We start from the raw sequence: 108503 nt of genomic DNA on the forward strand, positions 1-108503 counted from the left end.
AGGCTGCAGAATGAATTACAATTACCCATCATCTTCTAGGAGGTTTTTACAACTCACAGTACCAAGACATGTCCATAACTCACTGGGAAAAGGAACAAAGACACTTACAACAACCTGGAGGCGTATGTTTTCACTAGTTATCTAGGAATTAAACCTATTTTTTATCTTATTGTTGTGCATCGGAATCAGTTTTCCTACATGCAAACAAGTAATAAAATACATTGTTGCTTTGTCTTATTATTCCCCCCCACTTTTTCAATTGTTTCAGAGTATATGATCTTATGTAACATGTGTCTGTATGAAAATGGAATTATTGTTTATTAAATTATACATAATTCATAAAAGAATTCCATGTATTTATTTATCAATAAGGTATATGATAATTATTGTTGTTGTTGTTTATTCGTTTAGTCGCTTCCGACTCTTCGTGACTTCATGGACCAGCCCATGCCAGAGCTTCCTGTCGGTCGTCAACACCCCCAGCTCCCCCAGGGACGAGTCCGTCACCTCTAGAATATCGCACCACGACAAGGTAACTATCCTTTGCTGAAGATGATAATTATTATTCAATAATAAATACAGTACAATATATTTATTTATCAATCAATCAAATTTGGATGCCACCAATTTCATTTTTACTTGTGATGGCTTATAACAGTTAAAATGCCTATGAGATGCAAGACAATATAAGCAACAAAACACCGACATCTTCAATAAGAAGTAAAATGTTAAAACATTCACCAAAATGTTCATGGAAAACAATATAACGAAGAAAACAAAATACTATAATGTTCTACCATTACAGTTAAATAAAATATGCCCCTAAATACAAGACAGCAACAACCTTATACAATCAAACAATTTAAGCTTGCATAATAGAGACCACAGGTTCTACCACATAGCTTATCTTTCCTGCTTTCCAGAAGATGCTCACAGTGGGGGCTTACCTAATTCCAAAGGGAGCTGTAGCATAACTTCAATGCTACAACTGAAAAACATCATCTCCTAGCCTGACCCCCTTTATCTCAAGGAAATGTGGGATTAGTAGGAGTTTCTCCCATAATTAATCTACTGGATAAATTGGTTCTAACTGGAACACAGCCTGCTTGCTATAGCACAAAGATTGCCCACTTACCATTTGCTGAGATCATGTCTTCATCTCATGGCCAGTTTGCTGTTGAGCTGGGCTAAGGCATTCTGGCATGAAAGTAGTGTTTTGTATCTTATACTGCACCAGACCTCTTTTGTTGCGGACTCAGGGTATGTTGAGGAACCTTTGGAGACTGATGATTTGTTGAAATCCAATTGCCCAGCAGGTCTGCTATGGGACTGTCCTATTCCATCTAGTCACTAGGCTCTGTGCCTCCATGACCAGAGACCTCTGTTGTACAACTGTTTTCTTCTTTTGGGATACATTCAGAGATGGGAATATTGCCGTTATGTAAGATCAAATGCAGGTACAAGGAACTTGTGATTTACTGAATTCAAGGATTTGTGGGCTCAGAGGCTCAATCCCTAGCATGAGTGTTAGTGTGCATGGTGTGTGTGTGGGTGTGGGTGTCTATATACAGTATTTGCAGTGGAGAGGCCTTCTAAAACATTTCCCCCTCCCTCTGCCCAATAAACAAAAGGCAGATTGATCCACCATTCCACTGGCTGCATTCCTCAAGATCTGTCTGTCTAATCAAAAAAGGCCATGCAAATCCATTCAGGCCACTATGAATTTGTTGGCCATGATCCAGTTTCATAGGTTACACTTCTCTATTACAGGAAGAAGCAGATTCAGGGATTTCAGTCACGATTTGAAGCAGATAGGAATGGCACTTCCCTCCCCCTCCACCCAGCCTTCTTGGCACAGACCCAGTTGTTTCTTTTATTTTGAAGCCCACTTTTAAATTCCATTCCATTTCATGTGAACAGTCTATTATCAGCAGGGTTGGGCTGGGTTTTTTTTAAATGAGAAGCAACTAGGAGTTTTCAGGTACTCCGCTCTCCCACCTGGTCCCTCACTCTCAGTGGGCAATAAACTAAAATCCTATTTTAAAATAAAATTAGAATAGGACACCCAAACTGCTAAACAATCTGAGAAAACTTTTCTCGATTTCATAAATCAGAATTATTTTTTCTAAAAAAAAAAAAGACAGATATTTCACTGTTGACACCAGGGTGGGTAGCTGAAAAGGATGGGTTGAAGCCAAGACAATCACCAGCTTCAAGAATACTTCCTTATAAAATATATTCTCCAAACTCTAATGTTTCTTTCTCCACACGTTCTTTCTGCAGAATGAAACTGTCTGCCATCCAACAATACCTGGCATCAAGAATATGCCTTTTTCATTAGCTACTAACAGCTGCCCAGAGTTGTGCTCTAAAATGGGTGAACATACAAATCTTTAAAATAAATAAACCAACAAACAAATCATCAGAAAGATCTACTAGCAAACCAAAAGCCAACTCAAAAAGCTGGTGATGATTACCTGGATCTGGTGTTTCTAGAACTGGACTTTGACTCTCAAGTGTTGCCATACTGAGGACCAGGCACTAAAATAGCAGATGCTAACAGTGTTTAACATTGCTTGCTGTTAAACTGGTAATTTGCTATAATCCTCTGCATCCATCATAACCTACCCTATTTTAAATAAAGCAATCCTTTTGGCATTGCATATGCTAGCTGCTACTAAGAAAAGGGACCCAATCATGCCAGAGATAAACAATAGACTGATTAGGGCTGTGCCAAACCTGGGATTAGCCAGCAACATCTACAGTAAGAACTGATGAGAGTTGCAATCCATCAATACTTGGAAGGCCACAAGTTGTCAATATTTGAAAGAGGATGAAGAGTCAAGATGATGAGTTACAATCTCTAATCCAGTGTTTCTCAGCCTTGGCAACTTTAAGATGTGTGGACTCCAATTCCCAGAATTCCCCAGCCAGCATGCTTTAAGTTGTGTGGACCAACTCCTCAGCTGGAGAATTGTGAGAGTTGAAGTCCACACATCTTAAAGTTGGCAAGGTTGGGAAACACTGCTCTAATCTGAGTCCCCATTGGGAGCAAGCACAGCGCTTCACCCATTTACTACTTCCAATATGAAAATCTTTTCTCTAAGGAGTTCTCTACAGAGCTGATTTATATGTTTCTTAAGCTGGAAGAGAATAAAACTTGTCCTATTGTCTTGTTAGGACAAACAGGATTAAGGGAAGAACTCTGGTCATAGCATTAGAAATGCCATCTCCATCTCAAGGCAAGGGAAAGCCATAGCTAAGATGAGAATATGATTCTGGACTGGGGATCCAGAGTGAAGGAAAAAGAGATGCTCATCTCATATGGCAGTGAATATGGTTATAAACCTTCCTCTGTGGATGTAAAATTCATAGAAGAACTCTACCCTGTATGAAACAAGGTAAGAGAGCCCTTGTAGGTGTCTGCATGCAAGGAAATGAAAAACTGAATGAGAGTCTACCAAGGAATTCGTATGAAAATGGAGAGGTGGATTGAAACTAGGAAAACTGTATTTTAACATGCCCTAGAAAAATGCATCTGTGCTACACCAGAGCAAATATTGGGTACTTTGCTTTTAATTTGAATTTATAGGAAGGTAATACTTCTTGTACATCTGAATTAGCGTTGCTATTGCAACAGCCTTCAGTCAGTTCAAGCAAGTAACTAAACAAAGAAATACACCGAGGTCAGATGTAGCAAGGAAGAAATGGGCAGGCGCGTGTTGGGGGGGCTTGTTGCTGTTTATTCATTTAGTCGCTTCCGACTCTTCGTGACTTCATGGACCAGCCCACGCCAGAGCCTCCTGTCGGTCGTCAACACCCCCAGCTCCCCCAGGGACGAGTCCGTCACCTCTAGAATATCATCCATCCACCTTGCCCTTGGTCGGCCCCTCTTCCTTTTGCCTTCCACTCTCCCTAGCATCAGCATCTTCTCCAGGGTGTCCTGTCTTCTCATTATGTGGCCAAAGTATTTCAGTTTTGCCTTGAATATCATTCCAGCAAGTGAGCAGTCTGGCTTTATTTCCTGGAGGATGGACTGGTTTGATCTTCTGGCAGTCCAAGGCACTCTCAGAATTTTCCTCCAACACCACAGTTCAAAAGCATCGATCTTCCTTCGCTCAGCCTTCCTTATGGTCCAGCTCTCGCAGCCATATGTTACTACGGGGAACACCATCGCTTTAACTATGCGGACCTTTGTTGTCAGTGTGATGTCTCTGCTCTTAACTATTTTATTGAGATTTGTCATTGCTCTTCTCCCAAGGATTAAGCGTCTTCTGATTTCCTGACTGCAGTCAGCATCTGCAGTAATCTTCGCACCTAGAAATACAAAGTCTTTCACTGCTTCTACATTTTCTCCCTCTATTTGCCAGTTAACAATCAAGCTGGTTGCCATAATCTTGGTTTTTTTTGAGGTTTAGCTGCAAGCCAGCTTTTGCACTTTCTTCTTTCACCTTCATCATAAGGCTCCTCAGTTCCTCTTCGCTTTCAGCCATCAAAGTGGTATCATCTGCATATCTGAGATTGTTAATGTTTCTTCCAGCAATTTTAACTCCAGCCTTGGATTCCTCAAGCCCAGCATGTCGCATGATGTGTTCTGCATACAAGTTGAATAGGTAGGGTGAGATTATACAACCCTGCTGTACTCCTTTCCCAATCTTAAACCAGTCCGTTGTTCCGTGGTCTGTTCTTACTGTTGCTACTTGGTCGTTATACAGATTCTTCAGGAGGCAGACAAGATGACTTGGTATCCCCATACCACTAAGAACTTGCCACAATTTGTTATGATCCACACAGTCAAAGGCTTTAGAATAGTCAATCAAACAGAAATTGATGTTTTTCTGAAACTCCCTGGCTTTCTCCATTATCCAGCAGATATTGGCAATTTGGTCCCTAGTTCCTCTACCTTTTCTAAACCCAGCTTGTACACCTGGCAATTCTCGCTCCATGAATTGCTGAAGTCTACCTTGCAGGATCTTGAGCATTACCTTACTGGCATGTGAAATGAGTGCCACTGTTCAATAGTTTGAACATTCTTTAGTGTTTCCCTTTTTTGGTATGGCGATAGAAGTTGATTTTTTCCAGTCTGATGGCCATTCTTGTGTTTTCCAAATTTGCTGGCATATAGCATGCATTACCTTGACAGCATCATCTTGCAAGATTTTGAACAGTTCAGCTGGGATGCCATCGTCTCCTGCTGCCTTGTTATTAGCAATGCTTCTTAAGGCCCATTCAACCTCACTCTTCAGGATGTCTGGCTCTAGCTCACTGACCACACCGTCAAAGCTATCCCCGATATTGTTATCCTTCCTATACAGGTCTTCTGTATATTCTTGCCACCTCTTCTTGATCTCTTCTTCTTCTGTTAGGTCCTTGCCATCTTTGTTTTTGATCATACCCATTTTTGCCTGGAATTTACCTCCGATGGTTCTAATTTTCTGGAAGAGGTCTCTTGTCCTTCCTATTCTATTGTCTTCTTCCACTTCTGCACATTGTTTGTTTAAAAATAATTCCTTATCTCTTCTGGCTAACCTCTGGAATTTTGCATTTAATTGGGCATATCTCCCCCTATCACTGTTGCCTTTTGCTTGCCTTCTTTCTTGGGCTACTTCTAGTGTCTCAGCAGACAGCCATTTTGCCTTCTTGGTTTTCTCTTTCTTTGGGATGTATTTTGTTGCCGCCTCCTGAACAATGTCGCGAACTCCTGTCCAGAGTTCTTCCGGGACCCTATCTACTAAGTCCAGTCCCTTAAATCGATTCTTCACCTCCACTGCATATTCCTTAGGAATATTAGTGAGCTCATATCTAGCTGATCTGTGGGTCTTCCCTAATCTCTTTAGTCTGATCCTAAATTGTGCAAGAAGAAGTTCGTGATCTGAACTACAGTCAGCTCCAGGTCTTGTTTTTACTGACTGTATAGATGTCCGCCACCTTTGGCTGCAAAGGATGTAGTCAGTCTGATTTCGGTGTTGTCCATCTGGTGAAGTCCACGTATAAAGCCGTCTCTTAGATTGTTGGAAGAGAGTGTTTGTTATGCAGAGTGAATTGTCTTGGCAAAATTCTATCAGCCTATGTCCTGCTTCGTTTTGTTCTCCCAGGCCATGGTTACCTGTAATTCCAGGTGTCATTTGACTGCCCACCTTAGCATTCCAGTCTCCTGTGATGAAAATAACATCTCTTTTAGGCGTGTTGTCCAGTAGGCGCTGCAGATCCTCATAGAACTGCTCTACTTCAGCTTCTTCAGCATCTGTGGTTGGGGCGTATATTTGGATCACTGTGATGTTAGATGGCTTGCCCTGAATTCGAATTGAGATCATTCTATTGTTTTTTGGATTGTATCCAAGCACTGCTTTACCCACTTTGCTATTAATTATGAAGGCTACTCCATTTCTTCTGTGGTCCTCTTGTCCACAGTAGTAGATTGGGTGGTCATTTGATGTGAAATGGCCCATTCGAGTCCATTTCAGTTCACTGATGCCCAAAATGTCTATCTTTAATCTTGACATCTCACCAATAACCACATTCAATTTGCCCTGGCTCATAGATCTTACATTCCAGGTTCCAATGGTGTGCTGATCCTTAGAACATCGGATTCGCCATTCACCACCAGCACCCTCGGCTGCTAGCCGTCCTTTCGGCTTTGAGCTAGCTGCGTCATCACGTCTGGGGCTAGTTGAACTCATCCTCTGTTCCTCCCCAGTAGCATTTTGACCATCTTCTGACCTGGGGGTCTCATCTTCCGATGGTATACCAACATATCTCTGGTTGTACTGATCCATTTAGTTTTCACGGCAAGAATACTGAGGTGGGTTGCCATTACCTTCCCCAGGGATCGCATTTAGTCTGACCTCTCTGTCATGACCTTCCTGTCTTGGGTGGCCCTTCACGGTTTAGCTCATGGCATCATTGAGGTGCTCAAGCTCCAACACCACAGCAAGGTAACCATCCTTTGCTGAAGGTTGGGGGGGCAAGTGATCCCATTACAAGTACTGCACTGTCCGAATGACTATGCACGTGAAAGGGAATATTAGTGGAGGTGAGGAGTGATTGTTCGTAACTTGCTACAGAAACTACTCTGGGGGAACAGAGGAGGTGAGGATACGAGAGGTCCTTCTGTAACGTGACGGTGATCCGGGAGAATTTGTGAGAACAGACAGAAGCGAGACCGTAATTCTACCGCCGGCTTTCCGGCCGGCGAAGCGCGTGCGACGAGGATAAGCGAGAGCCGAGAGCGTGCGCCGCGCGGTCTCTTTAAGCGGCGTACTCGGGGGCTTGGGCGCGCGTTCAGCTCCGCGCGTCGCCTTGAAATCCCGCCACTTGAGCTCAGGCGCCTCTTTAGGCAGGCGCGGACTCCTGCTCAGAGCTTCACTCGAGCGGAGACTCTCTGGGGCGCAGCTACTCCGGCATTCCCTCGCTACTTCTCAGCCGGCTAAAGCGGGCGTCATGGACCATGGCCCCAAAGAAGGGAACGCTGCCGGGCCGGCTGCTGGCGATGTCGCGCGGGGAACTGCCGCCGCCGCCGCCGCCTCCTCCGGCGGCGTGGTAGTGCAAGTGCGCGAGAAGAAGGGACCCTTGCGCGCCGCCATCCCCTACATGCCGTTCCCTGTAGCCGTGCTCTGTCTGTTCCTCAACACCTTCGTACCTGGACTAGGTAAGCCGCCCCGCCCTTCACAATTGCACGCCCGCCAGGCGGCGCTCGCGTGGCTCCACCTGCAGGAAAGACTGGGCGGGAACCAGGACGTGCCCAAAGCGTAGGCGGAATTCCTCCGTAGACGAGGCGTAGCTAGCCGCCCAGGTACGAGGGTGTAGCCTGGCGAGGCTTGCCGGGGGGCTGCTTTGCGGGATATTCCATTCTGCGTCGGACTGTTTTCTTTACGCTTTGGATAGTGGGGAGCTCCTTCGCTGCCACTCTCTGGCGGCTACTTTATTTCGCCGCTTGTCGCTGTTACTTGGGAGATGGGAAAATGGGTCAATTACGAATGTTCCTTTGCGAACCAGTCAAGCTGCCTGTGAAGCTGGTGAGGGCAAGTCGCGTGGAGAAAAGGAAAGTCCGCACACACGTTTGAGGACAGTAACTCTTCTCCATAGTAGCTTCTCCGAAGGTAGTGGAGTGGGGGGCACGCTCTCCCTCGCTCTGGGTTTCTTATAGGGAAAAGGGGGAGTCCTGATGGATCAGGCCGAATGTTCATGTAGCATACAGTCCAGCAGTCTTTTTCTTCGGCAGTTGACCAAATATACAAGCAGAGCCTAAAGGCATTTTTTAATTGGTATTGGTAGAGCTGTATCCCTTTTGATCATCAAGAGTTCTGTAGCTAAGAACTATAACCATCTTTATCCCCTGTGAATGTGTTTAAACTCCTTTAAAAAAAAAATAATTTAAGCTAGTAACTGTTGCTAAGTACTGGGGTTTTCAATTTGTAAACTGATTTATATGTTGTTTGTCCTGAACTCATTGTGCTTTTAGTATGGAGCCAGGAGAAGTCGGTACTCAAGAGTAATTAATTCAGAACCCAAAATATAAACTCAATAGTGCCTTTGCTTTCTCATGTTCTATCAATCTTGCTGGGACATGAACAGTTATGTGTGGGGAAGGAAGTGTAAGCAACTTTTATTTTAATTGTTAGAACATATATAGGAGCATCACATACACATTCTCTTTTAATGATGCTGAGGTTTATGTGCTCTAACCACCAGGCAAAACATTTTTGCCTTACAGTATTGCCTTTTTCTCTTGTTTGTTCACTGAGTTCTCTGTAAGAGAAGCCTCTACAAAGATTTCCACATAGTGGAAATATAAAACTCTTTTACATGATGAAAGAGATCCATCAGCTCCCTCTCAAGTGGGAAAGGAGTGAAAATGTTCCACATGGTCATTGGAATGGGAAGATTAGAGAAAAAATCAACATCCAGAATCAGATGTCAGATTCCTCAGAGATGAGATCAAGTTATCCCATAGCTGCATTATACCTCTTCTGATATGAAGATTCAGAGAAGCAAAAACGCCATCTGTTGCATTTCTCCTCCTTGTATCTGACATGGCAACCTGTCAAAAAGATGAGTTATTTTCTTCCTCTAGCTATATTGACTGCTCATGAGCATATATTTTCCCTTTGTCTTGTCTTTCCTTTGACAAATGTTAAGTTTTGAAATTATTTAAACTTGTAATGTTAATATAGCAGGGATTGAATGATAAAACTGGAGGGTTGCAGAAAACCAGAAGAGAAATTGTGGTAATTAAATGTCTTTTTTATTGTGAATAAATACAGTGGAAAATACTAGCAATAGTGAGTGAGTGGCAAAATTCCTCTTGAGCACAAGATAACTGGCTAATGTGTCCTTGGGCAGCACTGAGATAAGATGTTACAGATGTTAGCATTGTTAAAATGGCATGCTGTTTAATCCTCTTGTAAATATCAAGAAAGCCAAAGGACATTGCTATGAAATTGGCTCTAGATGTTCTTTTGCATGGTGTACTATACCTTCAGTTTGCTGATGTTTGAATAAAGAAGTGACAAAAACAGACATAATTATTACTGATACAGCAAACACAATAGCTTATTCCCAAACATTACTTATACAGAGCACATTGTTGATAATTAATGTGAATAGTCATTATATTTTAATTAGGTTTTAACTTTGTGATACGTCAATCAGTATAAATGATTTTTCTGAATTTTCAGCCCCTTCCTCATACAAGTGCTGGCACAATCCAAGACCACCCTTATTCCATGACACTTGGCACATATTCCAAAGGAAATGCTGTGAAGAATATTTTGTGTCTCCTCTGGAGTTGCACTGCAGACTATTTCCCATAAATGAGAACTGTCTTGTCTTACCTCCTGGGACTTCCCCTTTCCTCTTGTACCCAAGATACCATGATGCTCTGTCACCATCCCCTTGACTGTTATGAAGGGCAGTTTTGCTGCTTTCTCAAGAGAATCATAGTTGGTTTGCTTCTGTTCTTTTTTCTCAAATGGAACAAGGGAAGGAGGGGAGATGCTGGTTTTGCACCCTCCATTGACCAACTGGAAGGAGTCTTGACTAGTTCAGTGAGCAAATTGAATGCAACAGTGAAAACTCTTGTATACAGCACAAAACTGTCACAGTGGGATTATGGCTGTGTGAAAGTGTCCTCAGTTTATCTCTTGTGCTTGATCAAAAATGACTGCTATATTATCCATTTCTTCAGCTTTTAGCTTGTCTTTTCTCCACAGGCTCAGGATACCTAGAGATTCTACCCTCTTTTTAGCCATATACCCATTCTTTGAAGTAGCTTAGATTGAGAGAATGATTACTCTGAGGTCACCCAGTGAACTTCATGATGGTTTGGGGACCTGAACTTTAGATTGTCTCTTGTTACTCTGACACTAAATCACTATACTGTACAGTCATGCAAAATGACTTGTATCATGAAGACATCCTCTTAACCACATTCTGAGTTTTCATCAACAGTCCAGAAACCAGTTCCTTGTTGATTAATCTCCTTAGATTGGTATTTTCTTGATTGCCCTATTTGAGGTGGAGGGATGTTCCATTCTTTTTATTTTTATCTTAAATTCTATGTAATATATTATTAAGGGATATCCTTGTGAGACAATGTGCCCACTTTTGTTTACTATGCTCTTTCCTTTCAAACAGGACCAGATATTCTGTCTGATTCCGCATGTGCTTATTCAAAAATAAGGAAGTTCCACCATGTTCACAGAAACTCAGCCGATCAGAAAATAATCATAGAACTGCCACCTTAATCCTTTCCTTATTGTAATGAATGTATATTTTGTTGCTTTGAGGTTCTCTTAATCCTATTACGCAGTGACTACTATTTTCTTGCTATTTGGTTTTCTATTTTATACAGCTAGATTCAGGTATACTCACTTACTTTGCTTTTGCTTTTCACCTTACTAAGCTCAGCTATGGGAAAAAGCAGAATGTCACTTTATTCACATAGTAATTTTCCTGCTCTTCAGATAAAAGCACCCCTATCCCCATATGCTGAAACAGGAATAAGCATTTTACTTTCATTTGGTTTTAAAAGTAAGGATGGATATTGTCATAATATGAACATTTAAAGCATCTGGAAAATGATGCCATAGCTATTATAACGCCTAATTGTCTCTAATTTCTGTGGCAGACTCCTTGTATAAGTTGTAGCAGTTTTAAAGATGCTTTGTAATTTAAGGATCCATTTTTTAAAATTAGGATATAAAATATTGTTTGAGGGGTGCCCTAAGAAGGAATTTAGGCATCCCTCTGATCAGAACAGAGGATGAGAATCTCCAAATGTTGGATTTCTGCTATCCATTGAGACCAACTTTTATAAAATTGTCCAAATGGAGACATCCAGTGGGGAAATGGACTGAGCAGCTGTGCCCACAGGTCTAGCGGGCAGAGCTAACAACGTGCCAATGTTCTTTGGGCTCAGGCAGGCTTTCCTAAAGCCCAGAAATGTTCTCCAGGTAAAGGGGAACACCTGGAATTATTCCATCTATCCTCTGGACTGCTGTTTGTAACCGGAAGATCACAAACAGCATTTTGTGTTCGACTGCTAAGAGCTAGCTGGGAGGCAGGGTTGTCATCATTTTCCAAGCCACGCTGTAGCCTTAAAGGGACCCTAAGACTGGCCACCTCATTTCTAAAGCACCCAATTTATGTGTTTTTTTTAAAGTATGCGTACCCTAAGAGAGGCTTTCTACAGCAAGGAGAAGCTGGCTCTCTTGGTGCTTATCGTTATTTTTGGGATTACTTGTTAAAAATTCTTTTTTAAGTTTTGGGCTTCATTTTCCTTCCAAATATAAAGCAGGATTGAGAGGAAACAATTGTCTTCCTATTATTTTTGTACTAAACATGCTAAGGATGTTAGCATTTTCCTACACATTGAATTGGCTGATTTAAACCTTCAGCTTTCTGTTTCTATTTTCCTTTGGGAACTGTCTGCCTATCTCACTCTTGCTTGTGTAAATACTTTCTGGAACTTTTCTGTATCTTCAAATTTCACTGGTTAAGCTCCTAGGGGGTGTTATAATCTACTGTGTGAGACATGGAAGATTTTAATAGATTTTTTCTGACTTCCACCAAGATTTTAAACAGATTTCTTCTGACTTCTACCATGCTTCTATGCAAGATATTCAGGGCATCGTGGAAAATATGAGGTCTAAAATGTGCCATCAGGTTGAAGATGTGGTGGATGCAATTGAGGAATTCAACAGTGATAGAAGTGTTTCTTCTAAGAGTGAGATTGGGATTTCTATTGAGAAGCTGGATGAAGATCAGATAGTGGAGTTGGAGAAATTTAAGGGAGAGAGAGATCTGCAAGCAATAAGTGAAATTGACTTTCTGGTGGAATGCCATGAAAAAGAAGGGGTCATTATGTATGGGAGGGTTTTTGAAGAGAAGCTGGAATTTTTGAGGGGGGCAGTTGGGCTGTTTGATTTTTTCAAGAGAAAAGCTCTGTGCACATTGTGGGGATATGTAAATACTCTGGTTTATTAAGTGGGATAAAGGTTAAAGAATGTTTATCTTGGATTGCTTTAAGGGTTTGACTGATGTTATTTGCTTTTATGGATTTGGATTAAGATTATTAAGGTATTAAAATGTTTATTTGGATGTTTTAAGGATTTGATTTAAGGCTACTGTTTTGAATTGTTTTTGTTTTTGGGGGGTTATTAAGATTGAGATTCTTAAAACTGTTGTACTATTAAGTATAATGGCAGACAATTTATGTGCTTTTTAGTTTGATTCTTATTATAGTAGACAGAAATGTAGAGAGTAGTAGTAGGAAGGGAATAATTAAATAAGTGTTATCTTTTGGGGAAAGTTGTTTAGGATTAAATTTCTCCAACTCCACTATCCGATCTATATGATTTTTTTTTCTTTATTTTAATATAAGGGGGGAATAACTATACTTAGTGACTTTTATAATGTGCTAAAGTGGAATGATGTATAGAAATAATGTGGTTTTGGTTTAATATAGAGTAAGAGATTGTTTATGGAAAATTTTGTATATCCTTGCTGTTAAAAGTTGGAAGTTACATCTTTCTGTAATTTTGAAAAAAAAATTATCTTGTGTTTTCACACCTTTTTAGTTTTTTTCTTTTTCTTTCTTTTTGTTTTTTTGTAGCTTTTATCTTTGTCTTGAAACTTAATAAAATTATTTTAAAAAAATTGTTGTCCAGGAGACCTCATTTCAGGTACATGGCATGTTCTGCTCATTATAAAACAAGAAGTACATGCAAACTGGTATGCCCATGAATATAAGATTTGGAGTGATGTTGAATTTGGCAATGGGGTTTGGATGTTCAAAGAAGTGCTAATGTAGTGCTTTGGCTTGCAGTTAAAGGGAAATTAAGGACTTACATGATTTCCCTTCATTATCAGCTATATTGAAGGTTATAGAGGGTATAGGGAAAGTCCTTGAAGGACAGGGAAGGGCTGCTACCAACACAATGATCAGCAAAAGTCCATTAAAGTTTACCAGAGATAACAACATAATCTATTTTAACCTTGAGAAAGTAAATCAACTTTATATTCCTCCCTTTTACTTCTAATGTTCTTAATCTTTTGTCCCTTCAAATAATGTCCTAGAACTTAATTTTTTTTCATTTTTTTTTTGTTCCTTCTCACAAAATTCTTCAAAGCTTTAACAAGCCTCTTTTGTAAATCCAATATAGGAAAATTATCCAGGTCACTCTCTTGGTTTGTTATTTATATATCCCATTTAATTATCAAGACATCAGCCAGTTTCTTTTGTATGTTCAATGTAGCATCTTTTTCCATGTCATTCTTGTTGCCTGTCATTTTTAAAACCACTTTCAAATCAGTCTCGGTCATGATACTGCCACTATCATGTTTCATAGATGGGATAAAGTTCTTATGCTAGAATGCCTTTCGCCAAAGAGAACACTTTTTATTCAAGCCAAAAAGTTCTATTTTGATCTCATCCATCCACAGAACATTCTTCCAGTAGCCTTCCGGCTTATCTATGTGATCTTTCGCAAACTGTAGATGGGCAGCAATGTTCTTTTTGGAGAGTAGTGGCTTTCTTCTTGCAACCCTGCAGTGCACACCATTATTGTTCAGAGTTTTCCTGATGGTGGTCTCATGAACACTGGCATTCACCAATGCAAGAGAGGCCTTTAGTTCCTTAAATATTACCCTGGGTTCTTTGAGACCTCCTCCTGGAGTACTACATGCCTTGCTCTTGATGTGATTTGGTTGGTTGACCACTCCTGGGGAGGGTAACAATGGTGTTAAATTGCTTCCATTTGTACTTGATCTGCCTGACAGTGGACTGGTGGAGTCCAAACCCTTTGAAAATATTTTTTTAATATTTTCCAGCCTGGTAAGCATCAACAACTTTTTTGGAGATCCTCAGAAATCTCCTTTGTTCGAGCCATGACACACTTCCACAAAGCTGTGTTCTAAAGATCAGACTTTGATTGTGAATACTCAGAATTCTGTTCTTTAAATAAGGCAGGACCTCCCACACTCACCTGATTATCAGATTCCCATTTAAACACCTGATTTAATTTCCCCTTCAAATGAACTGATAATCCTAGAGGTTCACATACTTTTGCCACACACAAATATGTAGCTTTGGATCATTTTCCTCAATAACTCAATGAACAAGTATAATGTTAGTATAATGTTTAATTGGGTTCTCTTTATCTAGTTTTAAGACTTGTGTGGAGAAGAGACCACATTTTAGGTCATATTTATGCAGAAATACTGAAAATTCAAAAGGGTTGACAAACTCTTAAGCACCACTGTATCCAACATGAAACTAAAAAAGCACTAACCAACCATAATTTTAAAAATACAAAGCAACAAAACATCAAAGCATCCAGATTGGGAAAATAACAAGTATTTCAATGGAATAAATTGCTATTGAGGAGTTTTAGGTAAATTATATTTTTTATAGCCTCCCCAAAGTCTTAAAAGTAGTAGTAGTAAGCTGATTAAAGGTGTTAGCCTCTTTTGCAGCCCAAGTTTTTTTTAAAAAAAAAACCTTTCATGCACCATCTTTAATTAGGAATTATTTCAGACAGTCAATGTCTCAGAAGAAGGATCAGACTTAAATCTCTTTCCCAGTAATATGTTTTGGTGTCTTTATTATCAATAATTTCCAAACAAATTAGAGCTGAACACCTGTCAGGATTTCAGAGGAGCCAGATAATAACTTTCTAGTTGTACCCATAGAGGTTCATATTCAAAATCATTTTCATTCCAAAGAAAGACAGAAGTTAATGTATATGCCCAATGGTACAATCGAAAATCTGGAAATTAAACCCATAATTTTTAACTGGGAGCGGCAGTTAAAAAGAGATAATTGTTGCCTGATCTAGCATACCTCAAAGGGCTGAGATCTTACTAGCAATTGGTGACATAATAGGTTTATTCCAATTTATTGTATGTTCATAAAATTTACTTGGGTTGAGAAGCTTGGAAGTTGTTGATTATACCAAGTGTCATCAGCATATAATAACAACTTGTGTTCCATTCCAACTACACCTTAAATACCTATAGATGGTCTTTGAATCTTTGGCTTGTTTCATTAGACAATGTTAAATATGAGTTGACATTGTTGATGAATTCCATAGTAAGGCCACCCAACATTTCTAATGACAAAATGCCCAATGGATTAAAAGCATTTTAACTGCACTCTGAAAGCTCACTGGGGGAAGTGGCCAATCTGATGGGGGGTGGGGGGAAGGCTGCCTACCACAGCTGACCCACAATATAAAAGATCTGTGCCTGTGCCCACATCCCCTTAGCTACATGTGGGGTAGGAACCGAAGCATAACTCTAACCCTAACCCAAGAAGACTCTACCTGTTGGTAGATTCTATTAGAGGAGCTAGTCTGAAAGATAGGTGAGAGTCAAGCTATGTAAGCCTTTATAAATTATCAGCAGCACTTTGAATTGCATCCAGAAACCAATTGGCAACCAATGTAGTATCTGCAGCAGAGATGTTACTCTGCTGTAGCAACTATCATCGACCATTAGGTAGACAGCTGCATTCTTTGCCACCCATAGTTTCTGGGTGGTTTTCAAAAGCAGCTCTGAGTGGAGTGCATCACAGTACCTAGAGGTGATGAAGACATGGGTTACAGTTGCAGTGATTCTACTTTGAGAATGTGTGCAGATCAGTTTTAATCATTAGGGTTAAGGGGGCAATCCAGTTACGGTCTACTCAGAAATAATGACTTCAAAGTCATAGCCTAAGTTTGAGTCCACCCATGCTTAGCCATGGTTTGGTTAATCATGGTTTGTTGAATATGATTTGGCTCCATCTAGTCATTTTGCTGAGCCACACTTTATTGTTTAGAAATCAGAATGGGTGACTTTACACAACACACTAGCCAAACAAACCACATTATGATGCATTCTGATTTGTAAAGCCAAACAAAGTGTCCTGTCTTAGGCTAAATCCTATGCATGCTTGTTTGTTGCTATTCTTAATATTTGTAAAGTGAGAATATTTGCTATTACACAAATATCATTTGCACCTATTAGTTACTTTTTATTTTGTTCTTCCTAAAAGCAGTTCAGTTTGTTATCAAACTGAGATGTCAAGAAGGTAGGCTGTTTGTATATGATGAATTGGTTTTTATTCAGCATAATAATATTAGCTATCCAATACTTGTAATGGGAGAGACAAAAGGACTGGGGTGGTTTTATTCAAATTGGTTTAGATTCAGATAAATCCATTGAAAGGAAGTGAGTTGGTTTTAGAGCCACTGAAAAGAAACGGGACAGCATCTGATACCATTTACAGTTGTTGATGCTAAAAGCTGCTAAGGAAAAAGAAAGAAAAAACAAATCCATTTTTGTCATCTGCTCTCCTCACTCTACATTATTGATGTATGAACCATCAGAGCTTAAATTTTCTACTTTTGCAAGAATAATTCTGTTAGTAGAAAAAGAAACAAAAACAATCCATCTCTTCCAACTGTTTGGATTCTAGCCATATTGCTTTACTTCCCTGTTTTCAGATCTTTATAGTGGTAATTCATAATAACTTAATAGTAATACTTTTTTTCCTAGTAAGTCCCTCTATACTCAATGGGATTTCTGAGAAGATATTTATAGGATTGCACTGTAAAACATTTTTAGTTGAGATTCCACAAGATTACATCTCAGTTTTCCACCTACTATGCATTACTTGTATTGGGGGAGTAAGGGGGTTCCATAGCACACTATGGTAAAATATAGTTTATGATTAAATATTTCTAGCTTGTGATATTGATGTATAGTTCAGGTGTCATGCAAACCCAATAATCGGGTAAATTAAATAAAACATAGCTAACCATGTTGAGCAAACCTCATTAAACCTTATTTGCCATATAGTTGTTCATTCTTTCAATTTGGAGTGTTTGGAATAGTGGGATCTACTGCTGATTTCCCTGACAGAAATGTGTATTTATTGTTACCATGTTCTTTAACTGATTAGTACACTTCTTAACCAGCCCTATGACAACTAAGTCCACTTGAAATCTTTTATGGGTGTCTCCATCAAAAGCAATGGATATCCAGCAGGTATAGAAGGCCTGTAGTAGAACAAAACATCTTAAGCTTAACTTAAACTGCAGGGATCTCTGCCAATAATTAATAAGTATTTTAAGAGGAAAAAGCATAGGACAATAATTGGAGCTAAGCCCACCCATAGCTTACTTCCCTGCAGGCAATTGACCTAGCAACTCTTTCCCAGTAGAACCTCCTCCCAATATTACAACCCAGCTAGGAGAGAAAATTATTTTGAGTGGATGCTGTATAAAATTGATTTCCTGTATTCAACACTTTGCAGACCCCAAATAGGAGGTAGAGGGAGGGGAATTTGGAATTGATGAGTAAAAATAATGCCAAGATTTGAGAATTGCCTGTTTCATTCTGTTCTCTTAAAATCCTTGTATTTCAGGGATGGCGGTAACATTAAAACATAATACAACTAAAATAGAGGTAAGCAGCCCCTGAGTCTTGGCTCTTATTTTGCATACCTATTAAAAATATTTTCCTTCATTCACCCACACAAATCTTCAGTTGAAAACTCTAGTTTTCACATTGAAGTGCCAGTGGGAAGCCTATATAGAAGAGAAGGTTCAGTTGCTTTCATTCAACTATTCCTTTGGTTCTTTAAATTATATCCTGTATTATCCTTTAACATGATTAAGTCAGTTCTAGATGGTAATAATAATAGTAATAGTAATAATATCATCTTCATGACAGAAGAAAAAACCTCAGTCCCAGTTAATAAAAGATTGGTTGTCTAGAGCCAGACAGAAAGTTCCTTGGTGTGATTTTCTTCCTTTCTTTTAAACATGATGGATTTCTTAGTTTGAACCATCCATTGTATGTTGCAGATAAATGAGGGGAAGACTTTGCTCTGTGGCCTAGCTGAGGAGTCCATATACCATTTTAAATGGTGTGTGCTAATCAGTACAGGAAGGAGATTTGGTTTCCCAGCATGCTTCTGAGTTAATCCATTACCCTTTTGCACTTTCCCTACCTTTCTCTCCTCTGAAGAATTTTTGCATATTAATGCATTCTTGAATTGCACATTTTGGCATATAACGTGCATTTTGGCTTATGTAATACATTGTACAAGGTATGTACAATGGAACCGACTGCCTGAGGAGGTGGTGGATTCTCTCATACTATTCTCGTTTTTTAATAGAGCCTGGTGTCAGAACCAAGCTTGCCTCTGACTCGGAAAGTGAAATTATTTCTGAGTCAGAGGAGGAATTGGAAACTAATTGGGCTGGAATCGGAGAAACAAAACTCCAGCATGACTCAGCAGAGCGGGAAGAATCGACAACGCTGATTGGGCGAGATCCGGAGGAGGATTTGAATATGCCAATCAGTGTGTGCCAGAGACGGGCTGAAAAATGCGCGAAGGAGAAGGCAGCCCGATTGGCTGCAGGAGACTCCAAGCGCACCAAAGATCGGAATAAAAGGCAGCCGTGCCGAGAGCGAGCTGCCAGAGACAACCGATCCTCTAAGCCTGCAGCTTCGGGAGAAGAGTCCTTACCGGTGTCGGAGTCAGCATCGGTGGCCGAAGAGGAACCAGCGTTCGAGCTCCACTCCGAACACAAATTGAATCCTGCATCTGCTGCCAGCGAGGAATCAGCGTCAGCTGTGCCCAGCAGCCTTTGCCTTGCTTCCAGCCATGAAACTCCACAATCTCCTCAGCAGTGTGGGCAAGCCTTGATGTTCTAGCGCCGCCATTTGCCTTCAGTCCTGCGCACCCGTGCTTCGCATGCTCCATTGCGTTCAGGAATTTCACAGCTATTGTGTTCAGGATCTGGTTGCCAGCTTAGTCTGGGGATTCTAGCCAAGTCCAGCTGAGTTTCAAGTTCCAAGCCTTGCTCCAAGCCTCCAGTCCAGAGAATCCAGCCTAGTCTGGGGCTTCTAGCCGAATCCAGCCTAGTTCCAGTTTCAAGCCTTGTCTTCAAGTCTTAAGTTCAGAGTACCCAGCCTAGTCTAGAACCCCCAGCCGAGTCTAACCTTGCTCTGAGTTTGAGTCCTGCTCCAAGCCTTCAATTCATCCCTGTCTGTTGTTCGTAGTCCTGATCCCAGATCCAGTGAGTCAGAGATTCAGCGTCAGTGTCATTCCAGTACTGTTCCAGTTTGAGAACTGTTGCCTCCAGCCTTCGTGTTCCAGTCAGATCCAGTCGGCCCAGTTGGGATTGCTTAGCCCAGTCTCGCATATCAAGGACTTACTTATTGTAAATAGTTATTTAATAAAGAATAAGAGAATCTGTCTGGTACTTAGTCTGAACAGGACAGCTGGATGGCATCTGTTGGGGATACTAGAGCAGTAGTTTTCTGCAGTGGGCAGGAGGTTGAGCTAGATGATCTCCTTGGTCTCTTCCAATCCTTCTGTTTATGAATCTATGAACTAATACTTTTAAAATATTTAACCATTTTGCAGGATAACAACATCCACTTGGAATGATTTGGAGTGTAATTTGGATTATATATCCCATTTCAGAGTGTAATCTTATGATTTATTTGTTGTTAAAAACATGGAGAACTCTGAAATGAATAGCCCTATTTCACTCATTATGTATTATGATTATATTTTTTATATTTTTAATGTTTTAATTGCTAATAACTATAGTGTTTTTAGCTATTTATTGCTGTTTTAACTTTGTTGTAAGCTACCCAGAGTTTTTTGTAAAAGTGAGATGGGCAGCTATATAAATAAGATACAAATTAGATAAATATATAAATATATTCTACTACAATGGTTGCAGATTTTGCAGGGAATGTTCCTAAAACATTTTTTAAAAATTATAAGTGAAAATATAATTTATTGGATACTTTCCCATCCAATTCATCCTTTAACTGAACCAGATGGATTATGACAATTATGCTAAAATAGAATGAATGGTATGGAAAAAGAGGATCATTTTATTGGTGATTTTTAAAAAACTATGAGCATTTAATATTTTTGCTGTATAAATGAAAATGACCAACAAAATTAATGGGGTGTGTGTGTGCAAATGAGACGCATATTTAACATTTATACAAGTAGCAGATGAGTTTGAATTCTGAGGTTTGTAAAGTCCCAAACAAGCTAGTTGTAAATGGGGATGGAAGATAATTGATTTGCATCAGAAAATCCTGCAGATTGTTGAAGCATGAAAATGTTTAGATGGGTTTAGGAAGTGACAAAAGCAACCTCTACCCAAACAGTTTAATGAAAACTGAGTTTACTGTATCATGGGCACATGTTGAAAATATGGGGTTTGGATGGGAAATGAAAATGGGAACCTGTCCCCATATGTGATCAGACTAGATCTGGAAAGAGCACTAATGAGTGCAACTGAGGGGGAGATATTCCTAATAGTTATTCCAGTATCAAGAACAAAGTGAAAGCCTACCTTCTGGCGGTAAGAGCGGCAAAATGTCAGTATTTCTCTGCTCTTATTGCATCCACGGAATGCCGCCCAGCAACCCTATTTAAGATCACCTGATTCCTTTTGGGGAAAGGGGGGTCAGAAATCCACCTACAGGGCCGTGCTGAGGAGTTTTCTGGGCATCTGCAGGATAAAATCACTCGGATCCGGTCCACATTGGACTCCAAGCATGAGACAGGGTTGGTGGAGATACCCAGGGAACGTACTTACCATGTTATCTGGGAACAGTTTGATCCTCTTGGGCCTGAGGAAGTGGACGGGATCCTCCAGACTGTAAATGCCACCACCTGCCAATTTAGATATGAAGGCAGCCTGGGAGGTGATGTGTGGTTGGGTCCAGACAATGGTAAACACATCTCTGAGAGGGGGCATTTCCAGCAGCCTTTAAGGAGGTGCTAGTGCACCCCTTCCTCAAGAAACCATTGCTGGACACTACTAACCTGGACAACTTTCATCCAGTCTCCCACCTCCCCTTTCTGGGGAAGGTGGTTGAGAAAGTGGTGGCATTGCAGCTCCAGAGGATTTTGGATGAAACGGATTATCTAGACCCCTTTCAGTCAGGTTTCAGGCCCGGTTATGGGATGGAAAGGGCATTGGTCGCACTTATGGATGATCTCTGGCGGGAGTGGGATGGAGGCAGTTCATCCAGCCTGGCTCTCCTTGACCTCTCAGTGGCTTTTGATACCATCAACCCCCTATCCTTTTGGGTCAGCTCAGGGAGTTGGGGGTGGGTGGTCATCTTTGGTCTTGGATGGGGTTGCACTGCCCCAGACAGACCCGGTGCATGATCTGGGGGTCCTCCTGGACTCACGACTCCTGCTCGAAGAGCAGGTGGCAGCCATGGCCGGGAGGGCCTTTGCTCAACTTCGGGTTGTGCACCAGTAACACTTTTTCTTGAAGTGAGAGGCCCTTCGAACAGTCACTCATGCCCTGGTCATCTCTCATATGGACTACTGTAATGCGCTCTACATGGGGCTACCCTTGAAGAATATCTGGAAGCTACAACTGGTCCAGAATGCAGCCACACGGGCAATTTTAGGTGCCCCAAGGTTAGCACATGTAACACCTTTGCTGCGCGAGCAGCACTGGGTTCCAGTTTGCTTCCGGGTCCAATTCAAGGTGTTGGTCATTACCTTTAAAGCCCTACATGGCACGGGGCCAGGTTACTTGAGTGACCGTCTCATCCCCATCATATCGCCCCGTCCCACCCGGTCATGCAGAGAGGGCATGTTATGGACCCCACCTGTAAAAGAGTTCCATCTGGCGGGGTCTTGGAAGCGAGCCTTCTCTGCAGTAGCTCCCACCCTTTGGAACATCCTTCCCCCAGAGGTGAGACAGATCCCTTCACTCCTGGACTTCCACAAACAATTAAAGACCTGGTTTTCACTGGATCCTCTCTGTTTTACTACATGGTTCCCTGGGTGCATTAAATAGCACAGAAGCATGAACTTCTGCACTTTGTTGCCTGTTATTGTGCCACAGACACAGAAACAAATGGATGTTCATGTTTTGCTGGCTCAGAAGAAGATCCAATCCACATACAATCAATTCAAAGCACTCTGGCGTTCTTAAATTAAAACTCACGGCAGCCTTTTTTCCCATCGGCTCCAAAGGAAAGGTAAAATAAATGCAGCTCTCATATTTCAGTATATGGTTCCGACATACTGATATCTGAAAGCTTTTGTGTGAAGCAACATCTTGTGAGTTTTTTATATTTTTATTACTTGTCCATGTTCAAACATGATAGAAACAGCATTGCAGAAGTTGCATTGTGGTCGACATGATGGATGAATATATAAATAAAAATACGTCCATAAATATACAACAAATTGAAATAGCTAAGTGAAATGAATCAGTTCATTGGTAAAACAAGCTCTAGAGTCTTCAGACAGATGAAGGACGCAGATGCAATCTAAATACTTAATTGGAAAATATGTATGATATGGATCAGGATTGTTTATGAAGGTGGATGAATTTCACCAATCTCCCAAATCCTGTGTACTAAATATTTATTCATATTATATAGTTTCTGCATTGCTTCCTTCCCTAAAGCAATGAATTACAATAATTTCCCCTTTTATTTTTAATAATAGCTGTTCTCCCCAACCATTTCCAGGATGTCTATGCCCAGCAAGAGGAGCATATCCACAAAAAGCCTGAATCCCACTGAATCTTTTCGTGAGGCAGATCTCAAGCCTTATGTGGAACCCTTCTATATCTCCATTAAGTGGTTTTCTGAAGTACTCATTCCTATCCGCAGGTGTAAGCAATGGATGAGTGATAGCTGGTGGGAGAGGACCAGTGAACCACTGGACTTCCTCCCCACTGGTGGGCTGTGAAATATTAACCTTTTTTATCAGTTCATCAGTGGACCAATGAAAAGGTGGACTTCTCTTTTTTCTTTTTTAACTGTGTAAAATTGAAGAACGTTCTTCCTTTTCACCTTCTAGCCCAAGTGACAGGAAAAATGGTAAAAATGATTTCTTCTCCCAGACCTCTGGTGGACACACTGGATGGGACCAACAAGTTCAAAGTATCAAATGCAAGGGAGAGTTAATGGAGAGATGGTTCATACAAAAGGTCTATCAGTGGAAACCACATGTCCTCAAAAACCATGGAGAGGAGAGCAGTAGGTGCTTTTGTGGCATGGATGTGAGGAGTAAAGAAGCAGTGGTCTTGGTAACTATTGTCCAAATAAAACTCCCAACCAGAGTCTTTGCCTATAAGTCTAAATAAATAATCATTGTTGCCAAAGCTGAACAGATTGAAATCCAGATGGCAATTTCTTAAGCCAGTTTCATTTCCAGCGAGTTTCTGCAGGGGAGACAAGCAGCTTAAAGCTGCCATGTAGAACAACCGTTTAGCTTAGTGTTATAGATGAACCAAGCCACTACAGCTTCTTCAACAAATTATGATTAACACAAATGATGATTTAGCTCAGTTTTTGAAGTCAGTTTTTTTTTAATTAGCAAATGTTCCATTTACACCATTGGAATACATCTCTCAGTGTTGTGGGTCTCCAAGTGCCTTCCTGTTAGAAATGTTTAATGATTAGCAGCCATCCCTATCATATGCAGAATTTATGTAAGCATTTCTGGGACTCGGATTAACTTGTTTAGAGTTCAGATTTTAACATTAACTCATTTTCATAGCAAGAGACAGCTGTGAACCAGGTTTCCTACCTGTGTTTTTATTAGCCTGATCAAACCTGTCAGTCTTCAAAAATATTCTGAACCTTTTGCTACTATAGGGACGCGGTGGCGCTGCGGGTTAAACCGCTGAGCTGCCGATTGGAAGGTCGGTGGTTCGAATCCGCGTGACGGGGTGAGCTCCCGTTGCTAGTCCCAGCTCCTGCTCACCTAGCAGTTCGAAAGCATGCAAATGTGAGTAGATTAATAGGTACCGCTTCGGCGGGCAGGTAACGGCGTTCCGAGTCGTCATGCTGGCCACCTGACCCGGATGTGTCTATGACAACGCCGGCTCCAAGGCTTAGAAACGGAGATGAGCACCGCCCCCTAGAGTCGGACACGACTGGACTTTACGTCGAGGGAAACCTTTACCTTTACCCTTTGCTACTATGGTTCAAAGTATTTGTATGCATGTGAATATCTGTTATCCTTCTAGCAAGGATTTTTAAGTTGCTAATTAGAAATTAATAGCTTTATTAAAAATACATCTTGAGCATTCTGAATGCTTAGTTTTGCAAATTATTTGTATAATTTGTATTTGTTAATTGCAAAATATATACTATAACGCAATTATTACTAGAACTAGAGGATTTTTTTCAAGCCAGTGATAGATGGTTTGTAACAAGTGCTTGCAGAAGTATATTTGTAACTGTGTGTTAATATCTCTCATTAACCTTTGATTGTATTATAAAACTATATATTTAAGATAATGATTTTTTTCCCCATTCAGTCATGTCCAATTCTCAGAGACTGCTTGGACAAGTCCCTGCAGTTTTCTTGGCAAAGTTTCTCAGAAGTGGTCGCCATTGCCTCCTTCCTCTGGCTGAGAGAAAGTGACTGGCCCAAGGTCACCCAGCTGGCTTTGAGCCTAAGGCCGGACTAGAACTCACAGTCTCCTGGGTTCTAGCCTGGTGCCTTAGATAATGATTACAGCCAGTTAAATAATAATTTAATAAGCATAAATTACATTTCATCTGAATCTGATAAAAAAAATGAGTCCAATAACATAACTATAAAAAAATAAGGGTTTTTCCTGGAAGTTTACAAATAAAATACAATAATAATTGCAAATTGCAATTCTTGCCTAGGTTGAAAGTTACAATAATGGTCCAAGATACTGCATATAATAACCTGAAAATACATTTAAATGAATATAACTAGGTGTTTATTTAAAAGTAAGTATCCAATACTATCACATGCCTTGAATTAATCTTAAATGATTTTTAAATTGTGAAGAGGTGGCCATCCTTTATTTTCTGCATACGGGGAAAAAGTGTTTTAAGTGTATTTGTGAAAGAATATATTTTTCATAAATGGTTCTTGTTAATTTGCTATTTTTAAAATATTTCTGAGTTCATTTTTGTTGCCATGACAATTTCATTTTCATAAACACATTTTTGTGGTGTCTGTGTCTGCACCTATCTGACATTCTGGATATTATGTAAAATTGAAGAAAACAAATGAGTGATTTTGATATTAAACTGATAATGCTGTCAGTTTTGATTGGTGTCATATATTTATGCATTTTAATGGAGTAATTTTACCCTCTTTTTTGGCCCCAAAATGCTCCTCCAAAGTAGTTTACAGTTAAATACAATAAACAGCTCAAATGCCAAAATCAAGGGACAATACTGTAAAATTGAGACCAAAATAAGATAACTTACAATAAATTTTCCTGCAACTAAAAGCCAGAAAAAAATCTTCACAGTTCATCTGATGCTTAAAAAGAGATGGAATCAACTGCTACATGGAGTTTCTCAATCAACTTCACTGAAAATGCCCCCCCCCCCCCCGCATATGCCATCAGTATCTTGCACAAGTGTTTCATAAGAATTAAAAAAAACTCACTGGGCTCTGTTGCCGAAGATAGGCTTTGTAAGAAGCTGAGTCTGTTTAACATGAAATAATAACTGAGAAGCCAAGCAAGATCTTTTTATAGATCTGCTAACACAGTGTCAATTTTGCATGCTGCTAATAAACACTGAGTGGGGAGGGGATATTTCATATTTCAAATTAATTTGGGCAAGTTATTATCATAGGTTATATCAAATGCTGTCAGCCATTCAAGGTAGTCCAGACCAGGAAACCAAAACCATGAACACTAATACTACCTTTACGGCAAGGTTACAGTAATAGAATCTTGCAAGTCTGAATGTGCTCCCCCACTCCCCTGCCTTTACGTTGCAGAGAACTAGGGATGGTTGATTCTGAGATGCTTTCTCCATCCCCATTCCTGCTTTGGACTCAGGTTTCTTTTATTGGACCATTGTCTAGGCTGCGGTTCTTCCTCCTGTCTCTCACGGTTATTCTCACAGCCCATTACAACTGCACAGGTAAGAATTATAGGGATTAAAATATCTATGCCAAATATATAAATTGTGCCTGATTTGATTTGCTATTCTATGAACATGCACTGAGACAATGACATGAACATTCATGCATGCACATACACATGGCATATCACCTCACCCTGCCCCAGGAATTGCTGAAAGCCACATTTTTACAGCTTTGCAAGGGTTGGTACTGTATGAACCTCAGGGTGAACACTGTTCACAGGGTGGGCATAGCTATCAAGAAGGTACATCTCCTAAGTGCCACAAGATGACAGTGCTTTACAGCTGGGACTTGGAGTTTGCCAACTCTATCAGATCTTACTGGTTGGGCAGAAATGTCAGGAGAAAGACAGTCCTATAGATACCCAAATTTAAAGCCATGAATTGCACCTGGAAGCCCACAGGTAATCAGTGCAGCTCCTAAGCCTGTTCCTCTCTCCCCAGATCCTTGCAGCCCCCAGGCACCAAGACAGAATCTCCACGGCATTGCCTGTCCAGCCAGGGGTCAAATTTAAAACTGGGTATCATCCACATTCTGATGATGCCTGACCCTCATGCCAATGGGCAACCTCACCCAGCGGCCACCTGTAGATATTAATTGGAGTAAATGAGAGAGTCAATGTCATGTTCCCATTCCGATGTTTATGGTTCCTCGTAACGTTTCACATGTCATGTCTGCAGTTGCGTGCCTGCCTGGCCACGCTGGTAAATTTCCTTTGTGCTGACTTGTGATCTTCTGGAATGTATGTTTGGGTTATCTCTGCTGTTCAAGGTTACTTTCTCAGGCCGATTCTAACAGTTGCTAGCATCTGGGGTGGGTGGTTGCTATGCTAGCCTGAGGGGAGGGTTCGCAATGGGAGCAAGGCTTTTTAAGTTTGTATTTGGCGCGCTTTTGCTCATTCTCAGCTTTCTTCGTACTTTGCATACTATTCATTCAATAAATCAGTTTTCTCTAGTAATTACTGGTGAGACTCCTTTTATTGGAATAGGCAACCGTTACATAAAGCTGAGAATCTTTAATATCAGTCCGCTAGCATCCATCCAGTTTCCTGTGAGGAGTTTAGTTAGCGATGACTGAAACTGCCCCAGTCTCAACCACCGGCTCGGGGGAAAGTCAGCTCTCCAGAGGTGGGGAAAGAGAGCCCATGGGACCGCGGAGAGAGGGGACTCTCACGCCAGGGTCGGATGACCTCTCTGAGGCAACGGATTCCAGTTGTGATACAGAGAAGGCAGTGAAGTCAGTGGTAGTCAAGAAAACGGAGGGACCCTTGTATGGGTCACCACCAGCCCCAGCCAAGCTGGTGTATTCCTCGCTGTTTCCGACCGTGCAAATCACCAAAAGGACGAGAGCAGTGACACCAACGGAGATGGAGACGGAGAAATCCCAGCAGCTGGAGGCGAGGATGAAATCCATAGAGGATTTGTTGGCAAAGTTAACCTTTACCAGGGACACTCAGAAAAAGAAAAAGACGGGAGGTGAAGAAGGCAGTGACTCTCCTGACACCTCCGCGTCCCCAACACCCCCCCCAATAGACAAACAGGGAAAGCAATGGAAATATTGGGGGGGAGGGCCCCCGCCGAGCAGGCCTCCAAAGAAAGCCTCCTTACCTTCCCCAAGTAGGGAGCAGAAGGAGAGAGGACAGAGCCGGGAGGGGGGGAGACGTGTGAAAGTTCGACTGGCAGAGGCTCAAGAAATAGCGCCAGAGGTGCAGGAGGAAGAGCCACCACAGCCACGAAAGGCTAAGCACAAAAAGAGACACGATAGCCCAACCAGGGTCCGATATCGAGACTTTAATGTGAAGTTTAATGGGGATCCTACAAAGCTGTCATTTTTTTTGACTAATGCCCAAAGCTATATGGAAGAATTTGGAAGCGTGTTTCGTTCTGAGCGGGCTAAGATTAATGCTGTCGCGACCCAACTAGAGGGGAGAGCAGCAGACTGGTTTGTGCGACTGGTTGACATGGACGCTTTGGAGTTGGATTGCTTTGAGGATTTCATGTGGGCAATGAAAATGCATTTTGGTGATCCTCTAGCTGAGGAAAAAGCAAAGGTAGCCCTAAGGGAGTTGGTTCAAGGCTCCAGATCAGTGTCGGATTATGCGCTGGAGTTTCAAGCACTGTCCGGCAAAGTAGAGGATTGGTCTGCCACCACCCTTGTAGAGATGTTCAAAGATGGACTAAGACCAGATATACTACGATGGGCAGTTGTACGTGGCGACCCAGCCACGCTGTATGAGTGGATACAATTGGCTGCGAAGGTTGAGCAAGCCCAAGCTAAGTATACTCAAACTAAAAGAGGTCCCAAACAACAAGCAATGGCAAAACCTACAAGGCCAGCAGCTAGTGCTAGCAAACCAGTGAGACGGTTGTGGCAAGAAGAGAAGGAAAGCCGTTTTGCCAAAGGATTGTGCCTGCGGTGTGGAAAGGAGGGGCACCTGGCAGCTGCATGTCCCCGCAGGAAACCAGAGGAACGGAGAGACAGATCGGCAGGGAAATCACCAGTGGCACCGAGGAAGATGAAAGCGACAGTAGCAGAGCTGGTGGAGGATGTTGACTTGTTTTATGGCGGACAAGATGAAAAAGAAACCTCCCAACCGGCGGAAAACTCCAGCCACCTGCTCTAAAAAGCGCCGAGGAGCAGGTGGAGGAAGATGGGCGCGATCATGTCTCGGTGAGTGGAAATTTCCCAACGTTGACCATGAGACTTAAGCTGGGTTCCCGTACAAAAACTGTGGAACTATGGGCTATGATTGATTCGGGATGCTCACGTTCCTTAATGCATCCTGATGTAGTAGCTGCTTTGGAGTTACCCACCTTCCCTTTGAAACGTCCCATGATTTTCACCCAATTGGATGGATCTATATCGGGGGGGAAACCGGTCACCCAGTCTACAGCGTTAGTGGCTTTGCAACTGGGTAGCCACTGGGAAAAGTTGCCCTTTGTGGTGGCACCGGTGGGTGGTCCCTTGGTCATTCTGGGAATGCCTTGGTTTGTTCAACAGAACCCTAGTATAAACTGGGTACACCGAACTGTTACTTTTGCAGATGGGTTCTATAAAGCCCCTCCTGGGGATGATGAGGAGGAGGATAGCAATGTGGGGAGGGCAGCAGTGTCAACGCTGCATACCCTCGCTGTACCGTTGGAAGGGCTACCGGACCAATACCAGGATTTTGCTGATGTGTTTGGGGAGAAGGAGGCGGATCGGCTGCCGCCTCATTGGAAAACTGACTCTGCCATTGAAATTCTTCCCAATGCAAAGTTGCCCAAACCAAAGGTATATGCAATGACCCCAAAGGAATTGGCTACTCTTCGTGAGTTCATAGACAAAAACTTACAGCGGGGCTTCATAGAACCAGCCAATTCACCAGTGGGTGCTCCAGTACTCTTTAGATCAAAGAAAGATGGAACTTTAAGACTATGTACAGATTTCCGCGGATTAAACGCAGTGTCCCTATTAAACAAATCTTCTCTCCCGGTCATCAAGGAAATGTTAGCCCACTTGGCGGGGGGGGGGGGGAAATCTTCTCTAAATTGGACTTAAGGGAGGCGTATTATCGCATTCGCATTCGGGAGGGGGATGAATGGAAAACAGCTTTTAATTGTGCATTTGGGGCTTTTCAGTATAAAGTGTTACCGTTTGGATTGTCTGGGGCACCTGAGGTTTTTATGCAATTGATAAATGAGGTCTTGCACGACCACTTGTTCAATGGTGTTTTGGTCTATTTAGATGATGTGTTAATATATTCAAAAACAATGAAAGAACATGTGCAATTGGTTAGGCAAGTGTTAACCAAATTGAGAAATGCTGAATTATATGCCAAGCTATCCAAAAGTGCATTTCATAAAACACAAATTGATTATTTGGGGTATAGAATTTCAGATAAAGGCATTGAAATGGATCCTGCCAAAATTGAGGCTATTTTGGTATGGGAACCCCCACGCGCACGCAAACAACTACAATCGTTTCTCGGATTTGCGAATTTCTATCGTCCATTTTTAAAATTTTTTGCTGAGATTGCCTTACCCCTGACGGAATTACTCAAAACAAAGGGTGTAGGAGACACCCGCAAATCAAAGAATCCAGGGACACGCCTAAAATGGACGCCTGCTTGTCAACAGGCGTTTGACCAACTCAAGCGACTGTTTACCTCTGAACCAATCTTGCAACACCCTGATCCTGACAGACCATTTGTGGTGCAAGTCGATGCCTCAGACTTTTCTATTGGTGCCCTCTTATTGCAAGCCGATGAGCAAGGACAATTAAAGCCTTGTGCTTATCTGTCACGTAAATTCTCTGAGACAGAGAGGCGCTGGCATGTTTGGGAGAAGGAGGCTTTTGCGGTTAAAGCCGCTTTGGAGAATTGGAGGCATCTATTGGAGGGGGTGGCACACCCTTTTGAAGTGTGGACTGATCATAAAAACTTGGAGTCCCTTACTGCCTCTCGCAAGCTCAGCCCTAAGCAAGTGCGATGGGCTCAGTACTTCAGTCGCTTTGATTTTAAACTCAGATTCATTCCGGGAAAGAAAAACTTTTTAGCTGATGCACTGTCTCGGCAACCCCAAGATTCGGGAACAGCCCCAGATGTGGTGGGCACCCTCTGGACAGATTCCCAAATGGCACTAGCAGCAGTGACTCGCAGTCAGACGCGAGCGCAGCAACCTGACACTTCTGCCAGTCCTAGCGCGATACTTGTATCCGTTCCTGCAGATTTGCAACCGTTAACAGTCAAGCTCTGTGGAACTTCACATAGCAAGGGCCTTGGAAGCAGCTCAGCAGTGGCAAGAAGAGGGTCGATACCATGGGTGGAACCAGGAGATTGCTGTTAAATCTTGGAATTGCTGGAACCCCAAAAACATTGCAGAGGAGAATATCCCTGGTGAAGAAGGCTGGAGGCCACCAAACTACCATAAGAGGCCCAGAGCACCAGCAATCAAAACAGCATTGGCATTCCCAGCCCAGGAGGGTTGTACTGGCTGTGTTGTGAACGAGTCTAGCCCAGAAAGTTGGCACAGCTACTAGAAAAACCCCAGGTTCTGCTCCAAGAAAGGCTCATGGTGTTAGTATTAACCCAAGGTTCTGGCAGCAACTGGAGAAGGGTTAGAAATCTCAAGGCCAGGCCCAAAGCATCAGTCCAAGTAGCAACAAAAAGGGGACTGCCAGAAGTCTCAATGCCAGACAAGAAGTCCAGCTGTTGCAACCTTGTACCCAAGAGCAACAGGAGGCCTGGACACAGAAATGGCTCAGGCTGAGCAGAAAATAGAATAAACTAAAATAAAACTTAGGATGGGCAATGGGAAAAAGAAGAGTATATGCTAAAATAGTTGAAAGAAAGAAGACATTGGAAGCAATCGAAGAAATATATAATTTTAATAAGGTATAAGGCATAATATTATAGGCTTAAGTAATAGGTTAAGTAAGAAATAGGGTAAGAGAGCCAGTTTGGTGTCATGGTTAAGGCATCAGGCTAGAAACCAGGGGACCATGAGTTCTAGTCCTGCTTGAGGCACAAAGCCAGCTGGGTGACCTTGGGGTAGTCACACATACTCAGTCCTGGGAGGAGGCAATGGCAAACCACTTCCGAAATCTTGCCAAGAAAAATGCAAGGGTTAGGGTTAGGGTGGTCCAGGCAGTTACCAGGAGTCAACACTGACTCGAAGGCACAAAAAAGAAAAAAGAAATAGGGTAGAGGGAAATGTATTTACTTAACCAGAAGAGTTTGTGACTGCATCCCTAACACCCATTTTTGGCACAACGACCACCCTATGAGACAGGTTGGCTGAGAAGGAATGACTGATCCAAAGTGAGCTTTCCATGGCTGAAAGTTGACTTGAACCTGGGTCTCCCTAGTGCTAATCCAGTATCTTCACTACCACATGGCATTATGCTCTTCTAAATGTAAACCTAAGTGTTATCATAGAATCAAAAGAAGTGCAGCTTATATTTGTACATTATTTTAAATGACCTTGAGTATATTACCTTGCCTGCAAGGACTTGTGTGAAATGGAATTTTTGGAAAGATTGGAAAGATTGCTATTTACAATGGTGATCCTTTCCTCCAGTTATCCCACTAGGATTGATTTGATTCAAGGGCATGTACTATTTCTCATCTTTTATTTTGATGTCTGTAATCTTCTCTCTGGAAACCATATGTGTGGATTTCCAGGCCAATAATATAAAGGTCTAACTATTTCCATTGTTCAATGCTTCATTTCCTTTTAACAGATACTATGGTGTGCATCTGTTAAACCTCACCTTACCAGCCACTTATGTAAAGGGGGTTTATAGAGACATCATTTGATTGCATGTAATGCTTTTTTTTTTGCATTAAAGAATACAAGAAAAAGAGGCACAGTGAATGTGACAGTTCTTTTCTTCCTTATGCCTACTTATTTGGTTGAGCCCTTGGCGTATCAATGCATATTGTAGAAAGAGAGGTAGAACAGGTAATGAATGCAGTGAATACTAATGTCCACTTCTCAGTGCTGTAATGGCTACTGAATGGGATTAAGTGCTCTGTGCATCTTTGATGGTGTAACCCTTCAACAGATATGCTGCACTGAAAAAAAGGAAAAGGGATATAGGTAAATTGGTTCATATACATTTTTCCAATTCCCTCCAGCTGTTATTTAAAATACCAGATAAGACCTTTGAGGTGTATGGCACAGTGTCATGCGCTGCCTGCCTCTGAATAATGCTCAGACACTGGTTCGATGGATCAGGCTCTGGTTTATTCACAGCGCAGTTACAGCGTCGGAAGAAAAAAGCTGAGAGTGACAGGAGCGCGCCGGTGCGGGGTTTAAATACCCCGCGCCGGTCAGCGCCCCCTCACTCGCGGTCACGTCACCCCCCTTTGTCCAATACGTTGCCCTGCCGGTGGGCGAGGGGTTGTGAGGCCCCGCTGGCGTTCCGGGATCGCCCATCATCGGGTTTTCTATTCATCCGGTGATTGCTGTCAGCTGGGCGATCCCCGTTGTATTGGCGCTGATGGCTCGGGTGTGCTCCGTGATCCGTTTAGTTATTGTTTGTTGGCCGTTAGTCGTTGTGAGTTGATGGCTACTTATCTTGAGCCCCTTCTCCTGTTTCCTTGCTATTGTCATGTGTGCCATTGCGCTGATGACTTCAGCTCAACGGCACTCATGACATACTGCCCCCTGTCCGAATAGTGCTCCCCCCCGGTTTTCGGGTTTTTTTTTTTTGTTTGTTTGTTTTTTTCGGTGGAGCTGTCAAAACGGCACTTTTTTTTTTTTTTTCAAAATTCCCGCCGGAGTAGTTGTCGCCCCTCCCTTTGCTCCTCCCTCTACCACGTGCCTTCCCAGGGTGTGTCCATGGTGCGCATGCCCGGGTCACGTCCTGGCGTGCGCATGCTCCAGCCACACCCTGTTTGTTTGGCTCAGTTCGGCGAGGAGAGAGGCGTGGCTGGTCGGGTGCTTATCCTCTCCAGGTAGGGCCCTTCTTTTTTTTTTTTATTTAAAGTGCGTCGCCTTTGTTATATCTCCTGGGCGTTGCCCCCAGGTTGCCCTGTTGACTTGCTTGCCACTCCCCCGCGGCCGGGGGGTGGGGGGAGGGTGCTGGCGAACGCTTGTCACCGCCTCGTGGGCCCGGGGCGGGGGGAGTGAGTCCCGGGGGGGGAGGTCCACCCAAGTCGCGGGCTTGGGGGGGCCCTTTCCCTTGGGGCACGGGAGGTGGGGGGGCCTGCGGGGGGGGGTTTGCAGGGGACGGCTTGCTGACCTTGGTTGTGGCTTGTCGGGGTATGCCCGGTGAAATGCTCTGGTTAGGTCAGGCGCGTTAACGTTGTGCGCCGCCACCCATTCCGGGTGGGGGAAGTGTTTCCACCTGACCAGATAGTGTAGAGTTCCTCGTTGCTTGCGGGAGTCGAGTATGTCCCTTATCTCGAAGTGGTGTTGCCCGTCGATCATCACCGGTGAGGGCTGTGGCGTGCTTGGGTGCCATCGAGAGGTGGTTGCCGGTTTCAGGAGGCTGGTGTGGAACACCGGGTGGAGTCTCCGTAGGTTGTGTGGCAGGTCCAAGCGTATTGCTACCGGGTTCACTATTTGGGTGACTCGGAACGGCCCGATGTACTTAGGCCCCAGTTTTTTCGAGGGTTGGGTTGACTTTAGGAACTTGGTGGATAGGTAGGCCATATCCCCCGCTTGGAACGTCGGTTGTTGGTGCCGGTGCTTGTCGGCCTGCTCTTTGTAGGCTGCCTGTGCATCCTTCAGCGCCGCCGTGATTATTGGCCATGATTCCGCGATCTTCCGTCCCCAGTCGCTAGCGTCCACCTGGGGTTCCGGGGGTTGTGGTAGCTCCGGTATGGGGACGAAGTCGCGCCCCGAGACTACTTCGAACGGAGTTTTCCCCGTGCTCGTGTGGACGGCGTTGTTGTATGCGACTTCGGCGAACGGGAGCAGTTCAGCCCAGTCGTCTTGGTGATAGTTAGTATATGAGCGTATGAATTGCTCTAAGGTGGCATTAAGAACCTCTGTGGCTCCGTCCGTCTGGGGGTGCCAGGCCGTAGATAGGGCCTGTTGGGTCCCCATCAGCTTTAGGAAGGCCCGCCAGAATTTGGAGGTGAACTGTGTGCCCCTGTCGGTCACCACACGTGCGGGACATCCGTGTAGCCTGTACACGTGGATGAGGAAGAGTTTGGCTAGCTGTTGTGCGGATGGGACCGACGTGCAGGGGATGAAGTGGGCCTGCTTTGAGAAGTAGTCCTTCACCACCCAAATGGCCGTTTTCTTCTGGCTGGGTGGGAGGTCCACTATAAAATCCATAGAGATTTCCTCCCATGGGCGGGAGGGTTCTGCCACCCGTTGTAATAGCCCCGCGGGTTTGCCTGGTGCCCGTTTGGCCCTAGCGCACGTTGGGCAGGACGCTACGTATGCTTTTACGTCTCGCCTGAGCGCGGGCCACCAGAATTGACGCCGTGTTAGGTGTAGGGTCTTGAGGAACCCAAAGTGTCCCGCTTGTTTGGCGTCGTGTGACCTATGCAAGATCGCCTGGCGTTGCGAGTCCGGGACGTAGATTCTGCCTTCCCCCCATGCTAGGTCCTGTGCCATCGTTACCTTGTCGGGGTTTGCCAGGAACCAGGGGTCGGTTTTGAGGGCGGCGGCGAGGTCCGTGCGCATTCCCCCTGGTAGTTGCGGTTGGCTTCTTCCGGTCGCCGGTTGTCCCGCCGTCGGCTGCGCCGTAGAGTCGAGCTGCCTCCGAGCGCCGCTTCGGGTGGTCACGGCCATCCCCAGTTGCGAGGCGGATAGGACCGTCCCAATGGTGTCTGGGGCGGGCTCTTCGTCTTGGGGCAGTCGGGAGAGGGCATCGGCCAGGAAGTTCTTTTTGCCCGGCATGAACTTCAGCTGGAAATTAAAGCGGCTGAAGAATTGGGCCTATCGGACCTGTTTTGGGCTAAGGCGTCTGGGCGTTCGTAGGGCCTCGAGGTTCCGGTGGTCGGTCCAGACCTCGAATGGTTGGGTGGCTCCCTCGAGTAGGTGTCGCCATGTCTCTAGCGCTGATTTTACCGCGAAGGCTTCTTTCTCCCAGACGTGCCATCGCCTTTCTGTCTCGGAGAACTTCCTTGACAGGTAGGCGCATGGTTTCAGGAGTCCCGTGGGGTCTTTCTGTAGCAGGATGGCCCCCAGGGAGAAGTCTGAGGCGTCGGCTTGGACCACGAACGGCCGTTCTGGGTCCGGGTGCACGAGGATTGGCTCCGTAGTGAACAGCGCTTTCAGCTTGTTGAATGCGGTCTGGCACGCGGGAGTCCAATTCAGCACTGTGCCCGGGTTCTTGGCGCGTCGGGTGTCCCCCACCCCTTTGGTTTTGAGGAGGTCCGTTAGGGGGAGGGCTATCTCTGCGAACCCCCGGGCGAATGACCTGTAAAAAATCGCAAATCCGAGGAAGCTCTGTAGTTGGCGTCTGTTGCGGGGGCGCTCCCAGTTTAACACCGCCTCGACTTTTGCGGGGTCCATTTCTATGCCGTCCCCGGAGATTCGGTACCCCAGGTAGTCTAGGCGCGCTTTGTGAAACTCGCACTTTGTAGGCTTGGCATAGAGCTGCGCCCTTCTGAGCTTGTCGAGGACTTGCCTGACTAGGGTCACATGTTCCTCGTGCGTTTTTGTGTAAATAAGGACGTCGTCGATGTAGACCAGGACCCCTTTGAACAGATGTTCATGCAGTACCTCATTGATGAGCTGCATGAACACCCCAGGGGCCCCCGCGAGTCCGAAGGGCAGCACTTTGTACTGGAAGGCGCCTAGGGGGCAGTTGAACGCAGTCTTCCATTCGTCCCCCTCCCTGATTCGGATGCGATAGTACGCCTCGCGAAGGTCCAGTTTGGAAAAGACTTTGCCCGTGGACAGGTGGGCGAGCATGTCCTTCACCAGGGATAAGGGGTATTTGTTGGACAGGGAAGCCGCGTTTAGGCCCCGGTAGTCGGTACAGAGCCGTAGGGTGCCGTCTTTCTTCTCCCGGAATAAGACGGGGGCTCCGACCGGTGAGCATGCTGGCTCTATGAATCCCCTGTCTAGGTTTTTATCGATGAACTCCCGGAGGGTTGCCATCTCCTTCGGGGTCATCGAGTAGATCTTTGGTCTAGGTAAGGGGACATCGGGCAGTAGGTCGATCCGGCAATCCGTCTTGCGGTGGGGGGGTAGTTGGTCAGCTTCCGCCTCTCCGAAGACCTCGGAGAAGTCGGCGTATTGTTCCGGTAGGTCTGCTGTGGTAGCGGCGTTGTCTTGTGTAGTCGCCTCCGCTCGTCCTACAGTGGGGTTGGTTCTGCCCGCTGGAACTGGTGCTCGATACTCGCCGTCGCCGAATGTGAAGGTGCGGGTCTCCCAGTTGATGCGCGGGTTGTTTGTCGCGAGCCATGGCATCCCCAGGACTGCAATGGGCCGTCCGATGTGAGTGACGACGAACGATGTGCGTTCGGTGTGAGTGCCCATTTGCAGGGTGACCGGCTCGGTTTGCAGCGTGGCTGGTTTCCCTCCCGCTGTGGAGCCGTCCAGCTGGTGGAATGCCAGCGGCGTGGGGAGGGGGAAGCAGCGGAGGTCGAGTTTGGCGACTAGGTCGGGGTGGATGAGGTTTTTTGAGCACCCCGAGTCCACTAGTGCCGCGGCCGTGGTGGCTCCGTTGCCGGCAGAGAGTTTGATTGCCGCCATTATTACAGGGCTTTCGTCGTTCCGTCGAGGTGGTCCGCGCTGCTGTCCCACCGCCTGCCTTGCAACGCGTTTCAGGGCAGGCGGGGAGCTTTTCCCGCCGGCTGGTCGGGGTCTACGTTATCCTCTTCCCCCCAGTAGGCGTCCCAGCCTTCCTCTGGTGTCGCTGTGGCCACGGTCATTCGGCGGTGAGGGGGCGGCCCCAGGTTGGGTGGTTTGGGGCTAATTTTCGGGGTGGGTTTAGGCGCACTGTTCGGCGGTCGGTTGGCGAAGCAATCCACCGTCTTGTGCCCTAATTTGCCACACTTCCTGCAGGGCTCCCGATTGAATTTCTTTTTTGGGTATATGGGGCCGGCCATCCCCACGTGTGGTGCGGGTACCTTTTTTCCGGCATAGTTTGTGTCTTCCGTGGTTGTCATGAGGAAGGTGCGGTGCGCGTGTTCGGCTTTCCCCGCGAGGTGGATCCACCCGTGTAGCGTTTCTGGGTCGTCGCGGTAGAGGGCCCATTGGAGAACGTCGCGATTGAGCCCCCTTTTGAACATTTCCAGCAGGGTGGTCTCGGACCAGTCGCTGACCTTCCCCGCGAGGGCTTTGAACTCCAGGGCGTAGTCAGGGACCGTGCGTGTGCCCTGTTTAAGTCTTTGGAGTGCGCTTTTTGCCCTTACTTTGGCTAGGGGGTCTTCGAAGTAGTTTTTCATCTCATTGATGAAGGCAGGGAAGGTGGCGAGGGCGGGGGAGCTGGACTCGTACAGTTGGACGTACCAGTCCGCCGCCCTGTCTTGTAGTTTGATCGCCACGGCGGCGATCTTGTCGGCTTCAGAGTCGTAGGAGTGTCCGTGCCTCCCCATGAACTCCCTGGCGTTCGTTACGAAGAACGAGAGTTTCGTGGGGTTCCCATCGAAGAAGATGGGGAAGTCCTTTGGGGCCCGGGCGTTTTGCGCGGCCCTGCCTCTCGCTTCCCGGCCTGTGGTGTCGTCCGCCTGTGCCGTCTGCTGACCCTCCGCTGGCCCGTGGGGGTTCGGTGCTTCGCTCGGGGTGTGGGCCTGTGCGGGGACGTCGTTGGGTGGCGCGGGGGGCATAAGCGACTGGAGCATGGTCCGGAGTTCCGTCAGTTGGGCCCGCATGGCCGCGAGTTCAGCTCGTGCCTCCTCGTCCACAGCCCGCGCCGCCGCTGGGGCCGGTTCCGTTGGTGCGTCAGCGGGGGTGGGTTGCCGGCGGGGTTCATCCTCCCTCTGCCGCTGGTCCGCTTCCTCCGCCGTCTGCTGGGTGTCTCCATCGTCCTCCGTGTTGACCGCCGTTGGGCTGTCGCTCCACGCCCGTTGCTGGGGTGCGATGTGGGGCGCGGGGTCCTCCGCTGGTTTCGGAAGGCATGCTGCTCCCTCCCGCAGTCGGGTTGCCTCCGTCGCCATCTCCCCTTGGGGTTGGAGCTGAGGCTCGGGTCGGGTGGGGTGGGCGTCCATGGCTCCGGGAGTCCGCGGTGCCTCTGGCCTTGGTCGGTCCTCCTCTGTCTCTTGCCGCGCGGCTCGCCCTCCTTGCCCGCGTCGCTCCGGCTTCATCTTGCTGGTCTTCTCGCCGTCTATTCCTCCCGCGGCTCGTTGTCGTCCGGTGGGGCTCGGCGAGGCTGAGTTTATGACTCTCAGCTTTATGTCATGCGCTGCCTGCCTCTGGATAATGCTCAGACACTGGTTCGATGGATCAGGCTCTGGTTTATTCACAGCGCAGTTACAGCGTCGGAAGAAAAAAGCTGAGAGTGACAGGAGCGCGCCGGTGCGGGGTTTAAATACCCCGCGCTGGTCAGCGCCCCCTCACTCGCGGTCACGTCACCCCCCTTTGTCCAATACGTTGCCCTGCCGGTGGGCGAGGGGTTGTGAGGCCCCGCTGGCGTTCCGGGATCGCCCATTATCGGGTTTTCTATTCATCCGGTGATTGCTGTCAGCTGGGCGATCCCCGTTGTATTGGCGCTGATGGCTCGGGTGTGCTCCGTGATCCGTTTAGTTATTGTTTGTTGGCCGTTAGTCGTTGTGAGTTGATGGCTACTTATCTTGAGCCCCTTCTCCTGTTTCCTTGCTATTGTCATGTGTGCCATTGCGCTGATGACTTCAGCTCAACGGCACTCATGACACACAGGGACTTTTTTGATTAATCAATTTATATCTTTTAGACTTGCCTTCATAGTGATGGTGGTTCACAGAAGTAATTAATAGTGTATGACTGTGTAAAGAAAACTAAATTGTGCAGAGATTTGGAGAAAGACATCTAAAATATTGCTAAAGCAAAGAGCATCCAAGCAGACTTGACTTGAAGATGGAGAATGTTTAGTTTGATGTTTTTAGAGAAAGGTTTGATAATAACCACAAAAGGGGGAAAAGCTTATTTCTAGAGAGGCATTTCTGTCAGACATTAATGAGACCTAAACAAAGAAAAAATAATATTCCATTCTTAGAGAAAATGTAATGGAATGTGAAGTTTAAAAAATAATTGCTGGAGTAATACCAGGACTGGGTTTTCTGAGGAACAACCTCTCCCTGAACATATCAGCCTGGCCCATTAGATCCGGCAGAGAGGGCATGCTGCGGATACCATCTGCAGGGACCTACATTTGGTGGTCCCAGGCAGTGGACCTTCTCTGCCATGGCATCCGCCTTATGGAACATTCTCTCCCTACCCCCCGACATAGGTCAGCTCCATCCCTTTTGATGTTCCAGAAGTCCCTCAAGACCTGGTTATGCCACCAGGCCTAGGGGTCCCAGGGAACCAGTCACTTGTCTAGATGGCTCCACTATTGAGGTGGATGTACTCGTTCTCTCTCTGCTTGTGTTTTGTAGTGTTTTGTAGTATTCTAGTTTTAATTAATCTCTATTTTTAATGTTGATCTTTATATTTTAAATGCCTGCCTATATGGATTGTTTTTTTACTGATTATTGTATGCTGCCCAGAATCACTTCTTGTGAGATGGGCAGCTATATAAATCTGATCAGTCAATCAATACATTCAGTATTTAGATCTCTGGAGTCATTGTCTGCTACATGTCAAGGATGGCTGTGTTAAGGCAAACAGAATTTAAAAAACTGCAGTTGCTGACAAAAGAATGTTAGTACTGTGAAGGGAGATGATAGAGCACATATTTATATACAGATTCACTCCAATTAAATTAAACTGGCTGTTAAAAGGATTGGATAGCAGGTAACTGGAAAAGGGTTTCCTTCTAGAGGTCATGGAGTGGCAGTTCTGGAACAGAAAGAGGGCATCTTCCTGTGTTTTGAGGATCTGAATCCTGAATTGATGTATTTTGTGTAAAGGGTGGTCAGAGGGAATTAAAATATGCATCATATTAGAAATGGAACCATCAGTATGATTGAGCATAATTTATTTACTGGATCCAAACATACTTGAAGATTAAAAAAGAAAACTGCTATTTCTTAATTGAGGTATTCCATTTATTTTCCAAATAAGCAAAGAAAAAAATTAATCTATATTTGTTCGGCATCCAACAAGCATTGTTTAGTACTTAATCGTTTAAGGTACTTTACATTAAGTGTTTTATTGAGTAATCTGTGTTAAAGGAAGGTGGGAGCTCCAACATCATAGCAAAATCTTTTTCTATTGACTGGCAGGAAACTTGCTGAGTAGTGGGTAGAAGCTGCTAATTCTGGGGTATTCATTATAAAGTAGACAGATTAGTGTATTTATGCTTTTTTAAATATTGAAAACATCTTGTAATGGTATGTGGGAATGACCTTGGGAGACCAGGCAAAGAGATGCTGCCTAGGGAACGGTCAGGTAAGAGGGAGCATAACCCACAGCCGCATGGTAGATGGAGCAAGAGGCTCAGGAGGGACCCTCTCTAAGTTATCGGGCTGTAAAGGTGATGGCGGGAGAATTGTACTTTCAGACTTGCAAGATGCTGTTTATGTAGCCTTACAATAAAATTGAATTAGCTTATCTGGCCAGGTATCCTGTCGGGTTACCTGCTAAGGCTGACACATCGGGACCAGCTAAAAGCAGATCTCTGCTGTGTGGAATGGAACTGAAATACTGCATGTACTTACTAGAAAGTAATTCTCAGTGACCATAATTCCCTACAATCTTTCCTTTCCTATGAAGTCATCTTCCTCAGAAGCCTGGGCTTACCATGAGAGACTGAGGCAGGGGGTGGAGAGTTCACTCAAATACAGCCAATTATCTAGCTAGCTAGCTAGCTATCGCATCCAACTCAAAAAATGTGACTCTGGGCAGTGTACAACAAAAATAAACAATTTTAAAACGTAACCATACATCATAAAAAAGTAACCCAATATATAAAATGGTGAGTGAAACAGGACAATTAAAACAACCAAAAACCAGGTCTTAAGACAAGTAATGTGTGGGCCCATTATTTATTGCCTCTTGATCAGGGATTCCGGAATTTTTTTAAAAAATTAATAGGTTCCACATCCCAAGAAATGTTTGAAATCTCTACTGTAGGCAGTACAATAGTGTTAAATATACCTTCTGCTAAACATACTTGCTACGGTTTTAAGATTTGGCTGGGAAAAAGACAGATCAAGGGGCATCATTCTGTTACATTGTCCCAGATTTCTGCCTCTGGAATCTCTGAAAACGGGAGAAAAGATGGGGAACCAAAAGCAAAGATGCTTTTAAGTCATTAATACATCCTTCTTCTTACTCACCTGCACAGGTAAGCCATATGGTGTTGGAGTGATTTCTTTTCCTTAGGTATAATTTCAATGACTGTCTTTATGCTGTGACAGGACTTCAAAAAGAGCTGTAAAGCCCGTATAACTTCAGAGTGCTGGGGGGAATAAGAGCAAAATATAAATGAAGGAACTGTGCACACACATTAACTCAGCAGTTTAGTGGATGGAAAAGCAATATTTTCCTGACAAGTTTGTTTTTAAAATCCAGGGTTTAAAGGCACAGTTGGGACTTGTTCCCTAGCAACATTGTACATCTAAGGCTTGTGAATGATTGCCAATATTGTGAAAAGCTGCATAGAAGAGTGAAGCAATTGGGAATGTGGGGGGTGGGAACAGTTAAATAAAAAGGTAGTGTGGTAAAAGAAATTGTCAAAGATCTTCTGGAGCTGAAAACGTTTCTAAGTAATGGTCAGGTACATTAAAAGTAAAAAAAGATATTGGAGAAGAGATAATTATTTGACTGACAGCTTGTTCACATAACCACTTTTTCATGACCAAAAATTAATATATTGTTGAAACCACACTGAATAATATGCAGAACTGTAGGGCTGTCGAGTATCTATGGAGAAGTGAGGGTGGGCTAATGTGAACTGACTAGCAAATACTAGGGAAGGAAAGCAGTTTCTCCTTAGGAATAATCCTGCTTTTCAGAAATGATTGTTGCAACTGGGGCAGATCCTGAGAGTAATTTCTGAAAGCAGAATGTAATTTGAAGGAATGATATTCTTTGCGTAAGAGGTATGAAGAGAAAGCTTATACACAGCATGAAAAAGGTTTTGGTTCAGTTCTTTGCTTCTTCAGCTAAATGGGATCAGGTGATAGAAAAGATCCTGTATGCGTTTGTTTGTTTGTTTTAAATATAAATTGTATTAATCCATTTTCAAATACTGGAGATGATGTTCCTGGATGTAGATCCTTCTGATCAAGATGCTTTTTGGGCTTGGTTCTATTACAAACATTTGACAAACTTGTTTGACTAGTAGGATGAAAGAAATACAGTATATGTGCAGAATAGGAAGCAGGACTGTTCTCAAACTATTTTAAATTGGCCAACATGTGTTTAAAAAGCTGTATCTGTGAGACTGGGGAAACAAGTGATGGGTTCCCAAATTTGCATATATGCGTACTGTTATGTTATTCCCTTTCAGGCTATATAAATCACAGAAGGGGAGTTAGAAATAGTAGGCCCAATGAATTAAACACATGAGATAAGAACACAATGAAATAATAGCTCTAGTCTTGCGCTATTTATGTATAATTTGCAGTCGTTCATCATTTTTCCTGTCAAACACAATTGCCGTGGTCTTTGGAATATAAATTGTCAGATTTGGTTCTCAGCAAACAACATATCATCTGACTATGAAAGTACTACATCAAACAAAACACCTCTAACATCCTTACAAGGAGAGATCACACATCCCTGTCTTACTGTCTGCTCAATGTTGAATCATTTGTCTGAGGAGATACCCAGGGAACGTACTTACCATGTTATCTGGGAACAGTTGGATCCTGTTGAACCCGAGGAAGTGGACAGGATCCTCCGGACTGTAAATGCCTCCACTTGCCAATTCACCAAGCTGGTGAAAGCAGCTTGGGAGGTGACATGTGACTGGATCCAGGTGATGGTAAATACATCTTTAAAGAGGGGGTGTTCCCAGCAGCCTTTAAGGAAGCACTGGTGTGTCCCCTCCTCAAGAAACCATCGCTGGACCCTACTATACTGGACAATTTTCTCCCAGTCTCTCATCTCTCCTTTTTGGGGAAGGTGGTTGAGAAAGTGGTGGTGTTGCAGCTCCAGAGGATTCTGGATGAAACGGATTATCTAGACCCTTTTCAGTCAGGTTTCAGGCCCAGTTATGGGATGGAAACGGCATTGGTTGCACTTATGGATGATCTCTGGCAGGAGCAGGATGGAGGCAGCGCATCCATCCTTGCTCTTCTTGACCTCTCAGTGGCTTTCGATACCATCAACCATGGTATCCTTCTGGACCGACTTAGGGAGTTGGGGGTGGGTGGCGTGGTTCTGCGCTGGTTCACCTCCTTCCTCCAGGGTCGGTCCCAGTCGGTGTTGATAGGGAGCAAGCCATCCGGCCCGCGGCCCCTACTTTGTGGGGTGCCGCAGGGTTCGGTACTGTCTCCACTTCTTTTTAACATCTACATGAAACCACTGGGTGAGATCATCCGTCACTACGGGGTGAGGTATCATCAATATGCTGATGATACTCAATTATACATCTCCATCCCGAGTGAAGTAAGTGATGCCGTGACCACCCTCTCCAGGTGCCTTGGGGCTGTGGAGGCCTGGATGGGGAACAACAGGCTTCAGCTGAACCCTGGTAAGACAGAGTGGCTGTGGATTAATGGCTCCTCGGTATCCAGGAAATTGTCATCTTTGGTCTTGGATGGGGTTGCACTGCCCCAGACAGACCCGGTGCATGATCTGGGGGTCCTCCTGGACTCACGACTCCTGCTCGAAGAGCAGGTGGCAGCCATGGCCAGGAGGGCCTTTGCTCAGCTTCGGGTTGTGCACCAGTAACACTTTTTCTTGGAGTGAGAGGCCCTTTGAACAGTCACTCATGCCCTGGTCATCTCTCATATGGACTACTGTATGCGCTCTACATGGGGCTACCCTTGAAGAATATCTGGAAGCTACAACTGGTCCAGAATGCAGCCGCACGGGCAATTTTAGGTGCCCCAAGGTTAGCACATGTAACACCTTTGCTACGTGAGCTGCACTGGGTGCCAGTTTGCTTCCAGGGCCAATTCAAGGTGTTGATCATTACCTTTAAAGCCGTACATGGCATGGGGCCAGGTTACCTGAGCGACCATCTCCTCATCACATTGACCCATCCCACCCGGTCATGCAGAGAGGGCATGCTACAGACCCGTTCTGTTAAAGAGTTCCATCTGGCGGGGTCACAGAAGCGTGCCTTCTCCTCAGTAGCTCCTGCCCTTTGGAACATTCTCCCCCCAGAGGTGAGGCAGTTCCCTTCACTCCTGGACTTCCACAAACAATGAAAGACCTGGTTTTGTCACCACGCCTGGGGTGGGAGGGAGAACAGTCACTCCTGGAGACGACTAGCTCCCTAGAATGGCCCTGTTTTACTTGTGGATTTATAGAAAACTTTTAGCCATCTGGTCTCCATCATATTTATATTTTATTATGTATTATATTTATTGTATAGATTTATATTGCATTGTTTTAACTGTGTTTTTATTGTAAACCGCCCAGAGTCCCTCCTCGGGGGGAGATGGGTGGTGATAAATTTGATGAATAAATAAAATAAATAATTATTTCATATATTCTCAGTGATGCCGTACTTTCATTGTAATTGCTCTTACTGCATTTAGCAACTAGCTTTCAACTCCATACAAGGTATTCCATAATTCAAACCTATTTGCTAGATTCCTAAATTGCTCAGCTACCCACTAAAGAGCAAAAATTTGGCCTGCATATTCCCTGCTCAGCATAAAATTGCTCTGTGCTCCCCAAATTTTGCTCATAATACCTCCTCATACCCTTTTGTTTAGAATTTTTAGAATTTTCTCAAGTGCCTTTCACAAATTATATTTGTCTGTTGGGATTGCAGTGGGGTATACATGTGATTAACAAACAAACAAACAAACATTTCATTTCATATGTGTAGGGAAATAACACTCTGCTAACTGTCAGGGACAGATGCAGTCTTCACACACACATTAAACAAGTTGTTCTGTCGCTCCAGAAACAAACCACAGTCACATTTAAATACTTCTAGTTACACTACCACCATTTGCCACCTTACCAATTTCCAACATTTTCACAGCATTTATGGGTTATTTTCTCAATTGTTTTCCAGGGTGCTAAGATTTAGAGCATATATTTCAATTCTAGTTTTTGACATATCACTATCATTTCCATGCAAATCTGTAAACTACTCCTTCCAACATTTCCTCCCATTAGTTTTATCACAACTCATTTCATCAGTTTTATTTTTAATTCCATTCATTAGGCTACAGTTTCTGTATTCATCCCTTTTCACCCACTTCCGAAACAACTTTTAATTTTCATCACAACCACTCTGCATTTTGTCTGCTTCTTTTAATCTTCCTTGTTCCATGTTTTCTTTGACTGTTTGCAGCTACTGTTTTCTCTCTCTAAGCATTATGTAGTCTCTTCCTCCCCTCTTCATTTTGTGTAGCAGTCATTCTGTTATATGCATTTTTTCTCATCCCTTTCACTTCATTGCCCCATCAAGCCTTTTTTTAAATACTTCCTACCAGCATAATTTCAAATGCTTCTGTGGCACTCTGAAACACAATTCTTTTCATTCTAAGCAGCTTCCACATCTTCTTTCCTTATGTCCATTTTCTAGTCATTCAGTTGGCGGATTAATCAAACTTCTAATACGTTTTGATACATAGTGTGTATATATTTTTTCTTTCTGCAGTTTTTCTACTTTCACTCTTGTTTATTTCAGTTCTTTTGCATCCATGTCCATTTTTAACTACAATCCATTCTTGACACTATCAAAAATGGCCTGTCTCACATTCAATACCTCTCACTATCCTTGTATCCTTTACTAATTATCTCAATTACATTAACGATCAGTCATTTCTTTTCATTTATATTCATTCCTTTGCCATGCATACACATGAATAGATTTATGCCTAAGCCATGTATCTGAAACAAGCAGACTTTTTTCAAAGCAGAATATCAGGAAGAGGAGAGCATTTCTTCGGAGGTTTCTGATTCGAAACAAAGCATTATAATTCTGAAAAGTGCAAACTTAATATTCCTGTGATTTGGCTGCTAACTTGGTGGTGGCTAGAAAATAAAACTTTCCCCTTGTTTTTGAGGGGAGTAAAGATAATTCTATTGAGAGGGAGCAAAATTAGAAAATGTTATTGAATTTTAATTATCCTGCAGGCTTGAAACATTTACTGCCTAATTTTAATAAGTAATACCAATTTAGTGTCAGCTGTTACTAAAAGCCCATGCTGTATTGTGTGCTTTAAGTAGCAGATAGAGGTCTCTGCCTTCATAGAATGAACATTAGTTGTTTATAACATAGGAAAAAGGAGAAGCTGCAGTTATGGACACACTGGAAGCAACTCCAAGCTTATAGAGGATTGTCTACAGGTGAGTTTTTAACCATTCTGTACTTATTTCTGAACGTAAGGCCGGTTTCTGATGAAATAAAGAAGATGTTTTAGTAGGATTTGGCATATATTTGAGGGATCAGTCCCTTTTTGGAGGTGGGGAGGATAAAGCCCCATGTGTCTGCCAGGTTGTTTTCTGTGAGAGCTGCAACATCTTTAGCCTCTGTTCCCAAAAATTCAAAATAAAAATGATTGATGCTTAGACAAGATAGAGATTTGACTTTCAATGCATTCTGACAAAGTACTTTGTATTCAAGGCAATTAATAATAGGCACAGAAGTAGGAAAACTTCAGCATTACATCAAGTGATCTTTTCAATAATATATCAGTGCTACATGTTAGGATGTATCACTAATATTTCAATAATACTTCAATAACTATTAATTATAAATAATATCCTGCCATCCCCCCACCCCCAGTACATGCCAAAATAAAGAATAAAAGGTTCTTTTGTGCTCTCCTTGCATTACTGTCTTTGTATTAGGAAGAATAAAGGGAAGGGGGCTCACCAGATACCTTAGCCAATATCCTGGCTCTTAGTAAGCCTGTTTTCTGTCTTAGGTCTTGGAGACACTGGAGTCCACATAACCCAGCCTTTTTAAAAGAGAGAAGAGTGAAATGATAATGTGATATTCTGAGTAATACACTTGCCATAAGGATCCTTAATCCTGTTGTATCTGTGGGCATGTTTCAACAGTTAAGAACCAGACTGCTCTTAGAAAATAGTTGCTTTGACACATGGCAGCTTCCCATATATTTATTTGTTTGTTTAATAAAATGTAAAATGTACGAGTCAGATGAACCAGGAAACCTGGCAGTCATCAGAGGGGAGTAGCGATTCCATGTCTATAGTTTTTGAACTGAGACTTTTACTGGGTATAATCGTCCAAGGGAGGCATTCACTGAACTGGTTTTGCCCTGAACTAGGGCCAGCTGATATACCGTATATTATTCCTTATCTACTTCTGAGAATCCTAATTCTCATTCTGATAATTTAAGTCTGTCTCAGTCTGATGGCATTATTGCAACAGGAGGTGTTTTTTGTTTTAGGCATAGAGTGTGTGCATTAAAAATCAGTTACTTCTTTTCATGTTTGCATTTATTTACCTTTTTTTCCTCTTGAATACATACTTCTACTATCAAATTATCTTGTGGGGCAGAAATTGTTAAAAATTATAAGACTGTTAAAATTATATTCATAATTTTACAGCGCACAAAGTAGCAGCTGCGTCCAGTGTAGCCAGTAGAACTGCACTTGGATGATTCTGTGGTTCAGATAGAAAAAATGTCCTATTCTAATCAGAGTGAGAAAAAAAAGAATGCTGCTGCATCTGCAGAGAAGTTAAGACTATTCAGTACTTAAATGCAACCATATAATTTCTATAGCAGAACTGAAGAATTGTGGGCAGAAAATGAACCAGATTTCTACTAGATATATACATTTCCTTCATGGCTCTAGCTTTATAGCTATATACTTTTTAAAAAATGTAGCATGATCACCTTTGTATGTTCTACAAACATTTCTTTTTTTTAATCTCTTCACGAAGAATATCCTGCCTATTGGAAATTGCCGAAGTGAATTACAAGGGGTACAGGATGGTTGTCATGGGAGAAATAAAGGATACGTCTACGGCAGCCTTTCTCAACCTTTTGACCCTGGAGGAACCCTTGAAATATTTTTCAGGCCTTGGGGAACCCCTGCACATTCAGACTCAAATATAGGACACAAGTTACAAAATTATTATATTCGTTTCATGTGTAGGCCTGTATATATGCATTAACAGTGTTCTTAAACTGAAAATAAAGAATGAAACTTACTTCTTTAATGTGAAGTTGCCCGAATTTGAAATAATTTTTTAAATAAATTGTGATCTCCCAGGGAACCCCTAGTGACCTCTCATGGAACCCTGGCTGAGAAACCCTGGCCTACCGGGCTAGGTATCTCCTGCTTGCTTGCTTGCTTGCTTGCTTGGATTATTGGTAATAATGTTAAATAAATGTACATTTGTACTGAATTATTTTCCATTGGATTGTTCTTAATATATATATGTGATTAAAATTTGCAAGGGGAGAAATTTTGCTGATCTAGTGGAGAATGAAACTTCTCCTGCAGCACTGCAGGACAGGAAATTCCTTTTCCTCTTTCTTCGTATCCTTTGTTGTGAATATTTACCCTTAGCATTGTCATCATGCTAATCAAAGCAGTATGTGGTGCCCTGATGCTGGCATGTTCATTACAAGATCTTTGCTTGACAGTTGTTTCCTTTTATGGAAGGAGCTGTACTGAACCAACTGTAGACTGGGGAAAGAAATAGCTATGAATTGGCACAAGAGAGAGGACTATTAGGCTGTCTTGCAACTCTTTTGTTTGTTTCTCCTAATAACACAGGTAGCCTAAGTGAATTTTCTTTATATAGCTTGGAGAATATATAAGTATTCTAAAAATTAGATTTATCAGGATATTCAGATATTAAAACATGCGTCTGTTTAAGCAATAAATAATATAACATTCAAGTTTAAGAAGAATAGATAGTACTGTACTTTAGTTTGGATACAGTCATTTGTATTTCAGTTTGCATTGTATAGAATTGAATAGGATTGACTCACAGTGTGGGTTTATCCATACTGCTTGATTGACAGGTCAGCAACCATTTTGGGAGGTCAAGAACAGATAGCGTTGCTTTGTGCTCACTCCCCTCCCATCACAAATGAGATCTATGGATCCAGTCCTGCAGTTTTAAAGTGTTCTTTTCCCTCTTAAGTTGCCTTGAGTGCTTCTGTTTGTTTTGGCTAGTGCACTCTACTATGTTGAAGGCTAATCCGCACAGTTCATTGAGTACTTTGCAGAGACAGGAATGCCCTGCCCAGTGAATGAATGGTTACTATTATCTCTAATGTCTTCTAGAACTAAGTTTATACTACAGTAGCAAAGTGGTTATAACACTTGATTTGCCAATAGAAAGCTGCTTGTTCAAAAACTTGCAGAAACTTTTAAAAATTATTATTATTATTATTTCTTCCCTGAGCTACTTACTTTCTCCCTGGGCTTTTATTTTTTAGTAAGTCCAGCGATGCGCCATTTCATAATTTCTTCAGTCACTTGAATCTCCAGTCACATGAAATAAAACAATGTAATCCCCTCTATGGTTAAACTCTTATACCTCAACTGACTGGAGAAATGATTTTGAACCAGCAACCTTATGTTTACCAGGCAAGAGTTACAACTGTTGTGCTACTGTAACATTATTAGTACTGTATAGGTAGTTCTAGAAGACATTAGAGACCAACAGGACAGTAAGAAAGTAATTTTTATTTTAAAGCTTGTCTGCCTGTTTACATGTTTGTTAACTCTGTACATATAAATTTAGCTTAACTTTCTGTGTGTATGTGTATAATAAGACATACCCCCAAGAAGGAAAGCAGTTGAGATTTTTTTTCTTGGAACAGAAAGGTGGGATGGCCCAGCAACAGGTGAATAATCCAGTTGGAAGACATGGTAATTACTTTCTGGATTGTCTGTCTTGCAAGCTGTTGCACAATTGTTTCAATCCAGACAGGATTTTCTTAAGCAGGCTTGGAGACAAACTAGCCTGAGCATAGCACAGGAGCAGCTTAAGAGTGCAGCATGCACATAGGCTAAATTTCGATAGAACATTCCATTCCTATAGGCATTTTTTAGCATGTAAATAATATATTCTGGAACATTTCTGAGTTTTCTTATTAATCAAGTTGTTTTTGTTTATGTGAAAATTGAAATTTTTCCAGGAAGCTAAATCAGATATGTTTATAAATATGTACTATATGCCAGGTGCTGCATATAAAAAAACCAGTTATGACAACCTGTGCTGTTAGGCAAAAGAAAACCAATGATAACTATTTGTGCCCTTTAGTTCTCTTTAATTTTCTTAACTTTAATAGGATGTTAGTGCAATGCTTTTAATACAATTCGTCAGAATGGGTTATGTGTTGTTTCATTTATATTGGTATCAGTGGATGGATTACTGTCATGATCACCGTTGCGATGTTTGCGACATCGTAACGGCTTGCATGACAAAGCGCGGATGCGTGTCAATGGCTGGAGAGGTGCGGGCGATAAACCGGACAAAGAAGGTAATGGGGTTGGGAGATCTACTGAACAAACAAGGTCCCATCGCCCGGTAATCGGCCATTGACGCCCCTGATAAAGAAAGGATCAGGGCGAGGTTCGGAAAGGCGCGTCCGGGCTTTCGAGGAATATCGAGGTCTAATCGCCTGGTAATGGACCATTACCTCGCAGGAAGATAAACAGGGAGATGCCCGGGGCGAATGGGGCTGGACGACCTCTCACCTATCAAGTCCTGATGGCCTGTCACTCCGTGGAACTCGTGGGGCACACCCGGGGAGTGTGGGGGTGGAGCGCTGTTTGGCGCGAGACTATTTAATTCAACTTTTGGCGCGCTTCCCTCACTCTCAGCTTTTTACTGGTGTGCATTCTATTCTAAATAAAAGCCAGAGCTTAAACTTGATTTAGAGTCTGAGTCTTTTATTTGGTCTTAGGCATTCCTTACATAAAGCTGAGAGTGTTTTAAGAACGAACCTCGCTAGCCTCTACCAGGAAATTTTTTTTTTGCGAGAGAAGCAACTAGCGATGACTGAACCGGGGACGATCCTGGAGTCGGCGCTTCAGAGCGGAGACGCGAAGGACTCAACGTGAGTGGGGGAGGCGACCAGACAGCTTCTGGAATCGGCGCTCCCGAGATGGGACATGAGCCCCCTCCCTACCCACACCGCACCCCAGTTTGGAGCCTGGAGCCCCAGCCCGGAGTGGAGGGCCCCAATGGAAAAGGGAGTTGTGAGTCAACAACACTTCAGGTGGGACGGCGTAGCGGACCCCTGGCTGGGGACATCCCACACCACTTGGAGACTCCAATACCCCCAGACGCCCGAGAGGGAATTCACAGGACTGCCGATCGGGCAACAACCGGCAGCACCGAGGATGGACGATCCCGTCACACCGGACAGGATCAGGGCTCTGGAGTACAAGGTGCAATCATTAGAACACAGGCTGCGATCCATGTCAACTGTGGTGAGTGAGCTCACGAAGAGTGCTGCTGTGCAGGGCGCAGGGAGGGGTCTTGGCATCCCACCCACCCTATCGCCGGCCCCGAGAGGAAGGGGCCAGGCGCGGGACTTTTTCCCAGGGCCCCGTGGTTTTATTCCGGTGGGGGTTACCCCTACTCACTCACAGATTGGGGTTTCTCCAGTTGGTGGGATCGCTAAAGACTTTCCAGTAAAATTTGATGGTGACCCCACGAACCTGTCACTTTTTTAACCAAGCAACAAATTACGTACAGCAATATGGACATTGTTTTGCATCGGAAGGGGCTAAAATCTCGGCTATTGCCACAAAACTTAAGGGAAGAGCCACAGACTGGTACGTACAACTGTCAGAGTCCGGAGCCCCAGCCCTGGCTACCTTCCACACCTTCCTGGCCGCCTTGAAGTGGTACTTTGAAGACCCCCTGGCGAAGGAGAGGGCTAAAGGCGCTCTTAAAGAACTCAATCAGGCGCAGAAATCGGTCGCAGATTACGCCCTAGAATTTAAGGTCTTGGCAGGGAAGGTCCCTGAATGGTCGGAGGCCACCCTGATCGATATGTTTAAGGATGGCCTCAATCGAGAGGTGTTGCAATGGGCGCTGTACAGAGACGATCCGGACTCACTGCATGACTGGATCTGTCTTGCCAGGAAGGCTAAACACGCCCAGCGCACCTTCATGCTGGCGACTAAGAGAGCCAGGCATCCTCCCAGCGGGAAAGGGCCAGTGCCACAGTCGGGCCCGATATGGGACGCCGAAAGACGTCGCTTTGCCTGTGGGCAATGCATCAAGTGTGGTAAGGCAGGTCGCCGTACGGCAGAATGCCACAAGGCTAGGACGGCGGATCGCCCACCTAGACCGACGCAGAAGGCTCCACAGAAACCACCCAACCCTCCCCGACGGCTGACAGGGACACTAGCGACCCCGGATGAAGAAGACGACGTCTACCTCGCGGGGGATGGGTTGGCCACCCTGGAGCAGCCGGCGGAAAATGCCTTCCACCTGTCCTAAACAGCGCCGCTGGGCAGGTGGTGGAGAATGGGTGCGATACCACCAGGGCGAGTGCGGACTGTCCCATCCTGGCCGTAAAAATTGAACTGAGCTACTGCTCCAAGACCATCGAAGACGGGGCTTTGGTGGACTCCGGGTGTTCCAGATGCCTTATCCACCCCAACCTAGTCACTGCGCTAAATTTATCCTGTTTCCCTCTCCCGAAGCCGCTGATCTTCCAGCAACTCGATGGTTCCATGGCGGCGGCGGGGGGGGGGGCAGCCACCCAGGGTACAGGGAATGTTACCCTACAAATAGGCACGCACAGGGAAACCATAGAATTCGTGGTCACCCCGGTGGGCAAGCCTATAGTGGTGCTGGGAATCCCCTGGCTAACTCGCCACAATCCCTACATTAACTGGAGGACTCATACAATAACATTTGAGGATGGGTTCTACCAGGCGCCTGCTAAGGGGAAATCCCTCACTTTGACTGTGGGGAGGGCTGAGATTGTCGACCCTCAAGTTCACGCTTCCCCCATGGAGGGGTTGCCGGAACAATACGCAGACTTCACTGACGTCTTCGGGGAGGAGGAGGCGGACCAGTTACCCCCCTATCACAAGACGGACTGTGCCATTGAACTGCTCCCTCATGTCCCATTGCCTAAGCCAAAAATTTACCCAATGACACAACAGGAATTGGTGGCATTGCGGGACTTCCTCAATAAAAACCTCGCTTGGGGCTTCATCGAACCAGCAAACTCTCCGGTTGGAGCGCCCGTTCTGTTCCGCGAGAAGGACGGTACCCTAAGACTATGTACAGACTATCACGGGTTAAATTCAGCCTCCTTGTCAAACAAGTACCCCCTCCCCCTCATGAAAGATATGTTGGCACACTTGTCGACTGGAAAGGTTTTTTCCAAACTTGACCTCCGCGAGGCGTATTACCGCATTCGCATCAGGGAGGGGGACAAATGGAAAACAGCTTTTAACTGTCCCTTGGGCTCCTTCCAGTATAAGGTACTGCCTTTTGGTCTTGCAGGGGCCCCGGGGGTTTTCATGCAACTAATTAATGAGGTTCTGCATGACCATTTGTTTAAAGGAGTACTGGTTTATCTGGATGATGCCCTGATATACTCCAAAACTGAGAGAGAACACAAAAGATTGGTAAGACAGGTTCTCACCAAGCTCCGGCACACTAAACTTTATGCTAAGCTTTCCAAGTGCGAATTCCATAAGTCGCGCCTGGATTACTTAGGTTACAGGATTTCAGATAAGGGCATCGAAATGGATCCTGCAAAGGTTCAGGCTGTTTTGAGCTGGGAGCGCCCACGCACCCGGCGCCAGCTCCAAAGTTTCCTGGGATTCGCAAATTTCTACAGATCCTTTGCAAAAGGGTTCGCAGAGATTGCCCTGCCCTTGACTGATTTGTTGCGGACCAAAGGCGTCGGGGAGATGTGCAAGGTAAAAAACCCAGGGGCTGTGCTCAATTGGACTCCCGCCTGTCAGGCTGCTTTCGACTGGTTGAAAGCTTTCTTTACAGCAGAGCCAATTTTATCCCATCCCGACCCCGAATGGCCTTTTGTCGTTCAGGCTGATGCCTCTGATTTTTCAATTGGGGCTATCCTATTACAAAAGGATTCTGCCGGACTCTTGAAGCCCTGTGCCTATCTCTCCTGGAAATTTTCCGAGACGGAAAGGTGCTGGCATGTCTGGGAAAAAGAGGCATTTGCAGTAAAAGCGGCACTGGAGGCTTGGCGTCACCTTTTAGAAGGGGTGACTTGCCCTTTTGAGGTCTGGACAGACCACCGCAACCTTGAGGCGCTCCGCACGCCCAGGCGCCTCAGCCCTAAGCAGATTCGCTGGGCTCAATTTTTCAGCCGTTTTAACTTTCAGCTAAAGTTTATTCCGGGGAAGAAGAATTTTTTGGCAGATGCACTTTCCCAACTGCCCCAGGACACGGAGCCTGTCTCCGACGTCGTGGGGACTGTGCTCTCTGAGTCTCAATTGGGTTTGGCCGCTGTCACCTGGAGCCGCACTTGGGAACAGCCTCCCCCCCCCCCCCGCGAACGACTCCGGCGCAGCCCGCTCCAGGCCGCAGGCAACCACAGATGCCGGGTGGGTTGCGTGCAGATTTTGCCCTTGCATTAAAGTCTGATCCCTGGCTCCTTGCTAACCCTGACAAGGTTTCCATGGAACAAGACCTCGCTTGGTGGAGGGATGTTTATACGTCCCTGACTCGCAACTATCAACTATCCTCAGCCGGTCTCATGACAGCAAACAGGCTGGTCATTTCGGGTTTCTCAAATCCCTCCACTTGACCCAACGCCAATTTTGGTGGCCCTCGCTGAGGAAGGATGTCAAAACGTATGTGGCATCCTGCCCTGTTTGCGCAATGTCTAAGCGACCATCCGGTAAACCCCAGGGGCTGCTGCAGCCCGTGGCTAACCCTTCACGCCCTTGGGATGAAATCTCTATGGATTTCATCATGGATTTACCGCCCAGTCAAAAGAAAACAGTCATTTGGGTAGTCAAAGACTATTTTTCCAAACAAGCTCATTTTGTCCCCTGTGCCTCTATCCCGTTGGCGCAACAGCTGGCGAAGCTCTTTTTGGTGCACGTGTACCACCTTCACGGCTGCCCCTCTCACTTGGTGACCGATAGGGGCACACAATTTACCTCACGGTTTTGGCGGGCTTTTTTGAAATTAATTGGCACCGAGCAAGCATTGTCAACCTCCTGGCATCCCCAGACTGACGGATCTACTGAGATCCTCAATGCCACCCTTGAACAATTCCTCCGTTCCTACATCAACTACCACCAGGACGACTGGGTGGATTTGCTTCCTTTCGCGGAGGTTGCATACAATAACGCTGTACATCAAAGCATGGGACAAACCCCCTTCAGGGTGGTATCGGGTCGGGACTTCGTCCCCATTCCCGAGCTCCCATAGCCCCCATCTCCAGTAGTGGCAGCCTGTGATTGGGGTTCTAAACTTGCAGACTCCTGGCCCGTCATTAAGGACGCTCTCAATGAGGCACAGACCTCATACAAACTTCAGGCTGACAAGCACAGGCGCCAACAGCCACCTTTTCGAGTAGGGGACCTGGTTTATCTCTCCACTAAATTTATCAAGTCACCTCAGCCTTCCAAGAAACTGGCCCCCAAATTTATTCGCCCCTTTCAGGTTACACAAATTGTGAACCCGGTCACAGTGCATTTGGATCTACCTCATAATTTGAAGTGGTTGCACCCTGTGTTCCACTGCAGCTTACTCAAGCCGGCCAGTGACCCCTCCTGGTGGCATCCACGCACTCCCCCCCCTCCACCCGTCATGATCGACGGACAGCAGCACTTTGAAGTCAAAGAGGTTCTCGACTCCTGCAAGCTTCGTGGCTCTCTTCAATACTTAGTGCGCTGGAAACACTTTCCCCACCCCGAGTGGGTCGCTGCCCGCGACATTCAGGCCCCCGAGCTAGTCCGCAACTTCCACGTTGCATATCCCTCCAAGCCCTCGGCTTGATTTTCTTCAGGGGGGCGGTATGTCATGATCGCCGTTGCGATGTTTGCGACATCGTAACGGCTCGCATGACAAAGCGCGGATGCGTGTCAATGGCTGGAGAGGTGCAGGTGATAAACCGGACAAAGAAGGTAATGGGGTTGGGAGATCTACTGAACAAACAAGGTCCCACCGCCCGGTAATCGGCCATTGACGCCCCTGATAAAGAAAGGATCAGGGCGAGGTTCGGAAAGGCGCGTCCGGGCTTTCAAAGAATATTGAGGTCTAATTGCCCGGTAATGGACCATTACCTCGCAGGAAGATAAACAGGGAGATGCCCGGGGCGAATGGGGCTGGACGACCCCTCACCTATCAAGTCTTGATGGCCTGTCACTCCGTGGAACTCATGGGGCACACCCGGGCAGTGCGGGGGTGGAGCGCTGTTTGGCGCGAGACTATTTAATTCAACTTTTGGCGCGCTTCCCTCACTCTCAGCTTTTTACTGGTGTGCATTCTATTCTAAATAAAAGCCAGAGCTTAAACTTGATTTAGAGTCTGAGTCTTTTATTTGGTCTTAGGCATTCCTTACAATTACTATGGATTGAGCTGCCTGATAAGCATATATATTATTAAGCTCATTTTGCTCAGAGTATCTTTGTACTCTTGCTATTACATATTTACCTTCCAAATTCATACTTTGCTGTCTAACAAAATTATACAGTGAAAGCCTACACCATTTTTGTAAGGCTTCTCCCCGTATATTTATCACATGCATGCTTTTGTATATAATATAGCATCTTTGTGCCAGTTCTGTGGCTTTTTTGTCACTATGCAAGTCTTCCAATGCCAGCGTGGTTTAGTGGTCAAGGTGTTGAACTAGGAATGGAGAGACCCAGGTGCTAGTCCAGCCTCAGCCCCAGAACTTCACTGGGTGACTCTGGGCTACTCATTCTCTTTCATCACAACCTACTTCAGCAGGTTGTTTCTGTGGGGAGCAATAGGTAGAGGGAGTGTCTGAAGGCTTCCTTGAGCTCCTTAATGAATGGCAGGATAGAAATCAAATAAATAAATGAACTGCATGTAATTAGGATGAAGATATTTCAGTACACCACCTATAAGATTTGTCCATGGATTTTTCAAAGCATTGGAGAAGACAAGATGGAATTTCACAGTCTCCAGTAGGATAAATCCTGCAAAATAAGGCTCAGTAGCTTTATTACAATGTAGGAAATCTTTTAGTTGCAGGATATTTTTTTTATTGGCACTAGAGAATCATGGATCCTTTTTCTTATGAAGAAAATGTAGAATTTCAACCCCAATTCCCATATTTATTTTGCAGTTCTAATACATGGGCAGGTTGGGAGGCACTGACAAGAAGATCAGAGGTATTGGAAGAATAAGTATCTCCTTTCCCACACCTCCACATATTCCAGTTCCAATATCTTAGCTGATAGTGTGAGGGCATGAGTTTGGAAAAATATAAAGTTCTAAGTTGCTAACTCTGTGTGCTTTGACATTAACCCTGGATCCTTTTCTATTTTTTTTCCTCTAAGTTACCCTACTTCTAAAATATTTGTGTAGAACAGAAAGGCTTTCTAATGCAACTGTGGAGGTTTTCTTTGTGCTCAGTGATTATGTTACATAGTTGGGTAATAAAATGTCTGCAAGCAAACAACCAAGCTCAGAGAGCACCAAGGACTCCAGAGTTCAACCCTGAGCTACAAATAATCTCTTCCACTGGTAATGTAGCTATATTGATTAATACTTCGGAAGTAGTGTGGAAGACTGGGATATTAATAATGCTGTGTTGTCAAGCATCTCTAGGGGCTTTTTCCATATAAGACTGCATACAAATGATGAGTTTAATGAGAAGCCCTCTTTCAGGTCCCTCTGTCTTCTGCATGCATTCACTGAGAAATATCAGGAGAGGGGGACTGACCTCCTGCAAGTGGGACACCCTTCTTGGGAGGTTTACCTGGCAATTTCTTTCTATTTTATAATATAAAATGCTATATTTTAATGCTACTAACAATTTAATATTGCTATAATTAATATATTGCAATATTACCGGTACCATTCACAGATGAGATTTTCACGGCTTTGCTATTAGCACTTTTCGATCTGCTTTTCTCATTTATCAGTTTTTAAGCTTTTATTTAGCTATGATGAGATGTTGCCTTGGAATTTGCTAATCAGAAAGGCAGCACCATTTGCCATGGTGCAGAATCTATGGAAGCTTAAGGTTGGGCTGTTGGTCACTTGGTATTCTCTGCGCTTGCTTCTCTCCTTGTAGCACAATTTGAAACTCATGATGAGCATGAGATGTCCGTTATGGAGGAAAGTGCCTTGTACATCTTGTATATCTTGCTTTTCATGCTGATGGGTTTTATTTTTCTTCTCAACCACTTCCCCTGCTGTGCAGCTTTTCAGGGTCTTTTTCTGCAAAAAAGTACACAAAGTTGGCAAAATATTGGCTATGAATAGCTATTAGCGCCAAAGGGCTGATGTTTCAACTGTCCCATTAAGAAAATAAGCAGTTGTCTTAGCTAATTAACTGGAAAATCTTTCTGGTCAGAGGAGAAAGAAATTGCACATTTCTATTACTTAACTCAGTCCTGTATTGAAATGGCCCTGGAATAAAAATAATTTTAAGACTATTTGTGAGTTTACACTGGCTTGAATCTCTGTACTATAGATAGAAAACTTTTATTTTGGACATGCTAGGAAAGGGGAAGGTTGAATTAATTGTAAAGCAATTTCAAGTTACATCCCTATATTGTGATAAAAGCAAATGGGTTTGCATTGTTTTCAGTCAATTTAAAAGGTTTAAATAAATGAACCAAACAGCAGCAAAGGGTTTTTTTGATACTCAGACTATGCTGAGGTGCTCTGGTTTATACCAGGACATTTTAAGACTGTAGCAAAATCTATTGGTGCTTCTGTGGCCTCAGCAGTCAACCAGTCCAGCCCTAACACTGTGGCCAGATAAGTTAACAATTCATTTCTGTCCAGCAACTTTTAATCTGGCCCAGAAGCAGCATTTTCAAGAGCTCCTTTGGATAGAATGCATTGCGAAGATGTAGCCTGAAAGATGATTCCAGCATGAATGACAGCTGTTTGAACCTGAATGTGAAACACTGTCACCATCTCATTAGAGAAAGCAGATAAAAAGCACATTATCAGCTATGCTTGATAATTATAATCTGATGCACTGAGTATCTTGTTCTGATTAGGCTGAATTCCAATAGCTCACTGGCCACTGCATACAGTATATTATTTTATTTTGTCAATAACCTTTTGATTCTAGGGCAGTTGACATACCATGATAAAAAAGATGGAACAGTAAAATTAGAAGATTAAAAATAACAAAAGTATTGCTAAAACTTCATTCCATCTAAATTCTCAGTTTAGATTGGTTAACTTGCAGATTTATTTCAATATAACTAAATCCTCCAGATGTCTAGGCAACCAGGAATTTCATTTAATAAAAAGAATACAGATTAGCATCAAATGTATTGGAGAGATTCTAGAATCCAGGCATTCTATAGAGAAAAGCATTTCTTTTATAGATGCATGGATAGTACACTTTGAAAATCTCAATACAAGAGCAGGATTGGAGAAGGAAAGACATTTCTTTGGATATTTGGATTCCAAGCCCTTTAGACCAGCATCACCACATTTTACACATTATTATTTGTGTTTAGTTTAAATTCAGGGAAACAAATTATTACCCCAGGAAAGCTCTGGTATACGCTAATGCTAAACTACTCTTTTAACTATGGTTTGTTGAATAAACCATCATGTGAACAGGCCAATGTCTCAAATACATAATAACTAACTGCATGATTCCAGTCCTTTGAATGCCTTGAACGAAACATTCAGAAAGTTGATAAAAAAGAACTGAATTAATGCTTAGCAGGGATTTAGTCTTAACATCAGCAGTTTGAACTGAGATGAAAGTTTTTTAGCCTACTAAAAGATACTGCATTAATATGCCTTTGCTGAATGCGTGTTTCCACTACATGCTTCTCACTGTAATTATTTTATATATTCCAATGCTACAAAGTCCTGGTCTACATTTCCTACAGATAATTTTCCTTTAACTGCTAACACATGTTTTACACACACACACACACCCTACTCATTTGGTTGATAGTCTGTGGAGTTCTCTGGATGCTCATAATATTTAACCTTTTGTCATGTTCATCGTTTCAATGTTCTGTATACATCGTAACGTTTCACATGTCACTTTTCTAACCCGTGTTTGCGGGTTGGAAATTTCCAGCCGTGCCAGGCTGTAATCTTCTTACTGCAACTGTGGAATGTATGTTTGGGTTAGTGACTCTGTTCAAGGTTACTTTCTCAGGCCGATGTGGGTAACGGTTGCTAACACCTGGGAGGGGGTGGTTGCTAGGAGGGAGGAAGGGCGGGGATGGTTTTCAAGCGAGGGTTTTTAGTTTGTATTTGGCGCGCTTTTGCTCATTCTCAGCTTTCTTCGTATTTGCACACTATTCTGTCAATAAATCAGTTTTCATAAAGAACCCCCTTGTGAGACTGAGTATGTCAGAATAGGCAATCATTACACCTTTAAAGTCTCAGAAGACTCTTGGTTAGATTATAAGGGAAGACATAGGTGGGGTCACAACCACTGCTGCTATTTTGCATAAAAAAATCTTTCTCTGACTTGGAATCTATCAGTGTCCTGGAGATGGGCACACGTGCAGAATCATCAGTGGGATGTCAGTAAAAATATACAGGCTATGGAGAAACAGGGATGTGGAAACAGACCATTTTATCAGTAGTGAATTGTAGTAAAGCAGAAATTTTGGGATGTCATGGCCCTGATGGGCTGCCAGCCATTAATATAACTCCATTGGATTGGAGCAGCATAGAAGCACCAGTAAATATACATCAATAAATAAACAATCTGGACCATTTCATGAAATGGGCATTTAAATGGCTGATAAATAATACAGTGGGTGTTGGGAAGGAATAGCTCTCATGAAGAACCATAGATTGAAACATGCTCTACAAATGAAGCTCCTTTATAAATTCTGATGAATTTGGTTGTCTCTGGCAGCTGAGCTGCACATCTTTAGACAGAGCTTGGTTTATACTAATTTACAGCTGTATGTCATTAGACAGGTGTAGGGATTCTCACAAAGCTCACATATTCGTTGCTTAACCCATGATTTTTTCTTGCTAATCTAATAAAAACAAAGATAAGCAGGTAGCATATTTTGATTGAAAACTCCTATCACTACTTGGATTTGTACCCAGGATCCAATGGAGAACTAAGGCATATCACAACCAAATGTTTTTTAATTAAAACCCAGATATCTATGATTAAATATAGTCCTCAAATATAAGATTAAGGCTTCTGACTTGAAGCCAACTCAAATAAACAGGTTGGAGACGTTTCTGTTAATTTGGAGGGAACTTAGCTGTTTTATCACATTCATATCCTAATGTCTTTTTCCTGCCAGGGCTGGACAACTGTGTGATGGTGAATTTCATTCATCCATGCCCCTGATTGAGCTGACTGAATCCACGATATCAGGAAAGTAGTAAAACAGGCTGAGGAAATCCAAAGCAATAGTTTTCAATTTCTAAACACATTAAAAGACTGACTGCAGTGGAGCAGGCATGTATTTCACAGGAGAAAAGCTCAGAACAAATAGCAGACTTCCTATAGCTTTCTTGCCCTAACACGAAGATGGCCCCCCAACTATTGCCTAAGCATGTGTCCACACATGTCCACCTGCATCTCAGTGTCCTGTGGCAGCTGAGACAGCCCCAAAGCTGCCGAGGTGCTGCTCTGGAAGTGGTGTTTCCCCTACTATTCTGCAGCAAGATGCTATGTCCAGGCAAGATAGATGAGCATCCAGGAGGCAGCTAGAGGTGATGTGCTCTGTGCTGGTAGTCTTGGGACTCCAACTGGTTTTGCCAGGGTTGTGTGGGATCGCTTCATTTAATCTGGTCCTTGAGCTCTTTATCCACCCTTCAGTGCTCTTTTAGCTGGAGAGACTGGAACTGCAGCTTTTCCAGCCTTTTTTTTCTTTTTTGAATGGGTTGCTTGATGGTTAGCTGGACTTAGAAAGTGTGAAGCATTAAAACTGATGAGCCCATGCTGGCTTAACATGTATAATTGAAAAAACTCATCTCTTTTACTTCCACGGCCTGCCTAGCAGGGAATTCACTTCCCTGATTCCTTGCTTCCTCTCCTCACATTATGTTCGTAGGGTAGTTTGCAGATCCACCAGCTGGATTCCTTTCTCAAACAGCAGCTTTTCAGCAGCGCTTATCCAGTGGCTGTATCTCAGCTGCCCAGAGTCAGATGACTGCTAGATGATAGTTGACCCATAGTTTCAAGGGTTAAAAAAAGTCAAGTTGGTCAATGGTATACTGGGAAAGAATTTTTTTTAAAAAAACTGTGGTGTATGGAGTAACCAGACTATAGTGCATATCTACTGCTGGATAATGTAGGGAAGACTGGAACCACCAATCAGGGTCCTGAGAACGCTGTGCATAAAAGCCATGCAGCACAAACCCAGATGCATAGTAAGTGCGCTTTGTGGGAGGAGCAAGATATAGGGCAGCATGATTTTGTGATGGCCCCAGGATGGAAGGGAGGCACAGGAATGGATGTACTCCCTGTCTGATTGCTAGGCAGCTGATATGCCTAGCAATTTATTCTGAGGGCTCATCCACACATCCACATAGCCTCCTTGCCCTGGCTCCAAGATGACCTGATTAACAACTTCTTGAGGACATGTCCTCACAAGGAAGACTCCAGCTCAGGGCCAACCTGCTTTCCAAACATTAAACCTTGGATCCAGCATTGTGGGAATGAACAGATAAAAGCTTTTGGTTCATGCCTCTCCCTCCCTCCATATTTAATTATTATTTCTGATTAGCAGAAAAAGGAGTAGCATTTTTTTCTAGTTTTCTGAGTTGGGATGATATGCTGGATTATGCTTTCTAGCTAACCGTAAAGGAAAGGAATAAAAAGAAAAAAATGTATTGGCCAAGGAATATTGTCTTTGTCTTCCCATAATGTTGGGAGGAAATCACCCTAAACCAATCCTTGGGAGGGAGGGATCAAATTGTTGTGCTGAAATGTCATGTGATAATTGGATCTCACAAAATTTCAGTATATTTGTTTTAGATTGCACATAAGATCTTTGTGATAAGATTGTAGAAATTTGGCATCTCTCAAGATTCAGCCATTTAATAACAAATGTTTTAGGGAATCCATACCATCTTACAAGATCACAAGTTGACATCCACTACCTGAAAAGTTTGCTGATCTCTGCCATGATAGTAAGCACTGTGTTTGAATAACACCTATCACATTAAAATATACAGGACTATTTCTTAATCTCTTTTACCATCCACTTGCTCTTATTAGGATATTTCTGTTGGAAGAGAAGTATTGTCAGGAGTTCAATATTATGGCAAAGAGAGGTTTAATTAGGTAATATCAGCATTCTGGTTTTTGACTTTTTGTGTGTGAAGCCTTTTGTAATGTGAAGCATATTACAAAAGAAGATGATACATAGTTCTAAAAAGTGCTGTAGAAAAAGTCCTTTGAATCTAATATCCCCTGGGAAATCTTGTGTTATTCTACTCCAGTTTGATTAATGGTGTTTGAAATTTGAGTGGGACTGTGGGAACACTGTTTGACATAACGGGGAGCTCCAAATAACTTGGTATCAATATCTCCTTTTTAAAGCAGCACAGGAATGAAGCCAGAAGTAGAGATACTTCTGATTTGCTTTAATTTCCAAAATGTTTATTCCCCTAATTTTAAAAGCCAAGCCAAGCCAAATTGTATCTAAGAGTTTCAGTTCAGAATTTTTTTACTTAGTTTATTTTTTACTGATATTGTTTTGAGAAAAATTATTCCATTTATACTAAACTATATACTAAAACTCCAAGTACATGTTTCAGTAACAATCCCTGGAATCCATCACATCACTTTACATTTTTTTCTTCTTTTTCTTACTTTGTCTTTTTTTGTCCTGGTTGCCTGTATTCTGCTGATATTGTTAGATGCTGCATTTCTACCATGACTGTTAGCAAATGAAAATATGTTAACTGCAGTTATTGCTTGGATAAGATTTTGGTTGCCTCTGCCTTGAAAATAGCTCATATTGTTGATTCTTATTACACACAGGAAGGAAGCTATCTTAGATTGTGTTAAATTGGTCAGTACTGTTGACAGACTGGCAGTAGGAATCCGGAGTCCCACACAAGTGATTTTTTCAGCCATGATTTCAGAAGATGGCCTTGTACATTTAAAGCATGTACTGTACCCTTATGCTGAATCATCTCCAGCTAATAAATGCAGCAAGGTGGATGGCTTCAAGTTAAAGTGTTGATAGGTGGAAGACCTGAAGGACTAGGTTAGGAACAAATTATCATGGAGAAGATCTATTACTATTACTATTACTATTATTTCAATTTATATGGTGACCCATCTTGCCATAGCAACTGTAGGCACCTAACAGCATATAAATACACAATACAAAAAACATTAAAACAACACATGCAGCCAAAATAAAACCATTCTACAATAAAATTGTAACAGCCACTACAGATGAAACTAACCACATGTCATGCGCTGCCTGCCTCTGAATAATACTCAGACACTGGTTCGTGGATCAGGCTCTGATTTATTCTCAGCGCAGTTACAGCGTTGGAAGAAAAAAGCTGAGAGTGACAGGAGCGCGCCGGTGCGGGGTTTAAATACCCCGCGCCGGTCAGCGCCCCTTCACTCGCGGTCACGTCACCCCCCATTGTCCAATACGTTGCCCTGCCGGTGGGTGAGGGGTTCCGGGATCGCCCATCATCAGGTTTTCTATTCCTCTGCTGATTGCTGTCAGCTGGGCGATCTCCGTTGTATTGGCGCTGATGGCTTGGGTGTGCTCCGTGATCCGTTTAGTTATTGTTTGTTGGCCGTTAGTCGTTGTGGGTTGATGGCTACTTATCTTGCCCCCTTCACCTATTTCCTTGCTATTGTCATGTGTGCCATTGCGCTGATGACTTCAGCTCAATGGCACTCATGACACCACATGACCCACATGCCCAGTAACACATTCATGTCTTCAAAATCTTCCCAAAAGCCAGCAGATTGGTGGCAATCTAATCTCAAGGGGTGTAGTGTTCCATTTGATTGTAGGAAATATATGTCAAAAAATTAAAATTTGGCCCTGCCTAGTCAGATGTAATGTCTACAGCAGAACATAAGTTGCTGGGCCTGGGGTTGTTTGTCAGTATTCTTACATGTCAAAACCTAGAGATGGGATAATAGCCCTGCTATTTTTATTTCAAAGGATTTCTAAGAGGTTGTGACTTTCAGTTTAAGCAAAGCTGTACAGTCAGCAGTTTCATATGCCATCATTTTGCTGGACTATATTATCTGAACTGCAGGTGAAGAATTGTTGCTGAAATACTTTTGCATATAAGATTTTTTCTGCACCGCTGCTTAATAATAGTGATGGAATGTGTCTCTGAAGGGGGAGGTGCAGTGATGGGCTTCAGTAACACTGCTGGTTCTCGGGAAGGAGGGAGCACATTCCAAGGAGGGGAGCAAGATAAGAGAAAACACAGTCCGGAGCTGGAACGTGGGAAGACTAAGAGGTTCAGAGTAGCCCCACCCTAGAGCCTTCCCAGGTTATTTCCCCTCAGGTTAGGTAGAATAGCTTCAGTCTGGCAAGATTCTGTCTATACAGTGTGAGCAAATAAAGAACTGAAGTTGGTTGGCTTGATTCTCTGTCGTTCTTGGGCTGGGCCTGACAATTATGGAGGAAAATACATGGGCGGGGCTTATTGAAACCACACCTCCTGACTCTCCCAGTTTTGTATGCAATTGAATAAAAAAAGTACTGTAGCTGAGGCAACTTTTATAAAATGTAAGGGGGCTAAGTATTCTTTGGCTCCCTCTCCCATAGAAATCTAGCACATTTGAAGAATAGTATAAATATCCTAATATTGATTTGCTGGTTTTCTCTGTGCACTTTGTTTCTGTATTCCCAATACAAACCTCCATGTAGAGTCAGAAGTGATACAATCCAGCCAAACCTATATTAGCTGCCTCTGGGTCCAAAGTATCTCCCATTGCTCTACTATAATATCCCCTGATGCCTCCATAAAGGAGGATTAGTAGAAAACAACTCAGAGATTTCTATTTCATTGTATAAGAGCAGTAATCTCAGTTTCTTTATGGCCACATTACTCATGGATACAACCGCGTTCTGTGACTGTCATGTTGGCCACATGATTGTGGAAGCGTCTTCGGACAACATTGGCTCTTCGGCCATGAAACAGAGATGAGCACCGCCCCCTAGTGTCAGACACGACTAAACGGGAAACTTTACCTTTTACTCATGGATAACTTGCTTACTAAGAAATTATGCTTGTGTAGAATACAGTTGTGTCTGTATCATTACAGGAGACAATTAAAATGGTTTCTTTCTCTAAATGCTCTCCTCTTCCTCCATTCGAGGGATTGTGTATTGCATATTAGCAAATGAACAATCATGCATTATACGATTGTAGGTCTTGTACTGCTTGGGTCTGCATTAAGTCTAATGTTACTACAGGCCAGAACTCCAGGAAAATATTGAAGAGTATCCGGAAGCTACAGCTGGTCCAAAATGTGACTGTGCGGATGATTTTAGGTGCTTCAAGATCAGCACATATAACTCCGCTGCTCCGTGAGCTGCATTGGGTGCCAGTTTGCTTCCGGGTCCAATTCAAGGTGTTAGTTATCACCTTTAAAGCCCTACATGGCACGGGTCCAGGTTACCTAAGGGACTGTCTCACCCCCGTCACATCATCCCATCCCACCCAGTCATGCAGAGAGGGCATGCTATGGACCCTGTCTGCAAAAGAATTCCATCTGGCGGGGTCCAGGAAGCGGGCCTTCTCTGCAGTAGCTCCCACCCTTTGGAACATCCTTCCCCCAGAAATACGGTTGGCCCCCTCTCTTCTGGACTTCAGAAAACAGCTGAAGACCTGGTTCTGTCATCATGCTTGGAGTGGGGAGAGGAAGAGCCATTCCTGTGGCTGGTTAGTTCCCTAGCCCTGCAGGGACCAGCCGTATCCCTTATGGGCTGAATTGATCTGCCCTTATTTGGATTTTATTGTAATTTATATTGTATTTTATATTTATTGGAATATTAGTATTATTTATAATTTTATTGAATTTTAAATTGTTTTTACTGTGAACTGCCCAGGGTCCCCCATGTGGGGAAGATGGGCGGTGATAAAAATCTGATAAATAAAATAAATAAAATCACTGTTGTTCATCTTACACCCGCCAGCCTCAGAAGAATGAAGATTGAGACTAACTGCATACTGCTTTTGTCTGTGATATATTTAGCATATTATCTGAAACCAAGACTCCAGTTTTTTTCTTTCAGCTCAGTTAGGAAAGAAAAATATATGTTTTCTTTGGCTTCCTTCCCAGCCTGTTATAAGAGGAAAAAAAATCAGAGTTGATTTGGAGGCAAAATTAATCAGATATGTCTATACAGTAGATTGTTAGTTGCACCCAGGCTTGGAAGAGCTGGCAAGAACAAGCTTTAACACCAAGTGTGAATTCTGGTTTCCTCTAAGACACGTTTCCTCCTATATCATTTAGAAAAAAGTTGTCTACTTTTAAAAGGGGTGTGTTTTTTTGCATGGGTAAACACTTTCAATTACTGTCTGTATCAGGTCTTAGTCATCGTAATTTGTGTCTCTGTTAGAGAAGTGTGGGTATGAACATTTGGAACAGCAATGTAACCCAGCATAGTATCAAGTGAATGCCATGATACTGAGCCAAAGCAGCACAGATCAGGCTTATTGCCAGAGCTTGAATCATCCAGCAACTCTACCACTGTGTCAGTAATTAGGTACTTCGTTTTGTGTTTCATTGACCCCTTTCTTCTTTTAAAGGTATAATTTCTTTATTTGCAAAGTAATATACTGGCTAATTGGAAATCTGCAACAATAGTAAGTTTTTAATCTTTTTTTTTAACCCTCCTATTACTACTACTATGCTCATGGAATAAACAGCTATTTCCTTATAAGGTTAGGAATGATGTGGCACATTTTAAAACTTACTTTCTTGTCCTTTTAACTGGGCTTCCTCATGACTTGTTACATTACCTACAGGGGTTGTGGGCTGAGATCCATGTAACTGGGGGTGGGGGGACGGGGAAGAAGGGTTGTTTTGTTCAAAACAATGACATCTAGTGGGTAGATGAGCTAGGGAGCTTTTAGATTTTTTTTTCTTTAGGCTTTTAACTGTGTCAAGCCTTTTTTTTAGGGCTTTCACTATCTCTTTTAGGTGTTTCCTACTTCCAAATAGTGGAAAAGCAAACTGCCTCATGATCTGGTCTCTGTGATCTCTTGAATGGTTTAAAACAGGCTTTGGATGGGAGAATTTTTAACCTGCTATAATGATTCCTTAGACCCTAGGAGAAAGGGATAGAACAAAATGTTTAAAACTTCAAAATCTATTCATTTTCTAGATTTTGAAATTTGGATTTTGATCTTCAAAATTTGGTGTACTCATCCCATTACAGAGGCACAGACCAATCTGTGCCTCCTCTCTGGCAGCTGTTTTGGATTTATTTTTGTTTTTTGCCATTTTTATTCCATTCTTCTGCCCATGCGGCATTTTATGCCAGGAGCTTCCCTGGCAACTCTAGTCTTAAATATTGAATTTCAAAATAGTATCTTTTCATATAAAATTTTATAAAGAATTGTGATTATAACAGGAAAATCTAATACAAACTAAACTTGAAGAAAGAGAAGAGAATAAAAAGAAAGGATAAAAAGTGCAAGGGAAAAAAAAAGATGAAAGAAAAAAGAAAGAGAAAAGAAATATATAAAGAAATGACTTCAAACCTTCATCATAACAAGTATAAACAAATTTAGTGATTCTTTACCCCCTTTAAAGTTACAAATAATTACCTCTTCATCCCATATCCCATCCCTTATCTACCGACAAATGCATAAAGCATCATCTTTTAAGTCCTGGTATCAGCAGAAAGTCCATAAAGGTTTGCCAGAAGTAACCACATATCTTGTTTTAACCTTGATCAAATAAACTAAGGATAAAAATTAAATAAACAAACCTTATATTCCTTCCTTTTACTTCTAACAGTCTTAATCTTTAGTTCATTCAAATATTGTCATAGGATTTGGTCCCTGATGAAGAGAGCAGCATCCATACTGCCTCTCCCTGGGTGGAGAGGAGGGAAAGAGAGGAAGTGGGAGTGGCAACAAACAGTTTCCTCTGAGTTGCATTGTGGGGCAACTTACATGTTAATGAGGCATGCTGGATTTGCCAAAACTTCCAACACAGAAGAGTTCATTGTGCAAAGCAAACAGGATTTCTGTCATGTTCATTGTTCCAATGGTTTGAATACATTGTAACGTTTCACATGTCACTTTCCTGTTCCGTGTCTGTCATTTGCGGGGAGGGGAATTTCAGCCGTGCCAGGCTGTAATCTCCTTGCTGTTCTGCAGGAATGTATGTTTGGGTTATGACATGTATTCAAGGTTGCTTTCCCAGGCCGATGTGTGACGGTTGCCAACACCTGGGAGGGGGTGGTTACTATGGTGGGGTGAGGGGCGGGATTGGGTTTGAAGCGAGGGTATTTAGTTTGTATTTCGCACGCTTTGGCTCATTCTCAGCTTTCTCTGTATTTGCATACTATTCCTTTAATAAATCAGTTATCTTTAAGCCCGAGCTTGTGAGACTGAGTATTTGGGATTAGGGAACCATTACAATTTCTCTTGCAGAATGGCCTTTTTCCCTCTTTGCCTTCAGTGGCTGTTGATTCAATAGGAAAATAAGGACCACAGGAAAATTCCTGCATTAAAGGAAGACTCTCCTGTCCTCCTTCTTCTATACCTCCCACCTTCAATGTAAAGTTCCTTTTCTGGGGTCTTAGCAGCTCTCTCCCACTCTTGCTCCCTGGTTTGCTTCTGAAGTGATTCTATATCTTCATGGGTCTTTAGAAGAAAGTAGAAGATACAAATGCAAAGGTGGAAGGGTAGTTTTACATACTTGGGTGGTAAACGAGATAATACCTAAGTATTAATACCTAAACTCTTGCCTACTCATCCGCATTAGTATCCACAAAACCTGCTTGTGTTAGGAAATGGGTGCTGCATTTTCAGAAATGAACCAAAAGAAAGTAAAACTGAAATCTGGTGTGCTCTATCAAATAAACAAATGAGTGCATAGCTCATCTTATAGCCTAACAGCATGTACAGTATATTCTAGGACTGTTATTGAATTTAATTAGCACCTAACTTCTTGGATTTTTTTTCTATAACAATATTAATGATTATGTGGGCTGATCTGTGGAAATGGTGATCTGTGGTGTGGATAGGTTTTCTATGTAGGAGTAGGCTAGAATTCAGTGGGTTTTGTTCCCTTCCTTTTCTACAGTCCCTTGAATAAGCTTTTTCTAAACTGTGAATAATATGATTTTTTTTTACAGATTAAAAATGCCTGCAAATGTTTTCAAATGTGGTGGGATAATTTTTTATGTACACGTGTGCAGATCATTTCCGAGGCTGTGCCGGCTAGTTATTCTATTACTTTTGTATGGTGGTCTTTCATGTGACGTATGTGTGACCTTTATTTTTCCTGAGTTTTTAATGCAGATCTTCCTTCCTACAGGGACATTTGTATCAGCCTTCACAGTGCTGTGTGGAGCCCGGACTGACCTCCCTGACAGGCACATTTGTTGTGTGTTCTGGTTGAACATTGCAGCAGCTCTGATTCAGATTCTCACAGCCATTGTGATGGTTGGCTGGATCATGAGTATATTTTGGGGGATGGACATGGTCATTCTTGCCAGTAAGTTGAGTACAATCATTTTTATTTGTTATTCTAATGCTTGAGGATTAAACTGAGCTTGTGGGAAGGGGCACGGAAGTGAGTACCAATTAAATCAAATTGCCGCCTGACAGCTGCAAACTCATTTTTGTGAGCTGATACCTTGGTGGAATCTGTTTGCAGAAACAAGCTAGAGAAAAGCTTTGCTTCCTTCTCTCTTTCCCTAATTTTCCTTTGAACAGAAGCAACATTAGGATGTAGACAACAGCTTTTGTCATGGAGTGACAAAACCTGACAAAACAGACCACTTTCCTTCACATTCTACTGGTCTTATGGATATACTGTACCTTGTTTTCCATACTAGTCAACCAGCTGGCTCTGGGAAACCCATATATAGTGCATGAAGGCAATCATGATTTATCCATTTTTTAAAAAAATTAATCAGTTTGCCCATTTCAGTCACCAAAGGAACTCTAGGCAGTGTGCAGCAATATAATAAAAACAGATTAAAAATCCAACAAAAAGCACCAATAGAGAAAGCAACAATAACAACAAACAGCTTACATTGGAGAAACATTAATATAATTATATGACCAACAAATAAATATCACAAGCTGGGTCACAAAGCAGTCTATCCCAGGGCCTGCTCAAAAAGCAAGGTCTTCAAGGCTTTCCTAAAGGCAACTGGGTCATAAGTAATGCTCTTTCATGGGGCAGCCACAGGGAAGGCAGGTCTCTGGGATCCCATAAGATAACACTCCTTGCCTGTGGGACCCTACCATTTTTACCAGACAAGCTAACAAACAAACCAGAAAGAGAAAAAGGTACTCCTATAGGTAGCTAGACCCCAAGTCACGAAGGTGACAACCAGCATCTTGAATTGCACCCAGAAGCCAACTGGTAACAATGCAGCTTGTGAAGTAGAGGTATCACATGGGTGAAATGGGATGCATCTGCAGCTACTCATGCTGCTGCATTCTAGACCAACTGCAGCTTCCAAGGGGTCTTCAAGGGCAACCCAGCTGGAGCATGTTGCAGTAGTCCAAACAAAAACTAGCTAAAACATGAAAGACTATGAAAAGGGCCTCCCAAACCAGAAAAGGGCATAATTGAGTAACCAGATGTATTTGTGCAAAAGCCCTCCAGTTCAAATTCTGCCTGGGTTAGTGCAATGCGTTTGAGAACTAACATTAGAAAATCTCTGGAAATAGAAGGTCCTTGCATCTATAGCCATCCAGTCTTGCTGGGGTTGTGTACGAACTCATCAAGGCTGAGAATGAAAAGGAAGTATTTCAAAACATCACTGATGAAGAGCAGATGGTTGTTTTGGTGTCAGGCTTTATCTGGGAAAGGGGCAGTTAGTCCTTCAGTTTCACAATCTGGGAAAAGAGCCAGTTTGGTCTAGTGGTTAAGGCAACGGGCTAGAAACCAGGAGACTGAGAGTTCTGGTCCCGCCCTAGGCATGAAAGCCGGCTGGGTGTCCCTGGGCCAGTCACACTCTCTCAGCCCAACTCACCTCACAGGGTTGTTGTTGTGGGGAAATTAGGAGGAAGGAGGAGTATTTGGTAGGTTCACCGCTTATTTATAAAAATAATAAAGGCAGGATAGAAAAATAAATAAAAAATAAAAAGAGGTTCAACAATTCACAGTGATCCCACCTTAATGACTTCATTCCTACAGGTAAATTTTATTCAGTTTTCAAGGTTCTTTATCTTAACCCCTTATTTCCTGATGATAAACCTAGCTAAAGAGTGACTCTTGTTTCCCTGATTGTCCTCTGCTGCTTCATGTGACTCTTGCTTCCCTGATTGTCCTCTGCTGCTGAGCTTGTTCTTCTGCATCCAGACCTAACAGCCTTGAGGCACCAGGACAAAATATTGATAGTGTTGCCCACTGAGCCTGGGATTGCGATAGACAATGGGGTATCATCCACATATTGGTGCTCTCTCATCCAGTGCTTCCAGGTGACCCCACATAATAGCCTCATGTAGATGTTAAATAAGAATGGGGAATGCATTGAGCCCTAAGGGCCCCTACAAAACCAGGGTGTTAGGGTGTCTTCCCCCCTACCTACAACTAGAACCAACCCCAGAGAAACATGAAAAACCACAGTAAAGTAATCGTTGCCTTACATCCGTTCATTCAGCAACCATTCAAAGTTACATTGGTGCTGAAAAAATGGATTTACAGCTGGTCCTCAAAGTTCCAACCATCGCAGTGTCCCGGTGGCCATGTGATCATAATCTGGATGCTTGGGTGCCCGGCTCACGATTATGCTGTCGCAGCGAGCCATGTCACATGATCACCATTTGCGACCTTCCTTGCTGGCTTCCCACAAGCAAAGTCAATGGAGAAGCTGGCAGAGAAGGTTGCAGGTTGCTCCAGTAAGTTGCTCCCACCGCTTTTTCCCCTGAGGAGCCTGCTACAGGGATCTCATACCCCATAGCACCACACCCCGTAGCATGCATCTGCTCACAGCACCCCGCCTGTGCTTCCCAATGCCCACCTGAGGGCCTCGCTGGCTTGCCCATGCTCCCTGGTACCCACCCGCAGCCTCCACCGACTCACTTGAGGCCTCTGCCAGCACTCCTGCAGTTCCTGCCACTCCGCCCGCGCTCCGTAGTGCCTACCTGTGGCACCTCCCACCCTCTATGGCACCCCTTCACCCCACTGCACTCCTCATCTAGGACTCCCACCTTCTCCTGCTTAACAACCTGTGTGGTCCTAGGGTCACGGTGGCATCCGGGACTGCCAGGAGTGCCGTTGCTAAGCGATTCGGTCATGTGACATCATGCTCCGCATCACTTAGCGATGGCAATCCCAGTCCCAATTGCCATTGTAACCCAAGGACTACCTGTAGCACAGTCCCCTCCATTCCCAACTCTCAGATCCAGTCCAGAAGAATGTCATGACTGATAGTATCAGAAGTTGCTGAGAGGGCAAGTAATTCAAGGAGAACCACACCCCCTGTATCCTGGTATCGCTAGAGGTGATACACAAGTATGATCGGTGCCATCTCAGTACTATATAAAGCCTGAATCCCACCTGAAAAGGGTCCCAATCATTAGTTCCCACAGGCAAACTTCCTCTGCTCCTGGATACATTTTATAAATATCCTGAGAAGTTGCCACTCTAAGCTTTAGCTTCCCAGAATTGGAATGATTCCCTTCCTTTTACAATCATCTTAATTGGTGGCTGTCATCGTGTGATACTTGGACAGTTGAACTATTGCTATGTGAAGAAATACACCCTTAATCACTCGCCTTCATTTTAATGGCCACCCCATGGTTCTGGCATTATATGTAGGAAAAGATCTCTTCCTCTTTTTCCCTCTTCACCATACATAATATTATATCACTCTGTCATGTCCTGCCTTAGTTGTTGTTTTTTCTACAGTAGCTAATACAGTATCCTTTCATAGCACATTTATTCCATCAATTCCTATCATTTGGATTGCCATTTTTAATACCTTTTTTAGCCCTACAATATTATTTTGGAGAGATAGCAATTAGAATTGTACACAGGGTACCAAGGTTTGTCATATTGTATTAGTTTAAAATTTTTATGATGTTGGCAGTTTTAGTCATGATAATTTTCACACTTGTGCTGAGTCAAGATTTTAACTGAGCTGGTCCCTACCAACCCAAGGAGATTTTCCTTCTCAATCCCCTCAATGTATGTCCAAGTTTATAAATGTGTAGCTTTTTAATAAATGCTTCATTTTCTAAAAGCAAATTTAAATTCTTGTAATTTAGGGATTTGCAAAAGAAAAAAACAAAGCTTCAGTTCTAAACTACCATTTAGCTGATGGTAACTACTTACTCATGTTTTTCCATTTTGGTCTTTTTTGATTAACTCCTTATAATTATGGCTTTGTTGTTCTCTTTTATGTTTCTTTCATTTCCTCTGAATGATCAACCAAGTTTCACAAGGTATGTTTTTTCTCAATTATTTTTTTCCTCAATTTATTCAGTTTAAAGATGAAGTGTTTTTCTCACAGAAAATATTTTAGAAACCAAACTAATATATTGATTTAAGCCACTATGAGGTTGGTTTGCTTGGGGCTTGGGATATTGTGTAAACTGAGCCACTGTTATTACTAAATCATTGCTTATGGCTTTGTGTAAACCCAGATAATTGTGGTTTATTCAGTAAATCATGATAAAGCAAATCCTACCATGATGTGCGTGAACCCCATCTATAAGACTTTGCCCAGAGATCATTACTCACAATTGCATGATCCACATGCTTCAGTTTCTAAATCTCTGAACTAATTTTGCTTCTGTACATTATGAAGTTTGAAACAAACTGCTTAAGCTTTTTGAAGATAATGGCATTGAAAGGGTTAGGACCATACTCAGAAAACAATCTATGGAAAAATTAGGTGGGTAAGCATTCCATAAAAGATGTATGTGGGAGAGTTATTCGTTACATACCAAAGGTTGCATTCAACATCTGGGTTTCATGAATGCTGCAGGCACAGACAAAACCAACAACAAAAATAAGCCCTATTCAGATATATTTACTTGAGGTGAGTAACAATTGAGGGCAATTCTGAAGGTAAGAATATGTGCCAAGCATATACACACTGCCTCTATGAGCTTCTGTCCTCATTTCTCAGCATGCAGGTTAGGATGCAAGATACACGTCAGTTGTTTTTTACACAATGTTCCTTGTATGACAGAAAAAATCCTGGGTAAAGCTGTGTTTAATTATGCATGTTTTCAACCTCACTTACATGTAAGGAACTTTGAGTATTTAAAGAAGTAATGCTTGCAACCCCTTGAAACTCAGCTATTTCTAGACTCCTACTTATATCCCAGAATGTGGAGAGCAGCGTATGAGAAAGCTTTTAGAATATGAATGGAAACATTGCTGGCAGTGCAAATGGGACAGCTTTAATTTAATATATTCTGCCATGGAACCAGGGCAATGGGTACTGTCTGAGTGTCCTTAAGAATTAAAATTCTCTGAAAACTTCGATATGCATCCTGAATAAAATCAAGGAATTCTTGTGCACAATTCTTTACTTTCTATTATTTCTTCTACTTGGCCCAGGAAGGGCAAAGATTCTGCCCAAAGTTACTGGAAATTCTCACCTTCTACCCAGGTCTTGGTTTAATATCCCCCCCTTTTTTTAATCAGATAGTCTTTTTATGTTTGCATTTGTACTTTGCAAACCTAAGGCCTAAATAAATTACTTTCAATAAAATAGAATTAATGATGGGATTCTCCAGAGGCTGACTTTGGTTGCTAATACTCAATTCTACACTCTTAAGTGCAATCACAGCAGAAAATTATCCTCCTATTTCTCATTAGCTCTGAACAGTACTCCAAAAGAATAAGATTATTTTATTGCAAAATCAGTCCAGCTAATAAATTGTTTAACCTTCCTTTTCCACTGGAACCTAGGATGCAGTTGGATTCCAATGGAACCCAACAATAACTTCCTTTCCATCTTCTTTCTTTCTTTCTTTCTTTCTTTCTTTTGTGTATGTGATTGAGTATCCAGCAGAGCGGAGGTGCAGATCAGCAGAGAGTGACCTTCACTGATTAGCTGGACAGCCAACCCTGCTTACGGAGATACCGGCATGTGGATTTTCAAACTGGCACCGTCAACATGCCAGCATGACAGGCAAGCTGCTTCAAAGGTGGGAAAGAGCCACTGGTTAGGTGGGGATGTGGCTGAAGAGGAAAATGACATCTGAGCAAACATCACTGGAGTTGTTGCAATTTTTTCCATCTTATGGGGTGAAGCACATGGAAACGTTTCACCTCCTTTGTGACTCCTTGAGGAAATGGTCTGATGTGAATATCAAGAAGCAGAGGAAACATTAATAGATAATGTGCAATATGTCAAAGCAAACTGTTGAAGGGAGAATCTTTTCCCCCAAAGACATTCCTTGGGTGCAGGAAAGTTCAAGCTGTGACCTTCCTGCTCATGTAGTACATGTGGGATTTTTCTGGTGCTTGTTGAAGAACTGTTTTCTGCAACCAATTTAAGATTCTGCTTGCTGCTTTTGTAAATCCTATGTCACTATTGCTTACCTGTTCATGTATTTTGCCATCTTTTACCTGCTAAATGCTGGAAAGAAGTTGTAAACTGTCTAACCAGAAGCAAGAAGTTGGCTCTTGCTCAGCTCCATTATCCCACCATTACTTTTTGTAGGCGCTTTGTTCTTAAGTGGGAGGACTGGGTTTTAAGAGATTATAATATGGAAACACATTTTTATTGCATACTATGGGAAATGAGAGAAGAAAGAGGTACCCTTATTTGCTCCCTCAAAGAAATTGTGCCACTAAATGTTAACGTATTTTGGAAATGTGCATATAAACAATAGATTGTATTTGTAGCCAAGCTGTAGTAAAGGTGTGGTCTCTCTCTTTCCTAGTATATGTGCCTATATAGTTAATTACAGGTAAAACAAATTAACACTTTTAAGATGCATAACAGAACATGAAAATAAGGCTGTCAATTAACTGAAGTTAATAGATGCAGTGCTTGTTGTGGAATTTGTTGACCAGAACTCCATCATGTTGTTACTTATACATTCCAAGGCCGCCTTAGAACTTAATCATTTTTGACCAGCATCCATTCAGATTCTTGGTTTATGACTTCTGGAGTATTTATAGATCATTATGAGAAGAGTTTAATAGTTAAGTTCAAGCCCTTGCTTATCCATGATGCTTGCTTGATGACCTTGGGTCACTTGCTTTCTCAACTTAATATCATAAGATTGCTTTGAAGGAAAAATAGGTGTGTGTGTGTGTGAGAGAAAAACCATTAATTCTGCCTGAAGGGTAAAATAAAACATATAATATTGTGAGTGAATCATGATCCTCTTTTCTGTTCAAGAAAAATACCTTTGCTTTGAGGAACTACAGGTCAACCACAATAAAAGAGGCTGTAGAATTCTGTCAAGTATGTGACTACTAAACTGTGACATTTTTTTGCTCATGCACTAGCCAACCAACAACACCTATTTTTATTCTTCTACAAATAATCAGGCTTTCTCCTAAGTGCTGGATTTGATCAACTGCTGTTGTATTCAAAAGATTCAGTGCCTAATTAAATGTATTATTGCTTTGCTACCTAACACTGATTGAGTTAAAGGGCTTAATGGAAGTATCTTGTCATATAAAGGGCTGGCATATGGAGACAATTACATTAAAAATCCAGGAATTCACAATTTTACCACTTAAAACACTGTAGGACCAACTCTGATAATGCAGCCTACCATACACTGGGTCTACAAAAGTTGGTATGTGACAACTGTAATTATAACACAGGTAGCCCTGAAAACCTGTACAATCTCTGTGCCTGTGACGAGAAGAAAGGTACTGTGGAGGTTATGGCTGTGCATCACCTTTGAAAGCGAGGCCTTGCAACGTAAGGAAAAACAAATGAAACACTTTCTTGCAAATAAAACAGCCATATCTTTGATCAAACTCAGCCTCTTTTCTTTCACCCAGTGAAGTGACTGGACATGAACCCAAATCTGGAGATAGCCAGAAACATGTTTCATTCACAATCATACATGTTATGAAGAACCGCTTTAGAAGAATTTGCACAGTCTTAGGGGAGACCTACTTCATAAGGCATAACCACAAATATCCTTTTTTCTTTATCATACCTTTTATCTCTCTGTAAACAGAGAATCCTAATTAATCTCTTGCAGTAAATCAAGGGAAAATCATTTAACACCTTCAAGTCTATTGCTATGTTATAATACATTCATTACTCTTCATGCTGCTTTTATTTCCTTGTAATTCTAGTATTTAATAGGGATTGTATCTTGGCTGGGCTTCAAACAGTGAGGCATCCCTATGAAATAATATTGCAGAAAAGCATTTTTTCAACATCAACTATGTGGCTGATTAGTAAGGAACAAAATGGTTCTTATGGGGAACAAAATGACCCTTGAGGCCAATAATTTGCTGCCAAAGTTGAGATCTTTCCTACCTTGTATTTTTACCTCCCACTGGGATTAATGAGGCTATAAAAATCTAACTTTTGGTTGGCTAATGTTCTAACTATTTTAAAGTCAGCCATTACTATAATTATGTGCTTATTTAAAGTAAAGTTTCCTTCAAGGTGAGCTCAACTCCTGGTGACTTTATGGAGACATCCATTTAGTTTCCTTGGCAACAGTACAGAGATAGTTTCCCATTGCCTTCTTCCAGGATGTTTCACCTTCCCTGCCTAACCTACAATCCTGGTTTTTCCTGGTAGTCTCAAGTACTAAGCAGATCCACACTGCTGAGTTTTTTGATATCAGTCAAGGTCAGTTAGATGCTGCCACCTAGCTGAGGATGTGCTTATTCACTTCTATATTTATACCATGTTGAATAGATTTGTCTTGTTCTTGAGAGGAAGCTCACTTTTAAAACAAAGTTTACCCCAGCTGTAGAATTATTTGATAGGTTTGATACTCCTGTTTAAAGAATATGTGGGCAACCTGTGGACTTCAATTGCTGCTGAGCTACATATCCCCACAGCCCCAACCAGACCAGCTAGTAGATAAGCACTCTTGCTTCAGAGAGCAATAAGAAACTCTTACTAAAGTTCAGAAGTATCCCCTCTTCTGGGGAATATGAAAGTTGTAGTCATATTGTCAAGGAACAACTGCTGCACCCTTTAATACCATCTAGACAAGATTCTCAGGATCACTGACATTACAATTCTTGATATTACAAATACATGAAAATAATCTTTAAAAAGCAAGCCTTATATTTTATTCTAAGTATATATCCTATTGACTGATTACTGTATGTGCCATCAAGTCAGTATCGACTCTTAGCAACCACAAAGATAGACTTTCTCCAGGATGTTCAGTCCCCAACCTGGACCTTCAGGTCTTCCAACAGTGCACCCATTGCTGCTATAATAATTGGGTCCATCCATCCTGCAGCTTGTTGCCTTCTCCTCTTTCCTGCCACCTTTCCCAACATTAGACTTTTCAAGAGAGCTAGGTCTTTGCATAATGTGTCCAAAATATAATTAGAGCTTGGTCATTTGTGCCTCAGCTGAGAAATCTGAATTGGTTTATTCTGTGAGAATGTATATCCTATGAGGAATATTTTTCCTAAGGTGTTTATTAAATACTGAACTTATTTACTTCTCTAGTTTGAAATAGATGTTCATAGTTTTGAAAGGCAGCTTGGCAAATAATGCTCTCCCTTGGGATTAAACACAAAGTTTATAAAACTATAAATCAGCATGTTTACTAAGGTTAGAGAAAGAATTTCTGTTCCCACATGGCAAATTTGGTTTGAGAATCTCCAGTGGTGCTATGAGTCAGTATCCAGCTCACATCTTGTAAAACTCCATGAGCTCAGTTTATTATTATAGCTTGGGTTTTTCTTTTTTTAGTGTACTGTAGCATATGAAAGAATATATCAAAATCAGTGTGGTTTGGTCTGTGTAAGGATAAACCAACCCCTGATCAAGGACAAAACAATGTATACATTCTGAATAATAATGCCTTGTCTCACCTGGTAATTTGCCCTGTGTAATTTTAATATTTTTCTCAGAAGTTCTGTCTAGTTGTGGGGAGATCACTCCATTCCAACCCCCCATCAAAGCCAATTTTCATAAGAAAAGCCCATTAGTCTCTCTATAAGTCCTTTATAGAACAATACTTTGCCTCATTTTGGGCATAAATTCCCAATATCAGAGTCTTAGTCCCATGTAAGTTAACTTCCACCCCAACAAATCTACCATGCTCAATACAAGTTCTGGTTTTAGGTGAGGGTTTATATACAAAACAACTCCATTTCTTTTTTCAGTTCCTGCTGAAATAAATTCTTCACCCAAATCTTATAAATCAAATATTTTATGTCCTTTTCTCTAATATGTGTCTCTTGTAGGCAAATTACGTCAATTTTTTTCAAATAATTATTTTTTTCTCTTTTGAGGAGCATTTGCTCCATTTATGTTCCACATTAAGAATTTATAATCCATAAACAAGCCAAAAATTTAGAAAAGTCAACACCTGTAGTGCCTAATTCAGTATCATCCCTTTCAGTTTCTTGTTGCACCTGACGAGGTTTTTGTGTAGTCTCATCTGACACCTCCATTTGAATCTCCTCCAATTTTCTAAAAATTCTCTTGCCTTCTAGACAGAATTTAGTCAGAACCTCTGCTGCTTACAAGTAAAAATCACTCCTTCCAACTTGTCCCATCAAAATGGAACCTTTCTGTTTAAGCCTATCAGCCAAAAAGAAGTACTCTTTTTTCTTACCCAATATTCCAATCAGAATTTCTGATGTAAGCACAGTTACATCTGTATTATTAATCTTCAGTCTTATATTAAAATGCTTTTGCAAAACGTCCTAACAAAGTACACCAGGACACCCCTTGGAACATTTCTTATTTTCACGTATCTTGTATTTATTCTATATACTTCATACATATCAATTTCTGTTTCTGTATACTCCTCATCCCATTCCAAAAAAAAAAATGATAAAGCATTAACCTTTTCTCTAATATCTTCACCAGAATCCTCTGGAATTGCTCTGAATCTCAAACAAAATTCCTTCTCTTTCAATTCCAGTAATGCCAGATGATCTAAGTCTCTTTCCAGCTATTTATAATTTCTGTCTTACTCTCCAGAATTTCCACTCTGTCATTAATTTGTTTTGCATCTCCAGTCACTTGTTTTACAGAGCTTTCCATCTTCCTAACTTTTTTTCATCCCTTTCATCTTTACAAGTCTTTCATCCATTCTTTTTTCAAAAGCTGTCAGCTTAATATTGATTCAGACAACGTATTGCCTAATTCCTCAAACATTTTCTGAAGCAAGTCTGGTGTAATTCCTCTTCCTGCAGGTTGCTCTAGCGATCCTCTCCTCCCCTCTCCCCTTTTTGCCGCTTTTCTAGTGGTTGCCCTTGTAATACTGTAATCCAAAAGTGAGCGTGGGAAGAGCAAAAAGCAGGCTGCTGCTGCTGCTGCTTTTCTTTTTTTTCTGTTTTGTCTTCCTGAATACTGTCACCTCAAATGGCTCTCCATAGTTATGGCCAGCATCACAGTCTGGCTCATATTACTTTTGTCTTTTGTTTTGTAAAATTCACGAATTGTCTGCACTCTTTAATAGTAAACAAATAACATTCCTACAAAGGTCCGGTTTGTTTCTCTGTTTAAATTTTAATTTGTTCCAAAGCCCTTTCACTAAAAAATATTTCAAAATCACTGTCCCTTTATCCATTTTAGACTTTCTTACACCCAGTCCTTGTTAAGTTTTTTTGCTAAAAGTTTAAATGTTTGACACTCCCCCCCACACACACTTTTTTTCCTTTTTTAATCCAGAAAGAATGTTGGCTCACCAAGTGGATTTCTCTTATGCTGCTGCTCAGGAAATCTCTCTAGCTGTAAATTGATTACATCCAAAAGTGGTTAAGAAAGTAAAGCTTTTGCAAACCTATAGGCTGCATTATGGCTGTGAGCTTGATTGAATTCCCTCGACCCCCAGCTGCTAGACTCATGAGTCAACCCAAAAACCTCAGTTCCTGAAGTCTCCTCACAAGGTGCAGCTGTCTGGAGTGCAAGTGGGCAATCTCATGATCTCTCCTTGTCCAGAAAGACTGTGCTGGCCAGAATTCACAGTCTGGCTGCCGATTGCCGCCACAATGCCATTCCCATTCATTCAGGGACATCTAGTCCACCATAGATCCTCACCTGAAATTAGTTTTCCATCTACTGACTTTTAAAAGCTTTTGATTTTCAGGGTTCATTTCATACAAACTCATTTTTCCTTTTGGTTATGCTATTTTTTGAAAGGAAACATAACTAACCTGCAATGATTTAGGACAGTTCAGTTCCTCCATTACCATATGTGTTGCTCTCATTTTTTCCAGAGGCCTTTTGGAGAACTTCAATGCTTGCCCATCCAAAATACTGTTGGTTTTGCAATGTGGAATTCCAGATTAAAGTTGCTAGGTACTGTATGTGACTGAAGTTTACAGCCAATGAACTTTAGGGTTAAAGTAAGGGTTGGTTACCAGCTTCATTTCCAGGGCCAGCTAGACAGGTGAACTGAAGGGATCACCATGGCTGAGCTTACACAACATACTAAGCCATGATTTTGTTAACAGTGGTTTGTTGCACAAACCACAATTGGCTGAATTCATATATCATAAAGCATAAATCATGGTTTAGAAATCACAATGACCTATAGGACACTAAGGTAAAATATATATGTGAATGACATGATGGTACAAGAAGATTAGCTTTCTTAGGTTCTCTGGAATATTTGGAGGTAGGTCCCATCTGTATAACCTAACAAAAAACAGATTGTGGCTTAGTACATGGAAACAACCTGTCTGTATTAAATAGTGCACAGAATCAAACTAGGTTGTAAATACTGGGCCTAAAAAATATTTCAATACAGCCCTTGGTACCATTTGCCTGATCTTAAGCGATAGCCCAGGTATCCACCATGCCCCAAATTTCAAAAAGGTATCAGTGATATCTCATTGGTCTTCTCACATAAGGAATCTTCAACTGGCAAGCATAACGGTTTTTAAATAAATTGGTGGAACTCATTCTCAATAATAGAATTATCGAACACATAGAAGGCAGAATTTTGACAAAACATAAACATGGCTTCTACAAAGTCTTTGGGTAGCATACAAATAGACTGATTACTAAAAACAGTTTGGTTGGAATTTCAAAAAGCTTTTGAGAAACATCAAAGACTCCTTAGTGAATTTTGCATTATGGAACAACAGGAGAGAGTCTCTTAAGGATTAATAATGCATAGCCGAAAAACAAGAGGTAGGAATGAGTGGATATATAACCAACACAGTAAATTATCTAGAGCTTGGGGAGAGGTGAGCAGTGAAGCAGCCAAAATTCAGGTGATGACATTAGATTATTTAGGATAATTAATCCTAATAGCAAAGAGTACTACATGGATTTCTTCAAATGGGGGGGAGTAGGCATTGAACTGTGCTTACCAGTTTAATTATGAACAAGTGCAAGCTAGAGCTGGAAGGCACAATGGGATCTCTACCCTGCGTGTGGGCTTCCCAAGCGTATTCCATTTTTATAGCCATATCATGGCACAGAACAGCACACTGGGTTTAAATTGGGGTAGAAAATTTTTTGAAGCAGAACATTCTATGTGGGTAGTTTTCAAGCATTTAACAATATACACAGCAAATGAGATGAAAAGTGGTAATTGAAAAACCAAGAATGTATGTAAAACGACTTGTCCTTTATTTCTGGTGTACTTACGGGCTGTGCAGTGCTTTGGATTTGATTACAAATTTCACAGGATCATGTGGTGGGCAGCCATGGGAAGTCCAAGACAGCTTTTTAGAGCAGAATCTGAAGATATTTGTTTGCTTTCACTGATCTGATAAAGGTGCCCAGAGTAGCATGTAACATTTTCATATGAAAAGAACTGTAAGTTCAACAAGTAATTTATAAAAGCAGTAGCAGAACATAACCAATGGTTTTTGTTCTGCTTTAAAGCAAAATATATATCTAAGAAGAAGAAGAAGAAAATGCATATTAACAAGTATACATACCCAGGAAGCTATTGTCTTCAGGAAGAGTAATACCTTCCAGAACACGGGAAAGGGTTAAGAACAGAGGTGTCTGCAGGATTCAACATTTCCATCAAAATGACGAAGGCAGTGGGCCACTGTTGCACTGCAACCTCTCCCCCTCTCATACATGTGTGTGACACCACAACATACATACCGAAGCGGGGAGCATGTGCTTCCGTTATCTGCACCCCTCCCTCTTGACTCTTCTTGCAGCTGCCTCTGAGTAAGAAATAGTAAACCAAAAGAAATTAATGGCAGGAGATACAATAAGAGAAGGAAACTAATTCAAACAAACACTCTTCCTATACTTCTCCATATCGTTGTACCCTTGCTTCTATCATGTCCATTCACAGCTTCTTCTGCTACTTCTGTTTTTTAAACTCCTCACTCCTTTTTGCAGACATCATCAAATCCATCCAACTACAACTTTCTCAGTCTTTCGTTTCCACTTGACCCGTTTACTCTTCCTTTGTACATTTGTTCTACAACTCCTCGTTCAATCTCACTCATGCTGACCAAATCACCTGAACATACTACTCTTGTACAAGTCATTCAGTTCTGTGTTCAGTTTACCTTCATTCAGCCCCATCCTTTCTTGACCCTTCCTTCCTGGGTTACCACATATCTCATTCTCACTGCATTCAACGGACATGTTTTTGCTGACATACCCAACTCTCACTTGCATATATCAAAGTGTTTAAGCTCTTATTACACACAGCGGTGTGTAATAGGGACGCGGTGGCGCTGCGGGTTAAACCGCTGAGCTGCCGATCGGAAGGTCGGCGGTTCAAAACCGCGCAGCGGGGTGAGCTCCTGTTGCTCGTCCCAGCTCCTGCTCACCTAGCAGTTCGAAAACATGCAAATGTGAGTAGATCAATAGGTACCGCTTCGGCGGGAAGGTAACGGCGTTCCAAGTCGTCATGCTGGCCACATGACCCGGAAGTGTCTATGACAACGCCGGCTCCAAGGCTTAGAAACAGAGATGAGCACCGCCCCCTAGAGTCGGACACGACTGGACTTTACGTCAAGGGAAACCTTTACCTTTACCTTTTTACACACAGCCATTTGTGCTTCTTTGACAAATAGCCATCCCTTGCAATGGACTCTTCCAGGACTTGCACATCTTGGAATTTCTCCATCCATTTTCGTATCTTCATTCTATCAAAGTACACACATTCACATACTTGCTCTAGGTTTTTGGGGTGGTTGTTTTTTTTGCTATTGATGGATAACTTGCAATAGAACAAACAATTTTCACCATCAAACAAAACTACCTTGGTCTTTGATACACTAATTTTCAGATCCATATTCCTGTTTAATATTTTCTGCAAGTCATTTGGGTTCTCAGCCATGATACCGCATCATCTGCATACAAAAGTCCATGCAGACTTATATCTCCAGTAGTGCATTCCCTATACATTGATCCATAAATACATGAAACAGCCAAGGAAGCATAATACAGCCTTGTCTTACTCCCTACCCAATGTCAAGCCATTTGCTAAACCTTCCATTTATTCTCCTGCATTCTTTATTTCAATCATACAGCAGGCTGCCTTCATTTGTGCAAAACATAATTCAAACCTATTCACTATATACACTTTCTCTAAAGCAACAAACAGAATAATCTTCCTTTCTCACATTCAAACATTCCTAAATAACCAAAGCATAAAGCTTTGCTCTGCAAAGCATTTTCAGCATAAAGCTGCAATGCACTTCCAAAATTTTGCTCATAGGCACCTCTTCTAACCTTCAGTCAGAAGTCTGCCAAATTTTTTCTCCCCAGGCACACTTAATAAACTCATCATCCTTTCATTTTGACAATCACTCTTGTTACTTTTCTCTTGGTATAGAGGAGAAGTAACAATCATCAGGCACAAGCACAGTCCTCATATAAGTTCACCATGTCACATGCCACTGAAAGCCAACTACATTTGTATTTTAGCATTTCTCCATTTATATATGAAACCCAGTCTGGTGTAGTAGTTAAGGCACCAGGCTAGAAACTGGGAGACCATGAGTTCTAGTCCTGCCTTAGGCACAAAGCCAGAGGGGTGACCTTGGGCCAGTCATTCTCTCTCAGTCCTAGGAAGGAGGCAATGGCAAACCACTTCTGAAATCTTGCCAAGAAAACTGCAGGGACTTGTCCAGGCAGTCACCAGGAGTCAAAAACTGACTTGAAGGTATACACACACACAAAAAAATAATCTCCATTTATGCCATTTAAGTGGCAATCTTGCAGTTTCCCAATATTCTCATCGCATTTATTACTCCTTTCAATCTTTTATTTGTGAGGGGGGGCAGGGATACTAATATTTATAGCATTTGTTTCAATTTCCCTCTTTGACATATCATTATAATTCCCATACATTTCATTACTTTTATTTTTAATTCATTTACTTGGAGGCTCTTTCTTTCACTTTTCAACACCTCAGAAAAATGTTCTATTTTCATCAAGACTGCCCTTCATTTTCTCTGCCTCAGATTTAAAATCTGAACTATTCCTTGCTCTCTCTGACTGCATACTTCGTAGCTTTTTCTCTATATATACTGTATGTGACATAGCTTATTTCTCTCAGCCTCAGCAGAATTCTCTTACATGCATTTTCTTCATCCACAGTCTCTCTTACTTCAGCTACCAACCATCCTTTCTCATATGTTCCATTAGCATAAATCAGCACACTTCTGTAGCACAATCCTTTTCACACTATTCTAAATGGCTGTGTCATGCTGTCCACTTTCCTTATTCAACTGGGAGATTAATCAAGCTTCTAATATTTTTTTCATGCACAACTCATACCTTTTCTTCCTGCAGTCATTCTAATTTATCTCTAGTTTCTTTTACTTCTTTTGTTTTATTCAATATTCATTTTTCCCCAGATCCACCCTTGGCACCATCAAAAATGGTCCATTCCATTGTGAGGTTTCAGCCTGCTTCTGACTCAGAAAATGAAACCTATTCTGAGTCAGAAGGGGAAACTAAAACTTACCAGGCAGAACTCGGGAAAACAAAACCCAGAAGTGACTCAGCAGAGTGGGAGAAGCTCAAGATGCTGATTGGCCAAACTTTGGAGGAGACTTTGAATCTGCCAATCAGCATGCAGGAAAGGCATGCAGAAAAGCACGCAAAGGAAAAGGCAGCCTGATTGGCTGCAGAAGGAAACAGGCACACAAAGGATCAGCATAAAAGGCAGATGCCTGAAGAGCAACCTGCTGGAGACAACTGATCCTTCGAGCTCACAGCCTTTGCAGAAGAGTCCTTACCTGTGTCGGAAACCGCGCCTGTAGCCAGAGTGAGATCAGAGACAGCATTTCCTACCTTCAAAGACCTGCCTTCTGCACAAGCTGCTTCTGAGGATCTTTGCTGTGCCGTTCCTGGTGAGCACAGCCTCGCGTCCAGCTCCAGACCTCACCGCCACATTTCAGAGCATTCCAGATGTGCACCCAGCCCTGCTCCTAGCTCTCAGCCTTGCCCAGAATCTCCACTCCAGCCCAGTCGTGTTTCAAGTCCTCAGCCTTGCCTAGGATCTCCAGTCCAGTCTTGTGGTGCTCCAAGCTCTCAGCTTTGCCCAGGATCTCCAGTCCAGTTCAGCCTTGCTTCCAGCTCTCAGCCTTGCCTGAAAACTTCAGACCAGTCTAGTAGTGCTTCGAGTCCTCAGCCTTGGCTAGGAGTTCCAGTGCAGTCCAGTCTTGCTTCAAGCTCTCAGCCTCGCCTAGAATAATCAGTCCAGCCTAGCCCAGCCTCTAGAACTAAGCCTTGCCCAGTGGTTCCAGTTTGGTCTCGCCTAGCCTCCACGCGTCAGCCCAGTTCTGCCAGTGTGCCAGTCCACAGACTCTTGTCTCGAGTTCCTGCCTTGCCATGCACTCTCGCTTCATCAAGTCCAATAGCTTCGTCCAGTGAGATAGTTAACTCCTGCCCTGCTGATCTGCCGCAGTCTGATCCTGCTGCTTTGCCTGCTTTTCCATTATTGTCTGGGTGGTCTTGATTAAACAGTCTTGCCTTATTAATCACCTGGACTTTATTACTGTAAATAGTTACCTTTAACGAAGAGTTTCTTATAGTAAACCTGCTGTCATGTTCACTGTTTCAATGTGCCTGGTACATTGTAACACTTCACATGATTTACTGATTGCGTGTTTGATTTACAGGGAATGGAGGGCTCCATTGCCCGGACTGTTATCTCTGGGTTGAGGGAATGGAATGTGTTTGGGTTTTCTCAAATGTTCAAGGTTGCTTTCCCAGGATGGGTGACGATGGTTACTGGCACCTGGGAGGGGGTGGTTGGAACGGCTGGGTGGGGGGAGGTGTTCCGTTTTGAGCCGAGGGTTCTTAATTTGTATTTGGTGTGCTTTTGCTCATTCTCAGCTTTCTCTGTAGTTGCATACTAATCCTTCAATAAATCAGATTTCCTAAAGTTATACTTGTGAGTCTGGTTCAATTAGGTTAGGCAACCATTACATAAAGCTGAGAATCTTAAACCTTTACTGCTAACATCTATCCAGAGCAATCTGTGAAGAACTAAAGTTAGCGATGACTGAGCCTACTCCTTACTCGGGGGAAAGCGAGTATTCGGATGCTGGGGAGCTGGATTCCACGGCCAAGAGAAGTGGAAAAGCGCCCACTCCGGAGTCGGAGGACTTATCAGGGGTTTTGAGTCCCAGTCCTGCGAATGGGAAGGCTGTGAAATCCAAAGTGGTTAAGAAAGCAGAAGAAGCGCCAACTGAACAGGTGATGTGGGATGAGGAGCAGGGAGACCTACCAGGCACGTCAAAGACGTCTTGGAAGCTGAGGTACCCGTTGTCCCCGAATGTAGCTGGGGCCAGTGTGAGAGGGTCGGAGGACTCTGGAACCCCTGTGAGAGCACAAGGGTGGGAAGCCAGGTTACAATCCCTAGAAGAAATGATGCTGAAGATATCATTGGCTTTGTGGGACCCAGTCAGAGAGAGAGGGGAGCACCATTCCCGACAGTCGTCCCCCTCTCCTCCCCCTTCCCCGGGGGTGAGGATGAGAGATTGGAGAAGGCATCGGGCGGGTTCACCATCTGGCAGTCCCAGACGGTCGTCCCCATCGCCCCCTCGGCATGTAGAGGATCGAGGAAGAAGAGCGGAAAGAGGGGAGAAGAGACATCCAAAGGTCAGGATTTCAAAGTCCCCCCGCCCCAGACGGAAGATTGATGGGGTCCAAGAGGAAGGCTGGGCAGAAGAAGAAGAGCCCGCTGGGTGCCAGATATCGGGAGTTTACGGTCAAGTTTGATGGAGACCCCACGAAGTTGTCATTCTTCTTGACAAATGCTAAGAGCTATATGGAGGAGTTTGGGATGCTGTTCCCTTCTGAGAGGGCTAAGATAAATGCTGTGGCCACCAAACTGGAAGGCAGGGCAGCTGATTGGTTCATACAGTTAACCAAAATGGAGGCCCTAGAATTGGATGAGTTCGAGGAGTTCTTGTGGGTGCTCAAATTGCATTTTGCTGACCCGTTGGCAAAGGAGAAAGCCAAGGTGGCCCTGAGGGAGTTGATCCAGGGATCAAGGTCTGTTGCGGACTACGCCTTAGAGTTCCAAGCTTTAGCTGCAAAGGTGGACGATTGGTCGCAGACGACTTTGATAGAAATGTTCAAGGATGGTCTGCGACCCGAGTTGTTGAGGTGGTCGTTGGGGAGAGCAGATCCCACCACCCTATATGACTGGATACAGCTGGCAGGGAACATGGAGCAAGCCCATGCGAAGTTTGCTCAAAGTAAGAAGGGTCCCAAGCAAATGGCCATGATGAGAGCTGCCAAGCCCATGGGCACCGCAGCCCGAGCAGGGCGAACGGCATGGCAGGAAGAGAGGGAGAGCCGCTACGCGAAGGGGCAGTGCCTCTGATGTGGGAAGGAAGGTCACCGAGTGGTGGCATGCCCGAAAGGGAAACCTGAGGAGCGTCAGGGAAAATCATTGGGAAAGTCACCCTCCTTCCCCAGAAAGATGAAGGCGGCTGTGGCTGAGGGCGAAGAAGAAGGAGTCCCGTATTTTGGAGAGGAGGGGGAGCCCAAATTACTCCAGCCAGTGGGAAACGCCAGCCACCTGCTCTAAAGGGCGCCGCTGGGCAGGTGGTAGAGGGAGGGCACGACTACCTCTCGGTGAGTGGAAACTTTCCTATGTTGTCAGTGAAAGTTAAGTTGGGCTCCTGAACAAGAACTGTCGAGGCATGGGCGTTGATCGATTCGGGGTATTCCCGCTGCTTGATGCACCCGGATGTGGTGGATGCGCTGGAGTTACCCACGTTCCCCCTAAAACATCCTATGATTTTTACCCAGCTGGATGGTTCGACTGCGGGGGGGAAGCCAGTCACCCATTTTACAGGGGTGGTGGCATTGCAGATGGGCAGCCACTGGGAAGGGCTGCCGTTTGTCGTGGCGCCTGTGGGAGGTCCTTTGGTCATTCTGGGGATGCCTTGGTTGGTCCAACAAAATCCATACATAAACTGGGTGCACCGGACGTTGACATTTGGGGATGGGTTCTATCAAATCCCCATAGAGGATAACGCTCCGCAGGCTGCAGTGGGGAGGGCGGCAGCGGTGACCCCACATTTCATTGCCGCCCCCCTGGAGGGCCTGCCGGAGCAATACCAGAGTTTTGCAGATGTGTTTGGGGAGAAGGAGGCGGACCAACTCCCTCCTCACCAGAGAACTGACTGTGCAATAGAGTTGGTCCCTAATGCGCAACTGCCCAAACCGAAAATCTATGCCATGATGCAAAAGGAGCTGGCAGCATTGCGGGAATTTGTGGACAAAAACTTAGAGAGGGGTTTTATTGAGCCAGCTAATTTGCCGGTGGGCGCCCCTGTCTTGTTCCAAGCAAAGAAGGATGGGACTTTGAGACTCTGTACAGATTACCGTGGGCTCAATGCAGTATCGATACTAAACAAATATCCTCTGCCAATCATAAAAGACATGCTAGCACATCTGTCAAAAGGGAAAATCTTCTCTAAGCTGGATTTGAGGGAAGCCTATTTCCGTATCCGTATACGGGAAGGGGATGAATGGAAAACTGCATTCAATTGCCCTCTGGGTTCCTTCCAGTACAAGATTTTTGCCGTTTGGGTTGGCAGGGGCACCTGGGGTGTTTATGCAGTTAATTAATGAGGTTTTACATGAATATTTGTTCAAGGGGGTCTTGGTATATCTGGACGATGTGTTGATTTACACTGAAACAATGGAAGAACATGAGCGTTTGGTGAAACAGGTGCTTAGCAAACTGAGAAAGGCTGAGCTGTATGCTAAACTCTCTAAATGTGAATTTCATAAAACACAACTTGACTATTTGGGGTACAGAATTTCTGATAAAGGGGTTGAGATGTTGTTGTTGTTTATTCGTTTAGTCGCTTCCGACTCTTCGTGACTTCATGGACCAGCCCACGCCAGAGCTTCCTGTCGGTCGTCAACACCCCCAGCTCCCCCAGGGACGAGTCCGTCACCTCTAGAATATCATCCATCCATCTTGCCCTTGGTCGGCCCCTCTTCCTTTTGCCTTCCACTCTCCCCAGCATCAGCATCTTCTCCAGGGTGTCCTGTCTTCTCATTATGTGGCCAAAGTATTTCAGTTTGGCCTTTAATATCATTCCCTCAAGTGAGCAGTCTGGCTTTATTGCCTGGAGGATGGACTGGTTTGATCTTCTTGCAGTCCAAGGCACTCTCAGAATTTTCCTCCAACACCACAGTTCAAAAGCATCGATCTTCCTTCGCTCAGCCTTCCTTATGGTCCAGCTCTCACAGCCATATGTTACTACAGGGAACACCATTGCTTTAACTATGCGGGCCTTTGTTGTCAGTGTGATGTCTCTGCTCTTAACTATTTTATCGAGATTTGTCATTGCTCTTCTCCCAAGGATTAAGCGTCTTCTGATTTCCTGACTGCAGTCAGCATCTGCAGTAATCTTTGCACCTAGGAATACAAAGTCTTTCACTGCTTCTACATTTTCTCCCTCTATTTGCCAGTTATCAATCAAGCTGGTTGCCATAATCTTGGTTTTCTTGAGGTTTAGCTGCAAGCCAGCTTTTGCACTTTCTTCTTTCACCTTCATCATAAGGCTCCTCAGTTCCTCTTCACTTTCAGCCATCAAAGTGGTATCATCTGCATATCTGAGATTGTTAATGTTTCTTCCAGCAATTTTAACTCCAGCCTTGGATTCCTCAAGGCCAGCTTGTCGCATGATGTGTTCTGCATACAAGTTGAATAGGTAGGGTGAGAGTATACAGCCCTGCCGTACTCCTTTCCCAATCTTAAACCAGTCCGTTGTTCCGTGGTCTGTTCTTACTGTTGCTACTTGGTCGTTATACAGATTCTTCAGGAGGCATACAAGATGACTTGGTATCCCCATACCGCTAAGAACTTGCCACAATTTGTTATGGTCCACACAGTCAAAGGCTTTAGAATAGTCAATAAAACAGAAATAGATGTTTTTCTGAAACTCCCTGGCTTTTTCCATTATCCAGCGGATATTGGCAATTTGGTCTCTAGTTCCTCTGCCTTTTCTAAACCCAGCTTGTACATCTGGCAATTCTCGCTCCATGAATTGCTGAAGTCTACCTTGCAGGATCTTGAGCATTACCTTACTGGCATGTGAAATGAGTGCCACTGTTCGATAGTTTGAACATTCTTTAGTGTTTCCCTTTTTTGGTATGGGGATATAAATTGATTTTTTCCAATCTGATGGCCATTCTTGTGTTTTCCAAATTTGCTGGCATATAGCATGCATTACCTTGACAGCATCATCTTGCAAGATTTTGAACAGTTCAGCTGGGATGCCGTCGTCTCCTGCTGCCTTGCTATTAGCAATGCTTCTTAAGGCCCACTCAACCTCAGTCTTCAGGATGTCTGGCTCTAGCTCACTGACCACACCGTCAAAGCTATCCCCGATATTGTTATCCTTCCTATACAGGTCTTCTGTATATTCTTGCCACCTTTTCTTGATCTCTTCTTCTTCTGTTAGGTCCTTGCCATCTTTGTTTTTGATCATACCCATTTTGGCCTGGAATTTACCTCCAATGTTTCTAATTTTCTGGAAGAGGTCTCTTGTCCTTCCTATTCTATTGTCTTCTTCCACTTCCGCGCATTGCTTGTTTAAAAATAATTCCTTATCTCTTCTGGCTAATCTCTGGAATTTTGCATTTAATTGGGCATATCTCCCCCTATCACTGTTGCCTTTTGCTTTTCTTCTTTCTTGGGCTACTTCTAGTGTCTCAGCAGACAGCCATTTTGCCTTCTTGGTTTTCTCTTTCTTTGGGATGTATTTTGTTGCCGCCTCCTGAACAATGCTGCCAACGTCTGTCCAGAGTTCTTCTGGGACCCTATCTACTAAGTCCAGACCCTTAAATCGATTCCTCACCTCCACTGCATATTCGTTAGGAATATTAGTGAGCTCATATCTAGCTGATCTGTGGGTCTTCCGTAATCTCTTTAGTCTGATCCTAAATTGTGCAAGAAGAAGTTCGTGATCTGAACTACAGTCAGCTCCAGGCCTTGTTTTTACCGACTGTACAGATGTCCGCCACCTTTGGCTGCAAAGGATGTAATCAATCTGATTTCGGTGTTGTCCATCTGGTGAAGTCCATGTATAAAGCCGTCTCTTAGGTTGTTGGAAGAGAGTGTTTGTTATGCAGAGTGAGTTGTCTTGGCAAAATTCTATCAGCCTATGTCCTGCTTCGTTTTGTTCTCCCAGGCCATACTTACCTGTAATTCGAGGTGTCATTTGACTGCCCACCTTAGCATTCCAGTCTCCTGTGATGAAAATAACATCTCTTTTAGGCGTCCAGTAGGTGCTGCAGATCCTCATAGAACTGCTCTACTTCAGCTTCTTCAGCATTTGTGGTTGGGGCGTATATTTGGATCACTGTGATGTTAGATGGCTTGCCCTGAATTCGAATTGAGATCATTCTGTCGTTTTTTGGGTTGTATCCAAGCACTGCTTTAGCCACTTTACTATTAATTATGAAGGCTACTCCATTTCTTCTGTGATCCTCTTGTCCACAGTAGTAGATCTGGTCGTCATTTGATGTGAAGTGGCCCATTCCAGTCCATTTCAGTTCACTGACACCCAGGATGTCTATCTTTAATCTTGACATCTCACCAATAACCACATCCAATTTGCCCTGGCTCATAGATCTTACATTCCAGGTTCCAATGGTGTGTTGATCTTTAGAACATCGGATTCGCCGTTCACCACCAGCACCGTCGGCCGCTAGCCGTCCTTTCGGCTTTGAGCTAGCTGCATCATCACGTCTGGGGCTAGTTGAGCTCATCCTCTGTTCCTCCCCAGTAGCATTTTGACCATCTTCCAACCTGGGGGTCTCATCTTCCGATGGTATACCGACATATCTCTGGTTGTACTGATCCATTTAGTTTTCACGGCAAGAATACTGGGGTGGGTTGCCATTACCTTCCCCAGGGATCGCATTTGGTCTGACCTCTCTGTCATGACCTTCCCGTCTTGGGTGGCCCTTCACGGTTTAGCTCATGGCATCATTGAGGTGCTCAAGCTCCAGCACCACGACAAGGTAACGATCCTTTGCTGAAGGGGTTGAGATGGACCCTGCCAAAATTCAAGCTATTTTGGAGTGGGAGCGCCTGCGCCTGCACAGGCAACTCCAGAGTTTCCTTGGATTCTGCAACTATTATCGCCCGTTCATCCAGGGGTTCGCTGAGATTGCATTGCCTCTTACTGATCTACTGAAAACCAAGGGGCGGGGCGACACACAGAGGGTGAAGAACCCGGGGGCCGTGCTCAATTGGACGCCTCAATGCCAGTTAGCGTTTGACAAACTTAAGAGGTTGTTCACTGCTGAACCTATTCTGCAACATCCTGATCCCAATAAGCCTTTTGTGGTTCAGGTAGATGCATCCGATTTTTCCATTGGGGCTCTCTTGATGCAGGCTGATGCTGCCGGTTGCCTTAAGCCTTGTGCCTACTTGTCCCGGAAATTTTCTGAGACGGAAAGGCGCTGGCATGTTTGGGAGAAAGAGGCTTTTGCAGTAAAAGCGGCTTTAGACACTTGGCACCACCTTTTAGAGGGGGCTAAATGTCCGTTCGAAGTGTGGACTGACCATAAGAATTTGGAAGCACTTAGCACGCCTCGCAAACTCAGCCCTAAGCAGGTTCGTTGGGCTCAATTCTTTAGTCATTTTGATTTTCAGTTAAAGTTCATCCCAGGAAAGAAAAACTTCCTGGCCGATGCGCTTTCCCGCTTGCCTCAAGATTCAGCCCAGGCACCTGACGTCGTGGGGATGCTCTGGACAGAGCCCCAATTAGGGATGCAAGCTGTCACACGCAGCCGGACCCGTGGGCAGTCGCCCTCAGCGTCAGTTTCACCAGCTGCTAAAACGCCGGCTGTTCCTTCGCAATTGCAACAAAAGTTTCTCTCTGAGCTGAAATCTGACACCTGGCTGCAAGCGAATAGAGACACTGTTACTTTTGACAAAGGCTTCGCTTGGAGGCAAAATCGCCTCTATGTGCCCGACAGTTTGCGAAAGGAAATCTTAAGGGGGTCTCATGACGATAAACTGGCAGGTCATTTTGGCTTTGTAAAGACCCTACACCTTGTCCGCAGGCAATTTTGGTGGCCCTCCTTAAGGCGTGATGTCAAAGACTATGTTGCTTCTTGTCCAGTTTGTGCCATGTCAAAACGAAAGGGGGGTAAGCCTCAGGGCTTGCTGCAGTCTGTTGCCAGTCCCTGCCGCCCTTGGGAAGAGGTCTCCATGGATTTTATCGTTGATTTGCCTCCCAGCCAAAGAAAGACTGTGATTTGGGTGGTAAAGGACTATTTCTCTAAGCAAGCCCATTTCATTCCCTGTGCCTCCATTCTGTCTGCACAACAATTAGCCCGCCTTTTCCTAATCCACATATACAGAATCCATGCGAGCCCCTCCCGTTTGGTCACCGATCGAGGAACACAGTTTACTTCCCAGTTCTGGCGGGCATTTTTAAAACTGGTGGGCACCAAACAAGCCTTATCCACTGTGTGGCATCCTGAGACTGACGGAGCCACGGAGGCTCTTAATGCCACCCTTGAGCAGTTTCTCCGCTCATTTGTGAACTACCAACAAGACAATTGGGTGGATCTCCTGCCTTTTGCGGAGGTGGCATACAACAACTCCGTTCATCAAAGCACAGGACGCACACCTTTCAGTACTGTGTTCGGGCGGGACTTTGTACCCATTCCTGATCTCCCTCAACCCACCGTTCCACCTTCGTCTCCTTCAGATTGGGCTGCGCACTTGGCAGATTCCTGGCCAATGATTCAACAGGCATTGGCCAACGCTCACTCCGCTTATAAGCTGCATGCTGACAAAAAACGTGCACCTCAACCTGCTTTTAAAGTGGGGGATAAGATTTACCTGTCCACGAAATACACCAAATCTTCTCAGCCCTCAAAGAAGTTGACCCCTAAATTTGTTGGTCCCTTCCCCATTATAGGTGTTGTGAACCCTGTCACATTTCGGTTAGACCTGCCACACAATCTTAAACGTTTACATCCTGTTTTTCATTGCAGCTTGCTCAAACCCGTTACCCACTCCGATCGCTGGCATCCCCAGCCTACTCCTCCCGCGCCAATCATGATTGACGGGCAGCAACACTTTGAGGTGAAGGAGATCATGGATTCTCGCTGGCTTCATGGCACGCTGCAGTACCTCATCCGATGGAAGCATTTTTCCCACCCTGAGTGGGTGGCTGCCCGCGATGTGCGCTCTCCCTGTTTAGTTACATGCTTTCATGCTGCTTATCCTTTGAAACCTGTGCCTTGATGCTTTTGGGGGGGGCGGTATGTCATGTTCACTGTTTCAATGTGCCTGGTACATCGTAACACTTCACATGTCATTTACTGATTGCATGTTTCATTTACAGGGAATGGAGGGCTCCATTGCCCGGACTGTTATCTCTGGGTTGAGGGAATGGAATGTGTTTGGGTTTTCTCAAATGTTCAAGGTTGCTTTTCCAGGATGGGTGACGATGGTTACTGGCACCTGGGAGGGGGTGGTTGGAACGGCTGGGTGGGGGGAGGTGTTCCGTTTTGAGCTGAGGGCTCTTAATTTGTATTTGGTGTGCTTTTGCTCATTCTCAGCTTTCTCTGTAAGGTAAAGGTAAAGGTTTCCCTTGACGTAAAGTCCAGTCGTGTCCGACTCTAGGGGGCGGTGCTCATCTCCGTTTCAAAGCCTTGGAGCCGGCGTTGTCCATAGGACACTTCCGGGTCATGTGGCCAGCATGACTCACGGAACGCCGTTACCTTCCCGCCGAAGCGGTACCAATTAATCTACTCACATTTGCATGTTTTCGAACTGCTTGGTGTGCAGAAGCTGGGACGAGCAACGGGAGCTCACCCCGCCGCGCGGTTTCGAACCGCCGACCTTCCGATCGACAGCTCAGCGGTTTAACCCGCAGCGCCACCGCGTCCCCTTTCTCTGTAGTTGCATACTAATCCTTCAATAAATCAGATTTCCTAAAGTTATACTTGTGAGTCTGGTTCAATTAGGTTAGGCAACCATTACACCTGCCTAGCCACTTCACAGTCTGAACAGGACATCCATATTCTGAACCTCTCATCATTATTGATCCTGATTCTCTCAATCATTCTTTATAAGCAATTAGATCAGTTGCACTTTTACATTCTTTCCTTTGTTGTGTGTACGTATGAATAGGCTTACCACTTATTATTTGAAACAAATCTTTTTCTAAGGAGATACTCCCTGAACAGTCACCATTCTCATTCACTGTTGGGTTGCCAAATGGGCTGCTTTTTCTCATTCCCACTCATCCATTCATGTTTCCTAGCAGAATATTGGATCGCATTCACTCACAGTGCTGTACAGTCTTCCCTAAAACTCACCTCTGATTTCTTCATTCACTGGAGCAAAACATGAAGCTGTTATCAATCTATGGATTCCAACTTTCAAACTCACCCACAACTATATAGATGACACCAATTTCTACATTCTCATATAAAGGTAGTTTTCACTTAACGTCCACTCATTTAGTGACCGTTCAAAGTTACAACAGTGCTGAACAAGGGGGACTTATGACAGATCATCGTAGTTGTGGCTGTTGCAGCATCCTCATGATCATGTGATTGCGATTCAGGTGCTTGGCAACTGGCTCACAATTACAACATTGCAGCATCCTGTGGTCACAGGATTGCCATTTGCGATCTTCACTGCTGGTTTCCAACAAGCAAAGTCAACGGGGAAGCCAGCAAGAGGTTGCAAATGGCAATCACATGACCATGGTATACTGTGACTGTGGAGGATTCACCTAATGATGGCACAGGATTCACGACTGCCAGAACTGGCATGGTTATGTGATGTCATGCCTTATTACATCGCTTAGCGATGGAGTTCTCAGTCTCAATTATCATCAGTAAGCGAGGACTATCTGTACATTTTAGCTCTTTTGTTCATAATTAAAACCTACAGCTCCACTTCCATACATGAATTCATTAGTTTCATTCCACAAGATCAGACCACAGATACACAACATATCTATTTTCTTTCTTTAATTTTATTCATGTTCTTTACTATTTATTCCTCTTATATTCCAAGTCGCAATCTTCCATATGCCATGGTCATCACCCAATGAGCTCATAGGTATTGAACTTTGCCTCCCGTCATGGCTTTGGTCACATTTAAGGTTTAAAACAATGAGTTTCATATTAAGGGCCAACTGAAATTAAAGTGCTTTCTAATTTTGCTGGACACACACACAGAAGCTTCAACAGAAAAGTCACTCCAGAGTCAAGGAGGTATGTAAGCACTGAAGGTCAACCCAACTCCTCTGACTGAGTGTTAGGACTGGAAGAAGGACAGCCCATTTTGATGGTCCTCTGTATCTGATATTTCAAAGTTCCCAACATCGTTATTTCTAATGTTTCTATTATCTGAGAAAGGGTCACAATCAGAATTTAAGGAGCAAAGATTATCAGTCCATTTTATTTGTTTCCTTCCTTGTACAGATTATTTTTACAGATGCTTGATTCATCATGTCACTTTATGCAAGTGCTACCTTTCTGACAAGGCAACACTATCAATAAATGTGTTACGGAGAAGATTTCAATTTAACAAAATAAAGGGATTTTTAACTGTTAGATGAGCTTTGCAGTAGCAACAACTAACAGTGTTTGATGGATTCTTCCTTGGAATCTTAATTTTTGTATTTCCATTTTATAGGTTGCTTTGGGGATTAAAAGGGCATTCCAAACAAGCTTATAAAAATCATTAAAAGCAAGACACTGAAACTAACACAGACTCACACATGAGCATCAGTTGTTCATCTCAGATTGGAATAAGAGGTAGAACCAATTTGTAAGAAGCTAATGGAATAATAACAAAAATTCTTGCCTTGCCTTGCAAGGTACAGGCCTAGGACATTTCTCAGAGGAGGGATTCCACAGGATAAGACAGGAGAGATGCCACCAATACTTTAGGTACTGGATAATCTACCCTTGGTATTATGAGTTGGGCTAGACTGAAAAATCAGTAGGCCTCTGATGTTAGACCACAACTCCCGTTATCCTTTCCACTGGCCATATTGACTTGAGCTGATGTAAGTTGGAAGCGAACAGTGTCTGGAACCTTGCAGAATTTCCACTCCTGGACTAGAAAGTCCTTTAACTCCTAACACTCTCTTGGGTTCCTTTCCTATAGCAAATGATGCCATTGACTTGCACATGCTTACTTTTGTTATTAAAACATTAAAGTACCAACCCCACTCCACTTTTAATCCATTTTTCCCTCCTTTTAAAAAAGTAAAATTACATCTTTTAAGTCGAAGTAATATATGCTGTCATACAAGCTAAGGCGGGGCATTAGATCCATCTAGAGCAGTGTTTCTCAACCTTGGCAACTTTAAGATGTGTGGACTTCAGCTCCCAGAATTCCCCAGCCAACCTTGCTGGCTGAGGAAGTCTGGAAGTTGAAGTCCACACATCTTAAAGTTGCCAAGTTTGAGAAACACTGCTCTAGAGAATCCCTGTATTTTTTGAATGTGTAACATGGAGACAGAGTTACCCTGTGAATGTCCCAGGAAGGCAGAGGAGCTTGATCTGCCTGCTTATTCATGGCTTTTCTGGGTGCTCTTGTGTCACAGGTTTCTGTATGTTCCGGTGAGCAGGTTCAATTAGGAAACAGTTGCTATGGAAATCTTGAACTCTTAAGGGTTGCATGTGTATTATGAGCCTCCTTCTATTTAATTATGCTTGTCTATGTTGACTGCTTTTATTGTTTTAATAATGTTGGCAAAGATCACACAGATGTAATATGAGCTGGCTTGGGAATATATAATTGGTATGTAAATGTTATTTTATTGCTTTGGTTTTTTTAAAACAAACAAACAAGCCACAATTGTGTTAATTCAGTGTTTCAGTTGCTTATCTGAAGTGCAAAAGGAACAACACTCTATGAACTAGTTGCATACTGAATTGTGACTTTACTTCTTGAAGAAAAGTGTCTGTCAAACTAAATTTCAGTGTCTAATCAATTTTAATTAGTAGCAGTTCAATCCTTCATGTTGTTAACTCAGCTATTGGAACATCACCCAAGATTTGCTGTAGAAACACATAGAATTAGTATTTCCTTCAAGTTCCCATGTTTAAAACCATAAAATTAGCCCCATAATGTCTTGGGCTATTGTTCAATATTTCTTGCTCAAAACCAATGTGTGAAAACTGGAACTTTCATTTTTAAGGATACCTGCAAGACAGCATTTAGTTTGGGATAGGAGTGGCTTGGCTTGTGATGGGCACTTTGGAAGTTGAAAGCACAAGAAAGATATCTGCTGAGTGCCTCCAGCCCATTAGGAGGTAAAGGACTGTGGAAAGGGATGAATGAAGGCAATCCAGTTGGGAAATGGCTGCAAGGAATAAGACTTCTGTATGATTGGCAGCCATGTCTAAAGACCAAGTTGGCTGAGAACTATGGGAGTTGAAGTACAACACAGAGATAAGGAATTACTATTCTGTGGTATCATAGCTGGACTTAGCTGTTGATCTCAGCCATTGACAGAGGTAATTTAATGTTATATTATGCTCACATCTCAATATCCTGGCTACCCAATCAAACTCATAGTTCTCTGAACTACATTGCTCCATTATGTAGAAAAAAATCAGTAACGTGGAAAACACCACACCCAAAAGGAAAAGATGGTTTGATGAAGTTCAGTTCTAGAAAGAAGCAGAACTAAATCAGTTTAAGCTTATAGTTCACCCCACAGATACTTTGTAGGAAAATGCAGACTTGAATTCAAAATAAATGTTGGTTCCCCTATGAGCAAAAACCCTCAACATGGTATCAGCAAATAATGTTAGCAGAGCCTAATTTTAATTACAGAGATTAATTCTCCTAATTTCTACCTACCTTCTAAGTCTCCCATTAGCTTGCCTAGTAGACTTTATAACAAGTCTGGCTTTCTGCCTCTTTTGAAACCAGATATGAAGAGTGTTTTAAAGGAACTTGATAGTAGAATGGTTTTACAAAAGAATCCAGAAAATTACTATGTAAGTATACTAATATATAGTATATTAGTATACAAGATTGGGTTAAAAATTTACAAAGGAATACTTATTAATGGCTACCATAGTAATACATTGACTTTTAACTCTTGATTATTTAATTTTCTTTGAGGTTCCCAATAGTATTTCCTTACTGCAGTCATTTGTCTGCAAACACCTCATGCTAAAGTTTTGATATTAAAAGCACAGTTGGAGAACTGAAAACATTTTATTGTTGTTGTTATTGTCATATTAACAGATTTATATGGCTGCCTATCTACCAAAGCACTTTTGGCAGCAAACAAAAAACAACAATCACAATCCATATCAGTAAAAAATGGCATAAAAAAGAAATAGCAACAGCAGTAGAGGCCCCTAAAAATCTCACAGCAATAAAACAAGTAGACCTGCATCCACACCAGAGCATCATTAGCATTCTGGCCCCAGTGCTTGGTGGAAGAACCAGGTCTTTATGGCCCTGCAGAAGACCAGCAAGGTCGGGGCCATCCGTATCTCAGGGGGAGGCTGTTACACAAGATAGGTGCAATGACAAAGAAGGCACTATGTTGCCACCATTTCAACTCCCCAAGCCTGCGAAAGCAATTTGAAAATGAGGCTCTCTGGACTGCTGACTGAGACATTCAGAGGGCCAAGTGTGCAAATCACTACCACTCCTTTAGCTGGCACAGGTCCAGAGCAACAAATATCCCCTCATCCCTACTCCACACAAAAGAGATTTTTTTTAACAAATCAAAGCAGTCTGATGCTTTGTAGGTGACTGATCTACTGAAGAGAGGAGTGGAAAATTTTGTCAACTTCATCTGTACTCATTGGGCCTTGTGTACCAAGGGGGAGCTACAAAGCCTAAGCCAGCATTCCCCTTTCAGGACCTGTTATGGTGGCTGAAGTTCAGGAGCCAGAATGAGCAGGGCTGCAACTAGGGGGGGCAACCGGGGCATGTGCCCCGGGTGCCGCGCTGGGGGGGGTGCCAAAATGAGCACGGGGGGGTGCGCCAAAATGGGCGTGGAATCCATGTTTTCCCCGGGTGACACAGATCCTAGTTGCGGCCCTGAGAATGAGGGTGAGGCAACAGTTCCTTCCCTCAAGGTCCAAAGAGTGCCAGTGTTTCCAGCTAGAGCCAAATTCAGAGCAATTCCTTTTGTCCCACAACTAAGTTGGCCCTCAATTGGCTCAGATGCTAAAGAGAGATGAGGATGTGGGTCAGAAGCCAAACTGGAAGGAGTACAAATACCTCACGTGGAAATGCTGTGAAGCTGACCAACCAATGATCTGCCCAAAGTTATACATACATCAACTTCAGTCTTTTAAGTTTTAATAGAAAATGGCATATACACACAGACAGGATTTTAAAAATAAATGCATCCTAATTTACAGAACCATGTAGTTTGTTTATATAAAGATATAAATAAATAGGTATTTTTATATATTCCAGCCAAGGTTCCATAGACATTTTTTAGGGAAAAAAAGAGGAATGGGGAGAAACTTCTAAAAAGCCCAAGGAGAACTGAATGTGGTCCACCCAACCATATTCATTTACAGTTATTGTTTTTTCAGTTCCTTCTGAATACAAATCCTTGGTATTTACTCAAAGCCAGGATTCCTTGCCTGCAGGGATGTCTGCAGAGTGCAGTCAGAAACAATCAAGATGATGTCTGTGATAGTATGATCAAAACTCTGCCTGTTTTGTATGTGTGTATGACTTGTGGTTTCAGGGATTCTTTGAGATGAGAATAAACTTCCTGTATTTTCCATGAGAATTGGCTGCACAAGGCAATCTGGAAGGCGTGTGTGTATGTATGTGTGTTACTTTACAGAAAGTAAGAAATCTCTCTTGAATGTCTTTCTCCTGCTCCAGAGTTAGGATCTCTTTAGCATGGTACCTATGGATGCTATAAAAAGAGACTGGGAAGCTGATATGCTGCAAAGGAAGTGCCAGCTTACAGCAAAATCTTCATTTTTAAGAGTTTTTCTCAAAGGAATTCATAGAAACAAATACTTGCAAACAGCCCAGCATCTTGTTTGACTGCCTCTTCTGCAGTGCTACATTGGATCAAAGCTACATCTGCTGAATATCTGCCTGCAACATACAACTATAACATGAACCATGCCAGAAATAGAAAAAGACCCCCATTAGGGCCCATGGTTATTATTTGCTTTGAATGAAGATTAATCACCAGTAGAAAAACATGAGATGAAGAAATGTTGAAACTGACTGGATAGATCTGCTCTGTCCTTTGCAGTTCACGGTTACACACACACACACACACACACACATACACCTGTTCCTTATCAGGGACAGCCTCTCCCATCAATCACTGCCAAGCATTTGAAACATCCTCTATAAAGTAAATACTGTAGAAGTATCCTTCACTTCCATGTAAACTAATCTGACAGGACTAAGACAAGGACTAAGACAAAAATGGGTTTTAATCCCAGCCTTAATGACATTCCTTTTTGCTCTGGATGGAATTCAGAATGCCCAACAATCTTCGTTTTAAGTAACATTCAGTCAAAATGTTCCTTTTTAAGTGTATTTGGCATGAAGATTTTAAAGGCCTGGTAGAAGGAACACATCTCTCTGAGTGAATTAGCAGAAGGCAAAACAGGCTCTTGCCAATTCTCTGGGCATCAGGAGAATAACAAAGGGCCGAAGTTACGTTTAGGTAAGGTGACATAATTCATTGGCAGTAGTAGATTTACTCTATAAAGGTGAATGAATTGCCAGGATATATTTTTCACCATTAGTGAGAAGATGCCATTTGGGTTTTCTGCTTCAGGGACCAAAGTGAACAATCAATAGGACTCGTATTTTATATAGAGAAGGACCCAGATTCAGTCCATAGCATCTCCCCTTTAAAAAGGATCTCAAGTATCAAGTGATGACAAAGAACTTTGCCCCAAAGCCAAACTTAAAGTGATCCTAAGTGTTGCATTAGAAAATATTCAGATCTTTTAAAAGTATCTCATATGCAGGGCAAGAGATTTCCAAAAAGATCAAAATGGACAGAGTGAAGGATTTATTTCAGCTGCCGCACTGCCTGTCTAATGTAGTTCTCTGTAAAGAAGCTGGATTAAATCAAAATTAAGACCAGAATGTAGAGAAATGTATTTAGATCCTGGCTAAATGTAGCATTTTGAACGTAGGGATTGGCTCCTCTCATATTCAAGAATAATTTTTATTCTCCCTGGAGGCAGAAATTTGAAGATAAAATGCACTTGTTACTGTTTCTTATTTCTCTGTTAAAACCTTCTCCAGTTGGTTGAAGTCTGCAATAAAGATTTGATTTGAAGTACACTAATAATAATTAGCCCATTGACCCCCATGGAAGGTTTTATTGCCAGGAATAAGGAAGGGAATTATATTCATTGGAATCAGTTGCCCCCTCCTTTGCATGGATTGCTAACAAATTATCTTGAAGGCCCCTACTTGCTTAATCATGAATAGTTTGCCTCCTCCCCGGCCCCCATCCCAGAAAGTTGAAGTCAGTACTGGGCTACAGATGAGCCATTTAATTTGGTATAAAGGAGTCTCACATAGGGTTTGGTTTCTTACTGTTTCTGGAATGCACTTGCTTTGGGCTTTCAGGCACTGTGCTTTCAGGCTTGGCTCACAATTTCCTTATTGACCCAGGTATTTATTTGGGTCAGCACACAGAAAGTGTTTATGCCAAACACATTTGTTCTGCTGAGGAGTGATTTCCCCCGTCTAGAATTGTACAGTTCTTTTAGAGCACAATTTTATATACATGTTTTCCCAGAAGATACTGCTACTTAAAGGCTTATTCTAATGACAGCTTTTTGTGGACTGCATCTCTTATTTGTTACTTTTATGATTTCATTTTGTTAAAATGAAATTATAAACAATGAAATCACACACACACACAGAGGTACCTGTGGTTAAAATACTAGAGCCCAGAAATGACTAAATACAACTCATTTATAAATTCTTATTTACAATGTGTGCATGAGCAGTTTATTCTTACTCAAGTCTACTGAAGTGTAAATCCCATTAAGTTCAACTGGACTAACCAGCTGCATGAGGGGAACAGCACTAGGACAATCACCTTTGAACGGAGGGTGTCTTTGGGTCTCCCTGAGCTGCTCATTTCCATCATAGTTAATTGTATGGGGAAATGATGAAACGTATAAAAGAAATCACTCCTCTATCCTGCCTTTTTTTGCCTTCTGTGCCATGTCTTATAAATCTGTGTGTATGGACTTTGTGTGTGTCTGTGTCTGTGGGTGTCTTCAAGTCAATTCTGACTCCTGTGTGTGTGAGTCAGTCTTGACTAGTCCCTGCAGTTTTCTTGGCAAGGTTTTTCAGAAGTGGTTTGCCATCGCCTCTTTCCTAGGGCTGGGAGAGAGTGACTGGGCCAAGGTCATCCAGCTGGCTTTGTTCCTAAGGCAGGACTAGAACTCACGGTCTCCTGGTTTCTATCTCAGTGCCTTAGCCACTGCGCCAAACTGGTTCTCTATATAGGACTATGTTTCATTAAATATTGATACCAATATTCTGCTGCTGGGGACAATATTTAGTCTGAGGCAAGGAAAGGCTTTATTGTTGCTGTTACTTGAATTATGTGTTTGAACTTCTTTCAGGCCTTAATATTAGTTATCAACAGTAATCAATATATTGTTCTGCTAGTGAATAATCTTGTCTTGTGATCTATGTTCTTTTTTGCTATTATTTCTGAATTGCTTTGGATGTAACTATGGAAAAGTAGCAAATAAACAATGATCAGGCAAACAGAAACCACTCTATGATCTTTGAGACTAAAGCTGTGAAGGGAATAAAAAATAAAGTATACACAGGAGGAATGGAGCTACCAGGACTAAGGTCACATTCATCTACTCCAGGATTCTCAATATTCCAGTGCAGCCCAGTTCAACACAATGCACGAAGTCTAAAGTGTGATTATAAATCAGAAGGGTTGGCTTCACACTAGCCCAAATCACAATCTACATTTGTCTTAGTGTGATGTGCAAAAATGAATCCTAATCTTATCTCTGATGGATTTCCCCTAAAGTTAAAAAAGGAATGATTTGAGAAAAAAAGCAATTAAGAAAAATCCTTCCCCTTTATAGTGTTCAAAAGTCTATTGCAATTGATAGAACAAGCCTTAGTTGTGGAATACCTTTTAAAAGCTCCTAACAGCTACTGTATTGTATTACTCATTGGAAATAATTCTAGAAAAGATTCCCACTTTGTTTTGTCTAATTCCATGTTTCTCAACCTCAGGGACTTTAAGATGCCTGGACTTCAGCTCCCAGAACTCATGTATGCTGGCTGGGGAATGCTGGGAGTTGAAGTCCACACATTTTAAAGTTCCTGAGGTTGAGAAACACTGTTTAATTTGGTTCTACTGACATTTTAATTAGATAGCCCTGGTTTCTGGAACAAGAAGAGGAGAGAGAAAAACCGCTTAATTGCCCAATCCCAGGAGCAACCAGCTGCTGATAACAGTTTGGGGCATATCAGCTCTTAAGCTTGTCTGGTTACTAAACTTTCTTCAGAAGAGTTCTTCTAAATAGGTAGATTCAGTGGAATGGGGATTCAACCAGAAGATACATAGAGGCAAGGCAAGATC

General features: G+C 43.0%; 1 protein-coding gene across 4 annotated transcripts; it reads left to right on the plus strand.

Annotated features, from left to right (window-relative positions):
* Positions 1 to 7222: 7222 nt before the first annotated feature.
* On the plus strand, positions 7223 to 78666 carry STUM (stum, mechanosensory transduction mediator homolog). Of its 4 annotated transcripts, none has more exons than XM_063304290.1 (3): positions 7223 to 7648; positions 71676 to 71864; positions 77340 to 78666. In XM_063304290.1, the coding sequence occupies exons 1-3, from the start codon at positions 7441 to 7443 to the stop codon at positions 77375 to 77377; spliced, it is 435 nt and encodes a 144-aa protein (XP_063160360.1). In that variant the 5' UTR covers positions 7223 to 7440; the 3' UTR covers positions 77378 to 78666. The 4 variants fall into 4 exon arrangements, with proteins under 4 accessions (XP_063160360.1, XP_063160361.1, XP_063160362.1 ...); XM_063304291.1 differs by having other exon boundaries at positions 7224 to 7648; positions 77350 to 78666; XM_063304292.1 differs by having other exon boundaries at positions 7224 to 7648; positions 71676 to 71855.
* The last annotated feature ends 29837 nt before the right edge of the window (positions 78667 to 108503 follow it).

Source organism: Candoia aspera, chromosome 1 (genome assembly GCF_035149785.1).
Source record: "Candoia aspera isolate rCanAsp1 chromosome 1, rCanAsp1.hap2, whole genome shotgun sequence".
Classification (NCBI taxonomy): domain Eukaryota; kingdom Metazoa; phylum Chordata; class Lepidosauria; order Squamata; family Boidae; genus Candoia; species Candoia aspera.

What these genes read in the sequence shown, in the direction of transcription:
- STUM (XM_063304289.1), top strand. Translation starts at nt 7,441, where the DNA reads ATGGACCATGGCCCCAAAGAAGGGAACGCTGCCGGGCCGGCTGCTGGC. An exon ending in CACCTTCGTACCTGGACTAG is followed by an intron (nt 7,649 to 71,675) that starts GTAAGCCGCCCC and finishes TCCTTCCTACAG; the next exon opens with GGACATTTGTATCAGCCTTC. An exon ending in CATTCTTGCCAGTAAGTTGA is followed by an intron (nt 71,865 to 77,346) that starts GTACAATCATTT and finishes TTGAGTATCCAG; the next exon opens with CAGAGCGGAGGTGCAGATCA.